The 138,788-nt window shown below is 46.1% G+C and overlaps 3 protein-coding genes and 1 non-coding gene across 4 annotated transcripts; 3 read left to right on the top strand and 1 right to left on the bottom strand.

The window, feature by feature from the left end:
* Positions 1–25,954: 25,954 nt before the first annotated feature.
* Positions 25,955–53,430, top strand: OVOL2 (ovo like zinc finger 2). The gene is made up of 4 exons (XM_045809500.2): positions 25,955–26,557; positions 27,226–27,449; positions 40,014–40,203; positions 52,699–53,430. Exons 1-4 carry the CDS (start codon positions 26,458–26,460, stop codon positions 53,010–53,012), a joined length of 828 nt encoding a protein of 275 aa, XP_045665456.1. The 5' UTR covers positions 25,955–26,457; the 3' UTR covers positions 53,013–53,430.
* Positions 53,431–72,632: 19,202 nt separating this feature from the next.
* On the bottom strand, positions 72,633–88,035 carry MGME1 (mitochondrial genome maintenance exonuclease 1). Its single transcript, XM_045809486.2, has 5 exons — positions 87,879–88,035; positions 86,654–87,233; positions 82,552–82,768; positions 74,169–74,301; positions 72,633–73,797 (listed from the first exon to the last, which is right to left on the bottom strand). The coding sequence occupies exons 2-5, from the start codon at positions 87,165–87,167 to the stop codon at positions 73,624–73,626; spliced, it is 1,038 nt and encodes a 345-aa protein (XP_045665442.1). The 5' UTR covers positions 87,168–87,233; positions 87,879–88,035; the 3' UTR covers positions 72,633–73,623.
* A 127-nt stretch (positions 88,036–88,162) lies between these two features.
* On the top strand, positions 88,163–116,425 carry SNX5 (sorting nexin 5). The gene is made up of 14 exons (XM_045809461.2): positions 88,163–88,303; positions 88,543–88,625; positions 99,958–100,062; positions 101,555–101,665; positions 102,469–102,590; positions 103,751–103,874; positions 105,608–105,703; positions 107,051–107,156; positions 107,242–107,317; positions 108,487–108,526; positions 108,616–108,702; positions 110,567–110,726; positions 114,438–114,523; positions 115,633–116,425. The coding sequence occupies exons 2-14, from the start codon at positions 88,575–88,577 to the stop codon at positions 115,681–115,683; spliced, it is 1,215 nt and encodes a 404-aa protein (XP_045665417.1). The 5' UTR covers positions 88,163–88,303; positions 88,543–88,574; the 3' UTR covers positions 115,684–116,425.
* Positions 94,400–94,636, top strand: LOC123800968 (small nucleolar RNA SNORD17). Its single transcript, XR_006782077.1, has one exon. It is a non-coding gene; the product is annotated as a small nucleolar RNA SNORD17 (small nucleolar RNA).
* Positions 116,426–138,788: the final 22,363 nt, after the last annotated feature.

The following is a 138,788-nucleotide window of genomic DNA, read 5'->3' as shown; positions in this document are numbered from 1 at the left end:
AAGGCAGACAGATTCACAAGGTGGCTATTTATACTTCAGAGCTCCCCGTGGGATCAAGCAGAGGCCAGCTTCACCTGAAACTACATTTGTGTTTGGCTTTTCCTCCTGCCAAGTCCCGTTCCCCTTACTTCCTTACAAGGTTTTCCTGCAAGCACCCCCCGATGAAACACCCAGACAAGAACCCCCATTTTCAGCTCTCCTTCTAGGGAACCTGTCCCGAGACAGCTTTGCAGCATCTATGTCTCTATCCTCCCTGCCCAAAGGCTCCACTTTCTGTGTATAGGTTGAGTTAAAAAAAAAAAAAACACAAAAAACCAGACATTTGACCAAGACCGACAAAAAACCTAATAAGCAGTAGCTTAAACAAACAAATGTTTGTTTTCTCAAGCAATGTTAGCCTCAATGTGACAAGTGCCAGTTAAGCCATAGGCTTGTAGGCAGAACTATGAGCTAAGCGAAATTGCCCTTGACCATCCCACTTGTCCTTCAGGACCCTTCTGCCTGTGTTGGTCCTTCCTTCTACTTGCTTCCATCACAGTGTGTCCCAGTGATCTTGGAATGCTCACTCCAGTCTTTTCCAAACAGTACCCTGTGAGAAGTTTCAGGTTCCTGGGGTGCTTCAACAATTCTGCACATGTAAGTTAATATTTTATGCCAAACAATAAAAATTTATAAATCCTGAGATTTTTATCACTTGGCAAATTAATAACTGGGTAGTTAATTTCATTAAGCTTTTTAAGACATCCTTCTAGTTATTTCTCTTCTTAGTAAGTGATCATATAAACTCGTTTGTTGCTCAAGTATTAATGACATTCATTAATTCTTTGGTTCAATTAGTGTTTATAGAGGTTCTGTTCCAGGCTCCTTAATTAGATGTGCTACAAATATGAATAATATATTGGCCTCTTTTTTAAAGACCATATAAGGGGGTGCCTGGCTGGCTCAGTCAGGAGAGCACACAACTCTTGATTTTGGAATCGTAAGTTCAAAGCCCACGTTGGGTGTAGAGATTACTTAAATAAATAAAATTAAAAAGAAATAAAGACCATATATGTACACATATCTCTGCATTCTTCACTCTATTGTAATTATTGGTTTGTGGTTTCTCTTATTAGACTGTAAGCTTCTTGAGGTCAAGGACCATTTGTTATCTCTGTACTCCTATAACTAGCATGGTGACTGGAGGTCCCATACATGTGTGTGGAAAGCAGAGTGACAGAGAGGGCTGGTGGAGGACAGGGAAAGAGAGGCAGCTAAGGGAGAAGGGGTAGATTAAAGATGGCTACTAATTCTTGGCGATTTTCCCCACTGAGTGGCAGAGTCTATTTCTGCTGCTACCCTTGAATCTGGGCGGATCTTGTGACTTACTTGGATTGATAGAACGTGGCAGACATGATGCCACTTTAGGCCTAAGTTTAAGAAAGTCTGGCAGCGGGGCACCTGGGTAGTGCAGTCGTTAAGTGTCTGCCTTCGGCTCAGGGCGTGATCCCGGCGTTGTGGGATCGAGCCCCACATCGGGCTCCTCCGCTGGGAGCCTGCTTCTCCCTCTCCCACTCCCCCTGCTTGTGTTCCCTCTCTCACTGGCTGTCTCTCTGTCAAATAAATAAATAAAATCTTAAAAAAAAAAAAAAAGTCTGGCAGCTTCTGATCAAATACTGACCCCTGAAATCATGTTCAAATGAAATGGTGTTTTGAGCTGTTAAGTTCTTTTTAAGATTTATTTATTTGAGAGAGAGAGAGTATGAGCCAGAGGGGCAGAGGGAGAGAGAGAATCTCAAACAGAGTCTGAGCTCAGTGTGGAGCCCAACACAGGGCTCGATCTCATGACCCTGAGATCACAACCCTGAGCGGAAACCAAGAGTTGAATACTTAACCGACTGCACCACCCAAGTGCCCCTTGGGCTACTACGTTTTGGGATTGTTCGTTACACAGCAAAAGACACCTGAAACAGGAAGAATTCACCATCAAAAGGGCACGTTACAATTTCATTATTCCCAGTAATTTTTATTCTATTTAAGATATGCCTTCAGGAAGAGAACTTAAAAAAAAAATTCTTTATTTATTTATGAGAGAGAGAGAGAGAGAAAGCGAGAGAGCAAGGAGAGGAGCAGAGGGAGAGGGACAAGCAGATGCCGTGATGAGTGCAGATCCTGACACAGGGCTCAATCTCAGGACCCTGACGGAAACCAAGAGGCGGTTGCTTAACTGACTGAGCCACCCAGGCACCCCTAAAACATTATTAATACAAAGTAAAATCTCCAATTTTGAGATATTTGGGGCAGAGAAGATATTTCTTTTTTTTTTTTAAGATTTTATTTATTTATTCGACAGAGATAGAGACAGCCAGCGAGAGAGGGAACACAAGCAGGGGGAGTGGGAGAGGAAGAAGCAGGCTCATAGCGGAGGAGCCCGATGTGGGGCTCGATCCCATAACGCCGGGATCAAGCCCTGAGCCGAAGGCAGACGCTTAACTGCTGTGCCACCCAAGCGCCCCAGAGAAGACATTCCTGACACATTCCTCACGTCCTGTGAAAGGTACAGCACGCCTTGGTTGGTTGTGCTGGATGCCTTGAACAGAGCGAGGAGGGAAGCTGGGGGTTTCACTGCATGTGTGGCAACTCAGTTATTCACTGCGGTTAGGAAGCTAAGGTAAGTGAAGGAAATAGCAGGTGAAGGGGAAGATGGGAATTTTGGGCTGGGAGCCACCAGCATTCAACTGCAGCCAATTACAGTCAGGAAGGAGCATGGACCTTGTATTGCTGGATCTTCCACTTTTTTCCAGAAGCAAAATAGCCATATTCTTACATGAAATCTCCAGATTTCATACCTGGGCTATAAAACGTGTCGGGCTGTCAATTTGAGCTCCCGGGCGCCGTGAATGAGAACACTGGATGAAGTGTCATATTCATCATTACATTGCTCGTGCGTCTCCCCTAGCATCCCGTGGCTTTTGAAAATGAAAGGTGGTCTATGTACTTTCCAGCCAAGTCCCACTGGGTCAGACTCAGTGCTTGAAGCTTTAAGTGTTGGTGGGGATATGGAGCAACCAGAATGCCCACATACTGCTAATGGGTGCCTGAACTGGTACAAGCATTTGGAGGACTCTCTGGCCATAAGTATCAAGACTGAGCGTACACTTAGCTTGTCCTTATGACCCAGCAATGCCGCTCAAGCTAAATATCCCAAAGAAATGCAATATATGTTCACCAAGAGACATGCGTTAGAATGTGCACTATTAGTAATAGTCCAATACTGCAATACGATGTCCGCCAGTGGTAGAATGGCTAAACAAGGCATTCATCGATGGAGTACTCCCCAGCAGTACAAAAAACTAAACAAAACAAAACCCAACACCCATGCAACAAACATTTATTGCTTGTTTGCTACGTGAAATAACTGGGCAAATCTCACACACAAAATGTTTTTTTTTTAAACATTTTATTTATGTATTTCAGACAGAGAGAGAGAGAGCGCATGAGAGGGGAGGGGGATAGGGAGGAGCAGAGGGAGAAGCAGGCTCCCTGCTAAGCAGGCAGCCTGCTGGGGGGCTCGAGCCCAAGACCCTGGGATCATGACCTGAGGCAAAGGCAGACGCTTAACTGACTGAGCCACCCAGGTGCCCCTCACAAACAAAATGTGAAGTGAAGGCATCAGACACGGAAGAGTGCATACGGTATAGTATTCAGTGTGTGAGGCTCCTGGCCACTCCTCCTCTCCAGCAACACTTGGTATAAAAGTTCAAACACAGGCAAAACTAATCTGTGCTTTAGGCATGACAGTGGTTACTCTTGACAGCGGGATGGTAACTTGAAGCCTGAGGGCGTTTCCAGTGCACTTTTTTTAAAAGATTTATTTATTTATTTTAGAGAGAGAGAGTGAGAAAGAGTGCAAGTGGGGAGAGGGGTAGGGGGAGAGGAAGAGAGAGAATCCCAAGCAGACTCCCCACGGAGGGCAGAGCCCTATGCCCGGCTCTATCCCAGGACCCTGAGCCAAAATCAAGAGTCTGATGCTCTACTGTCTGAGCCACCCAGGTGCCCCCAGTGCACCTGTGAGCCACAGGGCTGCAGCCGTGGAAGTACCTGGCGGGTTGCAGTCATTAGGAAGGGCCGTGGAGTCTGGGCCTCTGCAGCCGTAACTGTAGAATGGAGCACTGCAAGAAATGGCATTAGATTATTAAGTGTCCAGGTAGTGAGGTTAGAGCAGCGGTTCTCAAAGGTGGACCGCAGGGCGGCGGCAGCAGCAGCCCTGGGAGCTTGTTAGACACAAATTCTCGGTCCCTCCCCAGGTGGAACGACTCAGAGACTCTGGCGTGTGGCCTATGGCTTGCCTGGTGCTTGCTGGCAAACCCTAGGGGGATTCTGACACACACTCACGTTTGAGAACCACTGCCTTAGAGGGGTCAGCAAACTTTCTCTGTGAAAGGCCAGATAGGAAACAGTTTAGGCTCCACAGGTCATACGGTCTCAATGATTCAGCTTGCCCTTGTCATGCCCAAGCAGTCACAGGCAATCTGTAAACGAGTGGGCGTGACTTGATTTGACTTAAGGTGTGTTCTTAGAGAATCAGGTAAACACCTATGGCATAAGGTAAAAGCAGGGAACGGTGATTTTTTTTTTTTTTTTTTTGAGAAAGAGAATGTTCCCTGAGTCTCCATCTTCCCTGTGGTTAGTCTAGAGTGTACACTAGGACCCTCTGGCTCTTAGCTATGAGTCCTTTATCCCCTGTGGCCGAGCCCCTTCCCTCCAGGTTCTTCATCTTACCTCCTACATGCTGTCTTACAAAATCTGTGAAATTCTAGAATAAATTCCCTTTATGTATTAAAATCTGATAATAGCTAATAGAGCCGCCTGTCTTAGGGGCAACTGCATTTTGGTGTGGGACAATATTTGGCGGTGGGGGGAGAGTATTGTGTCCCAATATCAGCGTGGGCCCATCGGTGGATGGATGTTGTTGGAGTAGGGAAAGTCTTTTGGTTTCCCTGGAGTCACCCTCAATGGACAGACTGCTTTCGTGAAAATCCTGATCTGTCTGTTTGGGCTCAGATATTCCTGGAGGGAAAGTAGAAACCTGCTGCCTTTAATCCTACCTGGGCTGCAGTATTCACTGGGAGCTGCTGAGAGCTTGTTTTATTCTGGGTTCAGAGAGTCTGGAAGGAGGATCTCCTGCTGAACATACTGGCATCTCTCCTTCCCCTAGGCTGCCCCCTGGGCTGGGGGTGCCTGGCCCCGAGGGACCAGAGCAGCCTGTACCACTTCCCCTGCTATGTAAGCAGAGAACAATCCCCACCATGTCCCTGTGCATGGAGGTACAAATGCCATCGAGCCAAGGGAGGCAAGCACCTCCTGTCTCCGTTCTATTCAGCACCTGCCCCTCCCCCTCCCTCCACGGACTGGATGCTGGAGTCCGCAGTGGTGAGGGCAGATCTCCCAGTATCCTGAATCAAATCCGAATCTCTTCCAGAAACCGCCTCACAGCCACACCCAGAAAAAATATTTTACCAACCCTCTGGGCACCCCTAACCCAGTCAAACACATTACCTTGACCGTCAGAATTCTCCAGGTTCAAAGTCAGTGAAATGAAAGTCTCATTGCATCTCATGGGTTCTGAATGGGTAACATGCTACCCTCATGACGAATGAAAGATCAATGCTGATTGGCTAGGTCTGACCCACCTGTTCTAAGCTAGAGCTGGAGTGTGCCCACTAGAGAAACTGAGGCAGAGAAAGGCAGAGAGAATGAGGGGGGACCGTTTTAAGGAAACCAAAACCCAGGTGCTATTCCTGAAACAGTGGGACTGGATGTATGTTAGTTTGCGTTCCCCTAGCATCTGACCTCGAGCTGAGTATTCAGATGCACGTAGTTTATTTGGAAGATGATCCCAGGAGAGCAGGGAAGCAGGAAAAGAAAGAGAAGAGAGCCAATAAAGAAAGGATGTGCTATCAAGCAAGTTTCTTCTGTGGGTGGCTGAAGCCCAACCCCACTGGGGAACTCTGGGATACAGTGCGGAGCCTGCCTCAAGGTTATCCCAACAGAGGGGCAAGGAAACTGTGTAGTTATCCAACTCATCTACCATGGCTGTAGAGCCGCTTCTAGGCCATTAACTCTGCGAACTTCCGCTTGTCCTGCACACCAGCTAACCTTGCTCTTACACACCCCACGTCCCCTGCAAAAAGTCCTTAGGCAAGAGAATTTGGAGGTGTTTGCAGCAAGCAGCCACACCATGTACTGGTGTGTGACGTACCAGCAGTGTCTGCCATGGGTTGCCAGGACAGTGAATATCTTCCAACCTTTCCCCATCCCATGCTAGGGATCCTGGCCCACAGCAGGTGTTGAGACCTTCTCTGGACCCCCTGGGCAAAACACATTCTTCCTTCTGACAAATGAAACATCAAGCCCATACCATAAAAATAAGTGAGTACCCAGAGCTCCCCCCCTTTTTTAAAAAAAGATTTTATTTATTTATTTGTCAGAGAGAGAGGAGGGAGAGAGAGAGAGAACAAGCAGGGGGAGTAGCAGGCTTCCTGCTGGGCAAGGAGCCCCATGTGGGACTTGATCCCAGGACCCTGGGATCATGATTTGAGCTGAAAAGCTAGACGCTTAACCGACTGAGCCACCCAGGCGCACCCCCCCAAGCTCCCCTTAACAATAACAAGCAGACTCTATTTCACAGGTACTGCCCTGTAAAAGGAAGAAAAGACTTGTAGGCAGGGACAGTGTTCTGGGCCACAAGCTAAAGATCTCAAAATGGCGTGGTTGACTCAGTTGACAAGAACAGATGAGCTGAGTTTGAGATCTCTCCACCTAGATATAAAGCACATGGACCAGGATTGGGAAGGCATCCCAACAGAACTCAGAACTGTTCCTGGAACTGGAGTGGATAAATGCTGGGCCCCCAGAGATCCCCTGCAGATGTTGGCCACAATCCTAACCCTTCAATTGGTTGATGTATCAAAACGGGCGACAGCTACCATTACCATAACATGAATATGACAATTGAGCATCTTCACATTTCCTACTTTCCCCCTTCTCCTTTCATTATCTTATTTTTAAATCCTTCCATTAGTTCCTTTGTAACTTTAAAAAGCACTTATACTTCTTTATCTTGATTTCTTAGCTATGGTGGGTTTTTTTCTTATTTTTTAAAAATATTTTACTATGATGTGTTTACTTCGTTCATGGTGTCTGGCTCTTCCAATCTTTTTGGGAATGGGGGGACATTAGAAAAATGTCTTTTTTTCTTTTTCTTTTCTTTTTTTTTAAGATTTTATTTATTTATTTGACAGAGAGAGAGACAGCAAGAGTGGGAACACAAGCAGGGGGAGTGGGAGAGGGAGAAGCAGGCTTCCAGCTGAACAGGGAGCCCCATGCGGGGCTCAATCCCAGGACGCTGGGATCATGACCTGAGCTGAAGGCAGACCCTTAACGACTGAGGCACCGAGGCGCCCCATCTTTCTTTTCTTTTTTTTATACAGTAATTTGTATGACCTGGAAATTAGTTGATCCTTATGACTTGGATACTTGAAGGATCTCAATGGTAAATTGTTTAGCTCTAAGTCATTTCTAAGAGGTATTTTGAACTTAAAAAATTTTTATTTTAGGTGTGTCTTTTTGTAAGGAGTTTATAACTGAATTGGAAGCAAACAGTATTTATCTTTAAAATGGGGGCTTAAATTTTAATTCTTATTTTTAAAAAACAATTTTGGGGGCGCCTGGGTGGCACAGCGGTTAAGCGTCTGCCTTTGGCTCAGGGCATGATCCTGGCGTTGTGGGATCGAGCCCCACATCGGGCTCCTCTGCTATGAGCCTGCTTCTTCCTCTCCCACTCCCCCTGCTTGTGTTCCCTCTCTCGCTGGCTGTCTCTATCTCTGTCAAATAAATAAATAAAATCTTTAAAAAATAATAATAATAATTTTGATTTATTTATTTTTAAAGATTTATTTATTTATTTTAGAGAGAGAGAGAGAAAGTGAGCACGCATGCACGTGAGGGGGGAGGCGCAGAGGGAAAGGGAGAGAATCTCAAACAGACTCCCTTCTGCTGAGTGCAGAACCTGACACCAGGCTCGGTCTCACCCTGAGATCATGACCTGAGCCAAAAATCAAGAGCCAGAGGCTTAACTGACTGAGCCACCCAGGGGCCCGAAAAATAATCTTTCTTTTTTAGAGCAATTTTTGGTTTACATAAAAATTACAGAGATAGTACAGAAACTTATCTTACACCCTACACCCATTTTTCTTATTATTACCATCTTAAATGTGTGGTATATTTGTTATAATTAATCAAAATTGACATGTTATTATTAATTGAAAGCCATGCTTTATTTAGATTTCCTTGGTTTTTACCTCATGCCCTTTTTTCTGTGCCAGAATCTATCCAGGACACCACGTTACATCTAGTCATAATGTCTCCTTAAGCTCCTCTTCTTTTTTTTCCCTCAAGATTTTATTTATTTATTTGAAAGAGAGAAAGTGTGAGAGAGAGAAAGCATGAGCTGGAGTGGGAAGTGCAGAGGGAGAAGCAGACTCCCTGCTGGGCTCAGTCCCAGAACCCTGAGCTCATCATCTGATCTGTAGGCAGACCCTTAACCAACTGAGCCACCCAGGCACCCCCTTCTTAAGTTCCTCTAGACTGTGACAGTTTCTCAGACTTTCCCTGTTTTTGATGACATTGTCAGTTTTGAGGGGTACAAATAGGTATTTTGTAGAATGTTCCTCATTGGACTTTACCTGAGATTGTCCTCATGATTAGACTGGGGTGATGGGTTTTGGGGGGAAAGATAATGGAGGTAAAGTGCTATTCTTACCACATCTTATCAACAGTGCATATTAACCGCATGACTTATCACCATTGACGTTGGTCTTGACCACCTGGTTGAGACAGTGTTTGTCAGGTTTCTCCACTATAAAGTTACTCTTTGCTATACTGTCCCATTTGGAAGGAAGTCACACTTGAGGCATGGAGAGGGAAGTCTCACCTAGAAAATGGTGCAGAGGCAGGATAATTACCCCCTCCCCCAACCAAGAGGTCCATGTCTTCCTCCTTAGAACTTGTCCTTGTGTTACACAGCCCTGAGCAAATAAGGATGTGCAAGGCGGTGAAGGAAAGGAAGAATCAAGGAGGACTTGGAGTCTTCTGGCTGGGCATGATGGACGGATACCATTTATCAAGACGGGGCAGCCTGGGGTAGGGACGTGGGGAAGGAGAAGTTGAGGGGGAACATCATGATTTTTTCCAACTTACTAGGGTATTTTGGAGACATTCAGACGGAGTCAGCAATAAACAACTGGATCTGGGGAAATGTGGCGCTCTAAGGAAGGCGGGGAGTGCACTTATGACTTTGAAGGTCATGGGACACAACATTAACGGATGGGCGAGAGGTCCTTAGAGAAGAACAGGGAAGAAGGAAAGGGCCAGGACCAAGCTCTGACGAAGAGCTGAGAACAGAAGCCAGGCTGGAGGGGGGTCCAAGGGAGGAAGAGTGAACACAAAGCGAAAAAGTGCAGGCACTTATCTTAGAACACGGATTGTGGTTCTTGAAACCAAGCAAACACCTGCAGGGCTTGTAAAACCAACACGTCTGGGCCCAGAGTTTCTGACTCAGGAGGTCTAGAGTGGTGACTGGGAATCTGCATTTCTAACAAATTCCCGGGTGATGTCGATGCCACTAGCCTGAGGACACTTTAAGAACCACTGCCAGAACGAGCTATGCTTGGGTATGAATGCGCATGAGAGAACCAGTGGGGAGTGGGGAGAAAGGAGGACTTCTAAGGATTAACAGTAGCAGCATATTTGTTTGCTGGTCGGAGAAACCCAATAGAGAGGGGGAGATGGATGGTGCAGAACAAGAGGGGACAAATGAAGGGACAGCCCTTGGCAACTCAAAAGGGGGCTGGATTTGGAGCATCGTGGGGACTTTGGCCTCTGATAGGAGAATGGACATTTACCCCAAGGCAGCAAGTGTGCACAGATTTTGAAGATTAACAGTGGGAGATTGAGCAAGCTTGCTTGTAGTGTTGACAAAGAACGAAGACTTTATCTGCAAGCTTCTGTACTCGATATTCTCAAGGAAGACTGAAGAGAGAGTGCAGTAAATGTTGGAGAAGATTTGAGGCAAAGGGAGAAGGTATGAACTGGTCATCTGGGGGCCCAGGAAGTCAACTTTCCTAGACTGGCCTAATAGAACTTTCTGTAATCGGGCACTGTTCTATAATCTGTAGTAGCCGCTAGTCACATGACACAATGGAAATTTAAGTCAATTAAAATTAAGTAACAGTAGAAATGTAGCCCCTCAGACTCACTAGTCACATCTTAAGGATCAGTGGTGGGCTCTTAGAGAGGAAAGTCAGGCTGTGGAGCTGTGTGGAGGTGCTTAAGATTTGTGAAACCAGCAGCCCTGGTTTGTGACTTTCCTCCAGCAACAGTCGCCAGCTCAGCAACAGGCCCGGAGAAGGTGGGTGATACAGGCCTTTTAGGGTGAGCTTGTTCCAGATAGGTAGGACCAAGGGAGAGAGGGCCAGAGCATCAGGGGTATTGGGGATGGAGTGACTATAATGCAGGATTGTGGGATGTCTGCTGCAGGACCTCGGACAAGAAAAGCCATGAAGCTCAAAGGACTCTCACATGTGTCCTTAAATGTAAAAATGTAAAAAGGACCCTAACAGAATAAAACATTTATCTTAGCTTTTCTGTAAACTCCATCTCAGAGATCAATTGTTGACAAGGGGAACTTTCTTTTTATACAACACTCCAGCTAATAAAGAAAAGAGTGATAGAATTAGAGCATCAACAATCTTTAGGTCACTAATGAAATGAGGCTCATATAAGCAGTGCTCATTAATGGCTGCTGAAACCACAAAAAAGGACAGGATATTTTGTGTCTCTTGCTGGAAGAACTCAATACCCCCCGAAGTGTCCTTGGGAAAAAATCAACCCTGAGTCTGATCAAGCTTCAAGCTCCAACAACCAATCTACAGAACATGTTAGCACTGAGAAGATAGAATCAGTAAAATCTAGACTGGAAAATTCTACCAAGTAAACAATTTGTCTTCTTCAACAAATTAATTGGATGAAGAGAAAAAAAGATGGCAAGACACATCAACAATGATATTGTTACGTATGTTAGGTGGTTTTGTTTTTTTTTAAGATTTTCTTTATTTATTTGAGAGAGAGTGAGCAAGAGAGAGAGCATAAGTGGGCAGAAGGAGAGGGAGAGAGAGAAGCAGACTCTCTGCTGAGCAGGCTCCATCCCAGGACCCTGGGGTCGTGACCTGATCCGAAGGCAGACGCTTAACTGACTGAGCCACCCACGTGCCCCTGTTAGGGGTTCTTATATTTTAGGAATACATACTGAAATATTAACAGGTGAAATTGTATATCTGAGATGTATTTCAAAATAATCTCAGTAGTGGGGGCATAAATGAAGGAAGAGGGCGGGGCACCTGGCTGGCTCAGTCAGTGGAGCATGTGACTCTTGATCTCAGGATTACGAGTTCGAGCCCCATTCCTGGTGTAGAGATTACTTAAAAAAATAAAAATCTTAAAAAAAAGAAAAAAAGAAGAGAGAGGGGCCTTGGGTGGTACATCTTGTTAAGCATCTGACTTTAGTTTTCGGCTCAGGTCATGATTTCAGAGTTGTGAGATCTAGCCCTGCATCGGGCTCTGCGCTCAGCTCGGAGTCTGCTTAAGACTCTCTCCCTTGACCTCTGCCCCTTCCCTCAATGCTCCCGTGAGCACACGCATGCTTGCGCTTTTAATCTCTCTCTAAAATAAATACATAAATCGAAGGAAGGAAGGAAGGAAGGAAGGAAGGAAGGAAGGAAGGAAGGAAGGAAAGAAAAGAAAGAAAGAAAGAAAGAAAGAAAGAAAGAAAGAAAGAAAGAAAGAAAGAAAGAAAGAAAGAAAAAGAAAGCAAGCCATTTGATGATTAGTGTAGCTGGTGACGGGTACCTGGGCCTTCATTATACACTTCTTGCCACTTTATGAACATTTGAAAATTTCCATAATAAAAACATTAAATAAAAATAACCCTTCCTATATTGGATACTCTTTCTAGATATAAGCCTGCATCTCTCTTTCCTTTCATAGCCAAACATCCTGAAGGCATTATCTCTGCTGGTTTTCTCACACCCTTACTTTCTGCTCCTGCCTCTAACCATGCAGTCCTCTATCTGCCCGTGTTCCTTCCCCAGACCTGCTCAGGCCAACGTCCCCAGGACCTGCACTCCCTTGACGCTGTCGGCCACATCCACCTTTTTAAACTCTCTCCAACCCGGGATGACTGGAGTCAGACAACAGGAGCTCACATCCGGGCTGGCCACATCTTGGCTTGATTTTACTGGAGAACCCCTTTTATTCTCCATCTCCCCCCCTAAAATGATGATAATAGTAGGGTATACCTTCCTTGGTACTTATTGCCATGTAGCAATCCGCCCCCAAATTGAGGAATTTGAAGCAGTTTATTATCTCCTATGGTTCTGAGGATTGATGGTCTCAGCTGGGTGGCTGTTCTTGGGGTCCCTCAAGTGGCCGCAGTTAGGTGGTGCCCAAGGCTCAGGTTGCCTTCACTTCCATGCCTGGCCCTAGACTGGGGTGGCTGGAGCGGCTGGAGCTCGTCAGGTACTTCTCCTCTCTCCATGTGGCCTCCCCTGTAGCTAGCTTGGGTTTCTTCTCAGGATATTCAGACTTTTTACATAACAGCTGGCTTCCTGGGCGACTGGGTGGCTCAGTTGGTTGAGTGTCTGCTGTGGGCTCAGGTCATGATCTCAGGGTCCTGGGATTGAGCCCCTATATCTGGCTCTGTGCTCAGCGGGGAGTCTGCTTCTCCCTCTGCCCCTCCCTCTGTGCGCTCTCTCACTCTCTCTCTCTCAAAAATAAATAAAAATCTTAAAAAACAAACAAACAAAAAACAACAACAAAAACCAGCTGGCTTCCCCACAGAGTGAGCATTCAAGAAGATAGGACATGGAAACTTGTGTCCCTTATAGCACAAACCTGGCGCATCACTTTATCATAATCAGTAGGTCAAAGCTGTCACAGAGCCTGCCAGGATTGCAGTGGAGGGCCTTAGTGAAGTGCCAGGGAGAAAATCCCATAGTCTTCAGAAATCAACCCTACTACTGTCTGTTCTAAAAACACTCTCTCTGTCTTTCTCACTCTTTCTTCCTACCCCTCAACATTTTCTAAATCAGAATTTCTCAAAATATTAATGTGCTAAGTACTCCTTTGGCTGCAAGAAATGACAGTGGTTTCAACAATAGAAGATACTTTTCTCTCATTATAAGACATATGAAAAGAAAAAGTTGTAGGCATTGCTTCAGCTATTCAAGGTTGCCTTCAAAGGCCGTGCTCTCTCTTTCTGCTCTGCCAACATTGATATCTGGGCTTTCATCGTCGTGCTTATCCTCATGGTCACAAGATGGCTGCCACACCTCCAGACATCAAATCTGAACAGGGTTCTGTTTAGGACACATTGGATGAAACTATACGTCACATGGTCAGAACTAGCTGAAACGGAGGCTAAGAAAGAGAGAATGGAGCTTGGAAGATTACTGTGCCACACAATATTTGAGGTCCAAGGAAAAAGTGGGGAACGGATATTTAATAGGTAAAAGCTGTACCACATTACGTCAGCCACATTTACGTGTGTAGGTCACTGCTGGGTACATGGTAAGTAGTAGGTATGATACAATGTTTGGGATGGTGGCCATCATGGGTTGGGAAGTCAGGACTCCAGGTCACCTCCTCTAAGGGAGGTTCCTTACTCCTCGCCCTGCAATAGAATTAACAACCACATCCATTGCCCAACAATACCCAGTACAGACTTTTATCAAAGCACTTGCGGACACCTGGCTGGCTCAATCAGAAAAGCATGCAACTCTTTTTTGTTAGTTTGTTTGTTTTAGGTTTTTTAAATTTATTTGACAGAGAGAGACACAGTGAGAGAGGAAACACCAGCAGAGGGAGTGGAAGAGGAACAAGCAGGCTTGATCCTAGGACCCTGGGATCATGACCTGAGCCAAAGGCAGATGCTCAACGACTGAGCCACCCAGGTGCCCCAATCATGCAACTCTTGATCTTGTGGTTGTGAGTTCAAGACCCACGTTGGGCATAGAGATTACTTTAAGGGGCGCCTGGGTGGCTCAGGGAGTGATCCCGGCGTTCTTGGATCGAGCCCCACATCAGGCTCCTCCGCTGGGAGCCTGCTTCTTCCTCTCCCACTCCCCCTGCTTGTGTTCCCTCTCTCGCTGGCTGTCTCTCTCTCTCTGTCAAGTAAATAAATAAAATCTTTAAAAAAAAAAGAAGTGCTTGAAAGGCATTAGGACTCTTTTAAATTTCCATTTCTGTCTCCTTTTTCTAGATTGTGACCCTTTGGGTCCTCATCACCTAACACAGGTTGGGGAAATGAACGTGATATTGAGTTACAGGTTTGGAGAAAGTTTTCACGGCAGAAGACCTACTGAGGAAGAGTGAGGAAGTCAGAGAAAGAGAAAGCAAAGCAGGAGAAACATTCAGAACCAGTCAGAGTTTTCTTGAAAAACAGAGATACAAGGGACATGAGTTAGCATGTAAAATTACTTTCTGCTGATTCCATAAAAAGAATAAGGGAAAAAATACAGGAAGTGGTTAAAGAAAATCAAAATGAGGAGGAAGCACAAAAGGAAGGGAGAAAAGAAGGGAAAGAAGGAAGGGAAGCGATGTATTCGTTTCGTGTGGCCAAATGACCACAAATTTGGTGGCTTAAAACAACAGAAATTTATGCTTTCACAGTTTCGGAGGCCGGAAATCTGAACTCAGCATCCATGGGCTGAAATCAAAGTGTCGGCAGGGCTATGCTCCCTCTTGGAGGGTCTGGTGGCCACTGATGTTCCTTGGCTGTGCCCACATCACTCCATCCCTGCCCCTCTGGTCACATGGCCTCCACCCCTCTGTCTGTGTGACATCCCTCTGTCTCTCTCCTGTAGGGACCCTTGTGATGGTATTTAGGCCCCTGCCCCAGATAACCCAGGATAACCTCTTCATCTCAATAACCTTAACTTCATTCCATCTCCAAAATCTCTTTTGCCCAATAATATTGCATCCCGGCTTCCAGGGATTAGGGTACGCATTTCTTTGGGATAAGGGGCATTTTGCAGCCTGCTACAGTGGGAGAGACGAAGAAGGAAGAGATGAGAACATCACTGTGTCAGCCTCCCCCACTTGAAGGGGCCTTCCTTCAGAACAGTATTGCCCCCAAATCATTCTTTCTGCCGTCACCTTAGCTCTCCGTAGGCCACACCCATGTCATCATAGGGTGGCCGTGAGAATGTGCCACTCACATCTCCGACTGCAGGGAGGTGGTCAGCCCTGGGTCCCCACTGCTCCTCTCAAATCCATCACCGCATTGGGGGCGAGGCCATGCTTCCCATGGCTTGCTCGAGCTGGTGTTGGAGCACATCAGGGATACTGAGTCAGGCCTGCCCCCAGGGAGACAAGGAGCCCCTCTGACAGATGACTGTGACTGAAGAGTCCCTGAAGACCTTGCTGAACCTTCCTTAGATCTGCCTGGCAGTCTCCGTACAACGCTTCCGCCCTCCCTTTCTCCTCTCCTTCACTGGGGTGAGCTGTCTACCCAGATTGACCGCTCCCCCCGCCACACTCCTCCTGGTTCCCGCTCCATCTACTCTCACAGGCATACCCCCTTTTAAGAGTCTTGTGCATTTAACCCCTGCTTGGTATCCGATCCTTACGCAATCTCGATTAGCACGTATTACCTACTTAATACTTTAGGGGCACGTGGGTGGCTCAGTCAGTTAAGCAGCTGTCTTCAGCTTGGGTCATTACTCCAGGGTCCTGGGATCGAGCCCCCTCATCGGGCTCTCTGCTCAGAGGGAGTCTGCCTCTCCCTCTCCCTCTGTCCCTCTCCCTTGCTTATTCTCTCTCAAATAAATAAATAAAATTAAAAAAATACTCGTCTTTAAGTCATTCAATAAATGTATTTTGAAAGGAAATTTTGCATTCACTGCTAGAAATAGAAATCCAATATCACTTGCCATAAACAGAAGGAAAGCTGAACATAGAGATAGAAATATAGACTAACAGGGGTGCCTGGGTGGCACAGCGGTTAAGCGTCTGCCTTCGGCTCAGGGCTTGATCCCGGCGTTATGGAATCGAGCCCCACATCAGGCCCCTACGCTATGAGCCTGCTTCTTCCTCTCACACTCCCCCTGCTTGTGTTCCCTCTCTCGCTGGCTGTCTCTATCTCTGTCAAATAAATAAAATCTTTAAAAAAAAAAGAAATAAATATAGACTAACAAAATTATGTGATTAAATTTTAGGCGGGTCCCATTGCTTGCCTGCTATAGGATGGAAGTCTGAGGTTGGCTTGCATTAAAGGGGGTCTGGTCAGTGTTCGAGATGTGTTAAAAACCTCTTAGCACCAAGCTAAGACTTTCTCCTGGACCTAGTCAGAAAGCTCAAAAGAGAATTTAAAAAGAGAATAACTTTCTCACTTGGGACTTCCAAGTTAACACTTAACTGTAGACCAGGAAAAACACCTCAAAAGTCACAGAGTCTTGCACGTGATTGACAAGGATGATTTCATTATCAGTAAGCCTTGTGGTAGGAAAATTATTGAGATATTAATTTGTGGTTTTTTCTAGCAGTACGTTTGTCTCCATTAACACCAATCAGGTGAATGCGCCTTCATGCTGTCTTGTCTTTGGGGAGGTCTGTGTCGCAAAAGTGAAGTCTTTAGAAGGCACCTCTCTTGCAGTCTTTAAAGTCGTGAGTGAGGAACAGAGGCGTGAAGGCAGCAGCGTGAAGGGAGAGAAGGGGTCACTTGGGGTAGAGAGGAGGACGGTGGTCCAGGTTCCGGAGAGCAGTGAGGACCCTCCCGCTAGAGGTGGCCTCTAGAGGGGTGGGGTGCCTTCATAGGTCAGGGATTAGAGCACTGGTTTTGTAGAAGGGAGAAGAAGGTGGCTTTGTGTCAAACCCACCATATTGGGATGGACCCTTGAGTCAAAATAAAGACAATAAAATCATGTGACCTTGTCTCCCACCCTGGTTTGTGCATCTGGATTAATATGTACCTCTAAGCGTCGTAAGAATATTACATCAGTGAGTTTTACCGTCGTAGTCAGCTCACTCCAAGTCAGCTATTTACATTTACATTTTTGTGGTCTCCAGAATAATAGAGATTTGTTGTGTGCCCTTAATTTACGTCCCTTTGTCTCACAGGAGTAAGCCGAAAAGTAACTGCAGTCTGGTGACTTTCGGAAAACCAGCTTGTAGTTCATCGTGAAAGGACACATTGCCTTTTCCATGAGTCACGGGAGACCAGAGAAGAAAGGCAGTGTCATTTTAATAGGTGTTTAGTTGAAAGTCTCGGCAGCAAGTGAGAAAGCAACAATTCCAACTGGCTCAAGCATAAGAGAGAGACCAAGAGATAGCAGCGTTTATTTGACCATGTAGACTTGCTTCAGGCAGGGACAGATCCAGGACAGTCATGAGACAGACATCTCATCGCTTTGCTTTCTCTGGGTTGGCTTCAACCTCAGGCAGCTGCGGTGACGAAGGGGGGGCTGGTTGCCCCAGGCTTGCATCCCCTCCTCTCTCAACCCCAAGGAAAGGGAGTCTCAGTTTGGATCTCATACGTCTGCACTTGACGCAATCACTGTGACCAAGGTGAAGGCTCGAATTCGCTGTTGTTTCTGCTGAGCTCAGGGTGCACGTCTTGGCCTCATGGTGCATCCCTAAGGAGGGGCCCAGGAGCAGGGCTTCTTGACCTTTCTAGACCTTTGTTTTCTCTCTTGTGAAATGGGTATACAACGCGCCTTTCTCTTTCACAAAAGATTGCTTAGTGAAACTGTAGGTCTAGGGCATATTACCCAGTGTTTTGATCAGAGAAGGGATTCGATTAACATTGACTGTTGTTATGGGGTTTTTTAAAGATTTTATTTATTTGTCAGAGAGAGAAAGCACAAGCAGGGGGAGGAGCAGGCAGAGGGAGACGCAGGCTCCCCACTGAGGAAGGACCCTGATGCGGGACTCGATCCCAGGACCCTGGGATCATGACCTGAGCTGAAGGCAGATGCTTAGCCGACTCAGCCTCCCAGGCATCCCTGGCTGTTGTTATTTGAACAATAGAAAAATACTTCCTTCAAGCACATTCACAAATAAGATTTCATTTGCTTTTTAAAAAACATTTTAAAAATTAAACTCAATTAATTAATATATAATGCATTATTGGTTTCAGAGGTACAGGTCTGTGATTCAACAGTCTTTTTTTTTTTAAGATTTTATTTATTTATTTATTTGACAGAGAGAGAGAGAGACAGCAGAGAGACAGTGAACACAAGCAGGGGGAGTGGGAAAGGAAGAAGCAGGCTCCCAGTGGAGCAGGGAGCCCAATGTGGGGCTCGATCCCAGGACTCTGGGATCATGCCCTGAGCCGAAGGCAGACGCTTAACGACTGAGCCACCCAGGCGCCCCTGTGATTCATCAGTCTTATGTAATACCCAGTGATCATTATATCACATGTCCTCCTTAGTGTCCATCACCCAGTTGCCCCATCCCTCCACCCCCCAATATGATTCCATTTGATTTTCATAGTAACCCTGTAAGGTAGGTGAGAGACACATTATTGTCCCATTTTAGGAATGAAGACACTGGGACTCAAAGAATTTAAATGATTTTGCCATATCCTTAGAGCTTCTCAGTGGCAGAGCTAGACTTCAAAGCCAAGTCGTTCGCTTCTCAAAGCTACTCCCTGTTACTGCCCAAACACAAAGCTGACCAAGTAAATGTGGGGATACCTAAGGACAGCCTTCCAGAACAACATGGGCTATTCATGCCCGTCATCGTCGTCTAAGACCAACTCTGCCCAGCAGAAATATGATAAGAACCACAGATGTAGGGGCGCCTGGGTGGCTCAATTGTTAAGTGTCTGCCTTCGGCTCAGGGCGTGATCCTGCCGCTCTGGGATCGAGCCCCACATCAGGCTCCTCCACTGGGAGCCTGCTTCTCCCACTCCCCCTGCTTGTGTTCCCTCTCTCTCTGTCAAATAAATAAATAAAATCTTAAAAAAAAAAAAAAAAGAACCACAGATGTAATGTTAAATTTTCTGCTAGCCACATAAAAAAGTCAAAACAAAGTAAGATAAAAACCCAAAATAACAAACAAAAAAAAATGGAAGTTGATTTTATTACTGTATTTTATTTAACCCAATATATCCTTAATATTATCATTTCAATGTGTAAATCAGTACACAAAACTATTTTTTAAAGATTTTACTTATTCATCCAAGGGAAGAGAGAGAGAGAGAGAGAGAGGGAGAGGGAGAGAAAGCACAAGGGGGGAGGGGCAGAAGGAGAGGGAGAAGCAGACCCCCGCTGAGCAGGAAGCCCGATGCGGGACTCGATCCCAGGACCCTGAGATCATGTCCTGAACCGAAGGCGGACATTTAACCGACTGAACCACCCAGGTGCCCCAGTATACAAAACTAATCACGAAATAGTTTAGAGTCTTTTTTTTTTCGTAGTAAGTTTTCGAAGTCTGGTGTGTATTTTACACTGATAGCACATCTTAGTTCAGAGCAGGCACCTTTCAAGTGCTCAAGAGCCGCATGTGACCAACCAGTGTTTCTCACTGGGCTCAGTGCAGGACTGGAGGCAGACGAGGCATATATCTAGGGCTCCTTTTAGGAAAGCAGGAGTATGAAAGACAAGGGACTAGGGGAAGAAAGATGTGGATTTTGCTTTAATGAGTTTAGCCAGAACTTGCAAATTATTCTAGAAAGAAGAGATTTAAAATAAGCACACATATTTTGGGGGTTAGTGTTGTTTTTATCCTGAATTACAGTAAAGCAGGGATGATGAGACACCATAATCTTGTCCTGGATTAGAAGAGAGCTAATTTGGTCTTAATGCTGTCCAGGGGACAATGCCACTTACAGGAAAGATGAGCCAAGATGTGGCAACAGAACCCACGGTAGCTAGCTGCATCAGAAAAGCGATTCGTTAAAGTATGTTAGGTGGCTGGCTCATGGAACCTCCGGGGAACCATGAATCAGTCTAGAAGGGAGAAGCCTGAAACGTTGCTCAAACTGCAGTTCCCGGCTTCTCCAGTAGGGGCTCTGTCATTGCCATCTCTGGCCCAGAGCGCCTGAGTTCCTACCACCCTTCCTGACCACAACGTATATCCCAGTTGTAGAACCTGGGTCACATTCTTGTGGCCCTGTAGCAAGGGAGTCTGGGAAAGCTATTTTCTGGCTCCCTTGTGAGGAAGTGAGACTCATAACAGAAAACTACCCAAAAGTGAACAAGCAGTACTAAGCTTCCTCCAAGAAGGTGCATATTCACTACGCCAGTTAATCTGGTTTTCTCTTTTATTTTTATTTATTTATTTTTAAAGTTGGCTCCATGCCCAATATGGGGCTTGAACTCATGACCCTGAGATTGAAAGTTGCATGCTGTACCTACTGAGCCAGCCAGGAGCCCCTGGTTTTCTTTTTTAAAATATTGTGAAATAGGGATGCTTGGGTGGCTCAGTTAGTTAAGTGTCTGCCTTTGGCTCAGGTCATGATCCCAGGGTCCTGGAATTGAGCCCCCGCATCAGGCTGGTTGGGCTCCCTGCTCTGTGAGTAGTCTGCTTCTCCCTCTCCCTCTGTCCCCCTCTCCTTGCTCTTGCACGTGCTCTCTCTTTCAAATAAATAAATAAATAAAATCTTTAAAAAAATTATTGTGAAATATATTACACAGACAAGAGTGATCATAATATGCATACATGGTTAAATAATAATGATCATTCTTATCCTCCAGGTTAAAAAATACAGCATTACTAGTATTTTGGGACCCCTGCCCTTATTTGTCCCTCCCTAATTTTATACTTGTTCCTCTCCCCAGGTGATCACAACCACTATCCTGACTTTTGTATCATTTTCTTGCTTTGCCTAGTATTTTTGAAATTGAGATATAATTGACATATGACAGTTTATTAGTTTTAGGTGTATAACGTAATGATTCGAGATATGTACACATTGCAAAATGATCACCACAATAAGTTTAGTTAACATTCATCACCACCCATAATTATGTATTTTTTCCTTACGATAACTTTTAAGATCTACTCTCTCAGCAACTTTCGACATTTTTAAAATTAAACTTTTTGTTTTGAGATCATGTAGATTTACATGCACTTGTGTACCTTTCATTCAGTTTCCCCCAGTGGTAAATTTTATAGAACTAGAGTGCAGTATCACCAGCAGGATACTGACATTGAGACGATCTGCAGGTCTTACTCAGATTGATACGGTTTGACTTGTACTCATTTGTGTGTGTGTGTGTGTGTGTATGTGTAGTTCTATACAACTTTATCACATGGGTAAGCTTGGTATCGACTACCACAGACCCTGAACACTTCCATCACCACAAGGGTCCCTTGTGTAGCCCTTTTATAAACCCTTAACTCCTGACAACCAACCACTAATCTTTTCTCCATTTTTATGTTTTTCTCATTTCAAGAATGTTATATAAATGGAATCAGATAATACATAACCTTGGAATTGCTTTTGTTATTCAGCATAGCTCTCCAGAGATTCTCCCAGGTGGTTGGTTGGTGCTTAATGGTTTTAACATGTGGGTTTGAATTCCTAAGCAAGGTATTGTTTCCTTTGATCAATTTTTAGTAATAATTTGAATCTTATAGTACAATTCTTCTGTCACTTGCTTTTTTCATTCAACAAGATGTATTTGAGATTTACCTTTGTTAATCTGTGTGGCTGTGGGCCACTCATTTCCATTGGGATGTATTTATCACAATATATTAATCCAATTAGTTATTGATGGGCATTCCAGTTGTGTCCAGATTTTTACGTTTTTGAATATGATGAATGATGCTACTGAGAATGTTCTTGCCTGTAATTCTAGGTGCAAAAGTGCAAGACTTTTTCTAAATTTAAAAACTTGGAGTGGAATTTCTGGCTCATTCAGTATGCGCATGTTTAATTTTACCAGATAAAATCCAACTCTTTCCCAAAATGTTTGAATCAGTCTATATACTATCAGCTATGCCTGAACTTATTGTTCTCATACCCAAAGCAACACTTAGCGGGATTGTCAAACCTTTTCATTTTGCCAGTCTGGTAAACATGAAATAGTATTTCATTGTCATTTTAATGTGCATTTTCCTGTTTACTAATGAGGTGGGGCATCTTTTTATATGTTGATGGGCCATTCATGTTTTCTCTTCTGGAAAATGCCTGTTCATGTCTTTTGCCATTTTTTAAAATTATGTTTCTTTTTCTGACATCTCATTTCTTTATATAGTCAGACTTCTGATCATTTATAAGATAAATGTGTTGCAAAAGTTCTCTCAACTTATGATTTGGTTTCTCATTCTCCTTACTGTGCTTTTGATAAACAGTCATTCTTAATTTTTCTGCAGTCAGATTTATCAGATATTTTCTTTTATGGTTTGTTCTTTGTGCCTTAAGAAATTCTGCTGGGAGGGGGGATGGGGTAACTGGGTGATAGCCATTAAGGAGGGCATGTGATGCAATGAGCACTGGGTGTTATATACAACTGATGAATCACTGAACTTTACCTCTGAAATTAACAGTATACTATATGTTAATTAATTGAATTTAAATAAAATAAAATAAACTTAAAAAAAAAAAAGAAATTCTGGTCCGTTTTGTGTCAACTTACTTCACTAAGGAAAATGAATAAATAAATAAGTAAATGAATAAATAAATAAAATTCTGCTCTATCTTATGGTCATAGAGATATTCTCCATTATCTATTTATCTATGCATATGTATGCACATACACATTTAAATGTTTAACCCACTGGAAATTGATGATATGTGTGTGCATTATTCAATTTCCTTTGTTTTTCCCCAAATGCATAACCAGTCATTCCCATTTCCCATCTTTCCCCACTGCTCTGCAATGCCCTCTTTCATAAATCAGAAGTCCACATGTGTGTGGTCTGTTCCTGGGCTCTCTACTGTGTACTGGCCATCGATCTGTGCACCAATGCCACGCTATTTTAATTACTATTGATATCTGATTAGAATGAAGCTATACACCTTGTTCTCCAGGAGTGTTTTGGTTATAAGCTTTAGAACAAGTTTGTCATTCTCACAAAAAGATCTTTTTTTCAAGTATTAAATCCACAGATGACTTTGGGGAGATTTCTAAATGTTATTGACATTTAGAAATGCAATTGACATACATAGATTTTCCATAAAAACTTACTAAACTCTTATTAATTCTAATCATTTATCTGTAGATTCTTCTGTTCACCACGTAGCTAACTGACTACAAATAATGATAGTTTTGCCTTTTTTCTTTAAGATCCTTATACCTTTATTTCTTCTTCTCTGTCACTGTACCCACAAAATAGCCGGTCTCACGTGAAGTGGAGTGGTGAGGGTAGGCAGCTTGGCCTCGTTCTGCGGTGCTGTCTCCTACAATTTTTTTGGTAAAAATTGACCAAGCTGTGTACTTATGATTTGTGCATTTTTTAAAAACACTATGTTATACTTCGGTAAAAAGAAAAAAAAATTATTTAGGACCATTTCCCCATCATCCTAACCTTTCCTTATCCTCTAAGGATGTCACTGAGCAGGTTTGTACCGGTCTATTTTCAACCTGACTACGTATTGCTGGAGAAAAGGAGTCTTAAGTGAGAATACCATGCTTGTTTTCTTGCATTTGAACAACTACCAGGGGGAGGGGGCACAGGCTGAGGGAGTCTCAGCAGCCCCAGAAGGCAAAATGCAGAGGGGAAATGGAATTGCAGGGAAACAGACTAACGTAAAGCAGAAGGAAAAGCTTTCCGACAGTATTGTCACCTGGCCAGAATAGACTGCTTTTTGAAAAAGTGAGCTCCCAGCCCTATAGGTATTCAAGCAAGGCTGGACACACACCTGCTAAGGACTCTGGAGAGGGCCACCCCCACCTCCCAGTGGAGAGGTGGGGGGCAGGGTGTGGGCCAGATCAGGACTTCTGTCTCTTTCAAAACTACCAGCTTTGAGATTTTTAAAGAATTGAGCTTATTTCTTCTCCTACTTTTAGGGGATGCTCTATCAGCTACTCATAATACTTAGAAAACTAACTATAAAATAAAGAAGAGTCAACAAAAGCAAAACATTGAAAATGTTAATAATACCCATCAATCCCTCTCAAGTCCGATCAAGAGAGAAAAAGAGAAAGATAACACACTACCATTCCTTTCTCCCAAAGAAACAGCCAGCAAATATCATAGTTAGTGTGCATCCAAGAATCAGTGAAAAAAAGTGTAGTTATTCCTGTTAATTTTCATCCCGAATCTGCTTCTTGGGGTGTCCAGCCTTATATTCTGTCATTTTATATTCTTTTCAGATAAAGGACAAACTGGTTCAGGCACTCATTGATTTGAAATCCAATAAAAGAAAAAAAAAATCTCTTAATGGGGTTTCTGCCTTTTTCACAGTATAAGGAATTTTGGAAGAAGGGAGGTTTTAAAGATTTTTACGAGATGGGAGGTAATTTTATGATTTCATAGTTTTACTTTATTTTACTTTCATTCAACCAAGCTCCTTCTTTCTAGAAAACCTTCCGTTTGTTGGTAGATAAAAATACATTCTCAGATTCTCCCAGAAGCTGCGCCATCAGCCTTAGACGAAAAGAAGCCTCGTTTCCTTGTGCCGCTATAGAAATGTCTTCCTTCTCCACTCCGGGCATAACCGGATCAAAGTCTTTTTCATTCTTAGTTGATTGTTCTCAGAAAATCTGGAGTCCAGACAGGCTTGAGCCAGGAGAGGGTGACCTCTTGAGGGCAGACCCCGAGGCATGGCGCTTCTCTCCCCTTCTCAGACCCAGGAGAGCTGCGCCCCCTCTCCGTGCGCGGGGAGAGTACTCCAGCCGGGCCGAGAAATCCGTTACCAGGCTGCTGTGTCCCCAAGGGCCATTCCAGGGCGGAAGAGGACGGGGAAAACCGCTGTGTTGATTGCTCGGCCCTGTGGGCTGGGCGCGCAGCGGGTCAGGTTACAGACAGGTGAGTCCGGCGGATGGGCGAGCTGCGGGCGCCAGGGAACTCCAGGCTAGACGCGCCCCTGCAGCCCCCGGAGCCCACGCCAGTCTGATCGCCCACAGGAGGGGTGAGCCCACCGCAGCGGTGCAGACACTGCTGCGCGTCCCCGGGCGCACCCGAGCAGCGGCCGTGAGAGGCACAGCGCGCGCGCCCCAAATGCCGGCACTGCTGCTCTTAGAAACTTGGCATCTTTTCCCAACTCCTCTTCCTTCGCTCCCAACTCCCCCTCCAGGTATAAAGGCAGAGAGGAAAAGCCAAAACCAAAACTAAATACAAAGCTCTCCAGCCACCTCCCCAGTAACAGCCCAACTTCACTTTACTGGGAAACTTACTTCCCAGCCTCGGAATTTGGGGAGCGGGCGGTTAGGGGGAGACTATAATGGGAGTGGGCGAGGATAAGAAATTTGTTACGAAGCGGCGTTTGCATCACATGCACTTGGCTTTTGTTTCCATTGTGTGTTTATTTGGGTTGATGGGGCTCTTGGGGTGGTAGGTCTTGGGGTGGAAGCTGCTTTAGCAGAGCTAGCCGACTTGTTTTTCCTAGATTGTATAGCACAAATCAATAATAACGACGTGTTCTAAAGCTGCCGAACTTTACATTTTATTATTACAGTCTTTATTGGGGGGACTGTTGTAAATGATGGGGACTAAGCCCCAAAGTTTCCCCCTTTACGAGATCAGAGCCCTGGAGAGGCTCCCCACTGCCTCCACCTTCCACCCGCCCAGATTTCAGCTAGCCGCGGAAACCATCCACCAAGTCCGGAGGAACTGAGCCATTTTCTTGCTTGCCTGTCGGAGACAAATCCACCTGGGGGCGGGGAGGGGGGTGCAACTCGCAGGAAGCTCCAACTCTTAGGATGGATGCCCTGGGAAGCGGACCTGGGGGCTTACCTCTAAGAGTTTGCCCTGAGGTGCATGTGATGGCGACTGGGGCGAGAGGTTGATTAAAAAACGTTCTTCCCTTTTTAAAAAGGGGAGGGGGGAAAGAATCAGACGTTAAATTCTTTTGCAAACATTCATGCCTAAGGAAGGGCTGGAACAGGCAGCCCCGGCCGCCGGAACCGGTCGGACAGGTAGCGAGCTTGTTGACACCGTTATGTTGCAGGGCGCATGCTCACTCCCAAGTTTCCTGGTGCCTTTTCTATTCCACCTTATGAAACTTTTTCCTCGGCGTGGTCTCACCGGCGATTTAAGGCATAGGTGTCGCCGAGCCTGGAGGCTGGGAGTCGCCGGGCGTGCGGGGGAGAGGCCTGGGCCGCGGCGCGGCGGGGGGCGGAGGGAGAGGGCAGGCGAGGCGGGAAGGTGGGCTCTGGCCGCGGGGAGCCGGGGACCGAGTCCCTGCCGCAGCTTCTAGCGGGGAGCAGCCGGGAGGAGGGGGCCGCCGGCTGGGGAGGGGGCCACACCATGCCCAAAGTCTTCCTGGTGAAGAGGAGGAGCCCCGGGGTCTCCGTCCGCAGCTGGGATGAGCTCCCGGATGAGGAAAGGGCAGACACCTACATCCCAGGTGAGCGCCGCGCGGGGGCTGGGCCTGGGCGCGGGACTCCCGGGGTGGGGGCGGGGGTGGTCGGGTCCCTTCGGCTCCTCGGCGGGGGCTGGACTCCCCACCCCTGCCCCCTCTTTCCGGACGGGGGGGTGGTCCTGGAGGAGCGGGAAGATCAAGAGTGAGAGGCTGGGGAACCCGGGACGCCCTGCGCCCCCTTCCCCCTAGTGGGCGCCGGTAATTGCCCGGCGGCGGGACCGTTGGCTGCTGCGCGGGCCGAGGTAAACCAGGAGGGGAGACTGAAGGCCAGTAGGGGCTACTCTCAGTCCCACGTCCTCATGGGGTTGCACCAGGATCCGTCAGCCCTCCGGGCTAGGTGGGTTGAGGTCAGACCCCTAACCCCCTATCCCAGCGAGAGGAAACTTGGCGTGCGGGGTCCGCAGCCGCCCAAGGCCCTTGGTTCCTTGTGGGCGCGGGGACTGGGACGGAGGAGCCGCCCCCCGAGCCCCGTGCTCGCTCCGGAGGCCCAGCCGGGGACTCGCTCGCCCACCGCCGCGTGTTGCCCACTTGGCCAGGTGCCCAGGTCCAGGGCGGGGCGGCGGCGGCGGCACCGCCCGCAGGTCAAACTGCCGCGGACGCCCGGGCCTGACGCCGCGTGTCTGTGTGTCGGGGCGCCGCCCCTCCCTCCGCAGTGGGCCTAGGCCGTCTGCTCCACGACCCCTCCGAGGACTGCCGCAGCGACGGCGGCAGCAGCAGCAGCAGCGGCGGCAGCAGCAGCGCGGGGGAGCCTGGAGGCGCCGAGAGCAGCTCGTCCCCGCGCGCCCCCGAGCGCGAAATCCCCGAGCCCGGCGACGCCGAGGGCCCGGGCGGACACCTGGCGGCGATGCAGCGCCCGGTCGCCAGGTCGAAAATCAAGGTACGGTGTCGACTCTGCCCCCGCCGCCACCTGCACCACGCCCTGGCGTCGGGCTCCGGGAGCCCGCGCCCCTCCCTGCCGCGCCCGCCCGCGCACCCGGGCACCCGTGCACCCGGGCACCGAGCGCGCCCTCTGCGCTGCTCCTGCACCTGCCTCTGGGTCTCGGCCAGGGCGGCTCTGCGCGTCCTCTTGTCTGCTGGGTAGCCAGCCGCCCGCGCCGCTGAGCCCTGGAGGCCGGCTCCTGAGCCGGCACAGACCGCTGGGGTGGCCTCTGGAACTGCCTAAAAGACCCAGGCCCAGCTTCCTCGCTCTGGCAGCCCATTCTGTGCGCAGAGCCTGAAGAATCACCAGGCCGTCGGGGTTCCCGGGTTCGGAAAGGAGGGACCCAGGCTCTCAGGAATTCCATTCTCTGCGGCGCATTCCTAGGGCTATGTGAATTCCGAGTTTCACACACTTCCTTGCGTTCTGGAGACAGTGGCGGCAGTTTGGCACACAGTGGACCTCTCACAATAACAGCTATTCCCGTTGACAATTATGAAGTGTCCGTTAGACTGGAGGTCTGTGCTGGGCACTTTAAATCTGTCCTGCCTCTCAAATCTTCTTGAATTAAATTGATGGATAAAGGGGTTCAGCTGCAGATTGCCTCAGTGCCCCGCCCCCAGTGGGTTGGAGTGTTTGTTACCCTGCATTATCATTCTTCAGTCCCCCCCTCCCCAAGTCTTCTAGAATTGTAGGCGACATCTTATCGGGACATTCATCTGGCTTTTCTGGGTAGAACTTCCATGATTGCCTGCTCAAATGTATCCGCTACCCGCAAGATTAAGGATTCCCATTCCACTGATTTGGTCGGCTGGAGCCAGGGAGTGGTGTTTTAGGAATCACATGACCCCATTTCCTAGCCTGGTGGGACTCTGCGGGCTTCAGGCCCTGGGTGGTGGGCGATAATTCTTGCGCGCGCCAGGGCGGTCCTGCAGCCCTGCCGCCCAGGTGGGGGTTGGGGGGATGGGGAGGAGGAACTCTAGTGTTTGCTGTGGATTGGGTAAGACTAGGTTACTTTTCCTGGGCGAGGCCATCCCTCCCTATGCATATTACTGGTTCCTGGGGTTTGGCTTGGGGGCTGGCTAGGGTGCATTTGGTTATGAATTGAGGCTAGAGGCTGGAGCCAAATCCTCTGGAAAGACATCTTTAAAGGTTGCTACGGCGCCCGGCGCCTGCTGCTTGGTGTTAAGTGGGCTGCTGAGGTTCAAAGTCAGCTGGCCTGAGGCTTTGCTGGGCCAGATGGGGTTAAATGGGAGGGGACAGTTTGCCGGAGGCTGGCTGGTAGCTCTGCCCTCCAGGAAATTCTACAAAGTGTCCCACTTGCATATTTATCACCGGGCTGGAAGGACAATTGCAACGTTGTTTTGGGATTGACTGTAGTCAGTTTGCCCCTCTGTCCCCCAATTTCCCAGATTACACTGGGAAGAAAATGGCAAGGGAAAAAGATCCAGTCCCTTAACCAACATTTTAGGAGCTCTCTCTTGCCCCAGGCAAACAGCGCCATTGGAACCCTGGATTAAAGGAATAAATACACACCACAGTCTTATTTCTATGATCTTGCCAACATGCTGCCCCCGGGGCTGGGGGGTGGGGTAGAGTGTTACCTCCTCAAACTTAGCACAGCTTCCGGAGAAGTTTCATTTGTTTACTGAGGGTGTTTAGATTCCTTTTCCCTCTCAGCCTCCATCCGAAAATAGGAGACGTTTTGGCATTAAGATGCTCCAAGCCTCCAGTATTACCATCTGTGGTATTGGCCGTTTTCAAATGATTGTCCAAATCACCTGTGACTTAGCATATTGCGTAATTTTAGAGTTCTGTGCAAAACCTGCTGCTCTCTTAAAAATTCGTTTCTTACCCAGAAGAAAAGGAATGCCACTCCAGGATGGGGCCCCTATATGATGCATAATGACTGAGTTTGAATGACTTCAAGACGCTCGCAGAGCAGAGCAGTCAGCTTAGAGGACTAGAGGACTGGCAGGTTTGAGCCAGTGCCCTGCAGAGAGACAACGTCCCATCTAAGATTCAGTGCCTGCTCTGTGCCAGGCAGCCAGGAGATAAAAATGTTCCCTGCGTGGTGTTCTAGAATCATCTGACTGTAACGGTTAAGCCTCTACGCTCTGGCCTTGTCACTTCTTAGCTGCCTGACCTTGGGCAAGTTGCTAAGCCCTCTGGGCCTCAGTTTCCTTGTCCGTGAAATGGGAATAATAATGATACCTACCTTATAGAGTGGTGAACATAATAAATGAGTGAAGAGGGGAACATGGTAGGTGCCCATTAACTCCAGCTAGAATTATCAGGGTTGGTGGGGAGACACAAATATTAATTATTAACTCTGTTACAGCAAAGGGACTGCTAAAGCACAGGCCAAGATGTATTAAGTTCTGAGCAGGGGAAGGTTTCTTGGTGTGGATTTGAGGGCAGTGGAGAAGGGGGAGAGGCAGGCTTTAGGGCAGTGGCATGGGCTGAGCCCGAAGCTTGAGTAGGTAAAGGACTCAAAGTTCTGGTACCCGAAGATGGAAAATGGACCTGGTAGGGTCAGAGAGAAGAGAAAAGTGGGAGGTGAGGAGCTGGGACAGGTCGAGATGATGAAGGGGCCAAGCCAAGAGGTTTGGATGCTCCTTTCACAGGCACCGGAGGTGGGGGGGCGGCGGTTCTGGAAGGGTTTTGAGAAGGAAGACCTCACTCAGTTGGGTCCATCTTAACCAGCCGTGTTAGGGATACATTATCTGTCCTGAGTCTTAGTTTCCCTGACCTGTAAGATGAAAAAGCAGTAGAATCGGCCTCTCAGAAGGGTTGGTTAGATGAAATGAGGGGTGCAGAGGGCCTAGCACTTTTGTGTGTGTGTAAATTGGCACTAGGGGGTTAGCTAACAGTGATGTGTGGCAGCTTTCAAGCTCATCTGTTGGTTCGCCAGAATTCTATAGCGATGGCCAATATTTTGTGGCTTACAGTGGGGACAAGGGATCTGCCAATCTGGTTGTGCTGGTGAGCGGATCTAGAAAGGAGTTGCAGGTGCTGGTTAGGGAACTGGCCTTTTCCAGCCTCTCTGCCTTATGACTGTGTGCCTCAGGGCGTTTTGCAAAACTGTCTCTTCACTACTGAGGATTCAGTAATTTTCCAAACAGATCGAGGTGGAGAGATCATGTGTATCTCAGAAGGCGGTAGTGACAGGCCCAGGTGGCTTTCAGTCTCTTTTGTGCTGGTCCCATTTGCAGGACTCCAGCTGCAGGACAGAGCCCCCCAGAAACCCTGATAATCATTGCCCTTCCTTTGAAGGTTTATCGGAGACTAAGTAACTCTGAAGTTAAATCAGTTAGTTGACGGACATTTTTCCTTCCTGACTCAGTGGCTGGGGGGACCCAGGTGCAAGTACAGAGTAGCAGGGGAATCTGTCTTCTCCCCTTTTCCCCTTCTGTTGGCCTCTCCCAAGGAAGCTTCAAAAGGAATTGAGTGTAGAATTCCTTCTAAAGTATTTTGGGTCTTTTACCTGGCTCTGTCGTCCGAGTCTTCAAGTCGTGCCAGACGTAGGAACGTGCGATAGTCTTTTTCCTTTCCTCCCATCGGTTGTCACCCAGCCCCAACAACCCATAATCCGTGGCCATTCCTGCTCATCCAGCCCCACCCATCCCGACACCTGATTTTGAAACAAATCTCAGTTATCATATTATTTTCAACCATAAATACCTCAGAATGTGCCTGTAATAGGTGAAGGCCAAAATACATGATCACACCCACATCAACAGCGGTGTTCACATTGCCGATTGTCTCATAAACTCGTATTTTTTTTCGGTTCGCTGAATCAGGTCCACGTACTGTCTACACATTGTAATTGATTGACGCGTCTTTCAGTTCTCCTATAATTTGTCTATGTTCCCTTCATCTCTTGTCCATGTCCTTACAAGGTAATTATTGAAGAGATGAGTAATTTGCTTGGAGAGTTGCTAACAATCTGGATTTTGAGGAATGCATCACCACGGAGTCGAACGCTCCTTGGTCTTCTGCGTTTTCTCTACGCGGGTAGTTGGTTCTGTAGCTGCGCTGCCCGCTATGGTAGCCAGAGTCACACGTGACTGTTCAAATTAAACTACGTAAAATTAAAAATTAAGTTCCTCAGTTGCATGAGCCACATTTCAGGCGCTCAGTAAGCACGTGAGACCAGTGGCTACCGTATTGGACTGTACAGATTAGAACATTTCTGTCATCGCAGAAAGTTCTTTTGGGCAGCACTGCTTTAGATGCTTGCTCAGGTGTATTTATTTTAGCTAAAAAGTATGTCGGGGGGAGGGTCATCTATTAGCATCGAGAAGCACACAATATTTGGTTGTCTCTTCATGCCGTTAGCAGCTGTCGATACTCAGGGTCTAAATATTTTAGGTTTTTAGGGGCTGTGATATTCTGCCCTTCATTTCTTAGCCAATATTTTTGTATAGAGATATATTTCCCCTCATCTGCTGTTTGGTTCCCAGTGAGAGCGTTCATTTAGGAAAGACCAAGTAAGATTCCCTTTATTTACCAGTTTTCAAGCTAATCTTTTGGTTCACCAGAATTCTATAGCGATGGCCAACTTGTTTATTTTTAAAATATTGTTGTGAATCGTGGATTTAAGTGGTTTTTAAAAACCCATCCATTTGCCGGTTGGAAGGGAAGATAAGCTCTGTCCCTAACTCCTTGCCTAACTCCTTGTTGTCTTTTATCTCCCGAGACACAATTGGATGCCCCTTGCCCCTGCCCCCATTGTAGCTCACTAACCGTGTCCCTGATGTTTGGCTGACCAGACTTCTCTTCTTGACTCTAAACCCACCAACGGCCGGAAACATTCCTACCGGGCTTGTATCCCCAGCACCTGGTACAGTAATGCCTGACTCATAGGAGGACATAGGTCAACAAAGACCAGAAGTACAGGCGGGGAGGAGGAGTCAGCAGTCCCTGGATATAAATGACAGCATTTGGAAGAAAATAGGAAGCAAGAAGAAAACATAGATCTGGGAAAATATCTGGAATAGATGCTCAAAAAAGGCTAAGTTAATTAAGAGGAGAAAAAGGAATAGGAGAACCATGTAAGTGTTCATTGCACTGGCTTTTAATCTGAGCATGGATGCAGTGGGTTTAGTTGCAGACAACAGAATCCATTGTAGTTAGCTTCAGCGGAGCGTGATTAATGATAGGGTAATAAATGCGCTAAAGAAAGACCAGGATACAATCCCAGAGCCACCGTGCAGAACTGGACCTCTAAAGGAGCTCCACCCTACTGCCTCCATGGCTGCCTGCTCCTGCATGGGGATGCTTCTGCCCAATGAACTCAGGCCCACATTCAAATCTCCTGATACTGCATGTAAATTGGCGGAACCCCAGTCACATCTAAAACCCGCAGCTGCAGGGGAGTCTGGGAAGTGTAGCTGGTAGCTTTTGAGCCTCTGCAGTACAGGAAGGGCCACCAGAAAAAGTAGGAATAGATGCTGAAAAGAGTGTCCATCCGTAGGCTCCACTACAGGGACCCTTAAAGCTTGTGTGGTCCAGTCCCCTCATTTTCAAGGAAAGAAGGGGAAAGCCCAGAGGTGTTTCACTGAATTCAACAGTTTTTGGTAGCAGAGCCCAACCCAAGGATCCTAACTCTTTTAGGGTGGTTGCATTGCATTGTGGGAGGTACCTATGACACTTTAGCCATTAGCGTTGACAGTCTGACATGAAGCTATTTCTCACCATGATATGAGACAAACAATAGGATTCATTGCCTTTCTCTCCCCCACATCATGCCCAGACCCACGGGCCTGTCCAGGGGAAGTGTAGGCACATGTTTGCAGGCAACAGGCCACATCCAAAATCTCAGTGTGGACACCTACAAGTCGTGTGCCCACAGGCAGGTTAGATCTCTTGGAGCCTCAGTTTTTTCCTGGATTAGAAGGATGTACTCTCTTCATTATCTCTGCATTTGAGAAGGTTCTCCATTCTACCATATAGCGGAGTTGTGAACCCTCAAGAAGTGAGTGGTACAGGGACCAGGAGGGGATTTTTTATACCAAGAGAATTGGGCAATATGCTTAGCATGTTTATTTATTTCTTTATTTTTATTTTTTTTCATTTTTTTAAAGATTTTATTTATTTGAGAGAAAGAGACGGAGAGAGAGAGCACGAGCAGGGGGAGGGGCAGAGGGAGGACCTATGTCCTCCTGAGTCAGGCATTACTGTACCAGGTGCTGGGGATACAAGCCCGGTAGGAATGTTTCTGGCCATTGGTGTGTTTAGAGTCAAGAAGAGAAGTCTGGTCAGCCAAACATCAGGGACATGGTTAGTGAGCTACAATGGGGGCAGGGGCAAGGGGCATCCAATTGTGTCTCGGGAGATAAAAGACAACAGGCAAGAAGTTAGGGACAGAGCTTATCTTCTCTTCCAAACAGCAAGATGTGGGGCTCGATCCCAGGACCCTGCGATCAGACCTGAGCCAAAGGCAGATGCTTAACCAACTGCGCCTCCCAGGCGCCCCTGTTTTTTTTTTTTTTAAGTAATCTTTGCCCATCGTGGGGCTCAAGAGTCCCATGCTCTGTCAGCTGAGCCAAGCAGGTGCCCCTTGCTTAGCATGTTTTAAGGCTGAAGCATAGCAAGTGTGTCCATGGGAATCTTATTCAAATGGCCACCACCTTCACAGTACTCTTCCACAGGAAATAGGACCATTAATAATTTAATAAACTTGTCTGGGGGAAGCGTCAACAGAAAATAAAGGATTTTTTTTTCTGCTTTAGAAGTTTGACAGGTAAATGACCTTAGCCAGCTTTGAAGTTGGTCAGAGGGCCAGCCAAAGTCCCTATCTCCCCAGACACTCCTGCAGTTTTCAGCAGCCCTGATACAATGATCGGTTTGTTTTTGCTGCAAAGACCTGTTTTTTTAGAAGAACTAGAGGGAAACCTATGTGTTTTTTAAAATGAAAGTCGAGATCCTGCAGAAAACAGGACAGCAAGCAAAAAAAGCCCCCCCCCCCAACCCCGGCCATGGGGTTGGAGAATCACTCAGTCTCTCTCCATCTTTCTTGCCCTGAATTAATCTCCAGACCGATGTCACCTCCCACCGTCCATGGTAGCTCCCCCATTTCATTAATAAGCCTTTTGTGAAGTGTTAATTTTGGATTAAGGGTGAGACTGTTAAGCTTTTCCAGAAGGTAGCATGGTGTATATACCACCCCCGGCAGGTCTGGAGTGGTACCCTATAATTAAACACATTAGTAATTTCCGTATCAAAACACATGAATATTGACACCAAATGGGATGAAGTCTGCATCGCTCCGTGTCTGCTCGGGCCCACTTTTATTGCCAAAGGGAGATATGTGAGAATGTTGGTTTTCAGAGCTTTTTGGATTTCAGAGTCGTGGAGGAAGGACTGGGGGTTGGCAGCTCACACTGAAGGTTAGTTCCCTTTTTTTTTTCCCCATCAGAGAGAAAATTCAAAAGGGCAACAGAGAAACAAGAGATTTTGACCAATTACCTTTTATTCAGGATCACAGAACTTTGGAACTGGTCTATGAGTTACGAGTTACTGACCTCCATGCCCTTTTTTTTTTTTTTAAGGTTTATTTATTTTATTTGAGAGAGAGAGAGCAGGGTCCAGAGAGAGTCTTAAGCAGACTCCACGCTGAGCATGGAGCCTGACTCTGGGTGACCTCAGGACCCTGAGATGGTGACTGGAGCCAAAAGCCAAAACCAAATTTGTCACTTAACTGACTGTGCCATCCAGGCGCCCCCTCCTTTTTAAGTAGCTTGTCTTATTTAATTCCTTAACAATCCTGAGAGGCAAATACAGTTACTGTCCACGTTCTACAGGTGATGAAATTAAGGCTTAGAGAGGGGGAGTAACCTGCCTAGGCCCCACAGACTTTAAGTGGCGGAGCAAGGGTTGAACTTAAGAAAGAGGAAACAGACTCTGCTCTTAGATCCTCAGACTGCCGAAGATGGCTGATCTAAAACCATTTTATAATTTTTTAAAAAAGTAATCTCTACACCCAACGTGGGGCTCGAACTCACAACCCCGAGATCAAGAGTCACATGCTCCACCGACTGAGCCAGCCAGGCATCCCGCCGTTTTATCATACTTACACGTGGGCAGTTGTGGCTCAGGGATATTACATGACATCCCACAAGCAGGTGACGGCAGGTGTAAGCTTTTATTTGATGGTCAGCATTCCCTGTCTGTTCATGCCACTCTCATGTTATAACTACGTAGGCCAAGACGTAACTAGTTTCGGTCTACTACTTGCAAAGTAGCCTAACGAGATAAGATTGGTCAACCTTATTTTGAACTTTTAGGAGATCGGGTGTTGGGTATAAACCTCTGTAAACATTGTAAAGATGACCCAGTGACCTGGGGAGGGATTGCTGGTGCTCTGGCCCGTGGGCTGTCATTCCAGGAATCAGATGTGTCGTCTGAATCCTGCAGCCCATCATGGAAGAGAACGTTAGGAAATGTGGCAGATCTGGTGTTCTGGAGAGAATGTGATACATCTCTTCCTGGGCCAGTTCCCTATTGCGCTTTCACAAGTAACCCCACATTTATCCTAAGACTTTATTTATTAATTTGAGAGAGAGCACACGCCAGCACAGAGTTGGGGGGGGGGGGACAGAGGAAGAGGGAGAGGGAGAAGCAGACTCCCCGCTGAGCAGGGGGCCTGAAGCAGGGCTCGATCCTGGGACCCTGGGATCATGACCTGAGCTAGAGGCAGATACCCAGCCGACTGAGCCACACAGGCGCCCCTAGCAGCCTAATTTATTATCCTGTATTCTAGTTCTGTGGAATGACTGGGCTTAGCTGGGCCATTCTTGCCCGAGGTTTCTCTCGTGGTTGCGGTCAGATGGCAGCCGACTGGAATCTTCTGGAGGCTTGACTGGGCTGGATCACGTGTCTGACAGCTGACACTGTTTCCTTTTTCTAGCTGCTTTAATTATATGGTTCTACCATCTTTTTAAAGCCCCTGTTGACGGACATATAGGTTATTCCTGGTCTTTTGCCATTACAGATAGAATTTTAGGGCACCTGACATGTGAAATATACTCTGGGATAAATTTCACATTTAGGAATTTTTCCTACAAATAGTGCTTCCTTTCTGAGAATTGAAATAGTCTGGCAGAAGCTGGCTTCATTAGCCATGGTCTTTTGCCATTTAATTAACTTTACATCTTTCAACAGGGCCCTTTTAAGGCTTCAAATATAATTCACTAATGTCTGGGTGCCTGATTGGTCATAGATAGAGAGAGGTGGCAAACAGTGCTTCTCGGATTCCCTAAATGAGCCCGTTGGTGCTGGCTCAGTTTGCCCTCCTGTTGAATGGGGATGTATAGGAAGATGGAGAAATGGAAAATTTGCCTTTGTTGAGGCACACTTGGAGAATTTCTATTTTTGTTCCAAGAAAACCAGAGGAAAACTCCTCCTGGGACTGGGGCGGGTGGGGGGGACTTAGTTCCCAGTCTCCTCCCCCATTCTCATGTTCTCCCCTCTGTTAAAAGGCTTTCTGTATCTCGGTCAGATGATCCACTGGCCCTGCACTCCTTTAAATTGTCACTAACCTCCTTTCTCTCTACCCTTCAAGATTTTATTCTTTTCAAACAAAATAATGCCAGTGATTTGAGGTTTTCACCCTGGACTGTGATAGAAGATGTCCATATTACATGCAGAGCATTTTAAAAACAGGCATTTACCAAAAGGCTTAAAGTAAACAGGAGTTCAGGTTTGGACTATAAGTTGGCAAGTCCTTAAGAACATCCTGCAGGAACAGTTCTAGCTTTCTGCACGTTCTTAAACTACCTGGGTCGGTTGTCTGTGTTCTGTTTTATTAGGCACTCACCAGCTCTCAGTGACCTTTCTCCTGTGTAGACTTGGCCTTGAGAAGCTCCAGGTATTCAGTTTGCCAAGACTTGGGTCATATTTGTCTTTTTTTTTTTTTAAAGATTTTATTTATCAATTTGAGAGAGAGAGCGTGCGAGAGAGAGCACCAGCCGTGGGGAGGAGCAGAGGGAGAGGGAGAAACAGGTTCCCCGCTGAGCAGGGAGCCCAGCTCTGGACTTGGTCCCAGGACCCTGGAATCATGACCTGAGCCATCCAGGCACTCCGAGTCATATTGAGTCTTTTCACATCGCTTCAAGGGCTGCAGTGCCCAGAATGGGGACTTCCAGGCAAGGAGAAGACCTGCCCCATCCTGGTGACAGAAAGAAGAAAGTCTTGGGCTCAACCGGGTCTCCCTCAGGACGAGGGCCAGGCCCTACCCCTTTGGGGGACACAGGGCAGAGGTGGGGTGTGAGCAGTTGGAGGCCCAGGCTGGCTACCCACTGGGTCAACAACCCAATCCCTGAGGCCATCCTCCTGTGTGCCCTCCAGAGGCCCCTCTGCCTTTAAATACAGCTGAGTTTCTTTAGGACCCCAAGGTAGAGCCCCAAAGGGACACTGCCCTGCCCTGCTGCCCCAGCTCTCTTGGGCTCAGGCTAGCCATGTGGAACCCCACGCAGTCTCCTGTTGCCCATTGCCCTCCTCTGGAATATTCTTGGCTGTTGCCCTTCTCTTCCTCCTCATCTTTGCCTGGCTGAGGAGCTCACTTCCTTGGAAGCACCTTCCCTCATACTCTACGTCTGGGCTAGGTGCCTCTCCAAGGTGTCCGTTATGCCCGGAACTTCCCAGATATCAGTGGCCTTTTGATGGGTCTGCTTCCCCACTAGACCAGCAGCTTCTTGGGGACAAGCCATCCTGGTGACTGCACTGCCTCCAGCTCTGAGTACAGGGCCTGTTGCAGATCGGGCACTCCATATGTCTGCTGAGACAAATTAAGCTCCACGCGGACGAGGAGGCCAACCGAAAAACTGTGTTCTGGGGTCTTGTGCCTTCCCCAAGTCTCTTAGTGTTTTGCCACTTGTGAGCCATTGCCAGTCACCACTCCGCACTGGCCTGAGTCTGAGCTTGGGGAACGGGGCGCAGGAATGTGCACAGACACTTGCTGACTTCTGCAATGGGCCCTGATCTTAGGGGTACAGAACACGGTTTGGGCAGAAGCTGCAGTAATTGGAGAAGCTGCATCAGGGAGGGAGTAGTTGAGCTGGGTGTTAGTGGAGGGCAATTACCGAGGGCGGAGGGAAGTGGAAGGGTGTTGGAGGCTATGGAGGTGTTGGGCCAGGCAAGGACCAGCTCTTCCTGTTAGTGATGTTTGTATGAAAATCAGGTTATTAGGCCCTTTTGTAAATAGCAGAGCAATTGGCTCAAGCTTCTAAAGGATTTGATTTGGTAAGTAGGAAACCTTTGATGAAAATATCAGCTCTGGTGTTTTTCACCACTTAATTATAGATTCAAGTTTCTGCCTTAGAGGTGGCCAGCATGGTTGGGGGAACATGGGATGGGAAGCTCCGAGCCTGGGGTTTGATTATTTTGCTGAAAATGAAGCTGTGGGATCCTGACCAAGTCACTTCCCAAAATGATCATTTTATGTGTTCATACTTTGGTGGGTCAGGAGCTGGGGCATGGCCCGGCAGGGCAGTTCTACTCCGGGTGGCATTGACTGGAGCCACTTAGCTGATGGCAGCCATGGGCTGGACACCTCAGTGCCTCTCCCAAGAGCCTTGCCCTCCACATGGCTGCTTGGGCTTCCTCACAGCATGGTGGTCCTAGATGTCTTACATGGAAGCTGGCTTCCAAGAGGGAACAGGCGGAAGATGCAGAGACTCTCTCTCTCTCTCTCTCTCTCTCTCTCTGTCTTTTTTTTTTTTAAAGAGCACTCGCACACATGGGGGTGGGGGAGGGGAAGAGAGAAAGGGAGAGAGAGAATCCCAAGGAGGCTCCGTGCTCCCTTAACACGGAGCCCCAACGAGTGGGTCTTGATCTCACGACCCAGAGATCATGACCTGAGCCAAAATCAAGAGTCAGATGCTCAACTGAGTGAGCCACCCAGGCGCCCCAGCTGCGAAGTGTCTTGAGACTTAGAACCTACACAGGCCCTGCACAGATCCCAGGGGAGAGGACAGGGTTTCCATCTCCTGATGGGCGGAGCAGCGTGCAGGCACTGGGAGGAAGGAATTGACTGTAGGTCTGTCTTCGGGGACTCTGTACACAGGCTCCACGACCTCATCAGGACCTGGACTCCTTTCTTTCTGCTCTTCCGTCCCCAGCACTGGCTTCCCCCTCGATGGTCCCGGGTGGCTGCTGAAGCTCCCGCCAGCAGGAGGGAGCAACGCAGGAAGAGGGCACCATGTTCCCCCACAGGAGGGGTATATGCCATTGGCCCACTAGTCCCGCTGCGTGACTTGCCGTCAGGCTGGCAAGGGTAGACGGTCGGCTGGGGGCCCTTGTGCCCAGAACTCAGAATTCTGTTCTGAGGAAGGAGGGAAGAATGAATGCTGGGGGGAGCTGCCAGTTATTTCTTTCCCAAACCCGCTCGGAAGTTGTAGGGGTCGGGAGCCCCGGTCTGGCCAAGCCTGGAGACACACAGGGAGGTGCGCTCCTAGGCTGAGCCCACGGGGTGCGCCCACCAGCACTGGGGCCCTCATCCTCCCTGTCTCTCTGTCCCAGTTCACCACAGGCACGTGCAGCGACCCCGCGGCCCACAGCTGTGAGCTGTGCGGCAAGGCCTTCCGCCTGCAGCGCATGCTCAACCGGCACCTCAAGTGCCACAACCAGGTGAAGAGGCACCTGTGCACCTTCTGCGGCAAGGGCTTCAATGACACCTTCGACCTGAAGAGGCACGTCCGCACGCACACAGGTGAGGAAGGGGCCGCGTGCTTCGCGGTTGCTTTGGTCCTTCTGGGCGGTGGCACTCCTGCTCCTTGGCCACCAGGGAACCAGATCAGGAGCATGGGGCAGGGTGGCATTTCTGGGAAGACGGCAGGTTGGGGCGTGTGAGGCCAGTGCATCCGGGCTCGCCTCCTGCTTATGCCACCAGCCAGCTGAGCCCCTTGGGCTGGGCCAGCCCCTTTTCTGACTCTCTGAGTTTGCGGTCCGGCCCCAGGGTCCCCGGGGGGCATAGTTTGGCCACCGTCGGGCTGACTGCCAGAATGGATTCCCGTGGTCTCCCTGCTGGTGTCTCTTGTTCCTTTGTTGGGATGTAAGTCTGTCTCAGAATGAGCTCCTGAGAGGTCAAGAAGAGAAGGAAATGCTCGACTCCTATGTGAGGCTGACAAGTGTCTTCCTCCCCTTGGTCCTTCCTCAGTACAATCTGGGTCCCATCTTCAAATCCCCGTCCCGTCCTGTCCCATTTCATCTCATTTCAACACATCCCGTCCTAACCATTCAGCCCCATCCTGCTCATGACTCATTCTCCCTACAGCCTCCTAGAATTTACTGATCCTCAAGCCCTTTCAGAGTTTGGGGTTTCCCCTGGCATCTTGGTGGGATAGAAGAATGTCCATGCCTCCAGATGGAGATCCCAGCTCTTCTGTCCTCACACAGGGCCCTTCTCCAGTCCTGTGTATTCAGATTTCTTTTATAGCCTTTATCAACACTGTTTTGTTCGGAGAGTGCTGGCCAAGAGCTGTTTCCCGGCCTGGGAAGAGTCCCCTCCACCTGAGAGAGTGGGCTGGCATACTCAAAAGTTCCTTTTAAAAAACCTTTTCTAACGTGGATTTTTCATTTAAATGTAGCATGCACGCAGAAGAGCACACAAATCATAAATGTATAGTTTGGTGAGTTTAGGAATTTTTACAAAGTGAACACACCCATATAACTAGCACCGAGACCAAGAAACAGAATACAGCAGTCCCCCTTATTCATGGGGATACATTCCAAGACCTCAATGGATGTCTGAAACCACAGGTAGTACCAAACCCTCTCTATCCTATATATACTTACCTACGACAAAGTTTAATTTATATATTAGGTGCAGTAAGAGATTAACAATAATAACTGGTAATAAAATAGAACAATTATAGCGATATACTATAATAGAAGTTAAGTGAATGGTGTCTCTCTCTCTCAGAATACCTTATCGTATTATACTCACCCTTCTTGTGATGATGCGAGATGATAAAATGCCTGTGTGATGAGATGAAGCGAGGTGAATGACTGAGGCACTGTGACGCAGCGTTAGGCTACTACTGACCTTCTGGTGATAGGTCGGAAGGAGAACCATCTGCTTTTGCACTGTGGTTGACCGTGGGTAACTGAAATCACTGAAAGCAAACCCACAGATAAGGGGGGCTACCGTGCTTGCAGCCCCCAGAAGTCACCGCTTTTCCCTGTGTCAGTATCCCCTTCCCTTGGTCTCGGTGCCTGATTCTGAGCGTAGTAGAGATGGAATCACATAGCGTGTACTCTCCGGGGTCTGGCTGTAAGGCTTCTTTCTTAGTCCGTAGCACCAGTGAATCAGGAAAAGTTTGATCTCTGTGTGGCCAGGCTGGCACCTGAGGTTGGGGCAAGGAGAGTGCTGAGGGAGTGGTGGGCTGACGGGGATCGGGTGGGTTTGGGTTGCAGACCCTGACCCAATGATTTGGGTGTAAGCTGTGTTTTTGGGTGGTGATCTCAGGAAGCACAGTGAGGAGTTACAGACGGGAGACAGGAAGGGGAAGACAGCCGATAAAAGCAAGCTAATGAGCAGGTTATCACTGTGGGCAACTGGGGCTCAACCCCACTGGGGACCCTCTGAAGAACCATGTAGAATGTACTGCAGAATTGCTCCAGAGGTGAGGAAGCAGGGATGTTTATCCAGTAACTCCCATCCCTCCTTGATAGGGTCCATCCTGGGAACCTCATTTCCTAGGCAGCCCCTTGCAGGTCTCTGGTGTGTCCTGGGGAATCTCCTCACGCAGAGAGGTGCAGGAAGCCGCTGACTTTCCTAGAACTGAGGTGACCCGGTAGAAGGCTGGGGGGTGGGGGTGAGGTGTTGACAGTGTCCTCTCAGGGAGAAGAAGGGTCAGCAAGCGAGGGGGGTAGCTTGGCAGAAACTGGGAGTCCCTGCGGAGGGTGACACAGCCTCTTTAGACGGCAGCAAGCCACGAGTGCTCACTTTCCTCCATGCCAGGCCCTCAGCACTTGCGCTGCTCTGTCAACCCCAAGGCGGCAGTGAGCCCCACTTAGCAGATGAGACCAGGCTCAGGGAGGTCAAATAACCATAGGTGGTGGAGCTGGGAACCAGACCGGCTGGTGCTGGACTTCATGGTCTTCCATTTTCTCAGTCCCCTTCGCTGTCCCCTTTGCCTCCCGGGGCCTTCCTGACCCAGGTGTCTTCCCGAGGCTGGGGCCTCACCAGCCTGCCCCATTCCAGTTTCTGGAAGCCTGCTTGCCCTGCAAGAAGGTGCGATGAGGGGCCGCTCAGGCCTGGCACAGACTGCACGCTGCAGCCTGGGGGCGGGCAGGTTGCACGGGAGGCTTGAGTGTGTGTGCGTTCTGTGGTGCCAGTGGTGCCAGGATACCCACAGAGCGAGCAAGGAAGAAGGCCAGCATCTCAGACTCCTGAGCTCCTCCCTCTCTTGCTCCTCAAAGGTGACATTTCTAGTGACTCATAGAGGGGCTGAAAATTACTGAAGTTGGTGAATCATAATGCCTTCCACCTAGTGCTTTCTCAAAGAGCTTCACGGTTTACCCCATGAAGGGGCGGCATCTAGGAGGGGGAAAGCTGCAGCCATCCTGGCCAGCACTGCAGCCTCTGGCCGTGGGTAGCCGCCGAGCCCCCAGCATGTGGCTGGTTGGATTAAGATGTGGTGTTCCGTGTAAAACCGACACTAGATTTGGAAGATTCAATGCAAAATAAGAAGTAAAACATTTCAGTTTTTGATGTTGATTCCACGTTGGAATGGTAATATTTTGAATACATTGGGTTAAAATATATCATTGAAATTAATTTCACCTGTTTTCTTTTTCCTTATTTATTTATTTGTTTGTTTTTTAGAGAGAGAAAGTGAGCATGTGGGGGGGGAGGGGGCAGAAGGAGAGGGAGAGAGAGAATCTTAAGCAGACTCCACACCTAGCACAGAGCCTGTGTGGGGCTCGATCTCACAACCCTGAGATCATGACCTGAGCCGAAATCAAGAGTCGGATACTTAACCGGCTGAGCCACCCAGGTGCCCCTCTTTTTACTTATTTTAATGAGGCTACTGGACATTTTAAGATTAGAAAGTGGCTTGCGTTTTAATTTCTGTTGGGCAGCATTGACTATAAGATCGAATCTACAGGTAGTGATTTAAAATTTTTCAAACATAATTTTGACTTTTAAAGTGATCAACGAATAAAATTAAGGAAATGTCTTGAACCTGTTTTTCCTGCCCTGGTTTATTTGCTGCTGGAGATGTGCCTCCAAGTAATAAGGGACCAGAATGAGGAGCAAAGGGCTTACTGACAAATTAGGCAGTAGCCAACGGAAAAAGGATTCCTGGCTCTGGGGATGCGGCCACGCCAGCAGCGGGAGGAGCCGCCATCGAGTCCTGGTGTGAGGGGCCTGCCCTGCCTTCTCTTGAGCTCTACACAAACCGTTTTATCAGTAAAAAGAGCAAAAATTTGGGATTCTCAAACATTTTCAAAGTTCATGTAAACAACGTGATTCCAAAAGATCTTACCAGAATTCTGCGAATTTGGGTTTTGATTAAGACGTGAAGGTCGGGGGCGGGGGGCACCTGGGTGGCACAGCGGTTAAGCGTCTGCCTTCGGCTCAGGGCGTGATCCCGGCGTTATGGGATCAAGCCCCACATCAGGCTCCTCCGCTATGAGCCTGCTTCTTCCTCTCCCACTCCCCCTGCTTGTGTTCCCTCTCTCACTGGCTGTCTCTCTCTCTGTCGAATAAATAAATAAAATCTTTAAAAAATTAAAAAGTTAAAAATTGAGCTACCCTATGATCCAGCCATTGCACTACTGGGTATTTACCCCAAAGATACAGACGTAGTGAAGAGAAGGGCCATATGCACCCCAATGTTCATAGCAGCAATGTCCACAATAGCTAAATCGTGGAAGGAGCCAAGATGCCCTTCAACAGATGACTGGATTAAGAAGTTGTGGTCCATATATACAATGGAATATTACTCAGCAATCAGAAAGAACGATTTCTCAACATTTGCTACAACATGGACGGCACTGGAGGAGATAATGCTTAGTGAAATAAGTCAAGCAGAGAAAGACAACTATCATATGATTTCTCTCATCTATGGAACATAAGAACTAGAATGATCAGTAGGGGAAGAAAGGGATAAAGAAAGGGGGGGTAATCAGAAGGGGGAATGAAACATGAGAGACTATGGACTATGAGAAACAAACTGAGGGCTACAGAGGGGAGGGGGGTGGGGGAAAGGGATAGACCGGTGTAGTAAGGAGGGCACATATTGCATGGTGCACTGGGTGTTATACACAACTAATGAATCATCGAGCCTTACATCGAAAACCGGGGATGTACTGTATGGTGACTAACATAATATAATAAAAAATCATTATTTAAAAAAAAAAAAAAATCTTTAAAAAAAAAAAAAAAGACGTGAAGGTCGGATTTTTGCTATTGACGATTACAAGTAAATGTATTTAGACCAGAAGCGAAGATGTGTGAACACAGATGCGGTAGACAGCAGTTGAGCGAAGGCTGTGTTGCTTAGTCTGACTGGACCGGTCATGACTAATTTAAACACTTACCTGGGATCGCAGGACCCTTCTTTTGAGAATTGTAGCGGCGTCAATGAGGTGGACAGAGAGAGGCGTAGAGAGCCAGGATTGATCTCTTCTTCCCCCGCATCTCCTGTCCTGTGCTGGGAGGGGCAGGGCATCTAAGGAAAGACTCAGAACACAAGGAGACATCTCGGAAGAGACCCAGGGAAACCAGAGCCTGTAAATGTCTTACCTTAATATCCAAGTGGATGAAAGAAAAGATTAAGGTTTGTTTGTTTGTTTGTTTGTTTTTTGGATATCTTCACCAAGGAAAAAGTAACTCAGAGTGTGTGTGTGTGTGTGTGTGTGTGTGTGAGATGGGGAGGGGGGATGTTAGTCATGGGGAAGGAGGGACGTTAGTCAAATGACATCTGATTCAAGGTTGGAAGACAGAAACTGATGTACAAAAAACTAACATTTTGTGAAAATAGATCAGCAAACGAGGGGCTATTTTCAATCCAGACCGTCTTGGGTCAGGTTCCCTAGAAGCAAATTCTGAGATGGTGATTCTTACAAAATGATTTTTTGAGGGATGGGTCAGAGGAAACCTGGAGGGAAGAGGGAGCAGGACAGGGCAGGGGCAGAGGGTGAGCAGAGATGTGGCCTCAGCCTGGTCCCACGGGGGCTTTGGGGTGTGAACGGCACTCTAGGCAGGTGGGGGACACTTGGATGTCAGTCAGAGGGCTCATCCATTACCCACATAGTAGAGGAAACTGATCTACTTAACTGACAGGACCACTGAGGCCAGCGTGGGAGATTCTGGTCAAAATAGAGAGCAGGGGCCGTGAGCTTTAAAAAAAACGAATGTGGAGCGTCTGGGTGGCTCAGTCGGTTAAGCATCTGCCTTCAGCTCAGGTCATGATCTTGGGGTCCTGGGATCGAGTCCTGCGTCAGGCTCCCTGCTCAGCCAGGTGTCTCCTTCTCCCTCTCCTTCTACCCCTCCTCCTCCACACACTCTGTCTCTCTCTCTCTCTCTCTCAAATAAATAAATAAAATCCTAAAAAAAAAAAAAAAAGAATGCATATTCAGTTTGCTGCCTGTGAAAAACATCACAGGCCTGTTTTTAGAGAAGATTCTTTTGGCTTTGTTTAAATGTTTAGGTTGAACCAGCTGGGATGCATCCTAAGAATGGCCATCCATGGAAGGAAATGATTTGCTTTCGGTGGGGGTGCGGTGAGACCTGTATTCTAGAATAAAACGTAATACCCGGCATTTGCATGTGCCAGACTCAGCACCAAGCACCCACCTCACTGCCCGGGAGCCAGCACCACCAGTGGCACCTGGGTGCGTGTTGGAGGGGCAGAACCGCATTTACGGAGGGCCCCAGCGCGTCAGGTGTGGCGTGGGCATTGCTTAGTGGTGTGGTCAGATGTGCCAGGCCCTTCAGACAAGTACAGCATTTATTGAAATTATTTTATTTTTCTTGTTCGGAAAATGCCTCCTTATTCCGTAAGAGACTCCAGCCAGTGCAGACCAGAAAGCGTAAGCCACTATAAACAGCTGAAAAGGGCACACGCATCTGTGGGGTCCCCAGCTCAGCCTTTAGGGCGGTGGTGCCATGAAGTAGAACCCACGTTGGTTATAACTTTATGACTGGAATAAAGGAGTCCGTTCAAGGCGCCTGCCAGTCCTGTGGAAGCTTCTAGAGTTCCAGAGAAAGCGAAGCTGAGGAATGCAGATTCGAGGGCCGGGGAGGGGGCACGGGGCCCAGGCTGCAGTATCTGCCCCACCCCTTGGGACGCCCTCTGGCCTTATCTTCCATCAGGCCACATTGAGAGGGACGGGAAGGCAAACAAATCCCATCTTGATTGAAGAAGAGGAAACAATGGTGTCTTTGTTGGGAGCCTACAGGGAAGGATTGACTGGTGGGGGGAAAATGCAGATTGGGAGAAGTTTGCAGTGGGGCAGATGGCAAAAAAAAGAAGGTAAACTCCACCACTGGGGGGTTCAAGGCTGTCTGGTGGGATCACCTCCTTCGCTCCTCAGGCTGTCCCTGCTCTATTTCATTTTGACTTACTTTTTAGCTAAAAAAGCAACAGGAAAGGGGGAAAAAGTGAAAGAAAAAAAAAAGTAAGCCTTCCTCTCCCACCAAGCCCTAAAAGTTCCACACCTGAAAGCAAACCACCATTTAATGTTTCTCCCCCGAAGTTGTTAACACACACTGCTTTTTTCATGTCATATGTATCTTGGACGCTGTTTCATATCTGCACGTAGACACACCTCTTTTTAATTGTTGTCAGAGCATTTTTTAATAGGAGATTACGATTTCAAATACAGAGGCACCATCGTTTTCCCCTTGTCCCAACTGATGAACTTGTTTCCATTCTCAGAGTTTTCTTTCCCTCCCTCCCTTCCTCCCTTTTTAAACATCAGACTACCATGAATACTCTTATACATCCTTTGTCTACCTGTGTGAGCCTTTCTGTAGAAAATTTCCCTGAAGTGGGCCAAAGGGTAGACCCATGGTGGTCTTTGGTGGGCATGGCCACATTGCCTCCCGAGGAGGCTCCCCCAAGGAGGCCTGTAAAAAGCTTCTTGCTGGAGTTCATGTTTGTATGAAGTTCAGTAACGGAGCACAGGGCTACGGCAAGGAGAGCAAGCAGAAAGCACCAGTCGTGAAGAATTTTCTTTGGCGATGTGGGATATGAAGCTTGATTCGGTAATAGGAATAGAAAATTTGAAGAGAAGAAACCCTTTGGGATAACCCAACGCAGTATTTTTTGGATGAGTTCACAGAGGCCATACGGCACAACATTCAAAAGAGTCACAGGAGGTCACAGGTCTCTCCACCAGATACCTAATGACCACATTGAAAACAATATCCCTTTTTTTCCCCCACTGAAATAAACAACACATCCCAAAGTGCATGCAAATACAAAAAGTGTGTATAGAGAGCCAATGTTAGGACAAGTACTACATAAGTGCCCACCAGCCAGTTTATGAATAGAGCCTATCCGTGTTCTGTTGAGCTGAATTATAAACTCTTTGGAGCTGTACCCTACTGAGTACTTAATACGTGCTGGGCCCTTTGCAGGTGACGTCTCCATTAATCCTCAGAGCAGCCTCCTCAGAGGGGGTATGAATGTTATCCCCATTTTACAGGTGAAGAAACTGAGGTTCGGAGGGGTTCAGCCGTCTGTCGTGGGCTCCCGTGATGAGGAGCGGGTGTGTGATGCATGGGTTTTCAGAGGCCTCGGACTCTTGCTGTGTGGTGTCAGGAGGTTAATGGTGTCTCTTGTGGGCACGGTGTTTTCCAGTTCTGTTATCCCACTCCAGACATGGACAGGGTTGGCCTTGGCTCCAGAGTGGGTGAGTCTCCAAAGTCAAGGAGGCCTTGGCGTCAGTCCCCTTTGCCCAGGGGTCCTCTCTGGACACCTTCATCTCCCACCCACCCCTGAGTTCATGGGAGGATGGGGGCTCCAGGAGGAAGGGGTTTGTTCCCAAGCCCAGAAAGGGTCACCTGGGGGCTGCTGCATGACAGCATCTGCTTGCACCAGTGAGTGATGGATGAGTGTGGTATTTCCAGAGAGGGGAGGTGAAGCAGGTGTGCAAAAGTCAGAACTGCCCTAACTGGGGTTTTGGTGCCTGCTGTCTTCCACCCATCTTGGTGTCTGCGAGTCCCCTGTCCTCCAAGCCTGGTTCACATCCCACCCTCCCTGGGAAAAGCCCACCTGCAGCAGTCATCCCCATTCTCTCCATCATCTGGGTGGCGCAGGGCTCTGGAATCTCTAGCCTTTGCTGTCCAGGCCGTGCTAGGTGCTCTGCCTGCGGAAGGTGTCCGCTGACCTGTTGGATGCAGAAGGAAATGCGCTCCTGGCACGCTCACCTCTGCCAGGGGGCAGGGATCTGGCAAAGCCCTGGTCAGCAGCCACTTCAGATCACCTTTCTGGGTCACCGATGGGGTGGGGCTTCCTAGAGCGGGACTGGAAGCATCCTTTCCCTGGGGCCAGGAGCTTGTCTGTGGAACTTGGGGGGGGGGTGTAAGTGTACTGTTCTCCCCACATGTTTAGTTTGGATGTTTTAGAACAGTAGTGGGTTATTTCCAGTAACTATTGAAAGGCGTAACCGGTCTCTGGGTGAATTTCTTTTTTTTTCTTTTTTAGATTTTATTTATTTATTTGAGAGAGAGAGAGCAGGGTGGGGAGAGGAAGAGGGAGAAGCAGACTCCCTGCTGAGCAAGGAGCCAGACGGGGCTCCGTCCCACAACCCTGGGATCATGACCCGAGCCGAAGGCAGACAGACGCTCAACTGAGTGAGCCACCCAGGTGTCCCTCTGGGTGAATTTCTATTGTTATGAGCTGTGGGTTTGAAATCAGGTTTGTTGCTTGATCTGCCGGAGGTTGGGGGAGCCAGCTGTTCTTACGGCCCAGAAGGCCCGAAGAGATACAAAGCCCTCTATGGCGTGAGCCTGAAACTCCAGGCAGCCCTGTTCCTTAAGTTTGTTTCTTAAATCTCTTTCTGTGGGCCAGTAGGAGGGGTTCCTTCATTCATTCCTTCATTTAAAAAGTATTTACTGAGCACCTATTATGTACCCAATGCCGAGGATTATAAAGGAGTTTCTTAACTTCTGACAGTTTTTCTAGAATGTGTGGAATATAAGATAGCCCAGCATCCTGCTTGAGTAGAATTGCATTGGCCCAATACACCTTTCTCACGTGAGCGTACAGAACGGGCTTCACGAGTGTGCTTCCGGATGGGGACTGCATGAAAAATGGAACCGATTTGGTCTGTTCGGGTAGTTGGATGGGGGTTGGAGGAAATATTTTTTTCCATTTCAGCTTCCCTTATCATCTGTGTACTTTGTGAACAGGAGGGGGGCTCTCTCGGCCCCCCCCATGAGCCCCCATTAGGGAAGTGGGGACATTGAACCTGGGAGAGAAAATACTGGGGTCAGAGCTGCTTTCAGACCGCAAGTGCCATCCTCATGCCTCATTTGGTATCATTTGTCTGTGAAGCCATCTGGTCCTGGATTTTTGTTTGTTGGGAGTTTTCCGATTACTGATTTGATCTCCTTGCTGGTAATGGGTCTATTCAAATGTTCTGTTTCTTCCTGCTTCAGTTTTGGTCACACCTCATTTGGCGTGGCTTTAGACCTGTGACTCCCAAAAAGGTCCCGGGACAAGCAGCCTCCACGTCATCTGGGAACGTGCTGGAAATGCGGGAGTCTCAGCCCTATCCCAGAATGAGAAACGCCAGGGCTGGGGCCAGGAATCTGTGTTTTGACGAGCTCCCTGGGTTGGAGGACTACCGCTCCACATTTTATTCAGTCGGGGGGTGGGGGGCTGAGACTCTGCATTTTCTACAAGCTCCCAGGGGATACAGTTCGACGGTTGGTCTGAGCAGCACGCGTGAGGACCCGGACGTACAAGGCAGTCAGTCTGTCTCTGGCTTGTGAAAGGTGGCATTCGGGGACAGCCGTCCAACAAAACACCACGGTGCTGCTACAAAGGAATGAAACTGAGATGTAGGCACCAACATGGGAAAATCCTCCAGATTATTGTGAAGCTAAAAAAGTAGATTTTGAAAATATCTTTGGATAAGTTTGCTTCCATTAAAGCCAGGATAGTAAAATCATCATAAATTCCGTTTTTGTGTAAAAAAATATTTAAACATTTTTAAATGTGAGTTTTAATTCAGCTACTTTTCAGTTGTTCAGTATATTTTTTCCAACAGCTAGAACATTATGGGGAAAAGAATAACCATTTAAAAAATACATGAAAACATCTCATAGCACGCTCGTCTTTGCTTTCACCTCAGGCTCCAGGACGGCATTGTTGGGTCTTGTCCTGTTTAAGATTTTGATAACTGGTTTCTATGGATTTTTTTTAATGTGCTTCGATTTTTGAAATATTATCTCACTTGACTGATGAGTTTTTGGCATGCCCTTAAATTTTGCATCTGAGGCTTTGGAGATTCCCGTAGCGGATAGCTCTTTTGGCCTCCGGGCTCTAAGATGGTCCGACAGTGGGGGCCACCCCCTCTCTGTTCCCTGTACCTCTAAAGGCAAGCCTACGTTAGGTGTGACTTACATCAGTCCATGTGACATTCCGACCTCACAGTCAGGATGCGGGCTCTTAGTGGAAATCGGAAGGTCTGTGCTTTCACGAGGCTGAGCTCCCTGGTGTAGATGGCACATGGGAACTCTCCGTCTAGAAGGCAGGCCCCACTAATATTAGCCCCATGCTGAGGCCAGCACGAGATCTAGTTTGGAAACGCTTTCATAACTATAGCAGATGCCACCCACGTCCAGCCCACGCTCCTGGCTCCTGCCATTTCTGGGCACACCCATCTATGTTGCAGCTGTCCGCACCTGCAACTCTGCCTGAGAATGTTCTTGCTGGCACAAGACAGGGAGGGAGAATCGGCACCACCCAGGGACGGCCCCTAACAGGCTGCTGGAGCGGGAGCGGGGCGGGGGGAGGGAACCCTAGCCGTGAGGGGCAGGATGACGCAGAGGTGAGTGTTCTCCCTTGTCCCCTCACCTTGTCCAGTGGAATTGGACTCTGGTCGCTCATGGCAGTGACCGCCCTGCTGTCCCCACCTTGTAGGGCTCCTTCCTCTCACTGATCCACTTCACTCACCGACAAGCGCTGCTGGAGTCTTTGTCACCGGGTCTGTTTCCAGGAAAACCGCAACTAAAATAAAAACAAGATTTACTTTGCCCACTATAAAGTCAAAACAGTAAGGCATACAAGTGGGAAAACTGAAACCCTTCTCCCAAAGTCAGGTGGGGTTTCTTCACTAGGTTTGCATCCCTTGTTATGTTTGCTCACATGGATGTTGCGAAGCCTTGTAGACACACTTTGCTGCCTTAATCATTTTCCTCGTGTTGAGTCCCTGGTCATGCTGATTTTTTTTTCTTCCTATTTTTCCTACCCCTCAGCTCCTGGCAACCGTTTATCCACTCTGTTCCTATGCATTTGAGTTTTTCACATGAAAGTGGTACCACGCAGCGTTTGCTTTCTCAGTCTGGTTTATTTCACATAAAGCCCTCACGGTTCATCCACGGTGTTGCAAATATCAGGATTTCCTTCTTTCTCGTGGCCGAATAATATTCCATTATATAAATATACCGGTCTTTTTTATTCGTTCATTCATCGATGGGCGCTGAGGTTATTTGCATGTTCTTGGCTGTTGTGAATAATGCTGCAGTGAACACAGGTGTGCCAATGTGTCTTTGAGACCCTCTTTTCATTTCCTTTGGATATATATCCTAGATGTGGGATTTCTAGATCATATGGTAGTGCTATTTTTGATTTTTTGGGAAACCTGCATACTGGTCTCCATAATGGCTGTACCAGTTTACCTTTCCACCAACAGCGCACGAGGGTTCCCTTTTCTCCACATCCTCGCGGACTCTTGCTATCTCTTGTCTTTGATGATAATCATCCTAACAGGTGGGAGGTGGTATTTCATTGCAGCCGTGATTTACGTTCTCCTGACCATCAGCCGTGTGGAGCACCTTGTCATGTACCTGTTGGCTCTTTGCATGCCTTCTTTGGAGAGAGGGGCCTGGTTTTGAACCAGGTGGTTTGTTTTTTGGCTGGTGGGTTGTGCATCATGTTTTTAAATGGCTTCGTGGTTGGGAGGCTCTGGCTTGGCCGTGACCCACTGGTGATGTGTCTGCCCATCGACCTTGCAGGCATTCGCCCCTACAAATGTGACATCTGCAACAAAGCCTTCACCCAGCGCTGCTCCCTGGAGTCCCACCTGAAGAAGATCCACGGGGTGCAGCAGCAGTATGCCTACAAGCAACGCCGGGACAAGCTCTACGTCTGTGAGGATTGTGGCTACACGGGCCCCACCCAGGAGGACCTGTACCTGCACGTGAACAGTGCCCACCCGGGCAGCGCCTTTCTCAAAAAGACATCCAAAAAACTAGCGGCTCTTTTGCAAACCAAGCTGATGTCCACGCGCCAGGGGAATGCCAACCTGAGTGAGGAGGAGGAGAAGTGAGGAGGAGGAGGCAGCCAGAGCAGCCGCGTTTACAGGGATTTGGGGTTTGGAAGGTCCCCCGTCGCCCACATCCTGTCCAACAGTCGCATTAACAGATGTTTGCGGATGGTCACGATCTCTGTGAGACATTTTTCTTTCTTTTTATTCTTTATTCTTGCTTCCTTTTTTTTTTTTTTTTAGGATTTTCACCTGTGTAGGCAGAGGTTTCTTAGAGAGACGCTCATTTTATGGTGCCTTGAAATAAAAGTACTTCCACTTGCCGTGATACCCAAGCAAGGGAAATGCATTGTGTTGTTCTGAAAGAGTTTACAGGACTTACTTTAATAAATGGAATGTTCTCGTGGAACTCTCCTCATAAAAACAAAACAGAACATTGAGTTCTAGCTCCCTGTGTAGGGCCTAATGCGTGACATTCGACGTCAGGTCGTTTGGGGTGGCTCATTCTGTGTTGGCGGGTGAGTTCGAGGAAGCCGATCTTGAGCCCTGGGTAGGAGGGCAGATGGACCGGTGCCCCAAGGCTGATGGGCAGAGATGCAGGGGGTGGCCGGGGAAGGTCACTCATGGACGCTTTCGTCACTTTTTGTGGCCCTGGGGTTACTGTGGAGATGCTCTGGCTTTCTGGGGCAGGGACTTGCTGGCTGCAGGCGCTTGGCCCTCCCTGGAGTTTGGCCCTGGCGGAGAAGCCGCAAACGCTGGACCGTGAGGAATGCTTGCTGGCCGGGTGCACGCTGTGCTCTTGTGGGAGGGACAGCAGTCTCCTTCGGGGCATATGACTGCCGAGCGCTGTGACCTTTGGCCACCTGCATCTCCTTACCTGGGCGGCCTGGCCCCAGAGGCCCAGGAGGTTCACAATAAAGCAGGCCTGAGACTGAAATCGGGCAAAGGAGAGGCAGCAGCCTCTGGGGATGAGAGGGGTGGTTTCCAGGGTCCTTTCATGAGTGGAGGGGTAGCAGGAAGGGCCCGAACCCTCAGGGAACCCTGGTGGCCGAGAGAGATTTTCCCCAGTCCTAGGAGCTGCATGAACTGAGTGGAGTGCTGATTTGCTCTACCCTGCAGTCCTTTGGCTGCCTTCCCCTGGTGCCCCAGGTCTGAGGGCCCCAGTTTCATTTCCACCCTGGAAGAGAAAGAAAATCTTGCATCAGGACCAGGCTGCTTCTTGGTCTGGGGAGCATTTGGGTGATGCGGCCATTTTCGTACTTCTTCCTCCCCACCTCTTCCTCTCCTTTCCTCTTCCTCCTCCTACCACCTCTCTCTCTGCTTCTTTCCCCCATACCCCCACCCGCCAACGTCCTCCTTTCCCACACTGTGGGCCAGGCATTAGGCCAAGATCTGGACAATTCCAGTGGCTTGGTCTATAACTTGAGTTAACATTTCCTTTGCTAGTCCTCTCTTTTCTTTTTGAGGGGAGGAAATAAACGTTCTGTGGAGCACCTATGATGTGGGGCACCCAGCTTGGCACCCCTGGCTGCAGAACATTCTCTGCAACAGTCCTCAGAGCACTCCTGAGGGGGTCAGCGTCCCGGTACCCAGGAGCAGATGAGGCAACCACAGGGGCCATCGGCTGGTGGCCGGAGGAAAGGGCTGGGAGTCCTGAACCTGGTCAGAATCCCCCTTTCGCTCTCCCCACCTTTAAGAAAAGAAAGAAAACTCCCCAGGTTCAGTTTGGACTACACAAGAGGCGGGCATGAGACTAGGGCAGGCTTTGGGAGATCCTCACCCCTCTGGTTTCTCTGAACGGCAACGCTCCAGACCCCGGAGCAACCTGAAGGGTCGTCATGGTCCTGCTCTGCCTCGCGTGAAGGTCCAGGAGCTTGGGCCGAGGCCGCAGCACCATGTGGTCCGCATGGCCACGTCCAAGCATCCGCACGGCCACGTCCAAGCATCCGCAGCGGCTGGAGATGCGCTTGGGACCCAGAGCAGCAGGTGGGGTATTGCGAAGGCTACGTGGTGTAGCCGTCTGGGACGGCCAGCACTGAGGGCGGCTGCTTGCTGACGTCCTGGCAGGTCTCCTAGCGCTTGCTACATTTGATTTGCTTTCCACAGTTATCTGGGTAATTTTGACAACAAAAATGAGTGTTCCTATAAGGGAATGTCTAAACGACTAGCTGGGGCAGGTGGCCTGTGGCCTGCTTTGCACAGGGAATTGTGAACTAGCTGACATGATGTTCCCTCTAGGGATGGATTTTTATTTACTTATTAAAAAAAATTTTTTTTTAAGTAAGCTCTATACCCAACCTGGGGCTTGAACTCATGTCCCTGAGATCAAGAGCCGAATGCTCCACTGACTGCGATAGATTTTTATTAAACAGAACTCTTTTGCTTGTAAGTGACAGAAACTCAGTTTAAAATGACTTTAACCGGAGCACCTGGCCGGCTCAGTTGGTAGAGCATGCAACTCTAGATCTCAGGGTTGTGAGTTTGAGCCCTGTGCGTGTAGAGATTATGCAAAAATAAAAATCTTTAAAAAAATAAAATGACTTTAACAGAAAAGAGAATGTATTGGCTGACAAATCTAGGGTTGTTCCAGCTTCAGGGATGGCTGGATCTAGGTGCTTAAATCATGTTATCACTCATCTTTCTGTCTGTGTTATATCTGGTTTTCCCACAGGTGACTTCTTTCTCAGGCAGGTTCAAGTGGGGGCCTCATGGCCACCCATTGCTCTGGACTCCTTTCCTGTAGCACAGCAGCTCAGCAGAAGAAGGGTTTGTCTTTCAGCCAAAGATCTTGGGCTGATGCTTCTTGTGTCTTAGTGGCCTGATTTGGCTCTTGGGTCTATCCCTGATACCGTCACTGTGCTCTGGGAGTTAGGGGGCTTTGTTGGCCCGGGCCTGAGCCATATGCTCCTGCCTCCCCCGAAGCCAGGGTGGCATGAGTAGGTCAGCTACACCACTGGCCTGGGAGTAGGAAAGTGGTTCCCCAGCAGAAAAACGGGTGTCGTGATGAGAGAGGAAATGGATGTTGGGCGGGTTTCCTAGTTAGGAAAAGGCACAGCTACTGTAACAAAGATTCCCTACAAATTCTGTGGCTTTAAGAAGAGAGAAGATTGTTTCTCACCTAGCAGTTCTGGGCTGGTGGTGGCTGTCCTCATGCTGTCACTCAGAGACCTGGACTTCCTCTTTTTTTTTTTTTTTTTTTTAGATTTATTTATTGGGGTGCCTGGGTGGCTTAGTCAAGTGTCTGCCTTCATCTCAGGTCATGATCCCAGGGTCCTGGGATCGAACCCCACATCGGGCTTCCTGCTCAGCAATGAGTCTGTTTCTCCCTCTCCCTCTGCCCCTCCCCCTGCTTGTGCTTGCACACTCTCTCTCTCTTTCTCTTAAATAAGTAAATAAGATTTTTTTACTTAATTTGAGAGAGAGAGCGAGCAAGTGAGGGGGAGGGGCAGAGGGAAAAGGAGAGAATCACAAATGGACTCCACCCTGAGGACAGAGCCCGATGTGGGGCTCGATCCCATGACCCTGAGATCACAACCCAAGCTGAAATCAACAGTCAGATGCTCAACCGATTGAGCCACCCAGGCCCCCCAGAACCCTGGACTTCTTTCCTTTGTTGCTGTGCCACGCCCCGGGACACCTCTATCATTTGCATGGTTGAAGCTGAGTCTCTGTGGGTTTCGTCTGGTGGGAGAATTGCTTGCTTTGGGTTTCTCCACAGGTTCTGAGGCAAGGGTTCAAGTTCAAGTCAACTGCTTAGGAGGCGATCCCAGAAAGCATCTGTAGCAGGAGTGGGGAAGTGTGATAGGAGAGAGCAGACAGCCAAAAAAGGGAATACAATCAAGGAAGTTATGACTGTGGCAATGGGAGCTTGATCCGAGTGGGGATTTCTGGGAAACAGTAGAGACGTGCCTCAGTGTTAGCGCACTTGAGAGCATAGGAAACCATTGGTCCGATAACTCCGCATCCCTGGGGATTTAGTTGAGGGTGCTGGCACTGGGGACTTTCATTTCTGGGCCCTTCCAGCTTGCCCTGGCCAAGCATGCTTCCCATGCCAGGAGAAGCTGTCAGGCAGAGTTAACGGGGGTTGGCCGTAAGCAGTTTTTAGCACAGAGAGCCGAGTGCCGAGACCTGAGCAGGGTGGTGCGGGGTGTGGTCCTGGTCTGGTACAGGTGTGGAAGGGTCACAGCCACTATCTGAAGCTGCTGGCCCAGACATGGCAACATAGGCCTTCCATTCCCATTCCAGGGTGAGGATTTGCCACATTACTGGAGGGGCAGGAAGATGCAGCCGTTTCAGCCTTAACACTCTTGTACGCCAGGACCAGGGAATGGATTGTGGTGGACATCTCGAAGTCTCTGCGACAGCAGACAAAGCCAGCTGACATTCACCCTAGCCTTTGGCCCCCTCTTCCCAACCCTGTTTGCCTGTCCTACTCTCAGCGAGTTGTCAGGAAATCCAGCTAAAGTGTCTGGGATCATGATTTCAAGGGAACTATTTCTCAGGCTGGGGTCCTCGGGACCTTAGGTCCATGGGTGCTGGGCGTATGCGTGCATGCATGAGTTATTGTCAATATTGTCTATCCCGCATCGAAAGCCATGTATGAACTTGTGTGAAGCCCAGCCAGCAGGAGCTCCACCTTTGGTTGGTATTAGGTCAGCACAGTATGGAAACTCACGCATGTGCTGGTCAGAAGTGCCTACTGGTGGTGCGTTTTGGAAAAAGGGATCTGTTATCAATTAAGGTGGTGTATTTGATTGATGTCTCAGGTTGAGTTTCTAGAAGCAGAGCCTGAGACAGGGATTCTGGGCTAAGTGATTTCTTGGGAAAGGCTCTCAGGAGAAACCAGTAAGGAGGAGATGGAAATGAGTTACAATAGGAATAAACCAGGCAAAGATGTGGGCTCACCTGGAGTCTAGCCTCAGCTTGATCCCAGGGCAACTCTGGAGGGTGAATGGCACTATAGACGCTGTCCCTCTTTGAGGCCGGGAACCAGTCATTGGCTTTGGGTTATCCCTCGTGGGGAGCAGGAAAAGGACATGACCACTGGGCCATTTAGCTGCCAGTGCTCTAAGCAATTGGGGGTGTAATCACAGGAATGGACTGTTAGGGGTGAAGAAGCTTGAGGTCTGTGAGCTCTGGCTATTTCTCCATGGATTATGTACTTTTTGATAAGGGACCTCTTTTAGAGCTGAAGGAGTGAATCACTCCCTGCAAATTATGTTGTGTTTTGGGGAGAAATAAAAAATATATATATATTAAAATGCATACCCAAAAACAGTCTTCCTTCCAAATCTGTCCCGCATCTGTCAAGCCTCTCTACCATTATAGTCAACCCCTGTTAGCTTCTTCTGTAACTTTCTTTTTTTTAAGTTTTTATTTATTTATTTACATACTCTCTACACCCAACATGGGGCTCGAACTCACAACCCCCAGATCAAGAGTCGCACGCTCTTCCCACTGAGCCACCGAGGCACCCCTTGTGTCACTTTCTTGAGTCTCTTTACTCATGTATAAGCACACAGGAATAGAAGTATTGTTGTTCTCCAGGTTTTTTTTAAATTAGATAACATTATGCGTCCTGTTTGGAACCTTGCATTTTCCTCTTTACAATGCATCTGTTAGCTCTTTCTATAATAGGACAACAAAGTTCTCGTTCTTCTTTGCAGCTCTCTAGTATTGTGTTGTATGCATGTGTAATGAAGATTATCGATCTTCTACCGATGGGTGTTTATGCTGTTGCCCGTGTTTGGCTGCTCTGAAGAATGGGAGGTGAGGGATTTCATATACATGATGTTTCACATATGTGCAGACCGATCGGTGGGATCAGCTCCCGGAAATGTCATTGTTCAGGCTAAGGGTATACCCACCGTAACACTGATGGATACGGCAAGTTCGCCGTCCCACCAGTGACACGTGAGAACAGCCCCCTCCTCGCCACCCTCCCAGCGTCATTTGCCACGGTTTGGGATTTGGGCCAATCTGATGGGCGAGAAATAGTTGCTCAGTGTGGTTTTACTTTACATGTCTCTCATTGTGTGTGAGAGAAAGATGTTGAGCATTTTTTCAGACAATTAAGGGCCCTTTCTGCGCATTGCCTTGAATGGCCATGTTTCTACCGAGTTGTTGGCCTCTTTTTTTCTGTCCAACCTCGAGGCGTTTGTTTGTTTGTTTAAATGTATCAGGAAGTTTAGCTCTTTGTGATGGAAGCTACTGGCTTTCCTCCCAGATTGTCATTTATCTTTCGATTTTGCTCATGCTGCTTTTTCTCGGCCAAACAGAAGTTTCGTGATTTTCATGCAGTTTGAATTGATCCATCTTTTTCTTTTATGGCTGCAAGAGATTGAGTCGTCGTTAGAAAGGCCTTCCCACTCCAAGGTTATATCGGAATTCTGTCGTGCCTTTTTCTAGGATTTTAATGGTTTCGTTTTATCACGTATAAATCTTTGATCCGTTTGGACTGTTTCCTGGCGTCTAGTGGGAGGTATAGATCCAACTTTATCATTTTCCAGATGGCTGACAAGAGATATTTTTTAACAGGGAGCTGGTCCAAAACACACCAGAGAACGCTTTCTTCAGGAAAAGGTCGCGTGCCTCAGCGGAAGGTGTTGCAATTATAGTACGGAGCAGTTTTCTTTAATTAGCAAAGACTCGTTTGTTCAACAAGTATTTACCGAGGGCCCGCTGTGTGCCAAGTACTTTTCTAGATACTGAGGCTCGGGAAAAACATGCAAGTACCTGCCCTCCAGGAGTTCCCATTCTCTTACGGGGAGACACAAGATTTAACCAAGTAAATACATACGGTCTTAGCTTATAGAGAGAAAAATCAAAAATTTGGTGTTCAGTTACTATGACTGTGGAACAAACAGTGCCAGAACTTGGGAGTTCTGTGGGTCGGGGCACAGAATAGGGCGAGGGGGTGGCTTTTCTCTGCTCTATGATGTCCAGGGCCGGAGCTGTAAGACTGGAAGCCTGGGGCCTGCGCACCCCCTGAAGGCTGATTCACTCGTGCAGCGGGCGGGTAATGGTGGCTGTTGGCTAGGGCCTTGGTTCCTCCCCTTCTGGTCTCTCTGGGCAGGCTAGTTGGGGCTTCCTCTGGCATGCTGGGTTCCCAGGCAGAAGGTCCGGAGAGACAGTCAGGAGGAGGCTGTATCACCTAGGAAGAGCCCATCTCCGGAGCCCTGCAGGTGTCACTTGGTTGCATTTTATCTGTTAGAAGTGAGTTCCTAAGGCGGAGCCATATGGAAAGGAAGGGGGATTAAGACTCCCTTTTGATGGGAGGAGTGCTTCTAGAAGAGTTTGTGGGACCACACGAGTTGCAATGGCCATTTTTAGAAAATGCAGTCTGTTGCATTAGGCAAGGAGGGCTGGGGTGGGGAGGCATAGGTGATGTTGGTGGAGATTACTGGTGTTTTATGCAGGGAGCAGGGTCACGCGGCTGGAGGAAGTGGGAGCACGCGCTGCAGTTACCTGGCAGAGGCGATCCAGGCTGAGGGAACGGCAAGGGCAAAGCTATGGTAAAGACCGAGGCTTTTCCTCTGAATGAGTAGGGAAACCATTGAGAATTTTGAGCAGAGGAGTAACGTGATCTCACTTAGGCTTTAATGGGCTTGCTGTGGCTGCTGTGAGAACAGATTTGGAGGTGGGAGGCACGGGTGGAAGTGGGGAGACCAGTTAGGAGGCCTTGCAAAAATCCGGGCAGGACAGGATGGATGCTTGGGTCAGGGTGATAGGGCAGGACGTCGGGAGAATGGCCGGAGGCTAGATACGTACTTAAAAGTAGAGCCGGCTGCGTTTGCTAATGGATTGGATGTGGGTTAACAGCCAGACCACACATCCTGGTTTGTCCGGGACAGCTCTAGTGTATGTAATGAATGACATGGCACTCTAGCTTGAGAAGAAAGCAAGGAGTCCGGAACGGCTTTAAAGTTTTTGGCCTGAGCATCTGGAAGCATCGTGGAGCCCTTTGCTGTGATGGAGTGACTGCACATCGCTGGTCAGGGAGGCGTGGCCTCAGGGAATCAGAAATGTCCGAGGGTCTCATGAGCACGAGGACAGGTGAGTAGGTGGTGGGGTGTCTGGGGCGGAGGAATGTGAGTGTTACTTGACCAGAGAAAGATGAATAAAGATGAATCCAGGAGGCTGGCCGCGGTCGTCCGAGGCCGTGAGAAGAGCCCTGGGCACACCAGTGCAGAAGCTGGGGTGTGAACAAGAACCCACCCCCCCCCCCCCCGCCATGGAGAGTAAGAAGGAGTTGCCTAGGGAAGGGGGGGATGCGGTGAGAGGTAGTGGGGGTGCTTTGAATGAAAATCTTTCTCAGATAGAAAATCTTTCTCCTCATCTTAGAGCACAGTGGGGCGCCCGGGGGGCTCAGTCATTAAGCATCTGCCTTCCACTCAGGTCATGATCCCGGAGTCCTGGGATCGAGCCCTGCCTCAGGCTCCCTGCTCAGCGGGGAGTCTGCTTCTCCCTCTGCCCCTCACCCTGCTCGTGTCCTCTTTCTCTCTCAGATAAATAAATAAAATCTTAAAAAAAAATTTAAATAGAGCACAGTGAGCACAGTCTGACCTTTTGGAAGTGACTTAGTCATCATTCTACATGTGGCCTGTCGTCAGACCACGTGTGGGCATGGCTTCCGTGGCCCACGGGCCCACATCGGGACTGCTCGGCTCCACACCTTCTGTGTGCATTTGGAGTTTTCTGCCTCCCCTCACTGGCAGGTGTCGCTTTCCTTTTGTCCTAGCAGAGGCCCTCCCTCTTTAGTCCAGATCTTTCCAGGCCACAATTGCTCCATAACCGGCTTATCAAGCACACTAAAATAGTAAATTCAGGGGCTGTCCTGTGACCTTTAGTCACTCTTGAGGCTGCTTTGAAGGCTTTTTTCCTTTCTTTTTCATTTTCCCTGGATAATTGCTTACTGGAAGGTAACTTCTAGATAAGCGCAGTCTAACTATAAAAGTTAGTTTGTTGCCAAATTAATTCAGTCGTTCAGTATTTACCAGGAACATGGTCCCCGCAGGAGACATGTGCTAGGCTCACCTGATTGTCATTCCTACAGCAGATATTAGCGGCGGGCGTGCAGATAGAATGGACAAAAACCCCAGCCTGTTTCCAGTGTACATGCTCGAGAGAAAAGGTAGACCACAGCTGAGATGAAAGAGCGCATGTCATGTATGTAGTTGGTGCTGAGTGCTGTGGAGGAATCATCGGTCAGAGAAGGCGCAGGGAGAGAGCGAGGGGAAGGGGCCACAGTTAAACAGCCTGATCCTGGGAGGCCGGAGTGAGAAGCTGAGGGGGAGTCTTGACCCACAGTCAGGACCCGGCGGCGTTGGGATCAGGTGACCGCTGTGGACCACGGCACTTCGCGAGCTTCCCATCACACTACAGCCAGCTCCCAAGTCCCTTTGTAGGGCCTGTGCCGCTGAGGTGGTCTGGCCTCCAGCTGCCTGTGGGCCCCATGGTTCACGGCCCAGCTCCTGCCTCGGTGGACTCTCCTGTCCTCACACACCCCGAGCACGCTCCTGGCTCAGGGCCTTTGTATGCCCGCGATCGCTGCATGTCTCACTCGTCCACCTTGTTCTGCTGTCTGCTCCCACGTCCCACGCTCAGCGAGCGCTGCCTCCCAGTGCCCCCTGCCCAGCATGCCCCCCTGCACACACACACGGAATCTATGCCGCCCTGTGACCCATTTTAACCCACAGAATGTGTCAGGAGGGAGGCTGTGCCAACGGTGGGCCTGAGCCTGAAGATGGCCTGGCAGCTCCTTTTGAATCTGGGGAGCCCTGGGCTGCCATGGGAGAAGTCTGGCTACGCTGCTGGCAAGGCCAGGACGTGGAAGGGCCATCTGGACAGGCCACCCGGGCAGGAAAAGGCCCTGAGACTACCTGGACACAGGGGCCGGGCTGTGCTGACATCCCAGCGGGGCCCAGCCTTCTTGCTGTCCCTGCCCAGACACCAGACGTGGGAGTGAGTGGTCTTGGACGTTCCCACTCAGTGAGGCCTCAGAAGACTACAGCCCCAGCGAAGATCTGTGGGGAACCGAGGAGCCACCCAGCTGGGCCCAGTCAGTCCACAGAATCTCGGGAGAGAAGACAAAGACTGTTGTTTGGAGCCCTTCGTTTTGAGGTGGTTTGTACTGCAGCACTAGCTCCCCTGAACACTCCCTGACCACCCAGCCCGTGGTCTCTGTCCCTTCCCTGCCTCGGCTTCTCCTTCACCCCACTTCACATTTCCTGCCATTGGTCCGGGCGTTTGTTTACTGCCCTCTCTCCCACCCCACCGTGATCTCCGCTGGGGGGGGAATCTTCTTCGTTCTGCTCACTGAGCTCATTCCTGGAGCTCGGGACAGTGCCTCGCTCGGCACAGGCGCTCCGTGAATGAATAACTCGCGAATGAATGAATAACAATGAATGAACGTGTTGAATGAATATAATAAGTATCCACTCTCCTAAGATCAGAAGAGCCTTGGTTTCAGAAGGGCCCTTTTCCTCGGAGGAAGAACAGCCCATCCCCAGCGCGTCGGGCCACATGCTGTCTGGTAAGGTACATCCTGCCATTGACCCCGGGGCATGAAATCGACACATTTTTATTGAGCTCTTTCTACAGGGAATGCTGATTGGAAGACTAACATAAACATTTAAAAATCAGCAGCAACTTTAAACAAGTCCAGTTCTGTGTTTGGGGACCCCTCCCCCCGTGTCCCCGACAAGGGGGCAAGAAGCAGGAGGGGACGCAAAGCCAGGCTTAGGAAGGGGCAAAGACCACCCAGGGGCCAGGTGGAAGAACAGAGGGGAGGGCCCTGCCCCGGCTCCTCATGACTCCCAGGGCCCGCCCTGCACCTCCCCCACCCCCATAACGACCTCCCAGGAGGGGCCTGCAGGCTCCCTGAGTCCTGCCCGCCAGGCCAAGGGGCAGATTTGTGTGGTCCCCACGGTGTGTACAGCTGCTATTTCGGTGCTTTCCTCTGTTCCATTGGCCTGACATTTTCTCAACGGATTCCAAGCCCAGTACACCATTTTAGCTGACGTGGGTGAGCATTTCGTGGGGACAGCAGATGGATGGGATGACAAATAGCAGGATGGTGGGGACAGCTGAGAAGTGCTTTTCCTGTGCCAGAGCTGTCGGCAGTGCACGTGCTCCAGCGTAGTCTAGACACTGCGGAAGCCACAGCATGTGCTCCGGGACAGCGGGCAAGCTGGCTTCCATTTCTTTCTTTGCTGCTAAGCATCCTCCGCTACAGCCATCAACCAACTCACCAACTGTCCCAGCAGCAGACTCCGAGACAGGAGCTCGTTGGACCCCGCGCAGTGTGACAGGTGGTGCGGCAGGGAAGCAGGGCAGAGGAGAGAGGCTACACGGGGTGCGGTGTCGCGGTGAGGGGTGACCGCTGCGGGCGGCTGGGCACAGCACACCCCCGGCTGTCCTGTCCGAGGTGGGAGGAAGCGGGGCTGTTCATCCACCGATTCCTGTTTCTCCCGTTGGCGAAGGGGGGCCCCCGGGGGCCTCAGTCCGTGGAACGGAGGCCGCCCTGCGGCTAGACCAAAGCTTCAGATCACGCTCAGGTTCTTGGAAGAAGCCGTCTGTCTTAGTTTGGGCTGCCCGAACAACGCCCCGGGGAGCTGGTGAACAATGGAGATTTCTGCCTCACAGTTCTGGGGGCTGGAGGGCCCAGACCGGGGTGCTCCCGTGGTCGGGTTCTAGTGAGCGCCCACCGCCGGGTTGCAGGCCGCCGTTGCCTTCTTGCGTTCTGGTGGGAAGAGGGCAAGCTAGCTCTCTGGCTTCTTCCTAGAAGGGCACTAACAATTCCACCCCCGGGGCTCCACCCTCATGACCTCATCATCCCCCCAAAGCCCCACTTCCCAATCCCATCACACTGGGATGAAGGCTTCTATGTATGAATTCGGGGGGGACGCAAACATTCAGCGCACTGCAGCCATCATTGACAGTGAATGCGGAGGTGGACCGGGCAGGGCCGGGCGGCGTCTCTCCGCCAAGCAGCACCGTCTGTCGCCTGCCCCAGTCAGGCGCTCTGCATGTGAATCCGGACCCTTGCTCATAGTCTAGCGGGGGAGACGGATATAAAGTGGATCCTGCGAACACTGATGCAAAGGCCCGTGTCAAAGGCTGTGGGGGGCGGATCACCACTGAGGGCACCGGGGACCTTTGCCGAGCAGGGAGCAGGAGTGGGGTCTTGGGAGCCAGATATGATTTCGGGGTCGCATACGTGTACTACTGCACTCATCGGGTGGCTGCTTTGTGGGGTGTTGGACGCCTGGAATTCTAAATCCATGAACTGTTCCCGGGCCTTCAGCACCGAAGCCTACACCGGAAGGGGGCCGAGGCCTCTCAGTCAATGCCACATCCTTCGGTGGCACTTGAGGTGCCAGGCTAGGAGGGCAAGCTGGCCAATGGCCCTGTGATAAATCAGAGGTCCTGGAGCTGGAAGGTGGTTGGGGAGGCCCTCTCTCCCCACCCCAGCTCTACGACTGGCTGGCTCCTTGATTTTAAGAGCAAATGGGAGGGGAGTGAGCCAACTCTTGGTCATGTGTCCTGGTGGCCCGTCCTCTACGGCCCACTGGCATCTCCTTGTGCCCCCTCTTCATGCCTAGCCTCTGGGAATATCTTACGATCTGCTCTGCGTAGATTACGCTTTACAGATGGAGAAGCAATGTGACATACAGACTCATGCTGGGTGCTTACGGCAACTCTGTGAGGCAGGTATGATGTTCCCAACTACATTTTCAGTTGAGGAAACCAAGGTGCCCCAAATGTCAATCAGCTAGGCCAAGATGTTATAAGGCTAGAAAGTGGCAGGTCCCTGAGGCACTCCCGGGTCTTTATCCCACATCCCGTTTTTCTCCCTCCTCTTACTACCTTTCGAAGGCCCACTGAGCCTTCATGACGGTGGGAAGCAATTCTCTCCTCGTCTCTGGTCTGCCCTCGCGTTTCCTAAAACTTCAGACCATTTCTGTCCTGCACATTTTATGTGCTGCTCTGGAGATAACACAGCGAGTCTTCTATCCTGCTGGTTAGATGGAGAAGAAAACCTCTGCAGGTTTTCTTTGGCACCTTTTTCTTGAATACCCTCTTTTTTTTTTTTTTTTTTAAGATGGGGGGAGCAGAGGGGGAGAGAGAGAGAGAGAGAATCCCAAGCAGACTCCACTAAGTGCAGAGCCTGACGAGGGGCTTGATCCCACAACCCTGAGATCATAACCTGAGCTGAAATTGAAGAGTCGGCTGCTTAACTAACGGAGCCCCCCAGGCGCCCCTTGAATACCCTTTTCTAACAAAAAGATAGCAGACCTCAGATTTGGCCTTTGCAAAGCAAGAGAACTGAGTTAGGGTTAATAGCACTGCTTTGTTTTTACTGTATTTATTTTATGGTTGCCTTCTATTTATGGCAAGCCATGGCCTATTTTTATTGTGGTAGTAAGGTGAAGTTTGCTTTTGAAATAAAATTCTTTTTTGTAAGATTTTATTTATTTATTTGAGAAAGAGATAGTGAGAGAACACGAGTGGGAGGGGAGGGGCGGAGAGAGGGAGAAGCAGACTCTCCAGTGAGCAGGGACCCAGGGATTCTGACCTGAGCTGAAGGCAAATGCTTAACCGTTTAATGACTGAGCCACCCAGGCGCCCTGAAATAAAATTCTTTAAATAAAAAGAGTGAACCTGTTTAAAGAGAAATACTGTGTAAATACAAGTTTAAGTTGTCCTCAAAGACGGCAAAAATCCGGTGGTGCCACAGGAGGGACCGAAGTTTAGGAAATGCTAGTACCCAATAGAGATTAAACTTGATCATTGTTCATTACCACAATAAAACAGCTACCTTCAGGTATCTGTTCTATGCCCAGGACTTTATTTATTTATTTATTTATTTTTTAAGATTTTATTTATTCGACAGAGATAGAGACAGCCAGTGAGAGAGGGAACACAAGCAGGGGGAGTGGGAGAGGAAGAAGCAGGCTCATAGCGGAGGAGCCTGATGTGGGGCTCGATCCCATAACGCCGGGATCATGCCCTGAGACGAAGGCAGACGCTTAACCGCTGTGCCACCCAGGCGCCCCTATGCCCAGGACTTTAAATTTGCTCTTTCTAATCCCTATAAAAATTCTATGAAGTTGTTGTCTTGCCCATTTACAGATGAGAAAACCGAAGCTCAGACTTTGGGTAACTTGCCTGAGTCACACTGTCAGCTTGGTAGATTGTAAAAATGCCCCCAGGTCTTCCCTTCCCTGGATCCACCCTCTCTTTGCAATGTGACTTTTTGGCTTTTCTCGTCAGGGGTGATAAGTGTAATTAACAGTTCCCCTGCCCATCCCCCACCCCTCCAGAATCTTGGCTTGGTCGCATGACTTGCTTTGGGCAATGGGGCATCCGCGAACAGGACCCAGACAGGCTTGAAAAGCACAGTGCACTGGGGCTTGTTCCTTTGCTGCTCCCGGGAACCCTTCGGCCACTGCCTTGTGAGCGAGCCAGGCTAGCCTGCTGGAGGACGAGAGACGCAGGGCCATCTCCATTGCCCCAGCTGCTGCTGAGCTAACCACGGGCTATCCTAGATCGTCCTGCCCCAGCTGAGTCCCCACACCAGGGCCTGTCCTCGGACTCATGAGAAATAAGTTTTAAGCCACTTATGTCGGGCTCATTCATAACACAGCAGAGCTAGCTGATGGCGTTGGTAATGGGGGAAGAGCTAGGATTTCTCCTGGTTTGTCCTCCCTCTTTATCTCTCTCTCCCTCTCTCTCTCTCTCTCTCTCTCTCTCTCTCTCGTCTTTCCCATCCCAGCAAATAACACCCACCTGCTCAAGCCCCGAACCACCTCGATACTTCTTCCTCAACTCTACCCATCCAAACGGCCAGGCAAGGCTCCCAAAGCCCATCTCAGGTCTGACTCTTGCCCAGCATCTCCTGCCGCCTTTCCTGCCCAAGCCACCATCAGCGCTCAACCAGACCGAGAGTTGGCCAGCTTCTTCTGTAGAGGTCTAGAGAGCAAATATTTTAGGCTTTGTGGGTCATACAGCCTTTGTTGCAAATACTTAACTCTGCAGACAATATGTAAGCAAGGGGGTGTCGCTGTGTTCCAATAACACTTTCATTTTTAGACACTAAAATTAGAACTTTTATAATTTTCTTGTGTCACTAAATCGTCTACTTTAGATTTGTCTCAACCGTTTCAAAATGTGAAAACAATTGTTCGCTCACAGACTGTACAGAAACAGGCAGCAGGCTGGATTCAATGTCTGCCTGTTCTGAGGCTCGTGCCGTCTATGCTACACCATCTCCTTCCCCATAGTGTTGGTGAGACCTGAGGGAGGATTGGGGTTCGGGCCCAAGCACTTCGAAAACTAAGATCTGGCTGAACAGAAGAAGGGAAGTTATTTTAGGCCGAGGCGTCCACACGAATAACAGCTTAGAAATAGGCATGAGGGGCGCCTGGGTGGCACAGCGGTTGGGCGTCTGCCTTCGGCTCAGGGCGTGATCCCGGTGTTATGGGATCGAGCCCCACATCAGGCTCCTCCGCTATGAGCCTGCTTCTTCCTCTCCCACTCCCCCTGCTTGTGTTCCCTCTCTCGCTGGCTGTCTCTATCTCTGTCGAATAAATAAATAAAATCTTAAAAAAAAAAAAAAAAAAGAAAAGAAATAGGCATGAGCCCGGTGCCAAGGGACAGTCTAGATCAGCCTTGCTGGGTGTTTCTAATCACAGCCGACCTTTGCTTGTTGTTGTTGAGATTGTTTGCTTTCTTCAAGTTTTAATATCCCATTATTTTAGTAATGGTACTTCATTAAATGCATGTTGTATACGCTTTTCAGTGATATTGCTTTATTTATACCTTTATCTTTCATGGAACATTACAGATCTTTAAAAATGTACTTATGTGGGGCACTTGGGTGGCTTAGTCAGTTAAGCCGGCTCAGGTCAGGATCCCACGGTCCTGGGATCGAGCCCCACATCGGGTTCCCTGCTCTTCAGGGAGCCTGCTTCTCCCTCTCCCTCTGCCCTTTCCCCCACTCATGCTCGCTCGCTCTGTCTAATAAATAAAATCTTTAAAAAAATAATAAAAATGTACCTATGTCTTTGATGATTAATATTGAACATTGTCATGCACTTTTAAATCTTTGTAGACGATGATTTTAAGTCTTCACAGCAGACAGTCCGAGGGGCGGATTTGGAAGGACGGTCCTTGGGACCGTGCTCAGCCCTCTGTGGCAGTTTGAGGGATTGAGGCTGATGCAGGCACTTGGGCACGTCTCCACTGGGGAGTTGGGATGGCTCAAGGAAAGCCCGCCCTGCTGGGAGCCACAGTCTCCTGCCAGCTTGTAAATAGCCTCGTTCCTAATTTATCTCACTCCTCTTTTCTGAGCCAGTGACCCAGATTCGTGGGGCTGTGAGGCTGCACGCACAGGGCTGTGCAGACGGGTCTCCATGTTGCCGTGCTGGAAAAAATGAGGAGAAAATCACGAGCTGCTTAAAAATAGGGGAAGATAATAGAACCCTCGCACAGTGGAATTAAAGCAACCAGACCCGTGGTAGTGACTCGAATGCCCAAAGTACCCCAAGCTACCCGTGTGGCCACCCAGATTTGGCTTGTGCTGTGTCCGTGCAGTCTACTCTTCCCACCACTAGATGGCAATCCCGTTTTAAAGCAAACTGTATTCAAGCACTAACGCGGCTCAAGATAAAAATTAACAGTTTTCACCCCATTATGTTGGGGAAAAAAAAAAGTCTTAAAACTCTTGTGTTAGTGGCTATGTGGGGAAGTAGGGAATTTCAGAAAGCAGTGGTGGCCGCGTAAACGGGTAGCACTGTGTTGGAGGAATTTGAGAGTCACGTTCACGCTGCGCGACGCACGCCGTGTGACCCAGCCCTGCACGTCTGGATTTGATCATTTGCGAAGGATGAAGACGGCTAACGTTAATTTTGTCCCGCCTATGTGCCAGGACCCGCCCTAAGTGCTTACCGCAGCCAGTCCTCCCAACTCCATGCAGCCAGGTACGATGATTTCCCTCCCAATTTACGAAGGAGGAACCCAGGCACACAGAGGTCGGGCACCTTGAAGGAGGTTACAGAGCCAGTAAGTGGCAGAGCTCCGGCGCTCACCCCGCTTCCAGTACACTGCACGTGCCTCGTGTACCCCAGGAAACACACACAGGAGGGTGTTCACTGCGGCGGTGTGTTAGCCAAACCGCCTTAGGGAGACAAGAAAGCCTGGGGGAATACATGCACTCCATCTAGAAGTGGTCTACCCGGCAAAACAAATGTTGCGACAAAGCAAGCAAATATCAAAAAGACGTGAAGCAAAACTGCCTATTATTCGTGGAGACCAGCCTGGAGACTAAAACTATAAAAGGATACACTGGAAAGATACATACCAAATTTATGATGGTGTGTCAGGCGTGAGGGAAATAGGACGAGGGGAACAAAAGACAAGGGCTTTTAAGCGTATCTGTAATTGGTGCAGTTATTTTCTCCTTCTACCTACCTGCCTCTTGAGCAAAAAGGCAAAAGCTCAAACCCTGCTCTAATCCAGAATATCATTTTATGATTGGAGCCTCACGAATGCATTCCTCAACCCTGACAACTGTTATTGCCAAGCAACCATACAAACCTTTTGCTTCATCCCGTCATCTCCCCAGAGCTTTTCTCAAGCTCCCTTCTATAGCGTAAACCACTTGAGGCTCCATACCTTGGACTTCCTGCAGCAGCACAAACCCGTAGGCCTCTGAGGTTGGAAGGAAGGGAGGGAAGAGGGGGCAGGGAGCATTCTGCCTTGTTCTTAGCGACTGACGTAAGACAGTGGTTCTCTTTAGGGCACCAGTTCCAAGCAACTGAAGTGTTTTTCAAGTGAAGTTCTGTCTATTCCCTTGCTTCACTTTTGTGTGTGTGGGGGGGGGGGGGTTGGGGAAGGCAGGTTATAATCTAATGTTTAATTGCTCAGGTGGAAAGACACAGTGATTCAAACAAATTAGCCTTCTCTAACTCCATTTAAAGCCAGTAGGCAAATTGGTTACCTAGAAACACAATGACTTACAATTAACCCTCTTCCTGTATTTATCAAAGTCAACACATATGAAACCATGGTCATATGGTGACAAGTTTTCCTAGAACTACAGTAGGTTTATAGAGGTTAACGCTCTCTGATTGAAAGGGGATAATGGCTCTGAGCAAGAGGCCAGTTCTGCGGGTGAGGATGGGAAGGGGGAAGGCAAAACTTTTGTATAAAACTGAAAATTGGTTTTTAGTGCCACTAGCATGGAGCTTTTGTCAGCGGCTGAATGCACTAAGAATGTGTAGAACTGCAGAGGAAAAGCGTATGTGGATAGCCTTGAACCTAACAGATTGTCTCCAAACCCAAGACTGTAACACTATGTCCTGTACTATGAGGAAGCCTCCTCACAAGAGCAATGTCTACCTCCTTTAAAAAGTATTTTAGGGGCATCTGGGTGTCTCAGTCAGTTAAGCGTCTGCCTGGGGCTCAGGTCTTGATCCTGGAGTCCTGGGACCCAGCCCCACACTGGGCTCCCTGCTCAGTGAGGTGTCTGCTTCTCCCTTTCCCCCTGCCCCCCCCACCTTGTTCTAATACATAAAATTTTTAAAAAATTTTATTTTAAAGGTTTTTGTCAGAGAGTGAGAGAGAGCGCACGCGCACAGCAGGGAGTGGCAGGCAGGAGAAGCAGGCTGTGCTGAGTAGGAAGCCCGATGCAGGACTCGATCCCAGGACCTTGGGCTCATAACCTGAGCCAAAGGCAAACGTTTAACTGACTGAGACACCCATGTGTCCCTCAAAATAAATTAAAAAAAAAAATTAAAAAAAAAAAATTAAAAAAAAATTTTAATTATCCTCATTTAGAGAATTCCTCATTACAAATCTTCATTTCACTGGAGTTTAATATGCTGTATCACTTAGGGGAACGGGTGGTACCTACAATTTAGTAACATACATGGTAAATCTTGAAAAGTTCTCTCATTTAGAAACTCTGATTTGGCTTTCTTCTCCTATGCCTTAGCAGGGAAAATAACTTTTCATTGACATTTCCCTCTCAAGAGGATTGAGACTCTGTAGTCGGTGAAATCTGAGGAGTATCAGGACTGTAGTGAGAAACTAGTATGCTCTTGTGTCTTTCTAGGAAGCCTGCCCAGGGATTAACTTTGGTTGTTCTCATGCAACCTTGGCTGCCTGGTCAGACTCTGAGGGTCTCACGGAACTCTTCATGCCATTAGCTTGGGAGAGTCAGTGCAAAGCAACAGGTCCAACGTGCACTTCTATGAGCCCTAGAGAACTGTATTAAAACGCAGTCTTGCGGGGCCTAGTCTCCTAAATCCTGGAGGGAGGCTTATTAAAGCAGTGTGGAAAAATCTGCTGTTACAACTTTTAAAATCTCACTTGATTTTTGACTTTGGAAAGGCCAGGCTACGTGACTATCTGCTGTTTGAAGAGAATGCAGAGGTGTGTATTACTGAAAAGTCCCTTGCAATCCTCCTCCCTCCTACCTGAAGCTTACTTTCCTTGCCAGGTGACCATGGCAGAGGACGCCTCCTTCTTTTACGCACTTATGGAGAACTCATGCCAAAGCTACTGGGCCAGTGGCAAAACTGTGAATTCTGCTTCTAAATACAAAGTCTAAACAATTTCCAGGTTTACAAAATTATAAACACACAAATCTAAAAAGAAACAGAACCAACAGCCTCATTACTTTACTCATGTTATATTTTATTTCTTATAATTAATGGCTAATTAAAGAAAAAAACTAATTGTAGCACCCTACTATTTTAAGACCACAACTGTAACTTAAATGCTATCCCATTCCATAAAACAGGGAGCCTTCCCCCAAAGCTATAGTGGGCATTTAAGTTTCCCGATCCCAGTGACAACTAATACTTTTTATTACTTATCAAATACACAAAAAATTACTGTTCCCCCAGCTGAAGAATCTCACAAATGATACTTTTTCTTTATGTACATGGTTCACTGACTCAAACCAGAACAGAGCTACTAAAATATCCATCATTACAAATCTCAGACTGGGGTCTAGCTACTCCTGGGGGTTATTTACTGGTATGCTAAGGGGGATTGTCAACCATGTGAAAATGTTCCATCTTTCCAGACAGCAAAGTTGACTTGAGGCTAAGGAATCACATTAAATATAAAAAAAATAAATTTTTTCAAAAAGGGTAAATGGAAGCTTTTCCCCCCATATGAAATATATAGAAAACCTCAACATATAAAACCAGTTTTAGGAAACCACGTTGGCAGGAGGAGTTGGCCCACGCGATTTCTCCCTCCACACACAGCATCGGGGCATGTGATCCCTTCCCTCCTGGGGTACCCTGGGGAACTTCTTGCATGCCAAGCCTCACGCCCTCCAATCTCAATTCAAGGACTGGGCATTCTGCTCGGGATACAGAAGTTCTACAGGGGAGTCCATGAGCCACCAACGCTGTGCGAATCCTGCTTCCCTTTTTCAGATAAATGATAGACCATGCTTACTTGTGCTTCTTCTATGTGCTCAAGTCTAACCCTTAAAATCTAAACTTTTCTGGCTTTTCGATCTTTTTAGTTGTAATACATTTCAACAAATACTTCCACTTGGGTTATGTAGCTCTCAGATCCTGTGGCATCTCTACCATAAACAGCAACAGATCTTCCCAAACTGTAAGGAACTACTGAATGTTCCCAGACATCATTCTGTCCCCTCATCTGGTTTCTGAATATTCTGATTCTTTTCCTTCTTTGTATATTCTTCTAGTCGAAGAAGCCACTTGGCCCAGTACTGGGAACAGAGCTCAGTGTCCATGAGATGTGGGTGGGCAGGGGATCCATCCTTGTAGGCCACCACAATTAAGCCACACTGAACCTAGGAAGAAACACAGGGCAGTTGCAGCATTTATACAGTAGGACCAGAGTTGAGGTTCATTTCCTTCTTGCTCTAGGGCAAACTCAGAACAAAACAATCTACAGTAAAATCTCCCAACTGCTTCTAAGAGGGGTTGATGAAAGATGGCACCAGGATACATAAGAACACAAAGATGACAAGTAAGATATTGAAGAATGGACTGTAAACACTAAAGCACTATTAGCAATGACAGAAAGCTCCGACAGGGGGAAGTGCTTTTTAAGGTGGTAGAAGGACAAGAAACAGAGCAAGCAGTGGGACACAGACAGAATAAAAATCACAAGGAGTGAAGTAGCCATGGCTTTATGCAAGTAGAGGCTCAGTGTCCTGACCTGAAAGCTATAGTTGGCATCATTATTTATGGCACCAACATAGGCCACAACCTGCAGCGGGCTGTCAAATGTATTTCGAATATAAGGTTTTGGTTTCTCCGATGTCTTCCAATCAATCACACACAGCTTGCCCCTAAAGAAAAACCAAAGAAGTCTTCATAGGTAATAGTTCAAACTAAGAAACTCTAAGAGGTTAAGCCTCTTCTTAGGTGTGGTTTACTACTTATCACTCAATGACTGCTGCTTCTGTTCTCCACTTTCCAAAAAGACAGCTGCTCTGAGCTTTACTTCTGAGGATTAGAGAAGTATGGTGTTCTCTTTCCTCTGAGTTCTATATTCAGGTCAGTAATGTGCCTGTCAGAGGTAAGATGGGAAATGCTTCTGGAAGCACACCAGTGAGAGCTACAGGGGTGGACCCATTGGAAGTACTGGGGGACTTTCCCACAGTTCCAGTTTCTAAACTGTCTCAAAAGTCCTCTGGACCTCCACGGCCTTGTTTCCTTTAACAGCTGACACACGAATTGGAACTATGTCTATCACCATCTTAGTTGATCTTATTTCAAGTATCTATCAGGATGAACCACAGGAGACCAGTAGCAAAGTCCCTATCATAAAGGACAAAAGCATCATGGTGCTTCAGAGATTCTCTTGCTCAGAAACCAAAGCTGGGGTTCAGATCTATCAGCATTTAATAGGCACCAGTTATATGCAGAAATAGAAATAAGAAGACTTGGTCCCCGCCCTGAAAGTTTACACACAGGGTAGGGTCTTACTATTAGGGATATTCGGAAAATAAAAAAATTCCTGCCACTTAAAAAAGTCAAACAACCAGTACATTCCTCCCCATTACTCCTCATCCGGTGGGATTTTATACTTGCCAAGTGCAGATATCAGAAGGATCACAGGGTAAGCAGACTGATAACTGGTTACTATCTGTTCATTCTGTCTTTCATGAACTTCAATTTCAAAACCAGCATTTTAGAGGGAGATTTTGTATGTCTGTTACCCACCTGTCACCATAGCTCTACAATTACAACTTATACAAGGTATTTATAAAGTCAACCTAGAGTAGCACTAAAAGAAATAAAATGCAAGCAACGTATGTTATTTCAGATTTTCTAGTAACCACATCAAAAAAGAAAACACAGGTGAAATTTTAATAATTTATTTAACCCAACATACCAAAAATATTTCATTGTGTAATATAAAAAAGTTATTAATGGGATCCTTTACATTCTTTTTTGTACTAAGTCACTGAAACCTACTTTGTATATTTATAGCATACCTCACTTTAGATTGGCAACACTCAAGTATTTAATGGTCGTATGTGCCTAGTGGGTAATGTCTTGGACAGGGCAGGTCTAGAGGTAGTTTTACTGTCTCTCAAACTTTGCAATATTACAAAACAATTATAACCTATGCAAATGAAGAGAAGGCCCCAGTATTCCCAGGGACCTTCATAGTTCTCAACCTGGAATAAATCAAAATACCCTAAAAGAAAGACTTCTGACATGGACCACTGTTTCTTGCAGTGGGACTCGATCCCAGGACCCAAGCTGAAGGCAGACACTTAACCGACTGAGACACCCAGGCATCCTTCAAATATCTAGTTTTCAACAACAAAAATCACAAGGCATACAAAGAAACAGGAAAGTATGGCCCATTCAAAGGAAAAAAAAAAAAATCAACAGAAACTGTCCCTGAAAAAGATGTGATGGCAGTTCTACTAGACAAAGACCTTTTTAGTCTTAAAGATGCCCAAAGACCTCAATAAAGGTAAATACGTAGGCAATTATAAAAGCGAGCATTTTTGTAACAATGATTTATAACTCCACTTTTTGTTTTCTACAGCTCTTTTTTTAAAACTTGAAGCAAGCAGAAAAAATTATTGCTCTTTGGTTGGTTGATCATACAAATCTTGATCAATGTTTAATGAAAGCACTGGTTCATTATGTTCTTCCAACTCTGCTCAAGTGAGCTGCCCCATCAGAGCATTAACTTCAACTAGTGTTTTGCCTGAGTCTCCTGCTGTATCCTTTTGATGGGAAACATCTTCACTCTTATTTTCTATACTCATTCTCATCTCTTTTTTTTTTTAAGAGAGAGTGTGCAAGCACAAGCGTGGGGGGGAGGGGGAGAGGGGCAGACTCCCCTGAGGAGCAGGGAGCCCCATGTGGGGCTTGATCCTAGGACTCTGAGATCATGACTGGAGTGGAAGGCAGACAGTTAACCAACTGAGCCACCCAGGCGCCCCACTCATCTCCTTCTCTAATTACTCTCTGCAGTTCTCCTAATCCAACTTTTTCTTGCATTTCCAACTCCAGCTGGAATATTAGCTGTTGCTGCTGAAACAGGAGCTCTTCTGACTTGAGTCTCTCCATCATTTCCTGCCCCATCAGAGCTAGTTCTCATTCATGCTCCAAGTTGTCCATTTCGTCTCAGTTGCCCCACAGTCACATTTCCTTGTATTTGTAAATCCACAATACTCTACATTCTATTGGATCCACCAAATTCTTGCCACTTCTGGAAGACCCTAAGGCAGACATGTTCCAAGGTACTTCTGAAGATATATTGACTCCCTTTCTAACTCTTAACCTTAACCTGCCAGCAGCATCCAACTGCTGGCAATGAGCCATGCACCTCAGGTACCAGAGACTGCATGCAGCAAAGAGGGAGGGGCCCACGGACAGGTGAGTGGAGGGTGAGTGGCTTGTTTTCTACATAACTTAAGAGATTAGTAAACCTAAGAAAAATTATGAGTTTATGTTTTGGGGCACATAATATATAAAGACAATTCTGTGACATCAACAACTGAAAGGGACAGGGACAGAGTTGTGATAGGAGCAGTTTTCGTATATCAATTGAAGTTAAGTTAGTACAAATTCAAATTAGAGTGTTATAACTGGGATGTTAAATGTAATTCCCATGGTAATCACAAGGAAATTGGATATAGAATATACACAAAAGGGAATGAGAAATTGAAATGTTTCACTACAAAAAAGGAAACAAAACACAAAAGAAGACAGCAACATAAAGGAAATGAGACAAAAAAGCTATAATGCCTATAGAAAATAAATAACAAAATGACAGAAGTCTCTCCTTATCAGTAACTAATTTAAATGTAAATGGATTAAACTCTCCAGTCAAAAGACAGAGACTGGCAGAATGGATAAAACACATGATTCAAATATATGCTGTCTACAAGAGACTTACTATATACTCAGACACAAACAGGCTGAATGTGAAAAGATAGAAAAAGATATTCCATGCAAATCATAACCAAAAGAGAGCAAAGGTGGCTCTAACAGCAGACAAAATAGTCTTTAAATTAAAAAAGACAAGATAAAGAAAGACATTATGTATTAACAAAAGGTTCAATACATCAAAAAGATACAACAATTATAGACATTTATGCACCTAGTAACAGACTAGCAAACTATATGAAGCAAAAACTGACAAAACTGAAGGGAGAACTACAGTTATTTTTTTTAACTTTTATTTAAGTAATCTCTGCACCCAACATGGGGCTCTGACCCTGAGATTAAGAGTCACATGCTCTTCCGAACAAGCTAGCCAGGTGCCCCAAAAATATGGGTCTATAATAATAGTTGGAGACTTCAATACCTATTTTCAATAATAGAACCAGCAGAAGGAAGTGAGGAAATAAAGGACTTAAAACAACACAATAAACCAACTAGATCTAACGAACATAGTATTCTCTAACCAACAACAGAATACACACCTTTTCAAGCATACACAGGACATTTTCCAGGACATAAATTAGGCCATAAATTAAGTCTGTATATATTTAAAAAGATAGATATCACAAAAGTATCTTCTCCAACCACAAGTTGAAGTTAGAAATCAATAAAAGAAGTAGAACTGGAAAAAAATCACAAATTTGTGGAAATTAACATAATCAACCAACCAAAGAAGAAATCACAGGGGAAATCAGAAGATACTTACAGGTGAATAAAAATGAAAACATAGCATACCAAAACTTACAGGACACAGTGAAATTAGTATTAAGGAAGCTATACAGCAATAAATACTTATATTAAAAAACAAGGAAGAATTTGGGGCGCCTGGGTGGCTCAGTCGTTAAGCGTCTGCCTTTGGCTCAGGGTGTGATCCCAGGGTCCTGGGATCAAGCTCCACATCAGGCTCCTCCGCTGGGAGCCTGCTTCTTCCTCTCCCATTCCCCCTGCCTGTGTTCCCTCTCTCTCTGGCTGTCTCTCTGTTAAACAAACAAACAAACAAACAAACAAATAAATAAATAAATAACTTAAAAACAAAAAAACAAACAAACAAAAAAAAAACCAAAAAACAAGGAAGAATCAAATCAATATCCTAACCTTACAACTTAAGGAACCAAAAAAACGAAGTAAACCCAAAGCCTATAGAAGGAAATAAAAGAGATTAGAGAAAAGACAAATGAAATTCAGAATAGAAAACCAACAGGAAAAAAAAAAGAATGAAAATAAACACTGGTTTTTTGAAAAGATCAACAAAATTGACAAACCTTTAGCTAGATGGACTTAGAAAAAAAGAAGACTCAAATTACATAAATCAGAAAAGAAACTGGGACATTACTACTAATTCTACAGAAATAAAAAGGATGAGAGCACTATGAAAAATCATATGCCAACAAGTTGGATAACCTATATGAAATAAACAAATTCCTAGCAACACAAAACCTACCAGGACTAAATCATGAAGAAAGAGAATATCTGAACAGCTCTATAATTAGAAAGGAGATTTCATCAGTAATCAAAAATCTTCTGGCAACTAAAAGCTCTAGACCTGATAACTTTATGAGTGAATCCCACCAAATTTTACATAACTAATGCCAAAGCTAAACCTTTTCCAGAGAAATTGAAAAGTAGGGAACTCTTCTTAACTCATTCTATGAATCCAGCATTACCCTGATACCAAAGCCAGACAAAGACACTACAAGAAAACTACAGAATAATAAACCTTATGAACATGGATGCAAAAATCATCAACAAAATAGTAGCAAATCAAATTCAGCAACATATTAAAAGAATTATACAGCATCACAAAGTGGGCTTTATTCCTGGAATGCAAGGATGGTTTAACACACAAAAATCAACCAATGTGATATATTTTATTAACAGAATGAAGGAAACCACTTATCTTAACTGATGAAGAAAAAGCATCTGACAAAATGAAATACCCTTTATGAAAAAAAATACTCAACAAGCTAGGGATAGAAAAAAACTACCTCAACATAATAAAATCCATATATGAAAAGCTCACAGCAAACATCATAATCAATGGTGAAAGGCTGGAAGGTTTTCCTCTAAGGTCAGGAACAAAGCAAGGCTGTCTACTTTCACCCCTTCTATTCAAGAGACTCAATGTTCTAGCAGGAGCAATTAAGCAAGACAAAGAAATAAAAAAGCATCCAAACTAGAAAGGAAGAAGTAAAATGATCTGTTCACAGATGAATGATCTTTTATCTTAAAAACTCTAAAGAATCCACACAAAAGCTGGTAGGACTATATAAATAAATTCAGCAAAGTAGTAGGATAAAAATTCAACACAAAATTCAAGTACATTTCTATACATAAACAATGAACAATATGGAAAGGAAATTACAAAAACAATTCCATATAGTAACATCAAAATGAATAAAATACTTGGGAATTAACCAAGGAGACTAAAGACTTCCACAATAAAAACTGCAAATCGTTGCTGAAAGAAATTAAAGATCTAAATGGAAACATGCCCCCTGTTCATGGACTGGAAGATTTAATACTGTTAAGATGTTCATATTACCCAAAATGATCTATAAATTTAATACAATCTATAAAAATCTCAAGGACGATTTTTGTACAAATCGAAAACCTATCCTAAATCCACATGGAATCTCAAGGGACTCTGAAAAGCCACAACAACCTTGAAAACTGGAAGACTCACACTTGCTAATTTCAAAGCTTACTACAAAGCTATAATAATTAAAATAGTATGGTACTTGTATAAAGATAGACACATAACCAATAGAAATCAATAGACAGCCCAGAAATAAAACCTCACATACATAGCCACATGATTTTTGACAAAAGGTGCCACGTATACTCAATGAGGAAAGGACAGTCTTTTCAACAAATGGTATTGGGGAAACTGGACATCCACATGCAAAGGAACGAAGTTGGACTCTTACCTAACACCACATACAGAAGTTAACTCAAAATGGATCCATGACCTAAAGGTAAGACCTAAAACTACGTAAAACTCTTAGAAGAAAACAGAGGGCCCAAGCTTAATGACAGTGGATTTGGTGGTGATTTACTGGATGTGACACCAAAGGCACAGGCAACAATGACAACAAAATAAACAAACCGGCTTACAGGAAAAACTTTAAAAATTGTGTAAAGCACAAGGATAAAGTCAGTCACAAAAAGACAAATACTTTGATTCTACCCACATGAAGTAGGTAAATTCATGGAGACAGAAAGTAGAATGATGGTTGCCAGGGGTTGGAAGTAGGGGAGAGTAAGTAATTACTGTTTAATGGGCACAGAATTTCAGTTTTATAAGGTGACATGCCCTGGAGGTAGATGGTATTGATGGCTGTGCAACATTATGAATGTATTTAATGATACTCAGCTATATACCTAAAAATGGTGAAGTTCATGGTAAATTTTATGTTACATGTATTTTGCCACATTAGAAACCTTTTTTAAAGAAAAAGTGGAGATGGGGGACTTACTTTTAGTAGCTTCGGTTAACCAAACACATATATTACCTATTAAAAATAATAATATTATTAAGTAATAAGCCTTATTAGTTTTCAAAAATATTCAATGGGCATATTCTCAATGTCGATGCTTTCCACTTAAAGAGAAGAGAACAAACATCAGTACTGTGGACAGCACTGTGAAGAGTTTGGTGTCAGGAACTTTTTTTTTTTTTTTTTTAAAGATTTTATTTATTTATTTGAGAGAGAAACCAAGAGAAAGGGGAGGGTTAGAGGGAGAAGCAGACTCCCCGCTAAGCAGGCAGCCTGAGTCAGGATTCGATCCAGGGACTCCGGGATCATGACCTGAGCCAAAGGCAGCCACCCAACCGACTAAGCCACCCAGGCACCCTTGGTATCAGGAACTTCTGGAAGGCCTTGAGTAGAACTGATTGTGTGGCTACCTTGGTTAATCTAAAGGGCAGCTAGAAATAGCCTATTAAATTTCTAGGGACACGGGCTCTTCTCAGATACGAGGCAGTTATGGCACAAAACTAAACAGTTTTCAGACTAATGAATATTCTGTCACTTTTTTTTTAATTTAAATTTTGACTAGAGTTCCAAGAGTTACACTCACAGGTTTTTACCTATCCTGGTGTGTCGCCCACATCCTTTTTTTGGAATAGGGGTAATCTGCAGGTTATATCTCCCCTTGGAAACTGGAGTTAAGGGGGAAAAACAGTAACAGAGCAGCAATTTAAAAACCACAGGAAGCTTTAGTAAGCTCAGAGTTTCTATCATGTCAAATACCACCTGGAAGTCAGGAAAAGAAATGATTTTCAGGGCTAGCAGATCAAGGTGCTATTTTTAGGGAAATGGGAAAGAAAATGCGGGAATCAAACTGGATCTCTTGGGGCACCTGGGTGGCACAGCGGTTGGGCATCTGCCTTCGGCTCAGGGCATGATCCCAGCGTTATGGGATCGAGCCCCACATCAGGCTCCTCCGCTGTGAGCCTGCTTCTTCCTCTCCCACTCCCCCTGCTTGTGTTCCCTCTCTCGCTGGCTGTCTCTGTCGAATAAATAAATAAAATCTTTTAAAAAAAAACCAAACAAAAACAAAAAAAAACCAAACTGGATCTCTTTTTAAGATTTTAGAGAGAGAGAGAGAGAGAGTGAGAGTGTACGTGTGTGTTGTGGGGGGTTGGGGGGGACAAAGGGAGAGGGAGAGAGTCTTAAGCTGACTCCACACTTAGCACACAGCCCGACCCAGTGCTCGATCTTACGACCCTGAGATCAGGACCTGAGCCAAAAGCAAGAGTTGACCACTTAACCAACTGAGCCACTTAGGTGCCCCATCAAATTGGATCTAGTGGTTAGTAGCTTGTTTGGGGGTAGGGAAGGAGGAACATGCTGGATATTGAAAAATGATTCCTTTTCTCCACCAAACACATTTATGCTGGAACACAGATTTACAAGAATTATGAGGCTCTTCCTCCTGTATCTGTCCTTACCTCCTGCCCCATACCCAATTCTTTTATGTATCACAGAGGTTTTGACTTCACAGGGCTGTACTTTGAAGCAAGAGTTCAGAGGAAAAAAATAGTGTTTGACAGGCATCATCTGTTCCGCCCCACATTACTTTATCTCCACACTTTGATAGAACAAAAATCGAATACTTACTGATATTCAGCCACACAGTCCAGTAGACCTACATACTTTAAGGTCTCATGTTGAACAGCACTTTCAAGAGCTCGCACTCCACTGACATCTTTCAGGATATGCTGGACACTTTGGATATATCCAGATTCGAGATTCTCATCTCTCTCTTTCAAGTCCCCTTGGGGTGCAAGTATGCTTTCCAAGGCTTTATGGAACCGTTTCCCTTGTAAAAATATGTCTGAAAAGAAAATCAGGGGAAAAAGAAAAAACAAGAACAAAGCTAGTACTAAAAAACAAGTAACTTAAAAACTTCTGAATATTAAAATTAGAAATTATGTAAGTTACCTTTAAGTGACAACTGCTAAGATCACGTTAGCCTCTTGTGAAATCTAAGAATGCACTTTGAAAAGGAAAGGGACTAAAATAGTTTGAACAATAAAATGAATTAAAATAAAGAATTTCTAGAATTAAGCCAAAGCTACAAGTGAAGATCTGGGGACAAAAGGACCACACTGAGTGTACTGCACTGTGAATTTAAGTATCCATTTTAGTAACCTAACTGCTTATGATAAATAATTGTTAGAAAGTTAAGGAACTGTGCTTGTTCACAGTTCTTTTTACAACCAACACTGAATTAATGAACATAGGTGGGGGAATCCTTTTGCTAACAGGCTTAATGAATGGCAAGGAATAAAAATCAAGGCATATACAAATTAAAAACAAATTGGATGTTTTGGAACTTTGGGGCGAGAGAAAATATGTAACACTCTTCCGTACTTTTTTGGGGGGGCTAAACCTCTTAAGACATTTGCTCTGTCCTGAAATTTTTCCTCATATGCTTAAAAAAATTTTATGTATAATTGACATATGAGATTGTATTCGTTTCAGGTATACAACATAATGATACCTGTATATCCTCACACAATTTTAAGTTAAGAAAACACAAACAAATCCAAGAAATTCTACATACTCACTTCACCCTTGATGAGGGAAGGAAACAAAGAGGAGGCATTGTGCTAAGCAGTGGCCTTGGTGCTTTCAAAATACTATTTAACTTTCAAACACAATAACCCAGCAAGATAAGACTCGTTACTCCCAGTTTAATGAGTGAGGGCTACACAATGCTGTTAACTTGCCCCAAAGCGAAAAGGTACACTAGCAGCCTGGTATCAGAGTCCATGTTCAATTCCAGTCCATCATACAACAGAGTGAGGAAGGCAAAATTAGGGACCATTATTTAGAAACACACAGAAGCAGAGTAGAAAATATACATGCGTGGAGACTGACCCATTGAAAATGAGGAAAATCTGATCTAATAAGATAATTTCAAACCATATGCTACATTTATCAAATACTATTTTACCAAGATTTTGAAAGGTCAGTTCTACCATCGTCAAAAAATGGAATCACTTCTGGGAAATTACTTGGAGAGTTCAATGAAATGCAACTAAGAACTGAGCTATTACACTCCAAATTTACTTGGCTCAATTGGACTTATTAGCATATGAAAGGCCTACAAGAAATTTAAGACAGATGAAATTAAAATCTAGGTAAAACTACAGCATTCACCTATAGACAATCTTAAAGCAGAACACAAAACATGGTCAAAAAAGGAAGAAAACAAACTGCTTTATCAATTGCCAAGCAAGTAATTCCTTCTCCACTGCGGACTTAATCCCTGGCTGGGCTCTTCACATGTAAGAGGCAACAAACATGGGAATCTGGATTATAGGATCCCTTAGATTGTAAGGCTCAGAACATTAAATATGACTGAACTTGTCTAAGTAAATTTTACGTTTTATTATTATTATTATTTTTTTAAAGATTTTATTTATTTATGTGACAGACAGACAGCAAGAGAGGGAACACAGCAGGGGGAGTGGGAGAGGAAGAAGCAGGCTCACAGCGGAGGAGCCCGATGTGGGACTCGATCCCGGAACGCCGGGATCACGCCCTGAGCCGAAGGCAGACGCTTTAACTACTGCGCTACCCAGGCGCCCCGTTTTATTATTATTTTTTAAAGATTTTATTTATTTGAGAGCAAGGACGAGCAGGGGGAAGGGGCAGAGGGAGAAGCAGACTCCCCACTGAGGTGGGAGCCCGATATGGGACTTGATTCCAGGACCCTGGGATCATGACCTGAGCCGAAGGCAGACGCTTAACTGACTGAACCACCCAGGCACCCCTGTCTAAATAAATTTTAAAAGGCACAAAATTTATTGCAGATAGCACCAAGTTAGAATATTCATTCAATAAATTAAAGGGATGAAAGTGAAATGTTTTCAAATCCCAGTATATAAAGTGCATTAAAAAAAAAAATCCATCAGTCTCCAAGATTCTGACAAACTGGCAGGATGGGTAATATTTTAAGATTAAAAAGTCACAGCAGCAATAAACTGAAAAGATAAACCCCATCCCTTTCCACTATGATAAACACTTACATATAAATCCAAGTCAGACTTTCTTATCCTTGGCAATCTTCAAAAGGTAAACTTTTGGTTGAGAAATTGACCAAATGTTGAGAATGCCAGCTCTGGGCACATCTCCATGCTCTTTGGAAAGAGCAGGTAGAAAGGAATTTATCAGTACAGTATTTTAAAAACTACCTCTCCTGAACCACTAATCAATTTAGTGGGTTATGACATGCTTTTTCTTTTTCTTCTTCCTTTCTTTTTTATTGGTAGGGGGAAGCATGACACTAATCCTCATGTGATTGCCCCTTACGGAAAAAAAGTGATTCTGCCTGTTTCTTAGAATTTATCCTGAGTTAACTGAGAAACACATCAGAGTAATAATCTAGATAACAAAGTTGATTATATGGAAAACAACCAGTTTTATCTCTGCTTGGGATAGTGGAGCACCTTCACATTCCCAACAGAAATTCCTTTCCTTTATCAAGCGGGCCTCCAGAGTACTTTTTTACTTTGTGCCAAGGGCTACAAGTCCTAGGTTCCCAAACTCCTAGCAGGTTTCTGCCTTTACTTTTCTATCAGTGATTTCAGGATTCCCACAAACTATGATATTCCAGGTTTAAGGAAAATCAAAAACAACTTCCTATGAGGAAACAATGTCAATTTTAAGTCCTAGTGGTACAAATAAAAAACAGGAGATGCCATTAAAAGATTTAATTTTATGTTGCTTGTTTAGAAAGCAAAGAATAGTTTAGTGGTTGTTACTTATTACCTAAAGGCAGTTAGCTCCTGCATATATTCCTCCCCCTCACACAGCTGAGGAATGTTCTAGAGGACCTTGACCATTTTTTGCCACATCCAGGTGCTGTCTATATACTTAATATACGTGACTACATGTTTTATGTGTTAACCACACACCATTTTTTCTAAGATGCCACAAAATAGGTGCATTACTCTTAAAATTAAAAGTGCTCTGTACCAACCACTGGGGTATACTTACTGCTCTCTTGGAAGCATGGGCTAAGGAATGATCAACATAAAACCTAGCTTTAATAAAAGACAATTACATAATCCTGATGAGGACCAGATAATTCACCTGTGCCAATGGTCTCTAACCTTGCTACTGAATGCAGCCTGTTTGAAGGAAGCTATTCTCCTCACCTAAGAATTTAGTAAATTAGGAGTTGAAAACTAAAGTTTATTTCTTCTCAATGATCAAGAGCATCAGATTATCTCAATTTACCAAAATCTAAATACAAATCATGTGTTCCGGCTTATTCCTAGTCTTTAAATTTACATGTCAATGAGGATAAGTAGAGCAAGGGGTATTTACTACATTCTGAATAGAATACCTAGCAAACAAGTAGAATTCCATTATCAGGTGATTGAGTCTTTCCCTTACTCGAAGAAGAAAACAGGCAACTTCAATACTTAAGTCTGTAGCTTATAAAAGAATTTTCTGCATCATTCAGTCAAACTACTTGCTCTCTGTGCTCCAGTTTTATCTGAGAAATGAGAATAATAGTATATACGCTTCATAAGGTTGTTATGATGATTGAGTTAATACACATAAAGTGCTACTTAATGCTAATTATCATTCAAAAACAGCGCCTCACTAGTTCAGGTCAAAAAACACCCTAAGTCTTTTCACACAGGTGCTCTATATTCTAGAAAACACAGTAACCATACAGAACCAGGATTGAAAAAATTACTTGAAGAATATTCTGCAAAGCCATCCTCTCCCAGTTCCAGAATCATCCGCTGTCTCCACCTCTCCAAGTAGAAAGTCTGTTCTGATGTCATGGTCTGCTGAAGGATCTTGGTCACACTTGGTATTGTATTTCTTTGCAAAGGGATTTTCAAAGGAATTGTAGGAGTACTTGTTGCATTTGGTTTTATGCTTCTGTCTGGATTGAAGAGAGGACACCAGTTTCGTGGAACTCTTGCTTCCTCCTCTTTCTTTGAGGGCTTACACTTACTCACAGGTCCATAGAGTAAATTATCTTCCTCAAACAACGATTCTGGAGTCTGAGCAAGGGCTCTGGATGACAAGACAGACTGTACTAAATCAGAGTACTTTTCTTGGTCCACTTCTTTATAAGGGTTCACTTTTTTCTTCCTGCTACATGAATAAGAGGAAGTGGAGAAATCCACACGGGCGGTTGGTTTTAGAGAAAACCCCTTTGAACTTCTGAGCAGCCTGCAGATGGTCTGAAACGCCTTCATCTTTAGATGCTTTCTCACTTCCCTCTAGTCTACTTGCAATGTTGAGGGCCTTTTATTTTTGCACTCCTATTAAAGAGAAAAGTGGAGTTAGATACCAAATGTACGAAGTATCTGAACGTCTGAAATGGAAGCTGCATCAGTACAAGGCACATTAACCTGCATTCCATTAAGCTTTTTCGACATGTTTGGACAAAGCTATTTCCAAAGACTCTCTTTAATTGCCAGAACGACCAGCACTTGTTAAATGTGAAATGGTACAGCTTGGGGCAAGACGTCCCCAATATTTAATCTGAAGAACGGGGACGCCTAGGAAGGGAACATGTGTGAGACAGAGAAAAACAGAACGCTACACTCCGTCCTATAGCGAGCGGCTACGACGGTCACGGTGAACCACTGATCCTTAGATACCAGGCTCCCTGCTAAGTATTCCAGGAGCAGACTTCTCACTAACTCTCACACCCTTTAAGGTGGTTGCTTCTGCGACACCGTTTACAGACATGGAAATTGAGCTTCTGAAGGGTCCCACCAAGAAAGAGCAGGTACGCGGTGTTTAGCGGGGCCCGCCACCGTGATCTCCAGAAGGGGGCCTCCCACTCCGCCCTACGTGTGGAACCACGGTGGGGACAGGACGGCTGGGGCCCCTGGTGTGGGAGTCGGGATTAAGGATAAGACGGCTTAAGCAGAAGCCCAGCTTACGGCCCGGGTCAGTACCTCAGAAGCCACCAGACTTCACTTAACTTCCAGAGCACCGACAACCTCTCGGGACCCGTACTTTCCTCGGTCCCGCGCTCTGATCTAGAGTTAAGCCCCGCCTAAAGGGCGGCGGTCCCGGCATGCACTGCGGCGCTTGCGCCCCGCTGCTAGGCTCTCCTTCACCGCTGTAGACACTCCCGCGATCCTTGGGGAGTCCCTCCCCTCGGGCGTTAGCGCGGGCTCCTCCAAATCGCGCCCTTACGCTCTCACGATATCTTGTGTACGTCACAGCCCGTCGCCATCTTGGACTCTGGCTGAGTAATAAATTGCCTTGCACTAGAGTGCGGGCTTTCTTAAGACGAGGCTTGCTGTGCGAGTACCCGTTGCTCCGAGTCCTTTTCGCGGCCCTGCGGTCGGCGATTTCCGCGTGGCCCGGAGCGAGGGTAGGCCACTCGTAGCTTTTTTGCCCGGCTCCAAGATGGACGGCAGCGGGGACGGGGGAGGCCGCTCTGGGGGAGCACGTGGCGCGCCGCTGGCCTTTCTCGGGGCTGCTGGGATGGTGGCGGAGTCCGGAGGCCTCCCGCCGCCGTCGGGCAGGGAGGCTGGCGGAGGCGGGGCCGCGGCCGCCCCTGAGAGGCGCCCCGGAGGCGGCGGCGGCCCAGCCTCTTCTTTCCTCGCACAGCCAGGCGGCCCCTGCTCGAGGCCCGCGTCGCCATGGCCGCGGTTCCCGGGTTGCTGCAGCAGCAGGAGGAGGACCGCAGTAAGGTGAGGCCCTCCTCGCCCTCATGTTCCAGGACGGGAGGCCCTGCCGACCTCCCGGAGCCCCACATTCCTTCCCCTATCCCTCGCGGGCTGATCCTGCAGCCCTGTTTTTCCGTGAAAGACACCCCCCCCACCCTCCGCCGCGCGGAGGCACCTGCCGGACCCCGCGCTTTTTGCTCCCTCCTTTTTGAGGGCTGCGGACCCTGGGTGAGAGCCAGCGTCGCGGAACCGGTCCTGGCTGCACGCGCCCGGGTGTCCGGTACCAAGGGTGCGCGGCGAGTCTGGAGCTCCGCTCTAGAGACTCGAGAAAGTACTCTAACGTAAAAAGTTGTGAGAACTTCTCTGGCTTTGTAAGGATTTGACGATGAACGTGAAATCCACTTGACATGCAGTAAATGGCATATTTTGGTCTTGTTGCCTTCGAACCAACCCCCCCCCCCCACCTTGGGAAAGCTTTTTGGCCCATCTACTGGGGAAATTCCATCAAGTCAAATTTGAAGCATGTTCTTTAGAACTTTATAAACGCCAAATGCGTCACTGCGGGAATTTTCGTCATTTTTAGTAGGTACTCAAATACTTGTTAAACTTAGTTTTTCTTTCTAAAAACGTGTGTGTTTATGTAGGCTATCTCCATGCCCCTTAAATCTTGAGGTCTAAAAGATAACTAATGCAATGAGTTCAGGTTATCTTTCATTGGTCATTTACGCTTGTTAGTTTCGCAATTAATAGAGGCGGGTACGAGCCACAGCGTTATGTGCAGAATCATCACCATGGAAGTTTTTCTGACAGAAAATGAGAAAAAAAGTCCTAAGACTACAAAGCGCTCTCAAGTGTAAGTAACCTGGAAGGCATCTTACAGAGTTCCAACTAACTTAGAAGTCAAAGGCAACCTTTGAACCACACACAGCACGTGTGGAGAGACTATTTTTCATCTAGGAAGTACCGAAGTTAACACACAGCTAGCTGGGTATCATTGCTGCGTTAGTTATTGAAATGCAGCTTTGTGTGTGAGGGTACGGTCTTGACTGGGGTATTTACTTTTTTTGAATATTGAAGTAAACTGTTTTTTTTTTTTTTACTAAACCGAAAGTGGGAGCTTGAGATCATGATTCTTTCTAGAATACTGTAGGCATAGTTTTTTCTGTAGACGTTTAGATGCTGAATAGGAATTTTGACAGCAATTTGATTTTTCCCCCCCAGTGTGGTACCTCACCTCTTGATCCAGAATCTTTTTTATACAGCTATTTAAAAGGACTTAACTCCTTCAACTGACCTTCCTATTTACTGCACTATATTGTAGCTGCCTTTTAAAGTAATTTTCCCACCACTCTGATGCTCCGGCAGAATTGGAGGACTGTAAAGGCTATTTCCTGCCTGTTTTAGTGGTTACAGGATTATACAGCGTTATTTTTAAGTTACAGAAATCAGGATATTAAAAAAGCTTAATGAAATACCACTCTAACTCATGGCTTCGTTTTGCCTTTTTTTCTTTTCTTTTCTTTTTTTTTTTTTTTTTTTTTAAGATTTTATTTATTTGAGAGAGCCACAAGCAGGGTGGAGGGGCTGAGGGAGAAGGTGAACAGACTCCCGCTGAGTACGGAGCCCGATGTGGACTCACCAGGACGCTGGGATCATGACCTGAGCTGGAAGCAGATGCTTAACCTTAAGACTGAGCCACCCAGGCGCCCTCATTTTGCTTTATGTCTGTGATGCTAGCGCTGTGGATTGAGTCTAGGTGGTTTTCACTGTTCAGCAAAAGGGAGTTTGGGACAAATGTGAAATAACAGGAAGTCAAATTTTGGGCAAACTATTTTCTTGCCATAATACAGCTTTGTTAGTCAGCTGAAGTATTTTACATTTTTACAGAAAATACCTTAAGTGTGAACTTCCCACTTAGAGATTTACACGAGAATAGGGGTTCATGGCATTTAGATCCACTAGTAAAGTAGGGAACATAATTGACTCATGAGGATTTTGAATGCTATTGCAGTAACTACTTTTTCAGCTTGTTCAGCAAAACTAAAAGGAGTATTGGTTTGTATCTGGTAGCCTAATATTTCCGTTTAGTTACATCCGTTAGTTGAGGGTGTTGGGATTTGTCTCCTTTCCCAGAAAGCAGTTGAGGAAAAGAGATAACATGATTAATTTTGTTTTTTAACTCATCCTCTACAGATAGGGAAGATTGTATTTTGATCTTTAGAAAAGTAAGGTTTTACCAAGTCTAGCTTCTGAAAGAGTTAAAATATTAACATCATTTTAGGCCTTATCGGCATAATAAACGAGTACTGAGATTCCCCATTCCTCCAGAGTTCTCTGGTGTCTTGGAGTTTTTTGTGAGTAGGGGAAAATAATTGGAGATTATGCAGAACCTTTTTCCTGCAAAAATAGTTACCCTGGCCTTCGGTCATTTTGTACTTTTCTAGGCTTCCTGAGCCTTCCCTTTGCCAGAAAGTCATTAAAATAGATGGGCAGCATGTTTGAGTTTCTGCTTAAAGATTCAATGTGTATCTTTCTAAGTTGATGAGTCTCATTTCTATTAGTTTAGCAAACCTATGGTAAATTGAATGTGGGTCCTGATTGCTTCTTAGAGGTTTTTGTTTTTAATGATAAATTGCTACTAGAGTGAAGTTAAGCATGAGAAAGCTGTGAATACTCCTCCCTGTCTATTGCTATTACAGCTTGGCCCTTCACTAGTTGGTTATGTGGAATTTGAATGGTGACTCCTCAGTCAGTCATTAATGTTTATGATGCAGCTCTGGTTTGCAGCTAGTTGTTTTTATTTTATTTGTTTAAAGATTTCATTTATCTCAGAGACAGCAGGGGGAGGGAGAGATAGAATCTTAAGCAGTTTCCATGCTAAGCGTGGAGCCTGAGTATGGGGTGCAATCCCAGGACCCTGAGATCATGACCTGAGCTGAAACTAAGAGTCAGATGCTAATAGATTGCTACCCAGGCACCCTGTGTTTTTTTTTTTTTTTTTTTTTGGTTTGTTTTTTAAAGATTTTATTTATTTGACAGCACAAGCAGGGGAAGTGGCAGGGAGAGGGAGAAGCAGGCTCCCCACTGAGCCTGGTGTGGAATCCCACCCCATGTCTTTTTAAACTGGTGTGGAAGTTGTAGGGACACTATTCTCTTTCAGCTTGGATGAAGAGTGACCTACAATTCATGTTACAGGAACAATCTTGAACTTTTTAACAATACTGTGGCAAGTCCAAATTACTGATTTTTGTAGACTTAAGTTTCTATTAAAATGGTTGACTTCATTTTGCTCTTAATTTTCTACACGCCAGAAGTATGACTTAATCAGAACTGCCCAAACCTTAGTTCTGGATCAGTAACTTGTACACCGTGTCTTCAGATCCTTATTTGTGAATACTACTTTAGCAGGTCATAATCTGTTCACATTTTTTTGGCTGTGAGAAGAAATGGCCAAGGGAGAATTTTTTACATTTTGAAATTCTCATTTGGTGAGACTTGAACATCTAATATAGAGCTTTAGTTTAAAGCAGGATTTCTCAACCTAAATACTGTGGACATTTTGGGCTTGATAATTTTTTGTTGTGGTGAACTGTCCTGTGCATTGTAGGGTGTTCAGCAGTATTCCTGGCCCCTTTTAGGTGATGGCTCCCTTTCCTCCAGTAGTAGTGAGAATAAAATCATGCATTGTCAAAGGTCCCTTGAGAATCACTTTTCTCCCTAAAATGTGTGATATGTGTGGGTCAGGTTGTGTTACAGAGGCTAATATTTAGTAAGCCCATTTTAAATTTTGTCAGATTTAGGATTGATAAATTCTAGGGAAATAATAAGCATTGTTGACCATCTTTGGAAGTTAGCTTTCTCACTTGTATTGAGGAACCATATCCAAAGATGGTTAAGGGTGGTTTTCTTCATCAGTTGAAGGTTGCAGGGGCAGCTGTGTTTACCGTGGTGTGGAGTTCATTGCCACTTTGGAAACCTGAGGCTGCTGAGGCTCTGACCCAGCACTCGCAGAGCATTGTGGGCCGAGAAGTATGCTGTGGGTAGAACTGGTGTAAAGTCCTGCTTTTTGAACATCTTGCTTTGTTTGTCAGGGCCTGAATGTTTGAGGAAATTAGGCAAGAGTAGTTCTGTAGGTTAGTACTCCGAATGCTTCAAATAGCCAGTGGTGAAAGTCTCATGCCGTGAAGGTAGGTAGTATTTAAGGAAACAGCCTAACTTCTAATGAACCCAGTTCTTTTGAGGAAAGTATTTCAGAGCTTTGTAAAATTCTGCCTTTACTTTTTGAAACGGCAGGAAGACAGCTGCAGGACATCTTGTCTCACACAAATGTGGCAAACTTATCACAAGTATAAGTTGAAGTTTCTCTGCATGATCTAGCCTTCCAAAAAGCTATTTCTTTACCTCTTAACACCTATTTATAATTGGCCAATGAGTTAACTCTTAAAAAGAGATCTTCTCCCTAAAAGAGGAATGTGGAAATCATCAGCTGTTTCACACCCCAAATGCAAACCATAAATACACAGAGGGTGTGTGTAAGTTGTAGCTGGAGGAGCACAGAAATGAGTGAACTTCCTTCACTTTAGAAATTGGGTCCTTGGCTTGATTCCTTCCTGCTTTTTCCTTTCACAAATTTGGTGTAGTTTTTTAAGGTACTACTGTGGTCTGGAGAGAAAGGGTAATTTTCACAAGATAGTTGCCTTTTTTTTTTTTTTTTTTTTTTTTAAGATTTTACTTATTTGACAGAGAGCACAAGTAGGCAGAGCGGCAGGGAGGGGGAGAAGCAAACTCCACCGAGCAGGGGGCTCTACGCAGGGCTGGATCGCAGAATCATGACCCAAGGTGAAGGCAGACGCTTAACTGACTGAGCCACCCAGGTGCCCCTCAAGATAGTTGCTTATGTTAACTTGCGGTGTGCATTTTCTGCCTGAAGAGTTTACAGTTCACTTGTTGCAGTGGGGCAGACCGTCCGTGCAAATCATGAAGAGCACAAAGGCGATGTCACCAACTTCCAAGGCTTTCGCTTGACCTTTCACAGAGAGCACTACAAAGCTTGAACATTGTGCCAATGGATAGGGGGAGCTGGTAAATGATACAGTTTTAAAAAGCTAGTATTGCAGTCTTTGCATCTGAATGATCTGGGTAATGTGCCGTACCTCTGACTCAAAGCAGAAGAAATACCACCACAAAGCAGGCTTCCTTCTCTTTGTATGTTATCCTTTGTGTCTCAAATTTAGATGATGCAAGCTTAACCTCAGACACTTCTCTGTCCATGTTGCTGAACCACTTCATTGGTAGTAAAGGTAAATTGTTTTTATTCTCAAACCTGTCTATTTCATCTTGGGTTGATCATAAAGTAAGTTCATGAGGATCAGGTGGTGAATGTTTCTAGTATATGTGCTGCTTAAGCAAGCATGGTGGTTAATGTTTCTAAACATCCTCATCAACGTGACTAGTGTGTAAAATGTCAGGTTTGTTTCAGAGGGCCCTGGACTTGATAGACCAGGAAACTGCTGGGAGCAAGCAGCCCTGGTGGGGAGGTGAAGGACTTGGGGCCTTGACTGGATTCGTTGGAGCTACTTCCTCTGAAGTGTTGGTTTATTGCTCCCTAGTAGAACTTCTGTGGTACAAGATCATTACAGATCATATAGTTCAACCCGTTTGTTTTGTGAACTCATTTGAAAATCAGGGATCTGGCACATAGATGGATTTCTTGAAATTAATGTATTTAAGCCAGTAATTCAGCTTAATCTCTTCTGGTTCCTTGTTGGAATTTCACTAGTTCATAGGCTTGCAGCTTTGTGAAGTGATGATTCAGTTTATCCATTCGCTGAGTGCGCTGCACTGACCTTCTTCCAAGCCTCAGTTCCTGTTCTAGGAACTTGGGGCTATGTAGCCTCCAAATGCCCTGCAGTCTGCGGTGTTCTACCGTGGGCAGCTTGTGTGTTGGTGGACTACCGGTTAGAATGGTTGGTGTCAGCAGGGATGGGTCCCTTTGGGTCCCATCTCACCAAGATGAGTGGTGGAAATCTGATCACTTGCTGCAGGCTTTCATCTAGTTGTAAAAGCATATGAAGTCTTTGGTCCTATTATCTTTGAGGACTGAGATGATATTGGCAGGCCTGAATTATAGGAAGGGGAGGTCCAGTTGGTATGGGGGGAGGGAGGCAGGAGATGAAGGCAAATATCTGTAAAAGCAGAGCCCAGACATTGCTTATAGTTGATTGAATTGTTTTTCATGCACCAGTGCTATGATGAAAAGTTCGAATTGAATGCAGAAAATAAATAGATTGTGGTCACCTTTCAGGATGGAGGAAAACTATAACAAACACTTGGAGTAGTAATACTTGAACCATAAAGAGGAGTTTGGAGGATATGTTAGTAGAATTTCTTTTTTTTTTTTTTTTAAAGATTTTATTTATTTATTTGACAGAGATAGAGACAGCCAGCGAGAGAGGGAACACAAGCAGGGGGAGTGGGAGAGGAAGAAGCAGGCTCATAGCGGAGGAGCCTGATGTGGGGCTCGATCCCAGAACGCCGGGATCACGCCCTGAGCCGAAGGCAGATGCTTAACCACTGTGCCACCCAGGCGCCCCTGTTATTAGAATTTCTAATAGAGCACTTCTTATGAATTGAAACAGTAGCAAAGTGTATTTCGTAAGTATGATCATGTGAGTCTTGTTTCAGAACTAATACAAATCTAGAGTAAGTCTGCAGCTGAGCATTTTTTGATATATTTCCTCACTAATGAGTATTGGACTAGGCAAGGTGTGCATACCTTTCTAGCTGAAATACCATTTCTTGGTTCTTGTGATCAAAATGAAAATCTGGTTTACAAGGCAGGCTTCTTGCCTTTGTTTTTGCCTCTGTTTTGGCTACATGCTGTTAACAGACCATTCATGGATGACGTGTCTTATTGCCCCCATCCCTGAAAGGGGTCTTAGTTCCTAGGCAGTAGGAAGGATAACAAAGCAAAATCCTTAGGAGATAGAAACAGTTTGAAGGGGCGCCTGGGTGGCTCAGTTGTTAAGCGTCTGCCTTCGGCTCAGGGCGTGATCCCGGCATTCTGGGATCGAGCCCCACATCAGGCTCCTCTGCTGAGAGCCTGCTTCTTCCTCTCCCACTCCCCCTGCTTGTGTTCCCTCTCTCACTGGCTGTCTCTCTCTTTCTCTGTCAAATAAATAAATAAAAATAAAAATCTTAAAAAAAAGAAACCGTTTGAAGGGAAGACTCATTGGTGTCGCATGTGCTAGCATATCCAGTTTCTTCCTGTGTGTGAAACTGGTTTTGTTAATTTTTTATTTTCAAATTTTTATTTAATTTGTGGTTAGTTACCATATAGTGAAACATTGGTTTCAGGAGCAGAATCTAGTGATTCATTCACTTAGTATAACACCCACTGCTCATCAAAAGTGCCCTCCTTGATACCCATCATTTATTTTTTTATTTTTTTAAAGATTTTATTTATTTATTTGACAGAGAGAGAGACAGCCAGCGAGAGAGGGAACACAAGCAGGGGAGGTGGGAGAGGAAGAAGGAGGCTCCCAGCAGAGCAGTGAGCCCGATGCGGGGCTTGATCCCAGGACCCTGGGATCACGCCCTGAGCTGAAGGCAGATGCTTCCAGTCACAGGTAGCTGCCCTTTCCCATCTGTAACCCATTAAGCCATTTGAAGAGGGAGCTTTGCAGATGGTGTTGTCTTGTACCAGGGTGAGTCCTAAGTAAGATTTGGACCAAAAAGCGGTCCTTAGCGGCTCAGAGTCTGCAAATTGTCCTGTAGCAGTATCAGGAGCCCCAGCTGTAAAGGTAATAAATCGGTGAGGAAATGCACAGGGATTCTGTGTCAGTTTTTCTCCGTTTCAGGTTCTCTTACCAAGCATTCAGATTTTTTTTTTAAGATTTTATTTATTTGAGAGAGAGGGAGAGAGCACGAGCAGGGGGAAGGGGCAGAGAGAGGGCAAAGCAGGCTCCCTGGGAGCCTGACTCCAGAATTGGGACCATGACCCTAGCCAACTCAAGCCGCAGAGGCCTAACTGACTGAGCCACTCTGGCACCCCAGCATTCAGGTTTTTTTAAAAACAGTTAAAAATTCGCATTCTAAATGGAACAATGCTTGTTTACCACCCCCCCTTTTTTTTCTTCTCATAAAATTATTGTAATCCTAACTAAGAATTAATCTGGTAGGGAAGAACGCTGGGGGCCGAAACACCATCTAAAACTTTGGGTATGTGATGCAGTGGTTTCTATGGAAATCTACAAAAGAAAGTTTTAAAACTTCCATTGTTTGAGAGTAGGTAACGTTTTAAATTCGATTCTCAGGAGGTACCTAAGGGAACTGGGAAACAGAAAAATTAATATGCCTAAGGTCAGATCTCAAGTCTGCCTCCTTGCTGATTTAAATAGCCATTCTAGGCATTTTTGGCATCTGTGGCCCAAGTCAAAGACTGACAGTGTTGGCCTGCAGTGCTAAGCGGTACTCTGAATACTTCTTTAGGATAGGGGATGGAGGTGGGTGCATGGGGGAAAGTATGTGGAGGGGTGCTGTCCTTACACCCTCCATCCTTGTGATTTATTAGCAAATACTGTGGCATGCGGCTGCTGGGTGTTGTTTTTGTTGACTAAGAAGAAGGAATGCTGACCTTTTAGTCACACTTGTGCTTCCGGAGTCAGGATACAGTGCTGACTTAGAAGCTTTGAACATTTCACAACTTTTTATTCCTTGATGGTGTATCTGCTGCATTATCTGGAAGCAGCACATGCTTCTTCAGTACAAGAAAGTTCACTTCACTTGTGAATGAGGACTCTTGAGTTGGTAATGGCCTGAATGCTTGGAATTTTACTAGTATCTTTTTTTCAGACAATAATTCTTCAAGGCTCAAATGCAGGCTTTCTGTTATGCGAAGTTTTTTTGGTGGTTAAGACTATGTCAGGTGGTTGGATTTTTTTTCAGTCCCTTTGTAGAGTGATGTGCCCTGGCAAAAATGATTACGTGCTAGAGAAGCTTGGATGCATGATATCCTATGATGGAAAGTCTTTTGAAATCTCCAGTGGTTTTTGCTATTTCTTTGTGTACTTGTTGCAAAAAAACCCAAAAAACAACCCCCCCCCCCATATTTCTATGCTGATGAGAAAGGAAGGTAGTAATATAGTAAATAGTCTGGGGTTTTACCTCTATGTGGTTGAAAGTATGGGAAGAGAGGAAACCAGAATAATTTGTTGAGTGGAACAAAAAGCAGTTGGGAAAGTCCATTGTAGCTTTGACTGAGGTGCTTAAATGAACCCCATTTACTAGAGTGTGTTCCCCTAGGGTCATTCAGTCTTAGTTCAAAATGTAGTCCTTGTGGAGTTTGTAGGCTCATGGAGTTTGCTTCAGTTGTAATGGGCTAAAATGGAATTGTCAGTGTTCAGAAATTGAGAGCTGGCTAGAAACCCGGATTTGTGACATCCTTGGGAGCTGGAATCTTAGGAAAGAGAGTTGTTTAAATGCACCTTAGACCTGTCCCATGGGCTACGCTGTCTTTCCAGCAGTATCTCTTGCCTCTTTTACACCTGGCCTACTTTATTTCCTGGACTACCAGATATAAACATAAGATAGATGGGATGGCTAGTATTCTCTGCAATCAATTTGGTGTGTATTTTGCTGTCTTTTCCAACACTGTATTTCCCCAGTGGTAAATGAACAGAAGGAAGGAAGCTTTTATCAGAAATATGTCAGAGCTAGAGTCACAGTTGTGATAAAATGAAGTATCCCTGACCTTGAAGCATTATCTCCGTTTGCAGAGATATCCTAAATGGACATGTGACTGTTAAGCCAAACAAGCAAATTTTTCATAGGAGTCATCAAGAATCCATTTGAAAGAAGTATTGAGGTTGAGATATCAGGGACTGTTAAGTATACTGTGATCTTATTAATACCTGAAGCCTTTCTTTGAATAAGAACTATTTTTTATTATTTGAAGCTTTTTTTTTTTAAAGATTTTATTTATTTATGTGACAGAGAGACAGCCAGTGAGAGAGGGAAACAGCAGGGGAGTGGGAGAGGAAGAAGCAGGCTCCCAGCGGAGGAGCCCGATGTGGGACTCAATCCGGAAACACCAGGATCACTCCCTGAGCCGAAAGCAGACACTTAACAACTGTGCTACCCAGGCGCCCCTGAAGCTGATTTCTTAAGAGGGGAGCCATTGTTCTAGGGCTGACTGGTTTTTGCAGTTTAAAATTTTTTAGTTGCAGTGCTCATGGGGAAAGAGTACTTTTCGATTTTAAGACAGAAAGAGAGAAATAATCCATTTTTTGTATGTGAATATATTTAATCTTTATAGAACTGATTTAACCAGATTTTCTAGTTTCAGAAGTTAAACCTTGGTGTTGAACTTCAAATTTTGGAGCAAAGAATCCGAAGGAAAATATGTCCGTGTTCCCTACTCTGTCATCCTCTTAAAGCCAGTCTTCACTTGGCATTCCCGGGGTTCAGTAATCTAGAGTGTTGTGACAATTCAGCACCAGCTTACTAGTTGGGTGAGCGGGGGATGAGCTGCTTACTCCACATATACTGTCATGCTGTGTTTGTGTCAGATCTTCAGATTGACCATCAGCTTGTCTGCTTTCAGAATTAGGTAATTTATCATGTTTTAAATTTAGTAGGAGAGCCATTTTAACCACATCCCCCCGCAGCAGTCTAGTTCTTTCAGAATTCTTAAACTGGGAAAAAGAAATTGGGTATTCTTTTCCTCTGTATTTCCAGATCACAAAATCAGTTACTTTTGCTTCCAGGACAGTGCTCACACTTGTCCTCATGTGTCACCACAGTGGGATACTCCTAATTGAGGCTTTTGTTTTTATAATAATTCACATCTTGTGTCTAGATTTCTCATCTCTTTGAAACAGTCCTGGTTCTCTCGAGCTGATTTTTCTTGTCTTTCTACTTAGAAATCCCATACCACATGACTGTTCATTGTATCTTCTCTTTGTTTTCTTAGTTTCTAACTTCTTTCAGTTCCGTGTACTATCTGGTAATGCCTTTTGAATGTTCTTTGTAGTTGGGGCATTTATGTGAGAAGTTCAAGATCTCATTCTATCTAGTTCCAAGCAACTTTAGTTGAAATATTTGGTTAAGTGTATTTTTCATGTAGACATAAAATCTTGTGATTGCTTTGTTCAGAAATACAGGAATATTTTGGACCTACCCATTCATTTAAAGAGCAGGTTTCCCCACAATTTCAAGTAAACTTGAGAGATCTAAACTGACTTTGTTATAAATGATCTTGTATAGAATGCTTCTTAATTCCTGGCTTTCATTTTTGGAAGGATACTTTTTAACACTACAGTGAAATTGGGACTAATAGCCAAAAAATGTATTTCAGCTGAGATCTGTATCTGTGGACCTGAATGTTGATCCCTCGCTTCAGATTGACATACCCGATGCACTCAGTGAGAGAGATAAGGTCAAATTTACAGTGCACACCAAGGTAAGTGACAGAATGACTTCAGTCATCAAAGCAATGCTATGTTGTAGTTTCGTGATTCACCGTGGGCAAGAAGAGATGTCCTGAACTGAAATGGTTGCTGTTATTTTGCAGCAGTAGCACTGCTGCTGATCCCTCGTCTTGCTTGTAGTGAGCACCAGATAAATGCTCTTCCTTCAGCATTTTCCACTGGGCTGGAGCCCTAGGGCTGTGGGTATTGCTGGTGGTGTGTGGCTTATACTCTGCTCTGTGAGGAAGCAAACCAGGCATAGTGATATGTGGAGCCACTACCTACACAGCTCACATCATCCACCTTTGTTTTTATTTGCATGAGTGAGAAGTGCTTGCTTTTTCCCATATTAAGTTGGCCTTTGCCCCTCCTGTTGTGATTCAAAACACTTTTTTCTTGATCCAATTTTTTACAAAGATGTTATTTATTTTAGAGAAATATATTTATTTGAGAGAAAGCATGAACAGGGGAAGGAGCAGAGAGAGAGGGAGAGATAAACTTCAGCAGACTCTCTCTGAGCCTGGAGCCCTGTCCAACCCTGAGAACATGATCTGAGCCAAAAATCCAGTCAATCTGAGCCACTGAAGAGCCTCATATACAGATTTTTATTTGACAAAGGCAATATGCCAGTCTGAAAAATACGGAGAGTATATGTAATGTTCATCCTTTCAGGAACATTTTCAGTGTCCTTTCTCCTTCCATACTAGTTAAAATGTCTTGAAATCTTGTTTTATGCCAGGCATTGTTGTAAAGGGTTTACATGGATTTAATTTTGTTTTTATAATAACCCTATGATAGTATTGTCTTATCCCCTTTTATACAGGTGAGGAAACCGAGCCACAGGTTTAAGTAAATTAAATGGCTGAGGCACGATTTGAATTGGGCAGTTTGATGCTATACAAAGTTTTTGGGTTACATGCCATCTCCAGCGTACAGACATGCTATCTGTACGGTCCTCCCCCATGTGGTTTTCTCTTAATACCTTGGTGGCTTGATTAGCATACCTCACTCAGGAGGCAATGTGATCACAATGTGATTATATCTGCCTGAGATGACCTGAGAGGTGTTTTGTGAAAAGAATTCCTTAAAGAACATGTTGAATCTTCAGCAGTGACTTCTGCAGTGAGATCATGTGTTGCTGCTTTTGTTCTTTTTTTTTTTTTTTTAAAGATTTTATTTATTTATGTGACAGAGAGACAGCCAGCGAGAGAGGGATACACAGCAGGGGGAGTGGGAGAGGAAGAAGCAGGCTCATAGCGGAGGAGCCCGATGTGGGACTCGATCCCAGAACGCCGGGATCACGCCCTGAGCCGAAGGCAGACGCTTTAAGGACTGCGCTACCCAGGCGCCCCGCTGCTTTTGTTCTTGACTGGGTCTCACTGAGATGTTTTGTTATGCAGAATTTTCCCATAGCACAGCCCAGGAAACCCAAACCACTTTATCAAAAAGTGGTGGTTCCCAGTTAACTTCTACTGTTTTTCACAGACCACGCTGCCCACGTTTCAGAGCCCAGAGTTTTCTGTTACAAGGCAACATGAAGACTTTGTGTGGCTACATGACACTCTTATTGAAACTGCAGACTATGCTGGGCTTATCGTAAGTGCATTTTGGAAGATCAAATAATTACTGAAGCCAGTTTTTCTACCCTATCTTGTTCATTTTAACTTTTACCCATTTTTTATAATGGGTTGTGAAAACTGATTTCATGTACCAACTGGAGCCTGTGCTATTGGTAAAGGCTAAACTACATGAGAATTGTGTTACAGCTATGAGGGGAAGCATAGTCTTAAGACCTTAAGACTAAATGGTTTCATGGTTTGAATCTTCTCTACCTTTGGGTTTGGTATTTATTTCTCTGGTACTTTCAGGCATGAAGTAGAATTGATTCCTAGGAAATCCTCAGTAGTGGTGATGGTGTATGATAGATTTCTCACAAGTGTTGTCCACTCAAGAGTAGAGGGAGCAGTTTTCTTTGTGCTAATAAAAGTAGTATTGAAGCTTGTGTTTGAGAATATTCTGTTCCCTCAAAATTGGAATCTTTTCATTATCCTCTGGAATTAAAAATTGCCTTTGATGTCTAGAGACTAATTTTGATGGTGCTTCATTGACTTCATTTTAGCACTGATTGTAATATATACGTTTTAAACTGACATTGAAGCAGGTTAAACACTATTATCCCGTACAAATCCTTAATGGGTAACCTGAACAAATGATTATAGTCTGAGTGCCCAGTTGTGGGGAGGAGACTTCTTTTATATGGCCAAAAGGAATACGGTTAAGAGAAAAACAGAGGTTGACCTGTTAGCCCCCTGGGCTGGCTTCCTCCTTGTGCATAGGCACTGAGTAGAACATCACTGCTGGGACAAGAATGCTTGAGAGTTAACCTGCCTCTCCTACAGATTCCGCCTGCTCCTACAAAGCCTGACTTCGATGGCCCTCGAGAAAAGATGCAGAAATTGGGAGAGGGTGAAGGGTCTATGACCAAAGAAGAGTTTGCTAAGATGAAGCAAGAGCTGGAAGCGTAAGTGGGTTTTCTTGATGAGGCTGTATCTTTTGAGAAGAACCAAACTAGTGATGTGTACAGAAATCAGGAGAAGCTGGCAGTTCTTGTAAAGTATGGCAGTTAATTAGTTGCCTAGCACGCTCGCTGTCTTGTAGAACTACATTTTGCAGTTGATTCCCTGGGGGCTACGGGCACTGGATAGACTGATTGTTTTCCCACATGTGGACTACTTGTTATGGAATTCTGGTCTGGCATAGTGAAGAAGTAAGCCTTTGTTTGTGTCTTTATGGATAAAGAACTCTTTAGGCTGCTGATAATGTACTAAGTCTTATTCCCTGAAGTTTGGTGACTGGAAGTACAGTTGAAACTAAATTGCAGTGATGCGGTTACAGAGAAGCACTCTGAATAATAATCACATTGATGGTTTGAAAGAAGTCCTATGTTCACAGGAAGCATATTTTAATTTGGTTATAATTATTTCGAACAAAAATGTATCACAGTTGGATATTTGCATTAAACTTGGTTGTGAAATTATCCTTGCCCTTCTTTCTCTTGCCCCCGCTCTCCTTCCACCATCAGTATGGTGCCCATCTCAGCCTTTGTTCTCTGTGCTCTGCCCCATGTCCATATTCTCTAGGGCCAGTGTTCACACCTTCAGGTACTAACTCATTCTGCACATGCTGGAGTACCTGTCATGGCTTGTTCTGAGGATAAGGTACTGAGCACAACAGACTGAAGTCCTACCATTGAGAAGTTTAGAGTGATCTGTAATGCCTAGGTTGAGATAAAGTCACTTTATAATGTCTGATAATTCCATGCCTTGTTAGATTTCAGTGCTATGTATGTGGCTGCAGGACTAAGGCGTTTTTATTGTTGGACAGAAACCAGTGTTCTGTGGCTGCTAAATACTAGCATATTGCATGTAGGTTTGGGCTTTGTATTCTTGCTCTCTCAACTCCAGTTATAATATTACTTTCCCCTTTCTTTGGTTTATTCCACAGGTTCCCAAATGGCAAATGCCTTATTACTAATTAGATGAAAGGTTATACCAAAATGTTTTGGTCCAGTTCAGGTGTTTTCCTTAGTGGCATGAGCAGAACAGTGGTGATAAACCGGGACCAGTACTGGTCGTTTAGTCGAGCGGTGCCAGCTGAATGCCTTGTGTGCTTCTCTTCCAGTGAGTATCTCGCGGTCTTTAAGAAGACTGTATCCTCCCATGAAGTCTTTCTGCAGCGGCTTTCTTCTCACCCTGTTCTCAGTAAAGATCGCAACTTCCATGTGTTCCTGGAATATGATCAGGATGTAAGGCATTTTTGTTCCATTTCCATGATCGAGTGAAAGTGCACATAATTTTTTTTTTTTATTCTTTTCCTTTTTTTCCTTAGGGAAGGGGGGAGGGGCAGAGGGAGAGCAAGAGAATCCAGAACAGGCTCTACTTCCAGCACGGAGCTCGACGTTGGGGCTCAATACCACAACCCTGAGATCATGACCTGAGCTGAAATCAAGAGTTGGACGTCGATGCTTAACTGACTGAGCCACCCAGGTGCCCCCACATGACTGTATTTAAAAAAAAAAAAAAAAAAAAAAGGCTCGAGGGGCACCATGCTGGCTCAGTCAGAAGAGCATGCAGCTCTTGACCTTGGGGTCATGAGTTTGAGCCCCACGCTGGGTGTAGAGATTGCTTTAAAAAAATAAATATACTTGACGGCCTGATACATTTTCTGAAAAATTGACTTTTAAAGTTCTGAATTTTTCAGTGACATAATGGAATCCCTTTTTAGATACGGTTTCCATCTCCCCCATAGATCCATTTCAAGACATCTTTATAAAATGCTGCTTAAAGATTACTTTTTTCCCCTTTTAATAAAGGACCAATTTTTGGGGCACCTGGGTGGCTCAGTCGTTAAGCGTCTGCCTTCGGCCCAGGGCGTGATCCCAGGATCGAGCTTCTCCCTCTCTCACTCTCCCTGCTTGTGTTCGCTCTCTCACTGGCTGCCTTTCTGTCAAATAAATAAAAAATCTTTAATAAATAAATAAATGACCAATTTTTGCCCTCAGTTAATTTTGGGATTGTTATTTGTTTTGAAAGGTTTTATTTGAGAGAGGGAGAACAAGCGGATGTGGGACCGAGGGAGAAACGGACTCCTCAGTGAGCAGGGAGCCTGATGTGGGAATCCTGACCTGAAGTCAGACATGCAACTGACTGCGCCACCCAGGCACCCCAGTTTTGGGATTAAGAGGAATTTCAGTTCACATTTGTTTCTGGTTACTGGTTTGTTAGAAGGAGTTCAAGGTTTTGCCTTTTTTTTCCCCCCAAGATTTTATGTATTTGTTAGAGTGTGCGTGTGCACACAATCTAAGGGAGCAGGAGGGGGAGAAGCAGACTCCCCACTGAGCTGGGAGCCCGATGCGGGGCTCCATCCCGGGACCTGGAGATCATGACCTGAGCTGAAGGCAGACACTTAACCATCTCTGCCCCTCAGACACCCCGTTGCCTTTTTTTTAATGGTGTGGGGTGGTTTTTTTGTTTTTACATATGTGTGAGGCAAACCCTGGCTTAAAAATTTCCTCAGCATCTTCTAACCAGCAAAGTTCAGTGAACAACGTAGAACAGTACAATAATTCAGCCAAGGATTTAAAGGCCATTAACGCATGCCTGGCTGGCTCAGTTGGAAGAACTTGCAGTTCTTGATCTTGGGTCCATGAGTTCAGGCCCCATGTTGGGTGCAGAGCCTCCTTAAATAAATAAATAAATAAACAAATAAAACTAAAATGCAAAACAAAATAAAAGCCACTGAGACTTAGTGCCAGGTATTTTTCCAAAATATCGTTAGGTCACGCGTTTAGAACTATGACCTGTGTTTTTAGACTTCGTGGCTAAGATGGAATTACAGGTATCTTAGGTGTGTTCCTATGTTAGTACACAGTATCACTTGGAAGATACTTAGAGTTTAAAGTATTTAGAGAAATATGTATGCCATAAAACTACTTTTTTGTAATTTTTTTCTTTCCCTTTTTTTTCCCCCAACTTCCAGCTAAGTGTTAGGCGGAAAAATACCAAAGAGATGTTTGGTGGCTTTTTCAAAAGTGTGGTGAAAAGTGCTGATGAGGTCCTTTTTTCTGGAGTTAAGGTAAGGGCTTTTAGCTGTTATAGAAAATTCTTCACTTCATGTGAATAGCTGACCTTTTATTTCTTCACAAGAGATATTTGTGAAACAAATGGTATTAATGTCACAGAAATGTAAATAATTTTTTAAATTTTGGTTATTTTTATCTACTCACTGAATTTTCACTTATATTCCTAAAATACCCTGTTCTCAAGGGAGGGGATAAGAACAGTCTCACTTAATTCTTAATTTTCTCCTTTTCTGTACAGAGAGCGGTTACTCAATCATTTCTTAAAAAGAAAATAAGCTACAAGATTAGTATTACATGCCATTCTCCAGAACTATGTTGTCCATTTTGGTAGTCTCAGCTACACCAGATTTTTAATTTTATTTGCATGTCCAGATTTCAAGGATCTGATGTGAAGAAAGAATGTAAAATACTAACAGTAGTTTCGCCTGTTTTTTGTGGGTTTTTTGTATTGTGGCTACTAGAAAATTTTTAAATAGCACATGTGGTTCACATATTTCTGTTGGACAGAGCTGTTTTAAAAGACTAACAAACAGGTCTCTCATTACCCTCATAGGTGATACTCATCTCTCACTCTTCAGCCCCTTCCACTTTTTAACTGAGTTACCATCTTTTTTTTTTTTTTCAAAGATTTTATTTATTTATTCGACAGAGATAGAGACAGCCAGCGAGAGAGGGAACACAAGCAGGGGGAGTGGGAGAGGAAGAAGCAGGCTCATAGCAGAGAAGCCTGATGTGGGGCTCGATCCCATAACGTCGGGATCACGCTGTGAGCCGAAGGCAGATGCTCAACTGCTGTGCCACCCAGGCGCCCCCTAACTGAGTTACCATCTTGCGTCTAACTTTGCCACTTGTGAGGCCTTGAGCCAGGAGCCCAGAGTATAGGTGCTGAGTAGAGGGCATTGTCAGGAATTTGGAAACTCTAGGAATTTCTCCTTGGTGCATTTGAAGGTGTATGGGGCTGTCCTGGACCCACATATCACAGGATGTTTGGCATCCCTGACTGGTGCCCACCATACAAACAGATGTGGGTATCCACTGCTAGGTTGCAGCCTGCCAGGCAGAACCACTTCTCTGCCAGGATTGCTGGATGTTAGGATACAAGTTTTCCTGGGCATTGTTGAATGGCTCTTGAAAATGGTTTTCTCTTTTGACATTTCCTGCCAGCACTTGAGTTTTGCTCATCTTGGGTATGAAGTGCTGTCTTATCAGTTTGGGTTTCCCTGGTCCATGGAGGTTAAAGTTCTTATGCGTGAGCTTATTTCCTTAATGTTTCTTCTGATGCAAAATACATTTGTATTTCTGAGAGTTTTGCTTCTTAAATTTCTTTTTTCCCCTTTTAGGAGGTAGATGACTTCTTTGAGCAAGAGAAGAATTTCCTCATTAACTATTATAATAGGATCAAGGATTCATGTGCAAAAGCTGACAAAATGACCCGATCTCATAAAAGTAAATACCATTCACCCACTAGCCACTTAGCTTTGCTAATGTGCTAGCTCTGTTCATATAAAAAGGACTGTCCTTGTTTCTGCAGATGTTGCAGATGACTATATCCACACTGCAGCCTGTCTGCATAGCCTGGCTTTAGAAGAGCCCACGGTCATCAAAAAGTAAGTTTTTGTTGGAAAAGCATTTTCCCTACTCCCCTAATTAAAAACTCCTGAGTGGTATAATGAGAATGACTGTATAGTTTCACTTCTGCTTTTGAGTACCAGCTCATCAAGAGTAGAGGATAGTATAGTCTAGCGGTTAAATCTTTACACATCCTCTGAACATAGACACATTTAAGGTGTTTGTAGAGTACTCAGAGGGCACTTTTATACCAGACATGGTAACTGTTGTCAAAGCCTTTATTTTTGTTAAACGGTCTCTTTTTATTGATTTAATTCTGGAATTGTCTCTGAATGAAGTTTGCCTTATATGTTCTCTGGCAGATGGTGTTTCACCTGGTAGTGCCCTGGACCTAAGAAATTTGTTTTGGTTAAGGTGGCCTTAAGGGTAATGCAATGATCCCAGTCTGGTTTTGACTGTGAATTTTTCACAGTTTCTTCATCCTGGGCATTTCTGCTGTGAGACTGCATTCTGCTTAACATGTAGGGCTTCGTATAACAGGTGGTGGTATTTCTGATTTGAAGATGGAAGTCAGGGTAATGTCAAAATCCAAATGTAGCTTTTTTTTTTTTTTTTTTAAGATTTTTATTCATTCGACAGAGATAAGAGACAGCCAGCGAGAGAGGGAACACAAGCAGGGGGAGCGGGAGAGGAAGAAGCAGGCTCATAGCGGAAGAGCCTGATGTGGGGCTCGATCCCATAACGCCGGGGTCACGCCCTGAGCCGAAGGCAGACGCTTAACTGCTGTGCCACCCAGGCGCCCCACCAAATGTAGCTTTTTAAAATTTTTATTTATTTTACTTATTTAAATAGCATATTTATGGCTTTGGGACACCCATGGTGGCAGCTCATTAGAACCTGCCCTTGGTTAACACAGCTTTGACATTGGTTAAAGACTATCTTGGGACACAGTGTCTGCATGGCAAGGTGGCTGAGGGGCACTGAGAGAGGTGGATAGCCACGAGTGTGGCACTGTAGACCTTCTCAGTTCTGTAACCACCTTCTCTACTAGATTGGGCCAGTTGGTGATGAAAGTACTACTTTGATAAATTACTTCTAAAGCACCAAAGGCTCAGAGTCCTGCATTTACTCATTCATTTCATACTGATGAGGTCCTATTTCATACATGCTTTTAAGACCTTAAGCCAAAATCCGTGTATTTTTTCAGGTACCTATTGAAGGTTGCTGAGCTATTTGAAAAACTTAGGGTAAGGATTTTTATGTTGGTCTTTATAATATGTATTTTATAATCTGTAGATTGCTGCTTAGATGATGGTGACCTTTACTTTTTTAATAGAAAGTAGAAAGTCGAGTCTCCTCAGATGAAGACTTAAAGCTGACGGAGCTCCTCCGATACTACATGCTCAACATAGAGGCTGCGAAGGTAAGGCAGCAGCTGTGTAACCCGTCGGAGTAATACAAGACCACCTGCCGTGACCCAGAGGAGGTCTCAGGTTAGAGATGTACTTTGTTGTTGTTGAAAATGAAAGAAGATAGGAATTGTCAGGATTGTTTGTGTAAGTAGTACTAGTCTAAATAAAGAGATAAACTGAGACAAGTCTGAATGACCAGAAATTGAATTGATTTGGGAATAGCAGAGGAATCGCAGTTCAGGAAACACATGCTGTAGCGAGCTATAGGCGAGTACACTAAGGGTTTGGGCTGGGCTTGTGTTTAGCAGGGGTGTGAAGAGAGGGATGTCCAAGCAGTAAGTTCATTTTGGCTTGAGGGTGTTTGTGCCAAGAAGTGAGTTGATCAGTCAGGAGAGACGGCTTTATCTTCCGGGTCTTCTGTAAATTGGGCATTTGAAATCAGTCCCTTAGTTCTTAGGTTCCATTCTTTTGAGGGCATGTGTGTGAGAGTCTCCCATTTCATAGCCTCTGGTTCCGTTTTAGATTGAAATCTTTTGAAATCTTTCTACAGTAACATACCTTTTTGTGGCATTGTGTCCTTAGTTTGTATCAGGGGCAGTAGGGGTGGTGCTGAGTGGACAGGTAGTAATTTGGGGAATTAAAGGCTATTGGATGCGGGTATAATTGAACACATTCCAAAAGGGCTATTTTTTTTTCTTTTTCTTTTCCTTTTTTTTTTTTTTTTTTTTTTGAGGATTTTAAGATTTTATTCATTTGAGAGAGAGAGAGCACAAGCAGGGGGAGAGGCAGAGGGAGAGGGAGAAGCAGACTACCCCCTGAGCTGGGAGCTGGACATGGGACTCGATCCCAGGACCTGGAGAGCATGACCTGAACCAAAGGCAGATGCTTAACCATCTGAGCCACCCAGGTGCCCCCCAAAAGGGCTATTTCTGAGGGAGAAAAGGTTTTGGGGTTTTGTGAGTTTTTTATTGAATTGTAGTTTTGGAGTCTATAAACCATTACTTACCAAAAACAAGACTAAGTGGTAAGTAGAATGACCTTTGGGAATGAAACATGCATTCACCGGCATAACACTACCCTGAATGTCATTAGGAAATAGAAATTTGTTGTTTTCCTCATAGTTTTATTTTTAGTTAATTCGTCTTGCTTGGCATGTTTCCTTAGTCTTCTATTTGAATATATTTTTGTATGCTTTATATTTCTTATTTCGAATTCCAGTAGATTTGAGCTGATGATAAACCCAAGTTTTTTGTGTACACAAAAACATGTATGTTGAACCTCCCGTATCTATTCTGTTTTAAATACAGAGGTAATTTGTACATTGCTGGAGATAGTCTTTATTTCAGATCAGAGCCTCTGACGGACTCGAGGCAGGGCTTGCAGTGGGGTGAGGTTAGATGTTCTTCCTGCTGCCTCGCTGTTCTAGTAGCATCACTTGACACGCCCAGCAGCGCCTGCTGTTTCAGTAGAAGTTGGTTAGTTTTGTGAAACTGCTTTCCACGATTGAATCATGGAAGTGATTCGTTCAGTCCTTTAGTTTTCACTGTTGGGTGTTTTATTGTTTTTAGCTTTTTGAGGTTTTTTGATCCATGTAAAGAATTTCAAAAAGCTCTCAACAGTGCCGTAAGAATTGCTGTTCCCAGGTTAATCTTGAGATTTAAAAAAAAAAAAAAAAAACAGAAAACCCATAATGGAAGGGGGAGGCCGAAGCAGACTAGATTGTTGCCTTCTGACATCTCAGGCAGTGCATTGGCACCGTGGTACTTGGGCCTTCTTAAATTCTAGAGTAGTTTAGATACTTAGTCTTCCTGTTTTGTTCTCTAGCAATTTCTCAGGATAAGTTTAACTACCATGTCCTGTCAATTTTTTTCTCAGGATCTCTTATACAGACGCACCAAAGCCCTCACCGACTATGAGAACTCAAACAAAGCCTTGGATAAGGCCCGGTTGAAAAGCAAAGATGTCAAGTTGGCTGAGGCACACCAGCAGGAATGCTGCCAGAAATTTGAACAGCTTTCTGAATCTGCGAAAGAAGGTTGAGCAGGGCTGTTCTTTACTTTTTGCTTTTTATTTGGAAATAATTTCAAGCTTAGAAAAGTTGCACAGATAATACAGAGAACACCCATGCATTCTTTACTTGGAGTCCCCTAGCTGTCCAGTTGCCTCTTCTGCTTTGTCACTTGTACACGCACATGTGGTGGCACATGTTTACGGTTACAAATGCACACAGGGTGGAATTTTTTTTTTCCTTTTTCAGCCATTTGAGATTAAGTTGTGTCTACTGTCCTTTTATTCCTAAAAAAAACTTTGTATTTCTGTTACATCCCTATGGTATACTTTTTGACTTTGGTAAACTTTGATACAATACATTCCAACCTGTTGTCTGAATTCTCATTTTGTTGTTTGTCCCAATAATGTCTTCCTGTCTGGGGTTGCTGTTAGGTTACCATAGCTCTTATGATTCCTTTAATTTGGAAGGAACCCCTTTCAGGGACCCCTGCCCTTGCCCTTTTTTTTTTTTTTTTTTTTAATGACATTTGCCTTTTTGGGGACCAGTCTCTACAAATAGTGTTCCTCATTTTCAGAATGTCTTTTCCCTCATGAGTAGGTTCTGGTTAGGCATTTCCAGCAGAATACTATGTGAGTAATGTGTCTTTCAGGTGTTACATCTGAGGGCTCCTCATTTGTGGTGTTAATTTTGATTACCCAATCAAGGCGTTGCCCAGTTTCTCCACTGCATAATTTTTTTTTCCCCTGTGCCACTAATCAGCAACGTGAGGGGAGACGGTTTAAGACCTTGCAGATAGCCTGCTCTTCATCATACTTCTCCCTAAGTTTAGTCTGTTTGTTCTTGCCTGAGCCAGCCTTTATTTACTGTGATGTTTGCAGAAAGGCGGTTCCCCTCCCCCAGTTCTAGCATTCTCTTTCCATGCCCTTGGCATCACAATCCTTTAAACATAAGCCTTCTCTTCTTTCCCACATTTCTTTCCTTGTCATTATTTAAGAGTCATGGGGTTTTTTTGTTTGATTTGTTTTTAAGATTTTATTTATTTAACAGAGCCTATGAGTGCGTACAAGCAGAGGGAGAAGCAGGCTCCCCACTGAGTAGGAAGCCTGATGCAGGGCTCGGTCCCAGGACCCCAGGATCATGACCTGAGCGGAAGGCAGACGCTTAACTAACTGAGCCACCCAGGCGCCCCTAGGTTTCTATTTTTGAAAATAGTTTTTAAATTCATTATTGTACTCCATTGTTTCGGTGCTCAGTTTGTCCAGAGTTAGGGGGAAGCACCTTTAAGTTGGTGTGTCCAATCTTTTGAGCAGTTGAGATGTTCTGTGTCCCTCTCTAGCCCTGGCAATCACCATTTCTTCCAGTAGCCCAGGTTCTGTTCACTTACAGAATTGTGACAAGATTTGGGTGCTAAGTGCTCATTCCTCCTGGGGTATATCTGCTTCTAGGCCCTTCAGGAGACAGAGCCAGAAAATGGAGGGTTGTGTAACTCTGTGTTCAGAAATCATGAGTCCATGGTGGTGACTCAGTGCCAGTCCATAGCCATGGGCTTCTTTCTTGCCTTACCTCATTCCAGAGTAGGGGGGAATATGGCTTAACTTTATTCAGGAGATAGTGTTCCATTTCCACAGGACAAGAGTATATATTGTAGTCTCCTTAGGGGGCATATCACTGCCTGGCAGTTCTCAGGAGACATGGAACATGCTGGAAAAGTAAAGAACTTTTTTTTTTTTTAAGGTTTTATTTATTTATTAATGAGAAGCAGAAGCAGAGGCAGAGGGAGAAGATGTGGGACTCGATCCCAGGACCTGGGATCATGACCTGACAGACACTTAACTGAGTCACCCAGGCGCCCAAGAATGTATTTTCCTGAGTGTGAATATAGTTGTAGTGATACTCTGTACCTGATTCATCCCCAAACTCCGGTTTCTGTGAGAGATCGCTATCTCGTTTTAAGATTTTGTTTTCTCAGAACATTTTTCCCCCCTCTCCTGTGGTTCCGGAATCTAATAAGCATTATCTGAAGATGTCCTGATACTAGGAATGAGCCAGTAGAATTCCTTTGTCTTGGCTCATTGTTTTCAGTAGTATCATTCCTTTGCTGGAACAGAGTTTTTCTGTATAAAAATCTTGAAAAGGGCATGCAGATATGCTCACATGGCTATCTTCTGGATTCTTTCAAAGGAATCTCCTTGCTGCCCTAGGAAAATAAATTCTCGCCCTTTGTTTAATTAGCTAATTTAAAATTATAAGGAAAAGAAAAAACTTCAAAACTTCTGAGTTAAAATCTTAGGTTATTACATAGGCTAGAGTTTATTAGCTCTGACAACTTCAGAGGGGATTAAAGAAAAACCACAGAGCTTTGAAGTGGTGCTGGTTGAGGATTGTCCTTTCCTAAGGTTTGTCCCTGTATTAGATTTTACCCTCTTTATTCAAAATGTAAGGCTGGGTATACTATATGTAAAAGTACAGTATTGTGTAGAATACTGCAGTGAATGGGTCTTAACTAGTTTGCCTCTGGTCCAGGTTCTTAACCATGGCTGAACTGATTGGTCAGTTGAACGAGCATAGTATAAATGATGGTGGTGTGGACAGACATCACGGGAGATGAGACAGGTTAGCATTGAGTCCTGGTCCTGGATGCAGGCCTAGAGGAAAGGCGAGTTTGTCTTGACCCTTGGGAAGACCTATTTAGTATATCCAAGGTAATGTCATAACCCATCATGGTAAGATTTGTATTGCAAGTATTTACTTTTTACTGTTGGCTGCTTGATCTTTTCTTTTGGTCAGTGCTGCATAGGCTCGGTACAGGGGAGGGTAAGTTTGCTCCTGAGGACTGGAACACCAGCTTGAGCTGGGGAGGGTTTGACCAAAGGAGTGATGATCAGAACTGCAGGTTTATGGAAGGAATCCAAGGGAGGAAGTACTTATTTTTGTTTTACCCTAATTTTTAATGGGGCATTAATCCTGAATAGTGTTTGGTGATAGGAAAGAACAGATACAAAGGTGACCTGTTGTATAGATCATATATACAGAGAAGCTGTCTGAACATAAGCGGTAGTTTCAAAGTTTAAAAATAATCATTAAGTAGCCACTGGTGCAGATATGTATGTTTGGCTCACCACCTCCCCGGCCTTCTTTCCACAAGCGCTGGTAGCTAGAGGTTCAGGGCAAGACTGCTCATTCTCCAAGTAGTCTGTGGCATTCTCTGAATTTTAATGTTCAGTAATGGGTGCAGTGCTCATTTTAAAGGCAATGGCAGGGGCGCCTGGCTGGCTCACGCGGTAGCTAGAGCATGTGACTCTTGATCTCGGGGTTGTAAGTTCGGGCCCCACGTTGGGTGACGAGATTACTTAAAAAACAAAGGCAGGTGCCTGGGTAGCTCAGTTGGTTAAGCGTCTCCCTTCGGCTGGGTCATGATCCCAGAGTCTGGGATTGAGCCCTGCCTCAGGCTCCCTGCTCAGCAGAGGAGTCTGCTTCTCCCTCTCACTCCCTCCCCGCTCACGTTCTCCCTCCCATTCTCTCTCAAGTAAATAAATGAAATCTTTAAATAAATATGGCAATGGCAGGCACATCACTACATTGTCCATAAAATGTCAGTATGTGTCCCACTTGGCAGAGATGATAAAAATAGGAGAAAATGTGTGTGTCTAAGCTCTGGAGATTATATTTAAGAATGATGTTTGGAAATTAAAAATGAAAATTGTTCAGCTTTTGTTGGTAAACTTTCTTTTACAGAACTAATCAATTTCAAACGAAAGAGAGTGGCAGCATTTAGAAAGAATCTAATTGAAATGTCTGAACTGGAAATAAAGCATGCCAGGGTAAGTGTTTTTCCTTCAAATTAAGCCAGAAACTTTGTAGGGTTCCCCGTCTCAAGTTACTTTACCGGTTCACTGTCCCAGTATCATCGGGCAGATAAGGTTTGCTTTATGGTATTAATCTCTTGTGATGTAGGTGGGAGTTACTTGTTCGATTATTTTTTCTGCTGCAAACCAAAATTCTCTAACATCATGATGAAATACTGCTTTTGAGAAGAGCATATTAGTGTCTTAAGATATTTAATTTTTTTTGTTGTTGTTTAGAAAGGAAAGAACTTCCTTGTGTGTTTAATGTCTGTAGCTTAATTTGGTACAGAAAAGATGATGAAAAATGGTTCTCGATGTTGGGTACACATTCGAATCTCCTTAAGGAGCTTTTAAAGACTTTTTGGTGCTCAGTTTCCGGGCATGGTTCCTGGGTACAGCTCCTTGTGAGTCGCAGAAGTGCTGTCTGACCCAGGGCAGCAGGATCAGCAGGGAGCCATGGTAGGAGGGAACTGTCACTGGCCAATCAGCATTGGTAAAGCAGGAAGACTTTGAACATATGTGTGTATTTTGAATTTATTTTGACTACAATATTTATTTACTTTTTGATTAAGTCCAAGTCCTGTTGTGTATTACCTTTTAAATTGGGGTTTTAGAGTGTCCTGTATGTGTAAATCATAACGGTAATATTCTGGGTGTTCTGAGTTTTCTCAATTCCTTTAAAGTTAGAACTCAATTCCTTTAAAGCAATTTGTGCTAAGTTCTTTATGAATATTTATCATATATAATCTCACTCAAAATTAAGTTTTAGCACCTTTTTAATCTGGTCTTTCCAAGGCCTTCGATTTCAAAGAATAGCTCTTCTGTAGCCTTTAGGTTAAGTCACAGTAAGCAAAATTGGCGGGATTGCATTGAGAGTAGACCTGGGCTGGAGCTGTGAGCCTCTCCAGGTGGCAGTCCCAGACCCTCAGGGAGAGGAACTTGCCAACATGAAATGGGGGTGGGCTGGCTTTAAATCTCTTGTGAAAAGCTTAAGTCAGTAGATTTGAGTTGAATTCTTACAGATGTGTAGGAGGTCTGGACTCTAGAGGGATTCATTGGTCTTTCTCGACTTGTCTTTCTTCCAGAACAATGTCTCCCTCCTGCAGAGCTGCATTGACTTGTTCAAGAACAACTGATCTGCCTTTTCTCTGAATGAAGGACGTGAATGTGAAAGAAAGCCAGCATCACTTGCACTTAAATCATTACCACAGAAGATTTAGTACCTTTGACTTTAGTTTAAAATTATGTGAATAAATATTTTGATTTCTAAAAATCTTAACACTTAACCATGTTGGTTTAAAAAAATTTCTATTGCATGCTACTTGGACATAACTAATTTTTTCTTATGCATTTAATACCTCAGAGTGGGCAGAATCTACATGCTGGGTCCTCCTGTAATTTGTCTTTAGTTATTAAAGAGTGCAGGAAACATGTGCCTTCTGGAAAGTACAAGCAACAGCCTGGCACATGTTGTCTCACGGTTTCATGTGCCCATGTCCCTACAGTCAATCTAGAGTAGGAGCCGCTGACAACAAGTAAGTCAGCTGCTTGTTGCAGGTAACACACATTCCATTCCTTAACGTGATTTCCCCCCCTCCCTTATTAAACTCATGGTTCTTTAGTCACCTTAACTGATTGTACTATAACAAGAGCGAGAAAATCTTGTTTGTCTTTATATACCCTTTGCAGCTCCATTTTTTTGTAGTTGGGATATAAATATTTGAAGGGAGAGAAATATCTTAGGGTATAAAGAATATGGCCTACTTTAGAAGATGGCCAGTCTACATTAAGAAAGATGTGAGCCCCCTTCCTGACCGTAGGGGGAGGTGTGTGTGTGGACTTTTTATAAAGTGTATAATAAAATAATAAATCATGTTACCATATGGAGTATTTTTGTGGAAAACAGGGCCCAAGTGTGCCCCAAGACTGCAGTTGATGCTAACCCTTGATGATGCTGAGGGCATCAAGGCCTCTGCCCACAGTCTTAGCCTCTGTTCTAATCTTAATTTCTTTTGAGACTACTGATGTCCCGTCTTTGAGAAGGTTTCCCAGATCTGGGTTTGTCTGGCTTGCTCGTGGGTTCGATTTGGGTTTGCATTTTTGACATGCTTAGCATAAGTGATGCTGTGTTCTCAAAGGCTGCATCGATCTGTTGTGATGAGCATTTAAGGTAGTACCTGCCAGGGGTTCCCTGTGAGGTTTTACATCTTAACCTTTGTAGGTAACTATTGGGAAGATCCTTTGAGGCTGTGTAAAAGGTGTTTACCCACCGCTTTTACCCTGTTCTTGGATTAGCTATAACGTATAAGGGTTGCAGAATATTGATGTCTGAACACCGCAGAGAGCAGTTTTTCTTCTGTTAAACTGGCATTGAAGGCTTGCTTCCCCCACCCAGCCAGTTACTAAAATGAACCAGGTACCTAAATTTACGAAGCAGGCCAGACACAGTAGCTTGCTTCTTCCATATTTAGGAACATAGTTAGGAATCATGGTGCACAAGATGAATTTAAACAGTTGTAACTCCAGTCTGGGTTTCTCTCCTGCTTACTTGACAGCCCCATACTATACTGTTCATAGTAGCACAAATGTTTAGGCATGGTCGGGGTGGGTAACTTAGTGTCCCAGGGTCACAACTGGTCTAAGGAGCTCCAGCTGCCGCTCCACCATGTTTCAAGGCTTGACTGGGGCCTTGTTGCACTTTGGACGAGGTCTGGCTGGGTGTCAAACAGGCAGCCATCCGCTGGGGTCCTGAGTCCTGAATGAAGCAATTCGGATACCCCTCAATTTTTTTTTTTTAAAGGTTTTATTTATTTATGTGACAGAGAGACAGCCAGCCAGAGAGGGAACACAGCAGGGGGAGTGGGAGAGGAAGAAGCAGGCTCATAGCGGAGGAGCCCGATGTGGGACTCGATCCTGGTACGCCGGGATCACGCCCTGACCCGAAGGCAGACGCTTTAAGGACTGCGCTACCCAGGCGCCCCTAGATACCCCTTAATTTTATACCAGTGACTTCCAAGTATAATCTTGGGGCACATTTCCAGGTGTGCACCTTCTGCACTATCTTGGTTTCAAGGATAATTTCATCACAACTGGGTCTGACGGTCATTTCCATGAAACCGTGGGTTCTGAGTGGGTGAGGGGTGTTTCTAGCCCTTTCCCACGGTTGTCGGTCAATGGTGCCATCACTGCCTTTTGTGCTGTCTTGTGCTCAGTATTCCTGAGGACCAGGCAGACCAGCAGAGAGGTAGCCAATATCCTGGACCGGGAAGGCGAGGTAGTGTGCTAGAGGCTGGCGAGTCTCCCACATGCTGCAGAGCCTGTGTGGGTGGGGTGTGGAGCGAAGAAGGCTTCCAGGTGGGCCTCGACAGGGAAAGTCAAGTGGCAAACTAGCTGCTGAGGAACTTCTGGGAGTGAAGGTGGGCTTAGAACCTTTCAAAATGTTTTAAGGCCATTGGGTGAGTTGGGGTCACTTCAGAATGATTTGTGGGGGTGTCCGTAAAGCTTCAGTGAGTGACCGCTGGTGATCCTAGGGATGTTGAATTGCAGCATGCACAGCCATGGTTCCAAGCTGACAAGGGAAGACCACTCTCTGGTCTGTAAAACTTCAGTCACTTAGCACAAGCTGTGGGCCAGCTATGTCCCCACTTGACCCACCCCCCCTTTTTTTTGGTGTCAGTATTTACCTTGCCCACGTTTTTTGGGGTTGTGAGGTTCATTTGAGAGAATGCCTAGACCCAGCCCTGTAAGGGGTGGATTTTTACTTAGAAGCTCCTTCCTGCAGACGGGGAAAGTAAGCGCCTTGCACCGTCAGCCTTCCGCCTGTAGGCGGCAGAGGCTCCCAGGGCAGCCACACGCCCTCTTGTGGGCCTCTTCTCCGGTTGAGAAGGGGGAAAGCCTGGTGGTCCTGCAGAGTTGTTCAAAGGATCATCTTTTTTTTTTTCAATTTTTAAATAAAGGATTTTATTTATTTGAAAGTGCACGAGCAGGGGGGAGAGGCAGAATCAGGCTCCCCGCTGAGCTGGGAGCCCGACATGGGACTTGATCCCAGGACCCCGAGATCATGATCTGAGCTGAAGGCAAAACGCTCAACTGACTGAGCCACCCAGTTGCCCCTTTAATTGATTTTTTTAAAGATTTTTTTTACTTATTTGACAGAACAAGCAAGGGGAGTGGCAGGGAAAAGCAGGCTCCCCACTTAGGGAGCCCGATGTGGGGCTCAATCCCAGGACCCAGAGATCATGACCTGAGCCGAAAGGAGACTCTTAACTGAGCCACCCAGGCACCCTTCAAAGGATCATCTTGAGGTAGGAAATGTCATGGGACCCAAGGTTTCGAGTTACTCCAATGGTGTATTCCCAGACCAGCAGTCCTCTCCAGGATTCATGTGGGCCTCTGATCCCTGGTGACCCAAGACACAACCTCTGTTGCTGAGGCTGCTCCTTCTGTTCTGGGAACTCGCCTTCTGGGACTGGTGTCAAACAGCTGTGAGGTAATGGGGTTGGGGGGCTTCAGAGCTGGGTCAAGTGACATGCCTGGAAGGAAGGCCGGGAGAACACTTCCCCATCCTGTCCCCTGAACACATGGCTCCCCTTGGGCAGAGCAAGATTCCTTATCAGAGGTTTGCTTTGTCACCAATCAAAGTTATTTACTTTTTGTTTTTAATCTTTGTTTCTGACTGTAAAAGCAATACATACTTAGAAGCAATCCAAACAATAAAAATACGTATAAACTAGAAAGTAAAAGTCCTCTTTTTTATGCATGCCATAAAGTCCATTACATTACAGGGGCACCTGGCTGGCTCAGTTGGAAGTGTGCGACTGGGGGTCATGAGTTTAAGGTCCATGTTGGTATAGAGGTTACTAAAAAATGAATAAAACTTTTTAAAAAGTCAGTTATTAAACAGGTTTCTGATTTTTTCCCCCTAGCCATATGTGTAGTGTGGTTTACAGAAAGCAATTTTAGGGATGCCAGAGTTGGGGTGATTTTGGGAGGTTCGTAGCTGTTGGGTATCTCTCTGGAATGGTTTCCATGGCCCTGCAGTCTGAACATCTCTTTGGCATCTTGTCTTTCCACTGCCCATCCGTCCCCCGCCCCCCCGCCCCCGCCCCCGCCAGCCCTCCTTTAGCAGACACCCCCTCCCCCCGCAAAGATTTCATTACTTAGACTATGAATGAAGTCTGTGGTCATTTTAGGAGGTTTTTAATTTTAATTGGGTCTTTTACACTTTACAAAACTTTAAAGCTTGTTAAATCGTGGGACCTGTAATATTCAAAACGCTCTGGAAAAGGAGACCCATAATCCCAGCCCACAGCCATTTTTCTTTCTGCAGCCCTTGCATTAATTCATCAGGTGCACCCTCAGCCGCAGGGGGATTTTTAGCCTCAGTCAGAGGGGAGGGATCTGGGTAGTCGGGGTGTGAGATTCCCACTGAACTTTGATTACGTGGCGGAGGCTGGTGGGCTGTTTGTGTTTCAGAAACCGTCTGTTACTGGTATGTTTTTAGCCACGTCGCAGATCTCCTGTCACTTTAGAGTTGTTTGCAGATGGAATGGAGATCGTTTGTCCTTTCTTTGCCATGTCCCCTCCACACTGCAAAGCCACCAAAGGAAATCTTCATGCCCTGGATGATGAAGCCAAGACGAGGCAAGATTCCAGAATAGCAAATAGAGACTGCTGCTGGGGGCGTTAGGCTAGTACCAGTGATTCCTGATTCCAGCCTGATACACATGGTCATTCTTGGCATAGTTGGTGGAAGTTGCAATTCCCCATTGGCCTGTCCTGCCAGTGTAGGGAGGTTTCTGCAAAGCGGTTTGCTGGGTGTGGAAACTTTGAGCCAGAGGCAGCCTTCGAGATTCCAGCTGGCTCCAGCTGTGGCTCCCAGGGCCTTTTCTCCTGGGAGCTGCTGGTTGTATCACACGAGCCCATAATTCAGTCGTGCTGAGAGGCAGGTGGCCGAGCCTGTGTTTGGGGGCAGAAAAAGGGGCAGCAGGAGGAGGAAGAATACAGGGAAAGGATCCTCAGGGGGGCAGAGGAGAAGGAGCCAGGGAGCGTGTGCAGATAGGCGATGGATAAAGCCCCCTTCCTTCCTTCCTTCCTTCCTTCCTTCCTTCCTTCCTTCCTTCCTTCCTTCCTTCCTTCCTCCCTCCCTCCCTCCCTCCCTCCCTCCCTCCCTCCCTCCCTTCCTTCCTTCCTTCCTTCCTTCCTTCCTTCCTTCTTTCCTTCCTTCCTTCCTCCCTTCCATCTGATCTTGGCCTGCTCAGCGCCAAAGCCCCAGAAGACAGGAAATTCCGTCTGGGCGGTCCTGAGGGAAATGCTGGAAACACCCGCTGAGTCCCTATGGGGCTTGCACCGAGTGTTTTTCTAAGGTCTGGTTTGTGTCTGCAGTGCTTTGGGCCCTCCTTGCACTGTTAAAGCCCTTGTCCCACTAGGAGGGGCAGGGGACACTGAGCTGTTGGGATGTGACTTGCCTCAGAGTTGGGGACAGGAGATGGAGATGCATTGTGGTGGGCTGTAAGGGTCCTTGCGGGGAAGGCTGGGAGGGGAGTGGGGTTGAGAGTCTGGGACGGTCCTGCAGTGCCTGCATCGTGGGTCCTGCTATGGCGGCCTAGCTCCATCCTAGATAAGCCCCCGCCCCTACCTTCACCCCTTACGCTTAATTTTAAAACCTAAGTCCATTATGACCCTTCTCTACCTTCCATGACTCTCCATTTGATGCAACAGAAAAGCCCAAGGCTCTGTCTGATTTGCTGCCCCTGCCCTGTGGAGGTATTTTCCAAAGCTGTCCAAGACGATATTTCTATTCCCATGTGTTCTGAATGTGACCTTGCTGCTTCCCCATCACAGGAAGTGAATCTCCTCTCCCTGCCCCCTTGAATCTGAGCTGGCTTTAGTGACACTTGTGTAAGCCATAGAATGGCACAGAAGTGATGTGGGGAGGTACCTTCCCAGTGTAAACCAGAGGAAGCCTCGCTTTCTGGATGACCCTTGTTCCCCCCCGGAACTCTCTGTCTCTCTATCTCTTTCCCTCTCTCTCTCTCTCTCTCTCTCTCTCTCTCTCTCTCTCTCGCAATCCAGCTGCTGTGCTGGGAGAAGCCAAGTCTCATTTGGGAGAGGCCATGTGTCCCAGCTAAGCCCAGCCTTCCAGTCATCCCAGCCCAGGAACCAGACAAGTCTGTAGAGATCTCTAGATCAGTGGTGTCCCATAGTACTTCATGTGTGATGGAAATGTTCTCTATCTGTGCTGTCCAATACAGTGGCCATAGCCGCATGTTAGCTAAGGTGTAGAGAGAACACAGAACACCCTGTGTTCAGTTTGAATTTGAGTTAAACAGTAAATCTGTAGTATAAGTATGTCCCATGCACTATTTGGAATATACTTACATTAAGAACAATTATTCATTGTGTATCTGAAATCCACATTTCCTGGACATCCGCCATGTTTATTGGCTAAGTCTGGCACCTGGAAGGTGGCTAGTGCCACCGAGGAAGCGACTTTTACATTTTATTTAAATTTTAATTTGATTTGCCACATGTGCCTGGTGGCTACTGCATTGGACAGAGCACTCTAGAAAATTACAGATCCAGTCACTCCTGTCACCCCAAGACCGTCTTGTCCCCCCAGCTGAAGCCCCAGACTTTGTGTAACCACTAAACCTTGTCTTGAAGCGTGACGTGGTGGTCATTTCAGGTAATGACACTGTGGTGGTTTGCTCTCAGCAACAGCGGCCGAACTCCCCTGACCTCTCTGACCTTCCTCCTTAGACTGCTCCCCCATTCCACTCTAGGGAACTCCGGGCACACTTCTGCCTCAGGCTCTTTGCTTCACCCTTCCCCGGATGGGGAGGGAATGTTCTCCCCCTATACTGGCTCACGCCCTCACCTGCTTCCAATCTTTGCTCAAAGCTCACTTTTCAGTAAGGCCTTCCCTGACCACCCAATTTAATTCTTGATTCACTTTACCTTACTCTATTTAAAAAATTTTCACAAGCTTCTCCATCTTGACTCTATACATATAGCTTATTTTTCATCTATTTCTTTTCAACCATAAGATCAAGGAGGGTAGGCAGGGCTCTTCACCTTTCCTGTTTTCTGATGTGCCCCAGATGCCGAGAAGAGTGGCCTTCACGCAATGGGTAGTCAGTAGATATTTGTGGAATGAGTGAACGAATGTTAAGGGGATGAGGGGGTGACATCTTTCCAGATGCCCCTCAGGTGTGGTTGTGTTGTTCACTGTCCCTAGATTCCCTGTTAAGAGTAGTCACTCAACAAACACTCCATGCCGGGTACTGTCCCAGGACCTGGGGATACAGAGGTGCCCATGACAGGTGACGGCCCTGTCTTCAGGTAGTCTCTCCTCTAAGAGGTTGAGGTTCTGGGAGGGCGACCCTTAAATCACCGTTTAACTTGGTGTTGGTGACATGAACACAGGCGTCGTAGCCACTTTTCCAGGCATGGTCTTGTCTCAGCCTGTCACCGGGGAAGATTTTTTAAAATGTTGGTGCCTGGGGCCACCTCCGTAGCTTCCGATTTCGATGGTACAGGGTATAGCCCAAATGTTGGCAGTTTACAAAATTTACCTGGTTGTTCTGACGTATAGGCAGGATTAGAACCACTTGTTTAGGGATGCCTGGGTGGCTCAGTTGGTTAAGAATCCGACTCTTGATCTCGGCTCAGGTCTTGATCTCAGGGTCCTGACTTCAAGGCCAGCGTGGAGGTGGGCCCTACTTAAAAAAAAAATAGAACCCGTTGTTTACATGAATTCTGGTTATTGCCCGTGAGCCAGCCCCATTTTACAGATGAGGACAATGAGGCTCAGAGGCTCTGCCACGTACCCAGAGGCAAAGGGTGAGAAGTGGTGTATCTGGGAGTCCAGATGGTCCTCCCGCTACAGCGCTACAGCGAGGGGACAGGGTCTGACCAAAAGGCAGAGGCCTGGGGCTAGGGCCCCGAGGTCTTCAGAAGAGCCCTGTATCCCACAGGGGGCGGTTAACCACCTCCCCTAGCGCCTGTCCTCCCTCTATCCGGGCCCTCACCCTAGCTAATCAGGCTAATGAGAGGCTCTCTGGCCCCGCCCACTCCCCCTCTGTAATTTGCTCTCCGCCCTTCCCTCTAATTTTATTGCCTCCTCAGCAGTTTCCCAGGACCTGGGGGCTCCGTTTCCAGTGGGAGGCCCCTCCCTGGCTTAATGAAAGGGGCTGCTTTCCTGCAGCTGGCTGCCTGTCCTGGGGGGGTGGGGGGGATAGGGGTTGGGGGGGCTGCAGCTCTAGAGCCCTACAGGGGGTGGCAAAATCCGGTGGCAAATGTTTCAGAGTAGAAGGCAACAGCGCCTGTGTCCACCAAGTGCCACTCAGAGTAGTCTTTCAGACACTTGCTTAGAAACTTCACAGAGCGTGTAAAGAGAGCAGGGGGCCCGCCACCAGGGGAGAAGCGGCCCGGACACCTGGGTGCCCACTCCGGGTTGGAGCCTCTCCAGTGTGACCGCTTTGTGTTGGGGTTTAACTTCTCTGGGTCTTGTTTTCCCCACCGAACCGTGGCTCCCATGGCAAAGGATTTTGTGGCGTTCTGGAATCATCCGGGCCTTGCAGGGGTAGGTTTCTGCCTCCCTTCCCAGCAGCGGTGACCGGGGGCACACTCCTTTCAGCATTCGTGAGGTGGGGGAACTTCACTCTGAGCACAAGGAGGGGGTCCCTTTGGTGAAGAGTTTGGCCCCCTCGCGGGCACCTAAGAGGCATTTGGAATATCGGTCCCCTCTGTGATGAAGATCATAATTCAGACCAGTCTGAGGGGCCGTGAGACCAAAGGCGGGCGGAGTCCACGCAAAGCCTTCTAAGCACAGTGCTCTGCATACAGTCGGTGCTTCATAAATGTGACTGTGGTCATACGATTGGTCCCTGCTCCTCTCCTGGCTGGGGGCTGTGCCTGTTGTGCTCAGGCAGACTTAGTGGGTTTATACCTTCCCTGGGGGCTAATTCTAGGAATTCCATCTCTGCCCAAGAAGGGTTCCCAGAGGCCACCCGGAGGCAACAGCTCCCGCAGCAGCCGGGACCCTGCTGCGCTTTTGCGCAGGCGCCTCTGTGGGCTGGACGGGCTTGGACAGCGCACTAGTACCCAGCCTGAGGGTGGAGGGCGCCTGCAGCAGTTGGGCCAAGCCTTGGCCTGCTCTGCAAAAAGACCCCCTCGGGAGCCATTCTTTGATATATCCGCGGGGTTATCCATTTTCCCCGGGGCCCTGGCCATGGAGGCCACCTCAGCTGTCCCTGCACACGCAGCCTGGCTCTCTGTCCCAGGGAGCTCCCTCCTGCCGCACCCAGGAGTGACCCTCACCTGGCCAGAGGTGGGAGCTGGCGGGATGAATTGGAGGTGGGTGCTGCCCAGTCCCTCAGCCCCACCAGGACTTCCGGGGGCTACCGCCCAAGCAAAGCGTCCGCCCCGGAAGGAGCCCAGACGAAGGTAAACGTTACCGGCGAACTCCAGAGACTTGCTCTCTGTGGCTTCCCTCCCAAATTCCCAGCATTTCCCCTGAGGCGCCCCCGAGGGAGTGAGGGAGGCTGAGATGCAGGTGGGAGCAGCCTGGGGCTGCCGGGGAGCCCCCTCCTTTCCTCTCTCTTAGTCTCTCCAGCTCTGAGTGGAGGGGCCCAAAGCCAAGACCTGGTAGCCTGTTGTTCCCTTAGCCTTTGCTCGCCTCGCATTAAACACCATGAACGTCCATTTAATCAGGGGCTGGGATTGTCTGGCTTCTTACTTGTGGGGGGGACGTGGGGAGGAGGTGGGGGCTGGGGGGAGGGGGCGGAGGGCGGGCTTTGTCTGCGCAGGAGAGCCCGGCCAGGCCCCAGCACAGGGGCTCCGAGTGGGGTCTCCTGACGGGGAGTCTGGGGGAGCCCTCGGGTGGTAGCTGGAGGTAGCTCTGGTGATCTGCGGGAGCTCCAGGCAGTATGGGCCTCAGAATATTCCTTCTGTAAGCTGCTCAGCCTCTGGTTTCTCATCTGAGAAGCAGGAGTGAGAGTGTCCCCCACTGGCAGACTGAGGGGAAGGGGGGACCAAGCAGATAAATGCCGAGGGCCCTTTTACACCCTAACGGGTTTATTCAAATGCAGGGACAGCTGTGATTCAGGGGAGCTGACGGCCCAGAGCAAGGCGGGCAGGTGCAGGGATGCCCAGAACAGTGGTGGTCCGTGCCCAGCCGGATAGGAATCACCAGGGTGTGAGATGAAGCCCTTCGTTCATTCCACAAGCAGCTGAGCCCCCACGTGCTGGGTACCAGGGCTAGCATGGAGAAAATAGTATCTTTGCTCTCATGGAGCTTAGACTCTACTGTGAGCGTTGGGGCAGGAGAGACAAACAAATAGGCCAATATAAGAGGAGAAGTGATGCATGCTATCGTGAGGTATCTATCCGGGAGAGTGAATGGGGTGGTTTATACGGACCAGCCAGGATGACCTCACTGAGCAGAGACCTGGGGGCAATGACGTAGACCAGCACGTGGCTATCTAGGGGAAGGGGATTCCAGGCTGAGGAAAGAGCAAGGGTAAAGGTCATGAAGTAGGGACATTTCCAGAATGCTCTCAGTTAGCTATTGCTACATAACAAACTATCCCAGTGCTTAAAATGTGTATTTTGAACGGGTGGGCCCAGCTGGGCAGTTCTGGTAGCTGGGCTCCCTTGGTTGTCTGAGGCCCCCTGCCAGGTGGTCTGGGGCTGGTGGTTTAGAATGGCCCCACCTGGGCTGGCTCACCTCCTCTCCATGTGATCCCCTGCCCCCCCCCCCCCGCCCCCCGCCACGGGCTAGACCAGGCTTGTGCTCTCAGCAGCCAGGCAAGCTCCCAGGAGTTTCCACTTGCTGTCTTGGGAGCTTGCCCAAGAAAAGAGTGCCCACGAGAGGGTCCAATCTCCAGCAGGGTTAGAGAATTTGGAGATATTTACCTTTTTTATTATAAATCATCAGAACAGGCTTATGGGATAATGACTAACTGCTGTTTCTATTTTGGGGGTCAGGTTTAGAGGGATCTTAGAGTGAGGGTTGGAATGGCAGAGAATGGGGTGCCATTGAGGGTTGGAGAAGGGGAGTGGTGCCTCTGTGACGAACACCAGGTGTCCAGGGCTGGGTGGGCAGTGGGCGTGGGAGGGGTCTGGAATTTTGGGCAGAGGAAATGGGAGTGCAGGGCCAGGGATTCACCGATGTGAGGGGAGGGCAGTTGAGGTGGTTGGTGGAGGACATGAGAGCTGTCAGCAAATCCTTAAAGGGCTATCAGGCCAACAAAGGGAAAGGTGGTTCTGGGCAGCCCTAAAAGTCCAGAAGCTGGTGTAAGAGAGACAGGGAGACAGGAGTGGATTCGATCCTGAAGAGCTTTGATCAGCAGCACAGCCCTCAGGACAATGAGCCCCCTGGTGGGGGGAAGGGAGGAGGGGAGGAGGGGAGGAGGGGAGGAGGGGAGGTGGGGCTGGATGCGGATGTGGCTGGGCTTTGCCTACCAGCTGCCATCTCTCTTTTGGGTGATGCGCCTCCCACCCCAAGTAAACCTCCTCACCCCAGATTTTCCTGTGGGCCACTGTAGAGAGACCCTTGATGACCTCGCCCCTGCCCCTGTGTCCACGTGCCAGGCACCATGCTGCATGGGGCAGCCCCAGGTCGGTCGGTGGGTTGTCACACTCCGGTGCAGCCAGGGCCAGACGAGAGGGAAGCCCAGGGGTTGGGGGGTCAGGGAAGCCTTCCTGTGGGAAGGGACTGAGACTTTCATGGCTTGGAGTAGTTGTCTGGACCATCTGGGTGGGAGGGAGGGGCAAGCAGAGTGACAAAAGCGGGTCTGACTGCTCCATTCTGCAGGGCTGTGGGGAGAGGAAGTAGAAGCCAGGACTCTGGGGCTCTCCTCCCTCACTGCCCCTCACTGCCTGTGTGGCCAAAGAAAGTTGCACCCCCTCTCCGGGCCTTGGCTTACTCTTCTGTTGAGTGAGTCTGATGGGCCTCACAGCTGAATGGGCATCAGAATCACCAGGAAAGGTGCTAAAAATGTACATTCCCGGGCTTCATCCCTGACTGTCTCAAGGGATAGATGTGGGGTAGGGGCAGTCCAAGAAGGTGCCTGCTTACCTAGCACCCCGGAGGCCTCTGATGAGAGCCCTGCACCCACACTTGAGAAGCTCCTCCCAACTCACTGAGGTTGCCAGCTGGCCCTTTGGACCTGGGATCCGCCAAGCACCCTGCTGCCGCAGGACCACTGTTTACCCGGGACCTCCCAGCGCTGGCACTTGTCAGAGATTACAGGTGGCTACTTGGGGCTACACCTTGGCCAAACAAGTTGCTGAGACCCTGGCACGGCTCCCCCATCCTGGAGGCCTGATTCAGAGTCTGCCAGGGTCCTGGAGCATCGGCTGAAAGGCATCAAGGACCTCGGTAAGAGAGAAGGGACGCTCATTGGCCTGGGGATTTCTGTGGGCCCCTCCAGGGGAACCCCTCTAGGCCACATTCTCTCTGCGGCCTCAGCCACTGGGCCTCGTGCTGCTCCTCATCTTTGTCAATATTTATTTCTTCCACAGCCTCCAACAGCCCGGATTTTGCTTAAAGGGCGGGAACAGATGTGGCAGACCTTGCACTCTGCTTCCTGGCGTTTCTGTGCAGGTGGCCTGGTCCTCGGCACGTTCCACTCACCGGGCAGCCCACCTCTGCCTCTGGTTCCAGCACAGGGCTCAAGGCCTGAGGAGACCTTTCTCACATCACCCTTGACTCCACTACCCCTCAGAGACACCCCCAGACCTGTCCTCTGGCTCCATATTCATCCTGTCTGCACTATAGGCCTGAACTCAGAACATTCTAAATGTTCCTCAAATCCCCTGGCTGCAGCATGGCTCCAGACCCAAGTCCTCACAAGCCCCGGGGAGGTCATTGTGGTGAAAGGCTGTGTGGTTTGAGACAGATGTGAGCATCATTTGCTGTGAAATCAGATCCTGGCATTGGCTGAGGCCAGGAAGACTTGAGCTGGAGCCACGGAGCCACGGAGCCACGGAGCCCCTAATAAATGCGTGAAGCCCTCACACAGGTCAATGAACACTTATTTTTTCCAAATCTGTTCAGATGAAATCTTGTAATTTTTGTCTCCTTTGAACCTCAGGGGTATGTTTCAGAGAGAGAATGTCTTGGCTGTTTCCTCCCCACTCCTGGATTTTGAAATCCAGTTGACCCTTGAACAAGGTGGCGGGTTAGGAGCTCCAACCCCCGTGTAGTCCAAAACCACGTATAACTTTTGACTCCCCCCAAAACTTAACCACTCATAGCTTGCTGTTGACCCGAAGCCTTACCAATAAGATACACAGTTGATTAACACACATTTTATGGGTTATATGTATTATACACTGTATTCTTTTTTTCGTTTTGTTTTCTGTTTTTTGTTTTTTTAAAAGATTTTATTTGTTTATTTGTCAGAGAGAGAGCGAGAGGCAGGTAGAGGGAGAAGCAGGCTCCCCGCTGAGCAAGGAGCCCAATGCGGGACTCGATCCCAGGACCCTGGGATTGTGACCTGAGCCAAAGGCAGACACTTAAACAACTGAGCCACCCAGGTGTCCCTGTTTACTGTATTTTTGCAATAAAGTGAGCTAAAGGAAAGACAATGTTATTAAGAAAATCATAAGGAAGAGAAAATACATTTACAGTCTTGTGCTGTATTTATTGACAAAAATCCAAGTTTCTGGGTCACTTGGGTGGCTCAGTCAGTTAGGCGTCTGCCTTTGGCTCAGGTCATGATCCCAGGGTCCTGAGATTGAGCCCCAGGTGGGGCTCCCTGCTCAGCGGGGAGTCTGTTTCTCCCTCTGCCCCTCCCCTCCCCCCCTCCCCCGCTCGTGCTCTCTCTCAAATAAATAAATAAAACTTTTTTTTTAAAGACTTTATTTATTTATTTGACACAGAGAGAGAGACAGCGAGAGAGGAAACACAGGCAGGGGGAGTGGGAGAGGGAGAAGCAGGCTCCCAGCGGGGCAGGGAGCCTGATGCGGAGCTCGATCCCAGAACCCTGGGATCATGACCTGAGCTGAAGGCAGACGCTTAACGACTGAGCCACCCAGGTGCCTCAATAAATAAAATCTTTAAAAAAAATTTCAAGTTTCCCTATGTCCTTCCCACCACCTCCCCCAACCTTACAAAACCATAGCATAGTGATTAAAACCGGGACATTGACCTTGGTATTAACATCTTTTTTTTTTTTTAATATTTTATTTATTTATCCGACAGAGATAGAGACGGCCAGCGAGAGAGGGAACACAAGCAGGGGGAGTGGGAGAGGAAGAAGCAGGCTCATAGCGGAGGAGCCTGATGTGGGGCTCGATCCCAAAGCACCGGGATCACGCCCTGAGCCGAAGGCAGACACCCAACGACTGTGCCACCCAGGCACCCCAAACATTTTAATCAAACTAAAGCCTCCCATGGTTTTGCACTAATGTCCTTCTTTTGCTCCAGGAAAGGATTCGGGACCCCATGTTGGCATTTACTTGTTTTTTTTCTTTCTGGTGTGCTGTTGTCTGCAAGGGTCATTCCGTCTTTCAGGACCTGGATGCCCAGAGACCTACTGAGCAGTTACTTCACAGAACGCCCCTCCGTGCAGGCCTGTCTGGGGCTTCTCACGACTGGGTGGAGGTCGTGCATCCCAGGCAAGGGCAGTGTGCAGCTCAAGGCACCACGCTGTGGGGTCATGGAGTTGACGCCTCTTACTTCTGCGCTGATGGACTGGATCTGTGGTCATGTAATCTCTGAGGGGTTTTTCTTCTGTAGGATTATATGTACTCGCCACCCCCTGACTAGCTAACAAACTGGGAGAGATGCCTTGAGGCTACTCGAATCCCTTTCCTTCTTAAACCTTCCACACATTCTAGCATCTATCAGCAGATCTGGTCCATAGTAGGCGTCTGTTTGCCCAGTGCTGATTTTCCCCTTCTCTCCTTCCTCCCACATTTATTCACTGAGTTTCCATTGCAAGAAAGACCTGTCACTTCTGCTCCATTGATTTATTTAGTCAAGTAATTATTTATATCAGTGTGGACTCATGGATATTTTATTCTGGGGGTTATACTCTCCTACCATCATTATTTATTTTATTGTTCAGATGATTTCAACCCTGGCTGCTCCGAGCTCCTGTGTTCTTTCAACAGGCCCTTTTTTTAATAGTTTCACATGAAGTTCCAGGATTTGCTGCTGGCCTCACTCAGCTAACTGTTAGATACCCTTTTTTTTTTTTTAAGACTTATTTATTTATTTGAGAGAGGGCGCGAGTGCAGGGTGGGAGGAGGGGCAGAAGGAGAGGGAGAGAGAATCTTTTAAGCAGACTCCACACTGACGGCCTAAATCTGTGGTCAAGTGATGAGGAGCCCGGCTTGGGGCTCGATCTCACAACCCTGGGATCACGACCTGAGCCGAAACCAAGAGTCTGACGCTGAACCGACTGCTCCACCCAGGCGCCGCTGTTAGGTATCCTCCTTTGTGGGCTGTGTGGTAGATAGTGGTCTACTGTGGTCACAGAGTGCATCTTCTGGTTGATGTCAATGAGGGGCCAGATTGTGCTCAAAACCTACTCCTTAGTTGACTGGTGTGTTGGCAGAGCTGGTTCTTTGGAAGAAATTTCCACCATTTGGAGTTTGGACGTTGGGACTGTTGTGTTGGGAGGCTCCACGTCTACTGTCTTTTACAACCTATGTTCCTTCGGCCTTCGTGTCTGTACAGTGAAACGCAGCGTTCAAAAGCCCCGGAATGCCCAACTCGTATTGACCTTACCTCCCTTTGCCTGGCATGCACAAGAGCGCCAAGATTTCTTGGATAACCTTGACCCTTGTCCAAGAGCTTCACCTGATCTTACCAACAACTGGGAAAGCTGGGAAGTTTCTTAGTTTGGCTTCTCCCAGAAGCTGACCTTGTTATAAGGATTCGAGTGCAAGTATTTGCTTCGGGACGTGATCTCAGTGGGGAGCGGGAAAGTGAGACAGGGAGTGGAGCGCAGCCATTGTTGTATCATCAAGCGCATTATCACTGCGTGCCCCTGGAGCTCAGTGCTGCTGGAGAACCTCGAGGGAGACAGTATGTAAGAGCTTTTCCGTCCCTCATGAGCTGGGATATTTATATACCAACTCCTGTTAGTTTTTGGTTGAGGGGTCCTCCTGGGCATGTTAATGCTCTAGCACTTCTAAGCATGCAGGCAAGAGTGGGCTCTTGATACTAGAGAAAGTTCTCAGGCAAAGTTGTGCTTGGAGATGATAAGGGTCTTCTGCAGGACACAGGTGAGGCACCAATAGCGCCCACTACAGGCATATCCCCATTTTACAGATGAAGAAACTGAGATACACGGAAATGGTACTGAGCGCTATGATTCGGGTAAGGATTGCATGAAACGGTTCTAAGTCTCCATCCGACCCTGAGATCTTCTCCCTTTGCCTCCGCTTCTCATGGCAAGTTCCTCCTCCGCTCGCTGCCTGCTTACTTGCTACAAGGTGGACTGGCTCGGAAACAGGTGGATATATGCACAACGTCACATCCCATCAGAATGAATGATGGTTCGCCCTAATGTCTTGGTCATTGTACATTCATTGTGTGACTTGGATGGGGACGCGCTCCCGTACTATTTCAGGAAGCTGAGTTGTGTCAACCCACCAGGAAGCTGTGTTAAAAGATTAGGCAAATAGACGGAAGAAACTCCTGGCTTCTTGTTTGCTTAGACTGCTGGGCGGACAGAGAACCTGTTTAATTGCTAGTCCCAGGTCCCTCTGACACCTCCAGCAGCTGCAAGTTCCCAGCACTGGGATGTGTCCCAGTTTCTCACTGTCCCCCCCCCGCCCCCCCCACCCCATCTACTTCTTGGTTTTTATTCTGACTCCCTGACCCTCCATATATTCCCAGGCTGTTCTCCTGGTGAACTTTTGCCTTTTGCACCTAGGCCATCCTTATGAGTCCAGAGAGGGACATCTGGGCCAGGGGACCTGGGCTCTGCCAACAGATACACGTGTGGAGCCCCAGCCTCCATTTCCCACCGGAGGGATTGCGGTGTTGCAGGGGAAATTACCCTTCCCCAGCACACCTCCTAGGAATGCCTGGAACAACAAAGCAGATGAGGTTACAAAAGGATTGTTACCACCCAGGGCCTGGCTGACTTCCTGGGCTTGAGGCTTTAAGAGACCTATAAACAGACAATAAGCGTATAAAAAGCAGCTCCACCTCATGGGTATTCAGGAACACGAGAACTAAAACAAGACGCTAGGAATGGGGGAAGGGTGTCTAGCTAGCAAGCTGACCCCAGGTATGACAGGCATGTTTCGTTTTATGGTGCTTCACTTTATGACGCTTCACAGATAGTGTATTTTTTACCAGTTGAAAGTTTGTGTCAATCCTGTGTCGAGCAAGTCTATTGGCACCATGTTCCAACAGCATTGGCTCACGTGGTGTCTCTGTATTACACTGTGGTAATTCTAGCAGTATTTTAAACTTTTTCATTGTTATGATATTTGCTATGGTGATCTGTGATCAGTGGTTATGAATTGTTGAAAGCTCAGATGATGGTTAGTATTTTTTATTTTATTTTTATTAATCTTTTTAAGTGTTCACATTTTTAAAAATTTTATTTTAAATTCCAGGTATAGTTAACATGCAGTGTTATATTAGTAACAGGTGTACAATATAGTGATTCAACAGTTCCATACATCACCCGGTGTGCCTCACCACGACAAGCGTACTCCTAAATCCCCACCGCCTATTTTACCCATCCCCCCCATCCAACTCCCCGATGGTATTTTTTAGCCATCAAATATTTTTAAATTAAGCTAGGTACATTGTTTGTTTTTTTTTAGACATAATGCTATTGCACGATTCAGAGACGACAGAATATTGTGAACATAACTTTTATATATATATTGGGAAACCAAAAAGTTCATTTGACTCACTTCACTGCAGGGATCTGGAAACGAACCAGTAATACCCTTGAGGTATGCCCGTACAATGAAAAAAAAGTTCATATCCAAAACCCCGAGATTCACTTCTTCCATTTACGGCAGAGAGACCCTTGCACACAAGCATGAAGAAGTAGGTACGCACGAGGCTGTTCACCAAAGCAGCTCTTCTCAACCATCTGTAGGCTTTTTATTTCTAATCAGTTGCAAACATGTACACTTTTTATTTTACAATAAGAATGAATTACTAGAGAATGACATTTTAAAATTCAAGACTTACAAAATATAAGCCTGTGATTTTTATTGTGGGATTCAACATGACATCACTCTGTCAAATATAAGTTTCTCAGCGCTTACCCTTAGTTTCTTTTTGTATCTCACCAGAGACTTCTAATAAACAGCTCATGGGCCAGCACCAGGTGCTGGACCACAGCCTTTGGGTAGGGCTGCTCTGCTGTGTTGCTTGCAAAACAAACAAAATCAGAAAGAACCTAAATATTTATCAATACATAAACATTTTATGTCCCTACTATAAAATCCGTGTAATAGTAAAATATAAAGACACGAGACTTGACATGGAAAGGTGGCTGACACACGTTCTTGAGTGGGAAGAGACAACAACACTCTGTATTTTCTATAGGTACATAAATATGAATGAGAGTATATAGAAAGGGACTGGAGGCTCAGTCATTAAGTGGCTCAGTCATTAAGTGTCTGCCTTTGGCTCAGGTCGTGATCCCAGCGCTCTGGCATCAGGCTCCCTGCTCAGCGGGAAGCCTGCTTCTTCCTCTCCCACTCCCCCTGCTTGTGTTCCTTCTCTCACTGCCTCTCTTTCTGCCAAATAAATAAATAAAATCTTAAAAAAAAAAAAAGAAAGGGACTGGAAATGCATGCCTGTGGTATTAGGAAAGGTGGGTAGAAGAGGAATCTTTTGTAATGTTTTAATTTTTATGAAAATAATGTATTTAAATATTATTTGCATAATTAAAACAAATTTAACATCTAGGCAAGGTTGATCTAAGGCAAGCAAAAACCTCTCCCCACCCCTCAAAGTTACACCGGAAACCAAATGTTCTCAACTCTTCCCTACCTCCCAAGAGAGTAACACACCACCCGCTCTGCTATGCAGGTGCAATATGGATTGAATAGTAAGGATCAAGGGCAAACTCACATAAAAAAGATGGCACCCTGGCCCCAGTTGTAGGCTGAGAGGTTGGGAGGCTGGTTGGTTGGTTGCATCTGAGCCCCCTGTGAGGTGGCCAGAGGCGGAAGAAAGAATTTGGATTTTAGATTCAAACGTAAAGTAAAACTCTAGCATCTGACTTCTGAGCTGAGGGTAGATTGAACACAGGTATTCAGCCTTGGCTCCCTGCTGAATCTTGGCTCAAATGACAGTAAAGGGAGACAAAATTCAACAAATATGGAGAGAATGGAGCTGGAAGACTAATGGAGGAGTTGTTGATGGACTTAGCAGACAGGAGGCAATAGGGAAGTGGAAAGTTACATGACTTACACCACAGAACCCCCAAAAGGCTCTTTTATTTTCTCCTCTCTGGGTTCTCTGACCCGAGAGTTGTGACATTTTGTGATGATTTACCTTTATATGAATCTTTCAATATGGAAAAATCACTTCCTTCCATTCTGGTAGTTTCATTGTATAATTTCCTCCCCCACTGTTTTCTCTGTTCTTTTTCTGGAACTCTTCTTAGCTGGATGTCAAACCATCTGGATTAATGCTGTATTTTTCTCATGTTTTCTTTCCCGTTTTCCAGGTTATCATTTTTGTTGCTGTTCTATTTTTAGAAAATGTCATCAACTTCATCCTCTAATGCTTCTATTGGATTTTTTTTCAATTAAATGCACATGTAGTTGTAAGAAATAATACAGGTAGATCTTGTGTACCCTTTATCCCTCTCTCTATTGGTAATGTCTTGCAAAACTATAGTACAACATCACAGCCAGGACATTGACACTGTTACAGTTAAGATACAGAACACTTCTGTCACCATAAGGATCTCTCTAGTAGCACTATTGGAAGGTACATCCACTTGCCTCTTGCAGCCATTCCTTTCTTAACCCATTTCTATAATTTCGTCATTTCAACAATGGAATCATAAATGGAATCACATAGTGGGGATTCTCCCTGGTTATTGATTGTGCCAATAGTTCATGCCTGTAGTATTCCTTGGTATGGACGTACTACCATTTCTTTAACCATTTCCAGTGTTACTTTGAGGGGTGGGGAGAGGCTTTTGATATATCTGTTTCCATTCTTTTATATTCTGTCTATATCATATTTGAAATGAGTTTTTTGTAGATAGCTTATAGTTGGGTCATGTTTCTTGATCCACTCTACCAATTTCTGTCTTTTATTTGGTATATTTAGACCATTTACATTTAATGTAATTATTGATATACTAGGGGTTGAATCTGCTATCTTATTTTTATTTTCTGTTGCTGTCTCTGTTTTTTTTGTTTCTCTGTTTTCTGTCCTTTGCCTTTCTGTTGGTGGTGTGAACTTTTTTGAATTATATTTTGACTTATAGTATTTTTGAGTGTATCTTTTTGAATAGCTCTTTTTAGTGGTTATTACATTATATATATGTAACATTCAAATTTTCCCTTATAGAAAACATGTCATTTCTCTCACTGCTGTCAAGATTTAAAAAAAAAAAATTATTTATTTATTTATTTGACAGAGAGAGAGAGCACAAGCAGGGGGAGCAGCAGGCAGAGGGAGAGGGAGAAGTAGGCTCCCTGGTGAGCTGAGAGCCTGACTTGGGGCTTGATTCCAGGGGTCTGGGATCATGACCTGAGCCAAAGGCAGACGCTTAACCAACTGAGCCACTCAGGCACGCCTCAAGATTTTTTTGTCTTTAGTTTTCAGAAGTGTGAATATGGTATGTTTTGATGTGAATTTCTTTAGATTAATCTTATGTGAATCTATAGGTTTATGTCATCAGGCTTCTGATGACACAAATGTTAGATCATTTATTATAGTCCTACAGGGCTCTAAGGTTTTGTTTTTCTTTTTAAAGTCCATTCTCTCTCTGTTATTCAGATTGTGTAATTTCTACAGTTTTATCTTTCAGTTTGCTTGCAAGGCTGCTTTTGCCCCAGTCCTTTGGTTAAAGAGGAAGGTTTTTTGGATTTTTTTTTGTTTTTTTTGGATGCCTGTTGGCATTTCTGGGGTGTGGGCTTCTCAGGAAGCTATGGGATATATAGGGCAAAAGAAAAACCAAGAAGCTTACTGCCATGTCATTTTTTGGGTTCCATATCCCCTAATCATGTGCCTTCTTCTACCTTTCAGGTCTTCTTATATTTCTTTTACATATAATGTCCGGGGGTTTTAGTTAAATGCAGAAGGAAGAATAGGGAAAACTATGTTTACTCCACCTTCCTGGAAACAGAAGTCCACTTCTATCGAATTAAAAAATTTTGGCTATCATATTTTTAATCTCCAAAGAATCTTTCTTGTTTACTAATTGTTACCTTTTTCCTGACTTCCTGTTCTTGTTTCTTGGATGCATTATTTTCTTTTTTCTTTTTAAAATATTTATTTATTTATTTATTTATTTATTTATTTATTTATTTTAATGAGAGAGAGAGAGAGATCATGGGCACACACATGTCAGAGTGGGGCTTGGGGAGGGGCAGAGGGAGAGAGAAACTTAAGCAGACTCCATGCTGAATGTGGAGCCCAATGGGGGGCTTGATCTCAAGACCTTGAGATCACAACCTGAACTGAAACCAAGTTGGGCACTTAACTGCACCATCCAGGTACCCCTGCATTATTTTCTTATATCTCTCTCATGCTTAATCTGTAATAGAGAATTTTTTTCCTGCTTTCTACACTGGTTCGTTTCTTCCAGGTTAGTTTTTCCTTTGTTTTTGTTTTTGTTTTTTTTTTAAAGATTTTATTTATTTATTTGACAGAGATAGAGACAGCCAGCGAGAGAGGGAACACAAGCAGGGGGAGTGGGAGAGGAAGAAGCAGGCTCATAGCGGAGGAGCCTGATGTGGGGCTCGATCCCACAACGCCGGGATCATGCCTTGAGCCGAAGGCAGACGCTTAACCGCTGTGCCACCCAAGCGCCCCAGTTTTTCCTTTGTTTTTGTTTCCCCACCCCCTTCTCTAAACAAACTTAATATTTTTATTAAGTGGTGGTGGTCACTGGGGCAGGGACAGAGGCAGGGGTTGGACAAGGAAGGAGTGAGAGGGTGTGAGATTTCTTTGTTGATTGTGAATTGGCTGGAGAAGTTGCAGAGTTGGGGAACACAGGATCTGGGAGGATGGGCTCAGGCCAGATATCCACTCAGTTCCTGGGTCTGTCCCAGCATTCCAGTGATATTGTGCTTTTAATTTCAAATTTCACTTGTTCATTTCTGGTACATAAAAAAGCAATTGATTTTTATGTATTGACCTTGTATCCTGTAACCTTTTATAATTGCTTGTTAGTTCCAGGAGTCTTTTTGTTCATTATTTCAGATTTTCTGCATAGGCAGTCATGTCATCCATAAATAGTTTTAGTTTTAGTTTTTCCTTCCCAGTATGTATATCTTTTATTTCCTTTTTCTTTTCTTTTTTGTCTTATTGCATTAGCTTCAACCTCCTGTACAATGTTGAAAAGGAGTGGTGACAGTGGACATCCTTGCCTTGTACTGATTTTTGTGGGAATGTTGCAAGTTTTTCATCGTTAAGTATGATATTAGCTGTGGGTTTTTGTGCATATTCTTTGTCAAGTTGAGGACATTCTTTTCTATTAGTTAACTGAGAGTTTTTATAATGAACAGGTGTTGGATTTTGTCAAAGGCTTTTTCTGCATGTATTAATGTGATCATATGATTTTTTTCTTTTTTAGTCTGTTGATATATGGATTACATCAATTGATTTTCAAATGTTGACCAACCTTGCCTACCTGTGATAAATTCCACTTGGTTGTGGTATATAATTTTTTTATACATTGTTAAATTTAATTGGTTAATATTTTGTTGGGGATTTTTGCATCTATGTTCATGAGAGATATTGGACTGTAGTTTTCTTTTCTTGAAATATTTTTGTCTGGTTTTGGTGGGAGACTCACCTCATAGGATGAGTTTGGAAGTATTCACTCTGTTTCCATACTCTGAAAGAGATTGTAGAGAATTGGTAAAATCTCATCCTTAAATGGTAGAATTCACCAGTGAAACCATCTGGGCCTCAGACTTTCTATTTTGGAAGGTTAATTATTGATTCAATTTCTATAATAGAGATAAGCCAATTCAGATAGTTAATTTCTTTTTCTGTGAGTTTTGGCAAGTTATATCTTTCAATAAATTGGTCCATTTCTTTTTT

Source organism: Ursus americanus, chromosome 22 (assembly GCF_024610735.1).
Source record: "Ursus americanus isolate L20-20 chromosome 22, mUrsAme1.1.p, whole genome shotgun sequence".
NCBI lineage: Eukaryota > Metazoa > Chordata > Mammalia > Carnivora > Ursidae > Ursus > Ursus americanus.
Note: the sequence above shows the minus strand (reverse complement) of the source record. Positions and strands in the feature narration are given on the sequence as shown.

Excerpts from the sequence above, each read along its gene's own strand:
- OVOL2 (XM_045809500.2), top strand. The coding sequence starts at position 26,458 with ATGCCCAAAGTCTTCCTGGTGAAGAGGAGGAGCCCCGGGGTCTCCGTC. Across the intron at positions 27,450-40,013 it reads TCGCCAGGTCGAAAATCAAG|TTCACCACAGGCACGTGCAG; the intron begins GTACGGTGTCGA and ends TCTCTGTCCCAG. Across the intron at positions 40,204-52,698 it reads GCACGTCCGCACGCACACAG|GCATTCGCCCCTACAAATGT; the intron begins GTGAGGAAGGGG and ends TCGACCTTGCAG.
- MGME1 (XM_045809486.2), bottom strand. The coding sequence starts at position 87,167 with ATGAAGGCGTTTCAGACCATCTGCAGGCTGCTCAGAAGTTCAAAGGGG. Across the intron at positions 74,302-82,551 it reads GACTGTGTGGCTGAATATCA|GGGCAAGCTGTGTGTGATTG; the intron begins GTAAGTATTCGA and ends GTTTTTCTTTAG. Across the intron at positions 73,798-74,168 it reads ATGCCAACTATAGCTTTCAG|GTTCAGTGTGGCTTAATTGT; the intron begins GTCAGGACACTG and ends GTTTCTTCCTAG.
- SNX5 (XM_045809461.2), top strand. The coding sequence starts at position 88,575 with ATGGCCGCGGTTCCCGGGTTGCTGCAGCAGCAGGAGGAGGACCGCAGT. Across the intron at positions 105,704-107,050 it reads TCCTTTTTTCTGGAGTTAAG|GAGGTAGATGACTTCTTTGA; the intron begins GTAAGGGCTTTT and ends TTCCCCTTTTAG. Across the intron at positions 108,527-108,615 it reads AGCTATTTGAAAAACTTAGG|AAAGTAGAAAGTCGAGTCTC; the intron begins GTAAGGATTTTT and ends CTTTTTTAATAG.